General features: G+C 48.0%; 1 protein-coding gene, 1 long non-coding RNA gene and 1 pseudogene across 2 annotated transcripts; 2 read left to right on the forward strand and 1 right to left on the reverse strand.

The window, feature by feature from the left end:
• Window positions 1-26,995: 26,995 nt before the first annotated feature.
• Window positions 26,996-28,779, reverse strand: LOC123052240 (U-box domain-containing protein 4). The gene is made up of 2 exons (XM_044475365.1): window positions 27,625-28,779; window positions 26,996-27,539 (listed from the first exon to the last, which is right to left on the reverse strand). The coding sequence occupies exons 1-2, from the start codon at window positions 28,621-28,623 to the stop codon at window positions 27,453-27,455; spliced, it is 1,086 nt and encodes a 361-aa protein (XP_044331300.1). The 5' UTR covers window positions 28,624-28,779; the 3' UTR covers window positions 26,996-27,452.
• A 42,178-nt stretch (window positions 28,780-70,957) lies between these two features.
• LOC123055722 (uncharacterized) lies at window positions 70,958-109,477 on the forward strand (annotated as a pseudogene).
• LOC123049072 (uncharacterized) lies at window positions 79,404-80,298 on the forward strand. Its single transcript, XR_006423436.1, has 3 exons — window positions 79,404-79,438; window positions 80,045-80,124; window positions 80,236-80,298. It is a non-coding gene; the product is annotated as an uncharacterized lncRNA (long non-coding RNA).
• Window positions 109,478-144,179: the final 34,702 nt, after the last annotated feature.

The raw sequence follows: 144,179 nt of genomic DNA on the forward strand, positions 1-144,179 counted from the left end.
GATCCGGTCATGTCGGCCCCTTGGTCGATGGCTTGGACACAACTCCCTTCGGCGAGGTGGCAATCGACGATGATGTGCTGCACGGTAATTGGTGCGGTGGCCTCTCCGGATTGCAATGGCCACCGAAAGATCTTCGCGAGGATTTCGCTCTTCAGATCGGTGGTCGCCTTTAACGGTGAGATGCAATATATGGATGACGGCTTGACGCAGAGGGTAAGGTTGTGCAGTGGCGGAGGTCGGTTTTCTAGCCCATCACACGCGGTTGCTTGGATCGCGGAAAAGTGGTTGCGACAACATATGATTGACTCCGATGGTGGTGCTTCTTAAGTACCTAGTCTTGAGCTCCGGGGTGAAAACCTAGGTCTGACACGAGTTGTTCATACATGGCAATGGCGATGCTTTGCGTCGTGATCTTGTTAAAGGCATTGCTCGGATAAGCTCAGACTAGTCCTCCAGGGTGAAAACCTAGAATCTGACCTTTGATGGTTGGATCCGGTGACGGCGGCATAGAGTGCCGCTCCCTTCGTGAAGGCGTTGCTGTTGAGGAACCTCATTGTCCTTATGGTGTTGTGAGATGGTTGGTGCGAATACGGTTGTTGCTGTATATTGTCGGTCGCAAATTTGTTTGATTTGATGTTTTTTCTCTCGTTTAGGCATAGGTTTGGTCTTATATGACTTTGCTATTTGCCGGCGGGTTTTTGTATGTGTGTTGGTGTTGTCCTACCTATGCAGATGCCGGATGTGTGCTCACTCTGTTTGTATCCACTTGATGCTTAATTTTGAGTCAATAAAATCCATCCTTTGTCTAAAAAACCCGTTGCATCATGGCAAGCCGACCACTCACACCCATACTCTCATACTCATACTTGCCATCTCATACCTGACCATCACAACGGATAAGACCTCGACTTGTTCTCAATTAATCCTGACACCGACAACAGCAAATCCTTCCCAATAATTGAGCCCGATCACGGCACCAAATGGAAATGGAATTGCACGCACGCACGACCATGACTGAATCCTGCACACGAGCAAGCTCATCTACAAAGACGGAAGGAAGGAAGGAAGGGACATCGCATTCCAGAACAAGATCGCCATCTCGTCCCAAGAAAACATCGTGTCACCGCAACCACCGCAGACACCTATCCGATGCGACCGAATTGGCTCCGGTTCAGAGCGCCGGAGGATCCCGGCGTTCTCATGCAACTGCTTCTTCTCTGGGATAGTAGTTTAGGCAGCGCCGTGTCGCGGCCAAAGGCCAAATGATATGCGCTCCCGAGGACCGTGTACAGACATCTTTTTCATAAGCTGACATGACAGCTCCATCTGTAGGTCTACCGAGGGGCATCCACATCGACGACAGCTCAGAAATCTCAGCCGGCAAAAACAAGAGAAGGTGAGATCAGGGGCGTGACACGGTCGGATCCTTCGTGGATTTGATTCAAATTTATCTGCGTTCGTTTCCCTAGTGGTATCTTCATCATGCTATAAACAACCGCGTCAGTGCTAGTGGTACGGATTCCCTTTGCCGTCAGTGAATGTAACGCCTTTGGGACATAAAAACAACTGAACTGACGAACCAGTTTTGAATCGCAGTTTGCACGGACGTCTGTTGATTCTGTTTTGTTTTCTGAAACAAGTGGACGGCCAGTGAACAGATTCAAATATCGGCGCGACATGTCAGGAGCTGTCTGGCTGTTCGAAGATAGTATGACAAAGGTTTGGAACAGTACGGTGCAGGAACAGTCCCGGCCTGTGATCTCTAAATTGCGTACAAGTGCCATTTGAAAATTGTACTCTGCCTACAGTATCAGATGCTGCTATTATAGTACTGGTACAATAGGTGCTTTCGGTTTTGTGCGCTAACTATATACTACTACTACTTATGAAATATACTCGGCCTACAGCATCTGCATGGTGGAACACATTTGTTTCAGATATATAGTATAATTAAAAGGATAGCGTGTTTGCATCATCGGTTCCGAAATGAGAGGAAACAAACAAGAACAGTGCAGGAATTGGTCAACAGATATATAAATGCAAGTTGCCAATTATATAATGTAATCTGATTATCATACCTATCTTGTAGTACTAGCGTTTTCTTGGGCTAGATAAAGTCATGTGCATGTCTTCAAAGTTTAATCAACTACTAGTACGTAACCAAAAGAGAAGTATTCGTGGAGCAGTTCTACGCGTACCCCAGAAAGAGAAAGTGTAAGTTGTTCAAATCCAGCGAAAAGAAGAGAAAAGGTCCAGATGTCAAATACTGACCACCGAAACTCCAAACCCATCCATATAGTATGCGGGGATTTTTTCTATTTTTTTATTTTTTGCAAATTTCAGACTCGCGTATGATCTTTGACCCCTTTTGAGTTCTATACAAAAGAACAAGTGGATGTGGGTCTGCTCTTTGTCTTCAGAAAATAAAAGGTCAGACTGAGAAGAAGAGAGACCAGCGCGATCAACTCACGCGTGCACAGACAGAACTGATGGTGCGTCCGTCCGTGCATGCCGATTTAGACAAGGCGAGCGCTTGTCCTGCTCTGGAGCCGTTGTTAGATGAAGCGCTGCAACGATGATGATCTGACGCGCGTACGTCTATGATTGCCTCGACTGATCTCAAGCTTTTTGCACGGGCGAATGATGGTCGGATGTGACTCCGGTTTACCGGCGGTCGTACTCGTACGCCTAACCTAATCAACTCCGAAGAAAAGGAACGCCAAGGACATGCACGCGCGCTCGCGCGTACAACGAGTTCCCGGAAAGATCATATCATATCATAGCGCTTAACTCGTGTACAGACTCACGGTTCTGGAACCAAATTAAACGAGCGGCTTTATTCATTGGACCAGGTAGGTACGTAGATTGGCATTGGCACGCATCATTGATGGTGAAACTTTGACGGCGGTTATTTGATGGCCAATCATCATGCACTTCCCTTCGATCACACGCGGCAGGCGGGGCGATGTGATTGTGAGGACATACCAGATGGACACGCCCCCACTCGTACGTCTGTACACTGCGGTTGGTGCGCGGGTCCGCGTGGTGTCGGTGCATCCCGCCTCGCCGCCGCCGTTCGTGTGCTGTCTCATGTCTCTGGCTGGCTGGCTTGTCCTGTACATGTACATATCAACAAGAGAGCAACGGTCACAGGTTTTCGAGCCACAAGTGTTCGAATGTTCTATAGGTTTTCAAAACCAGCCGGCGTATGAGGCCGCCGGAGGCGATCGGGGATCTTCCGCGGGCGTCGCGATCCTCGCCCGAAGGCGGCGTAGGGGGGCCGTCACAGATCGGCTCTCGTTCTCTCAGTCCTCGCGCGGTGGTGTCGACGAGGGGGAAGGATGGGCCGACGGGATCTGGCGGGGACCGTGTCGCCTCGCCGCAGCTTGACAGCGGACGGGAGGTGAGACGATGGAATCAATGGCGGGTTTCTTTTGCCGACAGGTCGGATCCGGGCGTATGGATCGAAGGGCGTCTTCGATTCACTCTGCCTTCGCGCTGGTTGGCGCTCCTCGATCTGGAGAACGAAGTGCTCGCCGGCGACTACCTTCCGGACGGTGACGTGATTGAGGTGGGGTTTCAATTCAATTTTGATTCTTATAGCGTGGTTGTCGGCGATTGCGTGCAGATCGACGTACGCCCAAAGGCAACGGAGATGATTGACTTGACGGGGCACATGGCGATGGCGATGTTGGCGCCGGGGGCTTCGACATCTGCCCGCGACGTTGCTTCCGGTGATCGCCGGAGGGTGGGTGGGAGATTTTGGGTGCTTGCGGATGATGACAGCGGGGATGACGAGGTAGATGACGGGCGCTCCGGAGGATCGATGACCTGCTCGCCTACTCCCTCGGATATACTTTGTGAGGCTTGCTCCGGCCAAGATGAGGAAGAGGTGGCAGAGATGGTGGAGAAGGTCGTCCCTCCCGAGGACCCGGCGAGGAACGGACTGCAGTCCGGCGAGAAGATGGAGCTGCTCCGGCGTGTCGTGCGTCGGAGGACGGCGTCGAACGCACCTCGGCCCTGGAGGGGTCCAATTCCCAAGGCGAGTCTTCCCAAACTTACTGTATTTGATCTGGTTGCGCCGGAGGTGTGGACGGCAGTGGTCAGACGGAAGAAGGGCGGTCGTGTGGCGGCTGGCCGACAGCAGGCGCCGGCGGCTTCGCTCGGGATCGCGGCGGCGAGGGCCCTGCGTTTGAATTCCTTGATTGGCGCGTGTGGGCCTCCGGTGGCTACTGGGCCTCCTTCGGCTGGGTATGTGGCCCAGTGCGAAGGGATTGCAGTTGGGCCGGGCCTCGTTTTACTGGAAAAGGACGTGAGGGAGGCATGCAGTGGTCGACCTAGATCATCTTCTCCCTGCTCGCGCCTTAGGGTTCTGGTGCGGCGCCTCCCTCATCGGCGGGCGGATCCAGGCGATCGTGCGCGTCGCATTCCCCCGCTAGTGTCCATGGCGGGACGTGGTGTGGCGGGGAAGAGACCAGCCGAGCTCCCTGGGACGGGTCGCGCTGGGACTGCGCCGGGCGGTGGTCGTGCTGCGGCGACTGCTGTGCCGCCGCCATCTGCTGCCACCGGTCGTGGAGCTGGCCGGGGCGCGGTGCCTCCTGTGTCTCTTACGGGAGGGCGTGGCGGAACGGTGCCGGGTGCGGTTGTCGGGCGTGGTGCTACGGTGTCTGCCGAAGCTCGTGCACCGGTCATTGCGGCCTCAGGATTGGCGCCTGGTCGTGGTGGCCAGACTAGTGGGGCTGCGGGTCGGGGCGGCACGGCGACTAAGCCGCCAACGACAGTGGCGACGGGGGCTGTGGGACATATGCCTAGGCAAGCACCGCCACCTCACTTCGTCACCAAACCTGTGGCTGGTGCTAATGCCGCGCCTCGGGGACAATGGGGAGACGATGGTTTTGACGTGTATGGGGCAGGTGTGCACCGTGGCTCGTCGTCGACGGGTGGCGGCCGAGGCTACGCTTGGCAGAGCGACGGTTCGGCCGAGCGACCGTTCCCGGGCCCCCAGGGTGGTTTTGTTGAGGGTGCTTCTGGTCCGGAGTCTAGACAGCGTGGTGGCTTCCGTGGGAATCGTGGTGGTCGGGGCGGGCGAGGGGGCCGGTACCGTCCACGACCGCCGCCTCCCCCGGTCGTTGTCGAGCACATGACTGATTGCGGGGCTGCAGAGGAGCCTGTGTTGCCCGACCACGCGATGGAGGTAGTGACGGCTCTTGCTTCTGCTCCGGTTCCTGAGAATGAGGTTTTGCCTGATGTGTCCGCGGAGATGATGGACAAGGCTGAGTCTGATAGAGCGTCCAAGTGGGCACGCAGGAAGGAAAAGATGCTTTGTTATCGTTGCGGAGACAAGGGTCACTTCATTGCGGAGTGTGTGGCACGTTTGTGTGATACCTGTGGTAAGCTGGCACATGAATCTGGGGAATGTCCGTTACTGCGCGATCTGGAACCTTCACTCAAGATGTATGGAGTATACTGTGCTGAGCTCACTTTTTTCGAGTCTCCGACTGAGCACGAGGTGTCTGACGAGTCTCCGAGTAAGACCACGGGGATTGTCAAGGTCACCAGAGGGGAGGTGTCCGAGGCACAGATAGCGCAGAGGCTTCGAGAGCTGGCTCCTGGGGATTTCCAGTGGGACCTTGTCGGTCTTGCTGATAAGATGTTCAGGGTCGAGTGCCCGTCTGTGGAGGATCTGCAGCGGTTGCCAAGTTTTGGGATGTGTAAGGTCCCGGGTACTGATGGTATCCTTGAGTTTCAGGAGTGGAAGCTTGTTGAGCCTCAGGGCATTCCGCTTACGCAAGCGTGGCTACGCTTTTCCGGGGCACCTTCCTCCCCACTGCAGGATGCTCGGGTTGTGGCCAGTTTGGGCATTCTTGTGGGGAAGCCTGAGCGTGTGGACATGACTTTCACCAGAGCTCAAGGGATTGCTCGGGTTTTGGTCAGTATTCTGAATGTTGAGTATGTGCCGGAAGTGGTTAAGTGGGCTTATCGAGGCAGGATTTATAATCTGGTTATTGAGTTTGAGGACGAGAGCCTGTTGTCTGCACCGGCTCACGTGTCTGACGTTGATATGCATGAGGGTGACGGTGGCGCGGGAGTTCAGGAACCGCCGGCCGAGGACTCTGGACGACAGCTGTCCATGGGGCCGGGGTCCGAGACCGCGACGACCGGGGATGGGGCTGCCCAGCCCTCCTCGGTGCCTTCGAAGTCGTTGAGATTTGGGTCCTTCGAACCTTTTTCTGCACCGCTGAGGTTGTGGAGCGATCGGGTGGAGTCCGAGGAGGCCTTTGAGCTCGCTTTGCCTGCTTTGGATTTTCTAGATGCTGTGGACTCGGGTTCTGGGGATCTCGGGGTTTCATCACTTGCGGTCAGGGGGGCGGAGGAGGTGAGTCGGCAGGTGGCCACTCCCTCGTCTGGTCAGCGCGTGGTTCCCCCTCAGGAGACGCCGCAGCTTACTGGGCCTCGTGTGCAGGGAGGAGACATAGGCCAGGCGGTCGCGGGTTCTTTTTGTGCTGAGGACAGGGATGCGGGGCAGGTGGCTCCCGTGTCCTCTTCTTCGCTGGGAGGAGGTCCGGGTCAGGAGGACTCGGATGCTTCTTCTCCCGTGGTGTCTTCCTCTCGGATGGTGCCGGTTTCGCCTTCGGGAGTGGGCTCGGGGCAGACGGCTTCGGAGCTTTCTCCTATGGTGGTGCCCTCTCCGGTGCAGGTTGGGGAGCCAGGACGGGCGGTCCTGGCCATGTCTCCACCACCATCGGTGATGGCCTCGTCTGGTGGGGCGCGCCAGGCGTCCCTTCCTTCTGGCGCCACTGTGGGGCGGCCCATGCAGGTCGCTCGGACGGCGGGTTGCGGTGAGGCAGGAGGCCGTACCCCATCCGCGATCTCTCGGGAGGAGGTCATTGCGTTTGGCGGGATCCAGGATCCCTTGTCTGAGGGGCGCCGGGTGAGTGACCGTCTCCAGGCACATCCGGATGTGGACGACATCCAGCAACGGTGCGCCATGAGGGCGGCCAAGCTTCGTGATGTCGAGGTCACTACTGGTATGTCGGTTAATTTTTCCAATTCCATTTTGCATTTTTCAAATGATGAGATTCTTGATAATGCAAATCAATTAGGGGTTTCTCTTGGTAGTAATGAAACTGAAATTTCTAATTCTATTAATGATCTACTTGACCTAGAGGCTGAGCGGGCCTTAGAGATGATTCGCAATATTGCAGCTGTTAAACCCATGTGTGATTCGGAGGTTGATGCGCTTGGGGTCAGGGTGCTTGACAATTTTTGTGCGGATCTTTTGCCTCTAGTTCTGAGGCGGGGGTAGAGGATGTCTCTACTGAGATAGGCTTGGCAAGCCCCTCTGACACTGGGTATGAGGACCAGTTGCAGAGTCAAGCTATCCCAAAGCGCAAGTGGAAACGGAAGGTATACCCGTTGTCCGCAGTGCGTAGGAGTGCTAGGATGCGTTCGGCAAAAAAATTCTACGATGAACTATGAAAGGAATCTTTTGGAATAGCAGAGGTCTAAGGGACTTGGCTAAAAGAAGGTTTCTTGCTGAGGCGTCTGTCGAGCATCACTTAGATTTTATCGCTCTTTTGGAGACGGGGAGAGATAATTTTGCGCCTCAATTTCTAAATTCTTTGTCGGGGGGTATTGAATTTGATTGGCATTGCTTGCCGCCGAGAGGGAGATCGGGTGGAATCTTACTCGGCGTTAGGTGCGAGACGCTTGAGGTTCGCAGTGTGGTTATGGGTGACTTTGCAGTCAAGTTCCGGGTGCGGTCGAAGGAAGATGGGTTTAACTGGGCTCTGGTTGCGGTTTATGGGGCTGCGCAGCCCGAGCTCAAGCCCGATTTCTTGGCTGATCTAGTTCGGATGTGTGGTTCCGAGCAGTTGCCGTACCTGGTGGGGGGTGATTTCAATATTATTAGAAGGCGTGAGGATAAGAACAATGATAACTTTGACGGCAGATGGTCGTTCATGTTCAATACTATCATTGAGAGTTTGAACCTGAGAGAAATTGAGCTCTCGGGCAGAAAATTCACCTGGGCTAATGCGCTGCCAAATCCGACGTATGAGAAGTTGGACCGTGTGTTGGCTAGTGTCGATTGGGAACAGAAGTTTCCTCTAGTAACAGTCCAGGCCTTATCCCGTGGTATTTCTGACCACACGCCGCTTTTTGTGGACTCTGGTCAGCCCTCCCACTTGGGGAACAAGAATGTGTTCTCCTTTGAGATGGCTTGGTTTGAACGTGAAGGCTTCCTTGATCTTGTGGCTAGAGAGTGGGCTAAGGATTCAGGAGGAAAGACTGCGCTTCAGCGCTGGCAGAATAAGATCAGGCACTTGAGGAGTTTCCTGCGTGGATGGGCTAAGCATCTTAGCGGGATTTATAAGGTTGAAAAGGAAAGGCTTCTGTCCCTTATTCAGTCCCTAGATGTAAAAGCAGAAACCACGCTTCTGCCAGTCGCGGAGCTTCATGCCAAGCTGGACGCGGAATTGAGGCTGAAAGAACTTCTTAGGGAAGAAGAGTTGAAGTGGGCGTTGCGGGCCAAGGTCCGGAGAGTAGTCCAGGGGGACGCGAACACTGAATTTTTTCACATGATTGCTAATGGTAAGCATCGAAAGAAGAGGATCTTTCAGCTTGAGCAAGATGAGGGTACAATTGTAGGACAGGAGAACCTAAAATTGTACATTACTGAGTTCTATAAGCAGTTGTTTGGCCCTCCAGAAAATAACTGTGTGTCTCTGGATGAGTCCAGGGTTGAGGATGTTCCTCAGCTCACAGTTGTGGAGAATGATGTTCTGACGGCTCCTTTTACCGAGAAAGAGGTATTTGAGGCCGTTTCACAAATGGAAAATAACAAAGCGCCGGGCCCAGATGGATTTCCAGCGGAGTTTTATAAGAAATGCTGGTTTATCATTAAAGGTGATTTGTTGCCTTTGTTCAATGATCTGTTTGCTGGGCAGCTTCATCTTTTTCAGCTAAATTTTGGAACGATCACCCTTCTTCCTAAGAAAACAGAGGCTGTGAGAATTGAGCAATTCAGGCCAATCTGTCTTCTTAATGTTAGTTTCAAAATTTTCACCAAGGTCGGGACCAATAGGCTCTCACAGATCGCGCATGCTGTTGTGCAGCCTACCCAAACTGCCTTCATGCCGGACAGGAACATCCTTGAGGGTGTTGTGGTCCTACATGAAACGCTCCATGAAATCCACACGAAAAAGCTGGATGGGGTTGTTTTCAAAGTGGATTTCGAAAAAGCGTATGACAAAGTCAAATGGCCTTTCCTTCAACAGGCTTTACGCATGAAGGGTTTTGATGAGGCCTGGCGACGCCAGGTAGAATCCTTTACGCAAAAAGGTAGTGTTGGAATTAAAGTAAATGATGATATAGGTCATTATTTTCAGACACACAAAGGCCTGAGGCAAGGAGATCCAATGTCCCCTATATTGTTCAACATTGTAGTCGATATGTTGGCCATTCTCATAGGCAGGGCAAAGAACGCCGGTCAGGTAGGTGGCTTGGTGCCCAACCTAGTTGATGGGGGTGTGTCCATTTTGCAGTACGCTGATGATACAATCATCTTCATGGAGCATGACCTGGCAAAAGCGAGAAACATGAAGCTGGTGTTGTGTTTATTTGAACAATTGTCCGGTTTAAAGATTAACTTTCATAAAAGCAAGTTGTTCTGCTTTGGTAGAGCCAAGGAGGAACAAGAGGCTTATAGGCAATTGTTTGGTTGTGAATTAGGGGCTTTACCTTTTACTTACCTAGGTATACCCATTCATCATCGTAAGCTCACGAACAGAGAGTGGAAATGTATCGAAGATCGGTTCGAAAAGAAACTTAGTTGCTGGAAGGGCAAACTTCTGTCTTATGGAGGCCGGTTAATTCTTATTAATTCGGTGCTCACAAGTATGCCGATGTTCCTCCTATCTTTCTTTGAGGTTCCAGTTGGGGTTAGGAAAAGGCTGGACTTCTATCGGTCAAGATTTTTTTGGCAGAGTGATGATCTTAAGAGAAAGTATAGACTCGCCAAGTGGGATATTATTTGTCGTCCCAAGGATCAGGGGGGGTTGGGTATCGAGAATCTTGAGGTCAAGAACAGATGCCTGCTTAGTAAGTGGCTATATAAGTTATCAGTTGGGACTGATGCGACTTGGGCACAGATACTTCGTAACAAGTATCTGCAATCCAAAACTTTGTCACAGGTGACAGTGAGACCAACTGATTCGCCATTTTGGAAGGGGCTTATGAGAGTTAAGCAGCCTTCTTTAATAGAACAAAGTTTATAGTCGGCGATGGTAACGATACTCGCTTCTGGGAGGACACTTGGCTTGGTGAGACACCTTTGGCATTACAGTACCCAACTCTGTATCGTATTGTGCATCGCCGTGATGCGCTTGTGGCAACGATTATGCAGGCCACCCCCCTTAATATTCAGTTTAGGAGGGTGCTTGTTGGTAATAGATGGGAAGCTTGGCTTCATCTGGTGCGTAGACTGATGGAGGTTCAGCTACAACATCAGCCCGATCAGTTGTGTTGGAAACTTACTAGGTCTGGACAATTTACCGTTAAATCGATGTACATCGATGTTATTAACTCGAGTGTCATTCCTAACTCCAAACATGTTTGGAAAGTCAAAGTTCCTTTGAAAATCAAAGTGTTTATGTGGTTTGTCCATAAACAGGTCATTCTAACAAAGGACAACTTGGTTAAGCGCAATTGGACAGGATCTACTAGGTGTAGTTTCTGTGATCGGGATGAAACCATTAAGCATCTATTCTTTGAGTGCCCGTTGGCAAGAATTTTGTGGCGCTCAGTGCAAATTGCTTTTAACATTACTCCTCCGAGTTCGGTCGGGTCGTTATTTGGAACGTGGCTGGATGGGATAGAGTCCGTTACAGCTAGACACATTCGTGTAGGAGTTTGTGCGTTGTTATGGGCAATTTGGAACTGCAGAAATGATTTGGCTTTTAACAGAATAACTACTATTCATTTTTTGCAGGTTGTATTCCGTGCTACGGCGTTGATCCGTATGTGGTCCCTACTCACTCCGACGGAGGCCAGGGAGCGTTTGGTTACTGGATCTGTCCGGTGGGAGATGGTAGCGCGGGATATATTCAACCGGTTTGGATGGCGGTCATGTAATAGGATAGGCAATTAGTTTTCCTACCTTTATTTCTGCCAGCCGGTTATGGCTTTATGACTTTTTTTGTTTTTATGTCGAGGTCTATGTGAGCTCGACGTTGTTTTCTTTTTCGACTTTTCGACATTGTTGAACCTATTTTATTTATCTATGTGGCCGTATGCATCTACCTGATGCAGAGGCCGGGGAGTCCCCCCTTTTCCAAAAAAAATGTCTCTGGCTGCCTGGCTGCCACGCGTGCGCGCGCCTGCCCAGCTCGGTTGTGTTGTGTGGCCACGTCGCCGCTTGCCGGTTCGCGCGCCACCCGGCTCCTGGTCCTGGCCAAAGCAAAAGGAGCTGGCGTGCACGAGGTGTGGCGCGACTTGGTTCATCGTGGGCTGTGTCTGGCCTGCCACGTGTGGCGATCCCGCTCTACATGCGACCGCTCCCTCCATTAGACTACCCACAGTGGGAGTAACATAGGTAGTAACATCACACATATCTAGATAAAGTAGATGATGTGGCAAGAAATAATGAAGAAAGAGAGGGGAGTAGTAACATAGCTAGTTACTAGTAGTATGAGTAACATCACACATATCAAAGAAAGATGTGTCTACAGCCTAATAAATGAAGTGTTGCATGTTAGCAGACATATGTTACTCCCCACTATAGAGGTAGTAACATAGACTAGTAATATGCACCATGTTACTAGTCTATGTTACTATCCATTGTGGCTAGTCTTACAAGGGCCCCGCCGTGCCCACCCAACTCCTCCAGACCTGATTAGTGATCAACCACCCTTGTCCCCCCCCCCCCCCCCCCCACACACACACACACACATGATTCCACTGAATACATACTGTGCTACTACAAGCCTACAATGCAGATCTTCATGGTATGAACGGAGTATAATACACATGGAGGAATCATACCGGGGGACATACATATATGGCAGGGCAGGCGGCGGGTCAACTCAGATAATTGCATGCTACTGTAGTGTAAACTATAACGGCTTGTCCATAGTCAACCATGTTTCCGCCATTCGTACACAACACCGCGAAACAAGCTGCACATGGTAAGATCTGGAACATTTCATCAACGTAACATTAAGTATGTGTAATTTCTTGTTACACTGACAAATTCGAACTTGCTAACACCCGAAGGGGGGACACGTAGAATACAGAGCAAGATACGCGCACATGTCCTCATAATGCATGTATCAGAAGAGAGTGAAGCTCATGTGGCACCACATGTCGCATTATTTAGCCTTGAATTCGCATGCCATGGCAGCTCGCTCCACAGAAGAGAAGGGCGTGGGCGCCATAATGCGGCCGGCCTCCCATCATTGCCACTACTGCTTCCTTTGCGTCGAGGTCGGCCGCTCTCAACAGCAAGCAAAGCAGCATGTTCGGGTTCGGCTATAGTGGCGGAAAGGCGAGCCGTTTCTGGGCTGCGGCGTCGAGCCGGCCGGAGCAGACACGTGGCGCCCGCCGGGGCCAAGAACTTTCTCCGGCCGGGGATTTTATTCGGATCCGGCTGGGCGGAGGGAGCGAGTGATCTCGCATGTCCGTTTGTGCGCGGCGGCCGGCAGCGCATGTGTGGGTGGCGCTGTGTTGATGGTGCAGCGTTTTTTTTTTCTTTCGAAAAGACGGCAGTGCATGCAGTGTTTCTAATCTTTCCCGGCGGCAATTTCTTTGTACGTACTGCTAGGGCACTAGGCATTTCTGGTCATCTCATCCCGGCCCCATGTTTCGTTTCTGACAGATTCTTGTGCTTGGGTCAAAACCTAGTTTCTCTCTTAATTCCTACGGACGTCAAAACAAGAAACGAATGAGAATGGGAATAGTCGACGTGGTGATGAACAAGTCCTACTTAAATTTTGGAAAGAGTCATGAAGCTGAAGGCAAGGCGGGTCAATGTGGTTTTTCAGCCGCCGCAGCATTGGTATTTGGTAGTACTGCCTCGCTTTCAAATTACAAGACATTTTGGATATTTTCATATAGACTGCATACGAACTAAAGTTAGTGAACAGACACACTCAAATGTGTCTATATTTATCCGATTCGAAAAAAAGCTAGACGTCTTATAATTACAAACGGAGGAAATAATACTTAGTAGCTAAGATCGATTAGGACGGGCAATAATTTGTTGGCTCCAACCAAAACCTCACCATTAACATCAACATGTCTCGCTACTTTTTGTTTTAACCGGCCATATCCGATTAAAGCACAATTCCAAGATTTTCTAAGGCCACTCATAGTGCATCGTTTCTCAACTCCGTCTTCCGGTTCATATTAAATATTTTAGACTATCCTAATCGACTAAGATTAATATCTACTCCTCCAGATTGAAGGCGCACGGTCGCCTTCATCTCTTCCTCCCCGAAGAGGGGCAATTTTTGCTGTAGTTGAAACTTGAAAGTTAGGAAGTTGTCGTGCTAACGTCTCAAAGGGCTAGCGCGCCAGAAGAGTAGTTGTTGCCGACGAAGAAAAATGTCGAGGATGGACCATACCTCCACACACACACACACAACAAGGGTCACGAGTGTCGGCCAATCCAGATGGATCCGTTAGAGACTAACACTGATCGGACCCATGCTGATCCACAGGAACTGGGGCGGGCGGGAAGGACGTTATTATGACTATGGGATGTCGCCGTTGTCTCGCCATCCCGTTAGAACATGACAACTACTTCTTAGATGTGTCATCGACCGCATGAAGAGGATCATCAATAACGAAGATGGACATGTACGATGTTTAAACCCGAGCACCGATACCACCGCAGTTATGGCCGCAACACCGGACGAGTAAGCAACGCTAGCTACTAGGGAGAATGGCAACCTACTACTACGACTACCCTACTACCAGACCCCCCCCCCCCCCCAAGCACACGTACACCTTGTTTGTCTGTGTGTGTGGGGGGTGGGGGGGGGCTTGAAGCCTTGTTTTTTGTGACGCCCGGATAATTAAGCTACAGTAATCCTCTACTAATGATGCCACATCATCGCTTTTACTGTTGCTAACTCCCGCGTAGATTCGATTCGGTTCAAATTCAAATTTAAAACAAAGTCAAAATTGAAAGATTTCATAATGTCAAAACTAAAATGTTCAAAGTGTGGCAAATATTCCATAAATATTTATCGTGCTGACCCAATATTTTTTTTAAGTATTAAATACTCTTTTGTAAGTATAACAGTGGCTAAAACAATTATTAAATGCTTTATAAAATTATAAAAATACTAACTACCTTATTTAAGTGCCAAACTTAAATGTGGCAGAGGCCTAATTTGTGACACTATTTTTAAGTGCAAGAATTGTGTTATATAAAACTAAAAATAAAATAAAACATAAACTATATAAACAAAAAAAACATAAAACCCCCTTCTTCCCCTGGGCCAAACCCCCTCCCTGGTCCATTTGGCCGCAGCCAAGCCGGCACACTCAAACCCCCTCGCCCCCTTTCCTGTTCCTCGGGCGCGTCCGACTGAGCGCCCGCGCACGCTCGTCGCCGCCTGACCCTCTCGTCGGCGACGACCGGGAGGATAAAGTCGCCAACACCCCTCCCCACTCTCTCCAAAATATCTCCACCCACTCCCCGCTGCTCCCTCGCCGACCTGGCTGTCGGCCCGCGCGCTCGCGCCCTCCTGCTGCAGCCCCACCGCGCTCCTCCTTGCCCCCTTCGTCGCGCGCCGCCGCCAGCGCCGATGACAGCCTGCTCCGGCCTCGCCCGCTCGCCCCGCGACCCACTGCTCACCGCCCGCGGTTGCCTGCAGCTGCTCACCGCGCGTGACGCCCTGCTACTGCCTGCCGCGTCGCTCCCACTCCAGCCTCGTCGTCGCTCGCGTCGCGCGTGTCCGAGCCCACGCGGCTGCCCGCTCCTCGCCGCGCCGCTGCAGCCGCACACCCACCGGCCCTCGCGCCGCTCCCCGCCCCGCTCGCCTGCCTGCGCCTCTGCGGTCGCGCCCTCCGCCGCTGGCCCCTCCCGCGCTGCAGCGCCCGCGCCCCGGCGCCGCCCCGCCGTGGCCTCGCCGCCGCCGGGCACAGCCCCGGCCGGCCGGCCTCGCCTCCCCCCCGCGTGATGGGCGCCTGGGTGCGTCCCGCACCCACAAGCCCGTAACCCGTCGCCCGTTTAGGCCCCGTGGGCCACTGACGTTGGGGCCCCATGCCTAATTACTTAAAAAGTTAGTTAATTAATAAATTAAAAAGTTAGTTAACTTAATTAACTCAGGATTTATTAGCCTAATTACCTAGTTTGGTTAACTAAACTGTTAGGCTAGACTAAACAGCCTATGACAGGGGGACCCCACCCCTTGTTGACCAGTCAAACGTTGACTGGTCAAATGGGCCCCCCTTGGCCCACATGTCACCCTCTGGTACACTTCCGTGTACACAGGACTGGGTGCACCTAGCATTTAATGTTTATTTTTGAATTATTAATAATTTCAGAATATTGCTAAAACTTTTGAAAATCGTAGAAAATAATCCGTAACTCGGATGAAAAAGTTTTATATATGAAAGTTGCTCAGAACGACGAGACGAATCCGAATACGCTCTCTGTTCATCTGTCACATGCCCCTAGCATAGCAAACATCTAACTTTTCCCCTCTGGTTCGTCTGTCCAAAAATGCCTAACTCCGGGAAAACTTTTCGGATGTTTCCCCCCTTCGCCGGTATCGTGTAGCACCGCGTTAGAACACCCCTAGCCCTGCGTGTTACCCCCGTCATGCATATGTGTTGCATTTGTTTGCATTATATTTACTGTTTCTCCCCCTCTTCTCTCCGATAGACCCCGAGACCGCTGCTGATGCCCCTGTGATCGACTACGTCGACGACGACCCTTCTTTCCTTTCAGCGGAGCTTCCAGGCAAGCCCCCCCCCCCTTTGATCATCCCAATATCGCCCATTTCATTCTCTCATGCTTGCATTAGATTTTGCTACTGTATTTGATTGCTCCTATTCTGATGCATAGCCTGCTTTTGTACCTGCTATTGTTACCTACCTGCTTCTCCTAAATTGCTTAGCATAGGTTGGCTAGTGATCCATCAGTGACCCACCTTGTCCTTGTTGCCCCTACTTCATCATCAACGACTCGATCAACGTGATCGACGACCAGAGCCCGACACCTCACATCACATCACGCCCCTTTTGTTACTCGACTCTGCAGAGCTACTATCGAGTGCCGGGGGTGATCCCTCATAACGCACTCCTGATGATAATTATGTAGTGTAGCTATTCGGTCGTGGTCATCGAGGGTGATTTCCTCTTTCACCATTCTCGATACGGCTCTGTCGTTCAACACCTAAAGTGTGAACCTCGAGGGTGGTCCCTCTTACGTTCACCTTGATGATTACATTGAGTTGAATCCTCCGAGGGTGATTCCTTGGGTTTTCCCCTCGATGTTTGGACACACGGATACCTTGACATTACTTGAGACCTTTGGGAAAGTCGGGCGGGCCCGGAGAGCACCCGCAAGATGGTTACGAGGCACGGCCGGGAAGTCAGGCGGCCCTCGAGTGGGCTGGGCTTGCCCTTGCCGTATTTCCTCGAGACGGGGCGACGGGGTCACATTATCGTGAGTCTCTGCTCGTCTCCGCAAGCTAATGATACACTATGGTTTGGGTATTTGTTTTGAGTTGGCCTATGGCCTTTACGCACTAACCACCACGCGAGAATAGTTATGGGCCTCGACGACGTAGTATCAGCCGAAGCTTTGTCAGACGTCCAGTTCAGCATTGCGGCACGGTCGGATCGTGCTGGCCATCCGAGGCGGTGCTAGTATTCACCCTGGGCGCAACAACCCGGAGTGCAACGGACGATGGGCCCAGACCCCGGAGTGCTTAGGATGTAGACCGGCGGGGACCTCCCTGCTGGGTCTAGGTAGGGCTACGACGTGTTGATTTTCCGAGGCTGGGCATTGACCCAGAAAAGTGTGTCCGGCCAGAGTAATCAAGCGTGTTGGAAAACGTGGTGCACCCCTGCAGGGAAGATTATCTATTAATAGCCGTGTCCACGGTAACGGACGTTCAGACTTATATCTTGATCTAATACAACTAGAAATGGATACTTAAGTTATGTGGCTCCGAGATTGCTTTCTCGTAGGGAGTCGAGGAAGAATCTCTGGGCATTAATGTTACAACATGTTTGTTAAATATAAACTGCTATTCTTTACTCTTCTACATGCTGCAAGATGCTTGGAGCTGCTTGAAGATGCTAGTCTTCGATAGGCTTGGCCTTTCCCTCTTTTCTGGCATTCTGCAGTTCAGTCCATAGATACAGCCCTTCCATTTGATACCAATGCATACTTAGTTTAGATCTGATGCTGCGAGTACTTTGGATGAGTACTCGCGGTTGCTTTGCTCCCCCTTTTCCTCCTTCTTTCTTCTTTCTGGTTGTTGCAACCAGATGTCGGAGCCGAGGAGCCAGATGCCCGCCGACAGATACTACTACATGGAGGCTGCCGAAGATCAGGAGTAGTTAGGAGATCCCAGGCAGGAGGCCTTGCCTCTTCGATCGTGTTGCTTTTGTGTTAGCCTTCTTATGGCATCCTTGTTTAACTAATGTCTGTACTCAGATATTGTTGCTTCCGCTGACGTTTGTATCTCGAGCTTTTGTATTCGAGCCCTCGAGGCCCCTGGCTTTTAATATGAAGCTTGTATTATTTTGATTTGTGTCTAGAGTTGTGTTGTGATATCTTCCCGTGAGTCCCTGATCTTGATCGTACACATTTGCGTGTATGTTTAGTGTACGGTCGAATTGGGGGCGTCACATTCTTGGTGTTAGATAGGTGGCTAGCTCATGAGTAGTTGTGCGCGTGTTTGTATCCACAGGATTTTGCGTTTCTCGGCGGCGTTATGGTGTCTGTCCTTCTTCAATACATATGATACGCATGCTCGTGCGGATTTCAGAAGAAAAAAATTTATATACAACCTTTGATGTTTGTGACAAATGCACCAATCCAATGTTCTCTTTTAGTTGTGTGAGATATGCATGGTTGAGGGTTCTCTAAAATTGAGGTCTTTGTTGTTGGCCACTCAACAAAGAGCTTGATGTGGGCAAAGCCGTCACATGGTACAGTCAAATAAAATGCGGACACCTCATTTTAGTACGAAGGTAATATAGCGTCTTGTGGTGCTGTTATCAGAGATGGGGTTGGTGATTCTATTCCTTCGCGTAATAGATATATGGGAATAACTATGGATGCTCACACAATTGAAGTTATGGCATTGTGCGGCGAAGAAATGGAAGCTCACACAACTAAAGTTGGATGCCCACACAGCTGGAGCTATGGAAAAAATGCAACGAGGGGCCGATAGTTCTGTGGTGCCCCCTATTCTCGATGATTGCTTCAATATTTGTACTAATTTTGGTCATTTTACTGTTGAGCATTGTGCGCGTGAAACATACCGGTGCCTCAAAAGCTAGCTAGTAGGGCTATGGTTAATACTCCGGTTGTGGGACAGAGAACTCACCTTCTTTTTTTCCCGTAGCCTTATTGCGGATAACAACGACGAAGCTTAACAGTGTTTGTGATGTCAACTGACATCATAGTTTTTGCAAAACACGCTTAGTTTCTATTATGTTCATCACAAGAATTACACAACTACTAAGAGTTTAGTTGGATTGAAATCACATGTTTGTATGTCTAGCACTGATGTATCTATATTCGTAATGAAATTAAGCTAGCAATGATGGCGTTACCTAGACAAAGAAAAACGCGAGTAGAAGAGGCCGATGTCTCTGCTCAAGTGGTTTGGCAATATGAAGAGTAACGAGGTCTGTCTAGTCCTCAATTCTCAAATTTACGCGGTAAAATGTGTGTTGTGGTTATTTTCGAGTGGCAAGGTTTTGTACTTGGTGTACCCGGAGGAAATAGCTAGTGTGTGAACGCTGATTGGTCCCTTGATAAATAAATTTACTTTCCAGGCAAAAAAAACTATAGAAACCGCAATAGGCAGTGTTCCTCGTCTCATTTTTTTTGAAAAAGGAGGTTTGCACCCGGCCTCTGCATCTGAACGATACATGCAGCCATATTATTAAAAAAGTCTCAAAATATCACAAAGTCTTCAAAGTATTACAACTCACAAAAGGAGCAAAGAAAAAATAATCCGCAATGCCACAACCGCTATGAATTAAAGGACTAGGGCCCTAGACTCCTATCCTATTATGCGACCGCCATCCAAACCGATTGATTATAGCCCGTGCTACCATCTCCCATTGGTTGCACCCAGTAACCAATGGCTCCCTGGACTCCGTATGAGTGAGTAATGACCACGTACGGATCCATGCCGTAGCTCTGAAGATGACCTGCAAGAAGTTTAAAATGTGTTGTCTGTTAAAACTCATATCATTCGTGCAGTTTCATACAGCCCACATAAATGCACATATTCCAATTCGAATACGAGCCGCAGTAAAAAGTTCCACCCCAGCTAACCACGTTCCAAATAATGATTCAATGCTAACTGGAGGACGATGTTGAAGGCTATATGAATCGTGCGCCAAAGTAATTTTGCGAGAGGGCAATCTATGAAGAGATGTTGAATAGTTTCATTATGATCACAAAAACAACATGGTGAACTGCCTACCCATCTTCGCTTTAACAAATTATCTTTAGTGAGTATCACTTGCTTGTGGACAAAGCATATAAAGATTTTAATACGCAAGGGTACCTTAACCTTCCAGATATGAATAGATATCGGGATTGGGCCAGAGTTAATAAGGTCCATATAAAAGGATTTTGCCGTAAACACTCCGTTACGAGCCAACTTCTAGTGTACGGATTCCGGTTGGTCGGATAATTGAACATCCATCAATCTCCGAACCAAATGTATCCACGCATTCCCTCGCTCTCCCACTAAAGATCGCCTAAACTAAATATTCAAGGTTGCCGATTGTAATACTATGCCTACAGAATCTTCCTTACGTTGCACAATATTATAAAGGCTTGGATATTGTGTGGCTAAAGACGTCTCCCCTAGCCACGTATCCTCCCAAAATTTTGTTGTCATCCCATTGCCAACAAGGAATTTGGTGATACGAAAAAACAAGTCTTTCATTCTCATAAGCCCCTTCCAAAAGGCGAATCGTTCGGCCTCGCGGTGACTTGGGCAAGAGTTTTTGATTGCAAGTATTTGTTGTCTAATATCTGTGCCCATATACCGTCGTTCTCTACTAATAACCTATAAAGCCATTTACTCATAAGGCATTTATTCTTGTGCCTCATCTCATGCCTGCTCGGTATTTCGTGGCCGCTAGATTCTTGTGCTAGGGTCAAAGCCCTTTTTCTTTTTGTAGAACGATTTTTTTTTTTTGCAGAAGGAAACTTGAAACATAGGAATAAGATTGGGAATGGTCAACATGCCGAGGGAGCAGTCATACTTATGTTGGAGAAAGAGTCGTGGTGCTAAAGATTAGTCGGGTCAATGTAATTTCTTAGCCGTCGTAGTGCGTATCCGTAACAACGCTAGCTAACCATAATAACCCCACCAATTACGTCAGCATGTTCCACTATCTAGCAACCACCTTTCTCAGTTTAAAAACACTTTTCTTTTTTCAAGTGTATGACAAAGGCGTACGATAGCTTTATTTTTTTATTTTTTATTTAGAAAAGGAGGATAACCCTGGCCTCTACATCTGGGCGATGCATACGTCCACTTTATTAATTATTCTCACAAAACCTTACGAAGTAATATCACAGTAAGACTAAAGCCGCCGTCTAAGCAACAAATTGTCGCTACACCTATCCAGTTGATGAAGGGGCGTAGATAGCCTGGGTCTAATACCAAACAGACATCGCAGCCAAACCTAACATCTAAGACCAGAGGACCCATCCAGGACGCCTGCTGGACATGGGTCTCGCCGGTCCAGCGTGCTCTCAGAGGTCGCCGCCGCCAACTGCCACCGCTCCATCTTCAGAACTGTACTGATGCATCAACCTTGCTCGGTCTAGCTATCGTCGACGCCACCATGGCGCCCAATAGCACCTCCTCCCTGTGCGCAAACAGCTGAGCACGTCGCGGTCGCCACTGATACACCTTAGCACCATGCTGCCAAGTACCACCAGCCGACACAGCTTGAAGTCTTTGAAGAATCTGTCGTGCATAGCACCTGCCGACCAGGCATGACAAAGCGTAGCATCTGTCGGTCAGGCATGACTTGACATCTCCGCCGAAGCTCCGTGCAAGACGAAGCCGCTCCACCTCCTGCCTCTGACTTCAAGCGCTGCTCCACAAACGATGCTCCCAAGAGAGAAACGACACCGCAGTGCCGCCATCGTCCGATCTGGAACACCAGATCCTAGGGTTTCCCCAGAACAGCACGAGTGGGTCGACAATAGTTACACGACGATGCCTCCATCAAGGTAATGGCGTAGAACGCCGCCATCGCCTGCCAACGGCTCGGTTTTCACCGGCAACCATGTTTCCCCAACTCGCAGCCGGGACTAGATGATGGATCCCAAGATCCGATCACCAAGCCTCTGGCCGGCCATCTCTGACGAAGAAGATGACCACCACCATTAGCCAGCGAGACGACGCGAGATGAAGTAGGACGCTGCCAGCGTGCGTCCTGGCCAGCACCACCGGCGCTCGGCCCGTCCCGGACCATGCCTCATGACCGAGGGCAACGGCAAGCGCCGCCATGTCACAGCCCCAGATCAGCCCTTGTTTGACTTTGCTTGTTCCTCATGTCATCATGTTTAATTTTCAAAGAAACTTGAAATGGGGATGTTGAAACCCTAGCACCAAATGCATTCAACTAGGTTCAAGTAAACAATATTTTCAATGAACCCAAATGCCCTTTAGAAAAGTTCATGATTTTTGTTAAAGGTGAAAACCTCTGCCAAAAATGATGCACCTATTTCTAGGCCATCCTGGATTTTTGAATTAAATCTTATCGTATTTGACTTTTGGGCATTTAAATGCTATAAATAATTTAAATGTTCAAATAATGTTGGAACTATTTTTGAGCCACTGAAATAATTCAGCAAGTGTCCATGAATATTTTCAGGATTTTAGGAAATGCCTTGGTATTTTTCCTAAGCTCAAAACAGAGGCAAATAATTAGAAAACAAAAACAAATTAGAAAACAGAAGAGAGAGAGAACCTTACCTGGGCCTTACCTGCAGCCCAAGTGGCTAGGCCAGCCCACCTCCCCGGCTCCTGTCGCCTTCCTCCTCCTGCCAGTAGGAGCTGGGCGCGTGGTCGCCGCGCGCGCGCGCCAGCTCCTGCTTCCACCGCGACGCCCGGCTCTTCTGAGGGCGCCACGGAGACGCCCAGAGACCCCTCTCTCCTCTCCCTCACTCTCTGCCCTCTCACTCGCCCCCAGCCTGCTCTCTGCCTCGCTCCCCCTCGGACCCAAGAACGCCGGTGCCCGCCGTCGCAAAGCACCGCGCCCACCACCGTCCCCTTGCCCCATGGTTGTGACCTCGAGCTCCGCCTCGATGCCGTGAAGCTCCAACCGAAGAACGCGCCCGCGGATGCCCTGCAGCATCGTCACCGTCGCCATCTTCCTGGTCTGCTCCGACGAACGCCGTCGTTCGATTCGCCGACCCCCGAGCGTCCCCCGAGCACGCTGAGCTACTCATCGACCTCGCCGTGAGCTCCTCTACCGAACCCCTCTCTCCCCGCCGTCGTTTTCTTCCTCTAGCCCCGCTGACCGCCGTGCCCGAAGCTTGCCGCCGCACCGCCTTGTCGCCACCGCAGCCACACCTACGGGAACCCGCAACCGAGCACTGCAACATGCGCAGCACGCCGTCAGGAGTCTAGAGCACTCACCCGTTGCTCCTACCGTTCGCCGCAACGCCGTTTTCACCGAGGTCCGAACTCCGGCCACCGCGGTTGTCGTCGTCGTCGTCGATTCCGGCCCCCTCTCGCCCAACCGCCTGCACCACTGGATGCGGCTGAGCGCCAGCTACGCGTAGATGATCGCCGCCGCTGTTTTGGTCGCCGGAGGGCGTTTCCCGAGCCCCTCCGCCGCGTCTGTCGCCGCCGGCGTCGAGTCGCCGGCGAGTTTGACCTGTTCGACCCAGGGTTTGACCTCCCTGGGGTCAACACACGTGGGCCCCGGCCCTGACTAGATTAGTTTAGGACTAATTAACCCTGCTGACACTGATAGTGGGCCCAATGGCTGTTAATTTGATTAATTAGATTTAATTAACCCTGTTAGTTATTTGTGTCACTGACGTGTCGACCCCACTGGTCAGGTTTGACCTGACCGGGTTAGTTGACCTGCTGACGTCACACTGACGTCAGGCTGACGCAGTAAAGCATTATCTGGATTTAAGTTTATTCAGAAAATTCTAGAAAATAGTATAAACTTCTAAAAATCATATAAAATCAACCCTAGCTCAGAATGAAATAATTTATATATGAAAAATTATCAGAAAAATGCAATCTATCCATCTGTATCATTTTCATGCATGTCAAACTAAGTTATACCTGCTGTATAGGTGAAAACATGATAATGCACTATTTGAATTCATAGTTTGAATTTGAATTTGAACCTTGAGTTCAAATCAACCCAAACCTTTCTGTTGCTAGTTGCATTAGGCCAAATCACGTCATATTGCCATGTCATGATCATGCATCATATTGTGCATTGCATTGATTGTGTTCTTCCTTGTTTGCCGGTGATTGTCCCCTCTCGATAGCCATGATTCCGACGATGAGATCGATGACACCGATGAAGAGCTATACTATCTTCGGAAGTGTCAGGCAAGCAAAACCCCCTTGTTCATTCCGATACAATCCCACTCTCTCGCTCCTGCTCTCTTTTACTACATTAGGACAACAACGATTCAACTGTTACTTGTTGCGGTAGTTGAACCCCTTATCCTCTGCATGACCTGTCATTGCCACAGTAAATAGATGAAACCCACTAGCATGAGTAGGAGTTGTTTGAGCCCTGATGTGCCTACTCATTCATGCTTGTTTGGCATGCCTGCTATTGCTTAGAGTTGTGTCAGGTCTGATTCATCGGGGATGAGTTGGAATGGTGATGAACATGTCCTACTGTGTGTGAGCTAAGTGTGTGAACACGTTTTGGTAAAGGTAGCGGTGAGAGGCCATGTAGGAGTACATGGTGGGTTGTCTCATTGCAGCCGTCCTCAGGAACTGAGTTCTGTGTTTGTGATCCATGATACAGTTACTACCACGCATTGGGCCCGAAACCAATGGACCCTCTCGGCTTCTTAATCACCCTTGTCCTCTGTCCAGGAGTTGCAAGTAGTTTCTGGTGCTTGTAGTATGCTGGAGGCCGTGGGCAGCGCTGACCGGAGGGGTGGGCTGTGATGCGGTAGGCACGTGGCCGGGCATGCCGGGCGCCCGTTTGGTGTCTCGGAACCCCGCACACATCGTTCGGGGCCGTATGTGGAAACCTCGGCCGGACTCCCTGCGGATGGAACCTGAATAGGCGATAAACCTGGACTAGAGACTTGAGTGTTTAGGTAGGCTGTGGCCGACACCCTCGCTGGGCTTCCGCTTGAAGGTTGCCGAGTACATGTCGTGTAAACGGCGGTAAGTGGTGAGAGCGTGTGTGTCGAAGTACACCCCTGCAGGGTTAACATCATCTATTCGAATAGCCGTGTCCGCGGAAATGGACTTCCGGGTTGCCTATAACAGTTCATAGACAAGTGAAAGTGGATACTCTAAAATGCGCAAGATAAGCGTGAGTGCTATGGATGGCATTCTCGTAGGGAGACGGGAGCGGATCCATAGTGGTGTATTGGTATGGTGATTATGTGGACTCGTGTGCGCCACCTCAAAGAGTTACTTGCAGTCATAGTTTAGGATAGCCACCGAGTCAAAGCTGGCTTGCTGCAGTCAAACTCCACCACCCCCCCTTTGTTGATACCGATGCATATGTAGCTAGTTCTGATGTAAGTCTTGCTGGGTACATTTGTACTCACGTTTGCCTATTTTATGTTTTGCAGAGAGACGCCAGTCTCGCTAGTAGTTCCGTGTGGACTTCGACGTTTAGCTTGATACCTCAGCTACGATCTTGTGCCCTCGGCAGGATCTAGTAAATAGTCAGGCTTCTCAGCCTTTTTCATTTGTAGATGTCTGTACTCAGACATGTTAAGCTTCCGCATGTGCCTTGACTTGTATGCTCTGAATGTTGGGTCATGAGACCCATGTTTGTAATATCTGGCTCTTCGGAGCCTAATGAATAAATACTCTGAGTCGTAGAGTCTTGTTGTGATGCCATGTTGTATTTGCACATATCGAGCATATTGTGTGTATGATTGAAATGCTTGGTATGTGTGGGATCCGACAATCTAGTTGTCTATCCTTAGCAGCCTCTCTTATGGGGAAATGTAGTCTTGTGCTTTCATGAGCCATAGTAGTCCGCTACAGCCCGGTTCACCGGAGTCCTGCTAGCCCAGCACTACTGCTCCGGAACACTTGACTGGCCGGCATGTGATTCACTTCGTTCCTGTGTCTGTCCCTTCGGGGAAATGTCACGCGGTGACATCCGGAGTCCTGCTTAGCCTGCTACAGCCCGGTTCACCGGAGTCCTGTTAGCCCAGTGCTACAGCCCGGATTCGCACGCTGCTGACTGACACGTTCGATGTTGATTCATGTATGCCTGTCCCCATACGTTAGTGCCGCTTTGGGTTCACGACTAGCCATGTCGGCCCGGGTTCTCTGTCATATGGATGCTAGCGACATTGTCATATACGCGAGACAAAAGGCGCAAACGGTCCCGGGCCATGGTAAGGCGACACCCGTGGGAGTACCGTGCGTGAGGCCGCAAAGTGATATGAGGTGTTACAGGCTAGATCGGTGTGACTTGGAATCAGGGTCCCGACACGCCACGACGAGGACCCAGACCGGAAGCCCAGATCCGGCCCACCCACGCACCGCCACGTGGCCACCACCAAGCGCCGTTCAGGGGCAGCCCCGCCGCCGTGAGGGACGCCGCCCCACGGGCAGCAGGCGCCAGCCACCGGCGGAACTTCGCCGCGCGCCACCGGCCGCCGCGAGATCTGCGTGAGAACGACGAGGACGCCCCGCCGCCACCTTCCGTGGGACCACGCGGGCTTCGCCGGTGTCCTCTCCGGCGGCGGCGAAGCGGGGGAGGAGCGGGGAGGGGCGGCTGGCGGCGTGGTTAGTGTTTCCCCCGTGCGCCAGAGGCGACGCGCGGGGGACCGTAGTCTTATAAAAAGCCAAGATTTATAGCCAAGATTTTCTCAGCAGAGATAAGGCCGTGTGGTTGGAGAAAAAGAAGAAGGGGAAATACACGTTGTGGTAAAGAGACGTTGCCATGCCATGACACGACGTCATCGCCCAAAAGGGCGTAGAATCCAGCCAATCACCTACTCCCTGGCCAGGCGGCGACAAGTGCCATTCGACACAACGACGTATGACGTGTCCCGCTATCCGTTCCCCACACTTGAAGATACACACAGGCGTGCGGGAGGGTGGGCACGAGCTCCATGCGATGCCTCGTCGTCGTCGGAGGGCCCCGGGCCCGAAAACTACCGGTAGTGGCCAGATTCAGCCAAAGAGCAGCGTCCTTTTCAGCTACAGCGGACGAATAATCAACCAACCTACCGGGCGCGAGAGATCTTTCTTTTCAGCTTTACCGCTGCGGGGCCATTCCGTCCTGCATCTTCTTCTAGGCCACAAACAGCGGCAGAAGAAGCCAGCTTTTGGTGGCAACGACCGACTGACCCAGCGAGCAGACGGCAGCGCGACCACTAGAAAATTCCGGGCTGTCGTCCTCGGTTGAACCAGCAAAACATTGCTGATTTACCAAGTCACCCGCTCGCTCACCCACGGGCCACGGCTGACGAGCCACGGCCCGCTCCTACCGCAGGAACCTGAGATGATGGATGGAGTAATAACAACGCTAGAACCTGAATGTAAAAGCACGGCCGTGGATTGGATTGCAGTTCAAACCAACCGGTGATTTTTCTTTTCTTCCAGAGAACACACAATCTTTCTTTCGTATCCACCGGAAGAAACCGAGTCCGGAATGACGATGATGATCCCTGACTTGGCACTCACACTCACCACACGCGAATTTGGTTGCTTCCTCGCTCTAGAAGCAACCAAATTGGTACTAGAAACTAATAAAAGTGAAAAAAAACAGTGGGGGAGAATGAATTTACAGGGAGGCTTGGCTCCGCCACCATCGTCATCATCTCGCTTGAGGTTGAGGGAAATGTACACTCGCTCGCGGACGCAAACTCGCTGCTGGCTCGGCTATTTACACGGGCGGGCAGGCACGCCGGCCGGCTGCCCAGCCCAGCTCGTCTCGCTCTCGCCACGGGGAAAGGGGAAAACGCACGCACGCACGCCACCTGGCATGGCCAAGGTGGAATTGGTAACTGAACGGTATCATCACTCCGCCGCAACGATCGCCGCCGGCCTGGTGGCTCGCAGGCTCGCGCTTCGCGGTTGCCGCAGCATCTCGATCAGCGCCTCAGCCTGCGGAACCGCAAAACAAATTAGTAATCCGTATATCGGAAGCTGCGGGTCCTGTTTGCGATTGCAATGGCCGAACGATTGGTACCTTGGTTTTGAGCTTGGGGCGTGCGGAGGAGGACTGGGAGAGCGCGACGAGGGGAGGGATGGCGCCCTCGCGGGCGACCATGGTGCGGTACGCGGCGTTCTCGTCGCAGATCTGGAGGAGGGAGAGCGTGGCGATCTCCTTCTGCCGCGAGGTCCCGACCTCCACCATCTCCACCAGCACGGGGATGCCGCCCTCCTCCACGGTGGCGGAGCGGCCCTCGGCGAAGCCCACCAGGGAGTGGAGCACGTAGGCGGCCTTGTCCACCATGCCGGACTCGGGGTCCGACATGAGGTCCAGCAAGGGACGCACGGCGCCGGCCTCGACGGCGCGCAGGCGGTTCTCGCGCGCGCTGCTGCAGAGCGCGTAGAGCGCCGTGGCGGCGTCCTTCTTCCCGCGCGCGCCGCCGGTCTCGAGGAGGGACACCAGCAGCGGCACGGCGCCCGCGCGGCCGACGGCGGCGGCGGCGGCGCCGTCGAGCTGGGAGAGGCGGAGCAGCGCGCAGGCGGCGTTCTCCCTGGCCGCGGGCGACGCGGCCGACTTGAGCGCGCGCACCAGCGGCCGTATCGCGCCGGCCTCGACCATCACGGCTTTGTTCTCGTCGCAGATGGAGAGGTTGAGCAGCGCCGTTACCCCGTGCTCCTGCAGCAGCGGGTCGGCGTGCGACAGCAGCGCCACGAGCGGCCGCACCGCCCCGGACGCCGCGATGCGGATGCGGTTGTCCGGGTTGTGCTTGGCGAGCAGGCGCAGCTCCATGGCCGCGCGGCGGAGCGAGTCGACCGACGCCGAGGGCGACTCGAGCTCGGCCACGAGCTCGGAGATGGAGCCGTCGGACGCCTCGGCCGCGCAGGAGAGCAGCAGGCGGTGGATGCCCGCGGCGGCGGCGGGTGTGAAGGAGAGGTCGTCGCTGCCGCACTCGCTGAAGGGCTCGGAGCAGGAGGAGTCGCCGCTGTCGCTGTAGCAGCTCCGCCGCCGCGGGGACACGGAGGCGTCCGAGTCCATCCTCTCCGCCGTGCTCTACCGGACGCAAATGCCGCGGCAGGCAGAGAACCCCGGAGGCGAGACCGCGCGAGAGAGAGAGGGGCTGGGGGATGGAAGGAAGAAGAATTGGGTGCGTTGCGTTCTCGGGGAGGAGACGAGCGGATGAAATAAGCGAGGGGGGATCGGGTGGGCTGCTTAAATTAATCGCGCTAATTTTTATTATATTAAAGATAATCAACCAATGGCCCTTCCATCGCTACTTTTCTGCCGCTTCTTTGGCTGGTACGACCACCGCCACCGTCGGATCTGGAATCAGACGGCCCCGCTCCGCCACCCACCGTCGGAAAGGTACGTGAGGAATGCCGCGAGCGCCCGACCGTCCGATGGGCATCCGGCGGGGGACGCGGGCCGCATCTCGTTAGGGACGGGCGGGACGAACCGGTAGCAGGGTGGGGGGCGAAGAGTTCAGCGCGCGACACGTGCGACGACGGCCGCGTACGTACGGGGTCGCCCACGCACGTGAGGCCGGCAGGACGCGTGCAGGGCGAGCGGGCCGCACCACGCCGCGCTGCCTGCCGGTGGGCTGGGCCGGGCGGCTCGCGGCCCCACGGCGCAGCGACGGGTGGTGGAGCGGCGCGGCGGGGCTTCGGGGTGGGAGGAAGGGATCGGGTAGGTGCCGGGGCGGTCGGCAGGGGGTGCCCCGTCCGTCCCCCAGTTCCCCTGATTTTGACGGTTTTGGCTGTCTTCGTCGTGAGAGTGAGGGGAATGGCCGCGTCCGGAATTGGAGGCAGCGTCTGCACACCTCGTGCCGTTTTGGCTTCTACTGCGTCATATACCACGAATCATACCACGTATAGTACGTGCCCACATGAGCATTTTTGCATGCCCCCAGTGTCGGCTCCGAGTCGCCCGAGTCCTTGGATGTTTCTGCATGCACTGGTTTATCATCACATGGCAAACTCACAGCAATAAATCTTACTGTAGTTGCTTGTGTAAGGCGTATGGATTTTAAGCTTGATGGCATACCAAACCTGGATCGATGGCATAAATAGACGGAGTAAGAGCATCTACAGTCGGATTCGGCAAATCCGGCCCCTCAAACGCCCGCGGACTTCTCAGAAAATGCAATCCACGTCCGGACACCATAATTACCATATCTTAAATCCATACATACTCATGCAACTACGTCGACGCACACGTATTGTCCGGCTACTCCATCGCACTAAACATGCCATCGGACTATCAAAATTTGACATGTTTGGCTATGGTGGAGTTCATCCACGGCTGCCCTTGCCCAACCCGTCGCCCTTGCCGTCCTTCTCGCGGAAGTATCGGTCGAAGACGCAGTACGGATCGATCCGGATCTGCTCGTCGCCGGAGCTGTCCTCGCTGTCGCTGTCCACCTTCTCCTCCTTTGGTGGCAGTGCGGTATTGGCAACCGCCCGTTTCTGCTCTCGAACGAGGGCGCGCGTGTTCCTCCGCTGTCGTTTCTTCACAGTGCGGACGTGGATGGCTTCCTCCTCTGCGGCCGCCTCCGCCGCCACCATTTCCGTTGTGATACGGGCCTCGGCGGCCCTTGTCCTTTCCTTCCCACGGCAGGCCGCCCATTCCCGGTGGGACTCATACTCTGCCCGACCGGTGATGAGGAAGGAGAGGTGTTCCGGCCGGGACCGCGAGGATCCAGCACCAGAGGACCCGAGCGCCCGGTGAGCCGACGCTATGGCGTCGCGGCGGACGGATCCGTCCGTCGGGCGGGCGCTGTCCTCCCGGGAGCAGCGGAAGGGCAACGCGGACTGCCATTGCCTCCTCCAACTCACACGGGACAACAACCAGTCGACGGATCCGGACTGGTCGGAGTCCGATCCGCTGCCTGCCATGGCGGAGAAGGCTGCAAACCGCCGGAGGTGAGCTCGGGTAGCGGAGGGGAGTGGAGTGAAATGGCTAGGGTTTGCTCCGGCGAGAGGATGGGGACGAATATAAGTGGGGTCGGTCCGGTCAGCATGGGCCCAGTCCGACGTGGCGGGCGTGCACGGGCGCGCCCGGGCACCCCATCTCCGCCCCATATTTCGGTTGGATATAGGGGGTGCCAGTCAGCCCAAGCATTTGAAACCCGTTTGAGACGTCCGTCTGGGTCGAAAAAACGTGACCGGTCAGTAATGTGCAGGCCGCTCGGGAGTAACGGGCAGGCCACTCGGGACATGAGGCGGATTTAAGAGGTCCGGATGTAGATGCTGTAAGCCTACTCCATCTGGTCCAGTCAGGGCAGACAATGATCTGTATACTACTACTTGATTTGATTCAGTGCAGTTGGGGTAAGGCATACCACTGAGCAAAGCTGTAGACCTGTAGTATAAAAACTACCCACGAGAACCGTCAAGTACAATATTATCCACTGAAATAAACTCGCTACTTATTCATATGCCACGTGCTGCATGAGTCGTTCTTTTTCTCTCCCTCCGTGTAGATCAGCTCCATGGTTTTGTTAACCCTTTTTCTTCTTTGCGGGCTAACTTAGATTGGAAGTTATCCCGCGTTAACCTGTTGTTAGAGCACCTTTTTGCTCGTTTTTTCGCATTATGCACGAAGCACAGAATGAAATGTTGTCCTATTCCATTTCGAGTCTGAACGTCCACTGCGACCACTACGAAAGCGCCAAAAGGTGATTAAGTGGTCTGCATCACTTGGAAAAGGGTGAGCCACGAAAGTGCTGGAGTACTACACTGATTAACAGATTAAAGGCAGCACTGGAGACTAGTAGCACGTACTTACGTTCCCGGTTGTACTTGAATTGACATGCGGTACAGCATGGCGCGATTGACCGGCCAAAGACGGGCGAAGAAAATGTAAAATAACCAGCGCGTGAGTGAGAGGGGAAGCTTTGGAGCACGGGGTCGCGGTGGAGGCGCTGGCGACCTCGCCGGTCACCGGGCAGCAGCCCGCGGGGATGAGGGACGATGGATGATTCCTGACGTGTAGAAAAAGACGCGGCTGAGGGCAACGGACGGCCATATCTCCGTGTTTCGACCGAAAGCGCGGCGGTTCCTATTTGACGTTCGTGAGCGTCAGAAGGGCATCTCTTCGCTGAAGGGCGACCGCCCACGCCCCGCTTTGGGCCGGCCCACAGCCGCTTCATGTTTCTTATTTTGTTCTGTTTCTGTTTCTGTTTCCCTTTTTTTTCTTTTCTATTTCTTTTATGTTTTTTCATTTTTTTCCATTATTTCTTTTTTCTTTTGCTACTCTTTCCTGTATTTATACAAAGTCCATTATCTATTATAAAATATTCAGCGTGTATTAAGGAAATGTTCACGGTATTTATAACAATTTCACTCATTTATTAAAATGTTCATCATATATTAGAAATTGTTCAATGAATATAAATGTTCACTATGTTTCCGAAATTTGTTTAGTGTGTATCACGCAAATGTTCAATGTGTATTAAAAAATTGTTCAACAAATATTACAAAAATGTTCAATGTGTATCTTTGAAATTGTTCGATGCATGTATTCATATTTGTTTTCAAAAATGTTTCTCATATAATACAAAAAGTTCATCGTGTATTATTTAAAATGTTCATCGTATAATAAGAAAATGTTCAACTTATATTTACAAAATGTTCAATGGATACCACAAAATGATAAATGTGTATTTTTTTCTGTTTTTTTAAAGAAGTTCCATACTTAAATGCTTGCGTCGTGTATCTTTCACTAGAAGCCATGTGCTTGTTTGGTTAGCGTCACTCGTTCCCAAGAGGTAGCTCAGGAGTTCGATTTCCCTTCTCGCACATTAATTATGCGATTTGTTTACGTATCACAAGCTCGTTACTCCAAATGGGCCGACCCAGACGCCCCGGCCTTCAGCGAAGCTGGTTTCTTTTGATGCACATGCGCGGCACATAGGGGCTCTCGAAAGCGCAGCCTTAGATTGATGTCCACCATCCTAGGCCCATGACATATAAAGGACAGACAGGCCCAGGAATCGGCTGACAAGAAACGGGGTTTCCCACCCCAAAAAAAACGGGTTTCCCGGGATGGGCTGCCGTAGCTTCTTCTCAGGATTAGCATTTTGCATGCTGTGATATTGTCAGCGCCGACACTCAAAAAGAAAAATTGAGCCGTCCAAGTCCTTACATAGTAAGCTCACTGTAATCAATCTTAACTGCTTAATGGCACCAAGCACCATGCCAAGTTGCATCTACCATGGGGCCTACGTCCCAGCCTCCAAGCATATCTTATATTGTCCACATGGGGCCTACATCCCAGGCCTACGCTTGTAGCATGTGTCATTGCCTCTAAAGTTGGGTCCTAACATGCGTCATCTTGATGGGGAAGCACATGTGGAAACCCTAGCAGAAGTCGACCGCGGCAAACTCCTTTATCCGTCCTGGATAACACCAGCGAGAGAAGCTCGTTTGACCGACGTGGTGCATGGGGCTAGCTCCTCGCCTTCTACGAGGGGCGGTTCCTCTTCCCCGAGAGACTTTTGACTGATGCTGCTGTCGTCTCCAACGTCAGCTCCTCTTGGCGAAGTGGCGGATCTGTGATGCGACCGCTTGGCGTGGCAACACATGCCCCTGGTTCCTGGCGGTGACTGGCTGATGCCAAGCATGCTCATGATGCTCCTCCACTATGGTTCCCGATTCGTGACAGTAGGCCGGGCCTTCTCCCCAGCGAGGGGGGTGGCCTCCGTGGTGCTTCTAGTGGGAGCCGACCGGGGGCTTGGGTGGGGAGACTGCTTGTGGGTGTCGTTACCTTGATGGAGGCGTAAAAAAATAGTTCTTTCCTCCCAAGGTCTATTGCTTGAGGGGAAAACCCTAGGTCTAGCCCTCGAACCAGCCGATGACGTCGCATGTGTCGTGGTATCCTCTTGGGGGCATCATTTTAAGAGACTAGTTGTGGGACCCGGTGTTGGGTGGTGAGGCTTGCACTGCAACCGCCACTCCGCTGTCTCTTCAGCGTTTGGTTTGGGTGGCTATCACATGGAAACGGTATCGGCGCCCATTGCGGTCGTGTGGCGTTGTGGAGATGGCACACAACGGTAATGCCGGGTGGCAGTGCAGATGGCCATGCATGGGTCGACATGCTCGACGGAGCTAGTGCCGGCAGATCACGACCATGGTGGTGCAATGATGACTTGTGGGTTTTCATTATTAGTTGATCCATGCACGTATCCCACCTTTGCCACGCATGCCACCTCATCAGAGGTCCGTTCAACATGCATTGAAAAAGTTTTTCATTATATCAATTATGCCACTCATATTTAGAATATTTTTGACTACACACAATAATAAAATACAATATATAATATTCGTTTTTAGTTTTAGTTAATATACTATTAATTTAACTATGCATGATTTTTCTAATCAAGTCACCGAAGTATATTGCAATCGCTTCCTGCACCAACATGCAGTGTATTCTCTAGTTTCTTAGGGCGTGTTTGGTTAACTAGCTCGCACCTGGCTCGCATGAGGCATGCAGAATTCAGCCCGTTTGGTTTCCTGTATGGCATCCTCGGCGTGGCCCGCCTCATGCGGAAAGACCCCTCTCAGCCAGGCTGAGAGGAACCGAAATCACTAATTGAGGAGCGCTCCTCGCAACAATTAGTCGGGGAGCGCTCCCCGCGCGCCAAGTGTCACGTGCGAAGCGGTCGGGAGACTTTTCCGAGGCGCTCCGCGCGCGACACTTGGCGCGCGCACGGCGTTTCCCGTGTTTTCCAGTTTCTGGTTTTTCCTTTTTTTCACTTTAGTCCTTATACTTTTAATGTTTTGTAAAATCTTTTGATCTGTTTTGAGATTTGTTTCTCTCTGGTGTGGGCGAACCGTCGTGGAGCACTGTTCTTTCTTTGCCGTCGTCTCCGCCCGTCGCGGCCGCCGCTCTTGTCGCGTGGTTACGGCGGTCCCTGTCCCGGCCGCCGCGCTTGTTGCATGCTCTTACGGTGGTCCTTCTTTAGCGTCGACCGCGCTTCCCCGTTCGCGTGATCGCCGTTCCCAACCGGTTGCCTTTGTGGGTTCCCTGTTTCCCTTTGTCGTTTCTCTTTTTGTTCCCATTATATTTCCGGGATATGGAGATTTATGGGGTAGTTACGGGTGGGGACTACCAACACTATCAGATGTCAAGTTTCAACTGGGTTTTGTGGGATTAGTTCTTGATAATCATTGTGTTCCTTGCAGTTATGGCTTGTCCTTTTTGCTGTATGCCTGGTGGCCCGTGTTCTTCTGTTGATTCTTCTGTAGATGGGTTCAGTGTGGTCCTGGATCGGCGTTGTTGGAGGCGTGTTGTAAGAATACCATTTTATAATTGTTCAATTTTTGGCACACACGCTTATTTCTTTTGGTGCTGCTCATGCTGTTTAGGTTTTGATTATGATCCTTGTTTTGATTTGTTGTGCAGTATGTTCTGTGCAGCGTTAGAGTTCATCTTGCTCGTTACATCGAGGAGTGTAGGGCTTTAGCCATAAGAAGGGGTGACGAAGATACTGATCTTGCTTTTCAGTGCAATGAGGGTTATTTGTATGGTGTTCTATTTAGTCATGGTCGGTTGAGGAGCAAATTCCATGGTCCTTCCTGGGAACGATTGGTCAGTGATTATGGTGTTCGTCCTCGTGATATAATGACCATTAGGCTTGAACATTATGGAACATGGATTTGATATTGATTTTTATCGTGTTGGTCGTGGAGATGCGTTGTCTCCTTTACCGTCTGTTGGTAAGGTTTATTTTTAAGGAAGTTTTTAGCTTGTTTTATTGCACATGATGATTTTTTGTTCCCTTGAGCCAGTGTAATTATATTTTGTAGCTCTTGATGGTTTGAGCGACTCCGAGATGGAACTTGTTGGGAGTTGTTATTACACCCGTGGTGTTTTTCTTAATTATCAGCAGATGTATTTCATGAGGTGTCATCTCTTTGATGATGTCTACATACCCTGTTGTCCTTTTGTTCACAGGATTGATTCCATGAATGTTAATGGTCATCATATGGTCAGGTTTTTTTCCACTGTTTTTTCTTTGTTTCTGTTTATTTATTTATTTTTATTATCTCTTCTATTTATAGTTTTGAATTTTTGTTCTATTTCTGATAGCTTGATGTTTTTTGTCAGGTTATTCCTGGTATTGTCGTGAGGAGTTTGAAGGAGTTTGTGACTTTTCCTAGGACTGGCATTTTAACCCTTGAAGTTACTTTGGAATCTGGTGATGATGATATATATGTGAGCACTCCTTGCTCCTACTTCATTGGCTTGGGTAGTAGAATGGTGTTCAAATAGGAAGGTTTCAGTGATTTTCTCCAGGCATCATCTATTGAAGTAAACAGCTTGGTGCTGATAACTTTCAAAGAGCGTGATGGGAGGCTTGTTGTTATCTTCAATCTTCTGCCGCAGTGATGTTAGTTATAGCCTTTGAACATAAATGGATTTTGTTTAAAAATCTATGCTACGGTTTTATGTTGTCTAGATACATGAAACGATATGAACCTAAGTGTTCATTGCTGTTGTATGTTTGTAGAAGAGGTATGCCTGTGCATCTCTTTTAAAGATGTTTTTGGACAAATGTTATTTAATTGGGGTCATAGTTATCAATACAATAGAGGCACGTGTGTTGTTTACTCTGAGGCACGGCTGTGCATCTCTTTTATGTGAGGCACGTGGATTAAGCAAATGAAGGCACGGAATTGAAATCAGTGCAGGCACGGTGGTGAGGAGACACGGGTATACTGAGAGGTACGTGTGTGCAGCGCCAAAGTTGTACGGGCGATATACTATGGGTTTCATGCGAGAGGCACGTGTGTGTGTGTAGTACGTAGAGTTACTGTTGGTTTTATGTGAGGCACGTTGATTGAGCAAAACGGAGGCATGGAATTATAGTCAGTACAAGCACGGTTGTGGAGGTACGGGTATACTGAGAGACGCGTCTGTGCAGCACCAAAGTTGCATTGGCGATCACGCGTGCGGAGCACGTAGAGTTACTGTGCGTTTCATGTGAGTCACGTTGATCCAGCAAACAGAGGCACGGAAGTGCAGTCATTACAAGCACGGTTGTGTGGAGGCACGGTTTTGAACCCTCTTGCTGCTGTCAAGATTCTAGAGGCACGGATGTATTGCAGTAGAGGCATCGGTCCGAATATCTGGTTAGAAGGGCTCGGTTAATGATGCACAGGTGTGTAGTCTCTAGGGTCACGGGTGCATGGCACCACAGGCATGGATTGAGTAGACACTTAGTGAGTCACGCTTGTACATAGGTCAGTTGCACACAGTAGTGTAGTCTTGTGGCATCGTGCAGAACTGGTGTACGGAGAGGAACCTGTGTGCAACAGCAAGGATGTTCTGAATGGACGGAGCGGTGTTTGATGTGAAATGGAGGCAAGGATTTTTTTCCAATGTGGTTAAAGTAACAAAGTTCTCATCGCTTGTGACTGTGTACCGAATGATCTTCTGCAATATTTATGAATTGTTCACGCCAATGTTTAATAAGCATTGTACTGAAAGTTTACAACGATATCATCACATATTCTTGTAAATGCACGATGCATCTTGTAAAGGTTGAGTATGAAAATTACAATACAATATCGTGCGAGATATCTCTCGTTCTATAATCATGGATACAATATATGCTTGCTCAGTACTGGGACATAACTTACTAATTGCATTTAGACATGCAAAACGTAGTATGCATTTGTACATGAGCACACCAGTGTGTTCAAAGTTCAAACGTAAAATAGTAATACAATACACACATCATCTTTGAGCAACAACAAGCATATTTACAACATAGGTTCATACAATCTAAATTATGATAATTGTAGTTCCTACTAGTTTAATGTAGAGATCCATTTTCTCGCAATTTACCAACCACTGTTTCCCTTCCGGCGCTTCCAGCCGCTGGAAGATCCCTCGTCATTGCTCTTACGTGGGCGGAGTCTTTCTTTCATTGGTTGTTGGTGGAGGTGATGTAGCCCGTTCTTGATGATTAGGATTCTACGGTACAACTCGTAGCTAACATACCCGTCCTTTGCCGCGTATTCAAGGTGTATCGGGGAAAGTGGCTTCCACTCCCAGAACTGGTGCTTCTCCTTTGGGAATGATTTCTTCATGTTCTTGTATGAGGGGTCGATGATGGCCGCTGCAAGGTCAGCCATGGAGTCCCTTTCTCCACCACCCTTGATGCAGAATTGCCTCTGGATGCCAACGTGGTGCTCGTCTGGAGTTTTGATCCATGCACGGGCAAGCATGGTCTTGTCGTTCCTGGTGTCGACGCTAGTGAAAGTTACCGCTTTCCGTTGCAGGAAGTCAACTAACGCCTGGGAGCGCTCGGATCTGCAGTAGTGGTATACATGGACATTTCCGTTGCAGGAAGTCAACTAACGCCTGGGAGCGCTCGGATCTGCAGTAGTGGTATACAAGGACATGCTCGCGCATGGCAAGTTGGACGACGGCGATCCCTTGTCGTATGTAACTGCTCTTACATGTGTACTCGAGGTCGAGGACGATGAACTTGTTCTTCTCCTCCTTTAGCCATTCTTCGTACTTTTTGATGATCCGCTCCATGGTCCTTGGGTCGTTGGTGTACACCACCTCGAGCACGGTTGTACCGTGGGTAGTGATGTGTTCGGTGAGTGTTGTTAGTTTCCCTCGTCCATGGCTGGAGGTGTGCGGTGGTGAACTGCGGCCGGCGAGAAACTTTCAAGGAAGAGGATGAAATGGAGTCGGAAAAGTGAAAGGGTTATTTTGTCGTGCAAAAAAGGAAACCGCCAAAGAGCAGTTGCTAGTCACGCGGCGGTTCCAGGCGTAGAATTTCGGAAACAGGGGTTTGTTTTATCTGTTTTTTAAGATTTTCACTTGTCTTGTTCATTGAATTTTTTTATTCGTTGCGTGCTGCCTGCGTGATCCATCTTTGGCTGTGAAAGTAGTCGTGTAAACGGTAGAACACTAAGGAGATGCATGGTCGTACCTTTGTTGTGAAAACGTTTTTTTTCAATTAATAATCTTCCTTGGTTAGGGAGGCACGGTTTTTATGTTATTCGGTGCACAAGTGTGTGTTTAGGAAAATTTGAAGTAAATATAGTTTGGACTTGAAAACGGAGTCCTGTTTGGTTTTTAAATGAGATATGTTTCACTAGATGGTTTGAATAAGTTTGATAACATGGCATTGGTAGAGGTTTTGAATCACAAATTGATCCTTGTTTTGTTTGATTTTTGAAAATGAATCTTTTTGTTTTTTGGTTTTTTGATTTGTGAACTTTTCAAAGGATAAGAACTACATTTTTTCGAATGAATCATTTCGATAGTTCAAACAACATTTGTTTCAAAGGATCATTCCGATGGTTGAAACAACAAGTTGAGTGTCCGTAAGAGCTACATAAGTTGCAAAAGATCATCCCGATAGTTCAAGCAAGCACATGGTCCATAATAATTAAATTACTCTACCATCCTAACTAGCAAACTTATAGTAATAAGTGTTTTGCTTCTGGAGGCATCATCATGAAACGAGCGTTGAACATTCTAGGAGATACACTGTTTGCTTCCATTTTAGATGCTGGTTCCGACGGAATCTACATAATGCGCTGAATGATGATGGACACAGAACGGTCATGGCGCTCTTTGAAAGTGATTAGAACAACGTTCTTTTCAACGAAGGATGCAGCTGATATGAAGTCTCTGAAAGAAGACTTTTCTATTACCATCCTGCCGTCGTTTTTGGAGATGTAGTACGATGAAGGAGTGATGACATGTGTAGGTTCATCAGGAGCTTCAAGGGTTACCTTGCCATTGGTTTGCATGTCCACCCATCTCTTCAGTGTTGATACAACGCTCCTCGGAATTTTCTAGAAGAAAATTGAAATTAAAACCATTGATTTGTCACTTGGACAATAAATAAAAGAATGTCTGAATATGATGAGTGCACAAACATTAAGAAATTCCATATTGGAAGTAATATAGTTCCTGGTATGTTCAGGTTTGTGTGTAAACAGGTAAAACAACATATTAAGAGAACAACGGAAGTTTTGTTGTTTTAGGTTTGAATAAATAGGTTCTTTATAATGTTACATATAAGCAATATTACGTCAGTATTGTTTATATTACATATGAGCAAAATACGTTTGGTATTTTAACAAGGACAGTTGTAACCAACCATGACGTAGTCTTTGGTGTTAGTGTGAGCAAGACATGGACAAATGGACGGCAACGGATGAAAGTATCTCTAAAAAGGCGTTGTAGAAAGAATCGTGTCTGGTCATAGGTAAGCTCAATATCCTTAGAGTAGACACAACAGTGAACATGGTCAAAATCGTCAGAAGAAAGATCGTCGAGAGCTAGAAAAAGAAAATGCTTTTAAAGTTAGATAAAGTTATATCCAATACAGGGTTAATATTATTCAGTTCGATTCATGCATATAAAATTACAGCGAAAGAAGATAAGTTTGTAATATAAAAATATAACGAAAGAAGATAAGTTTGTAATGTTTGTAATATTAAATACCTACCAACGTGGGGTAATGGAAGCAGCCTTTTGTTATCTCGATATGTTTGTATTTCGAGATTGAGACCCTCGTCTGGTAGTTCAAATTCTATTCGGTCTCCAGCACGAAGTTCATAATCAGCCGCAAAGATGTTCCACTCACCACCGCAGAACTTTGTGTAGTTCGCCCTATGCTTAAACAAAGCATTGTAAGACCTCCCTTCATGTGTAAGAAGGGCTGGCTTGTAACGCCCACGATGCGGCTATATCTCCCACGTGTCGAGGCACGACTTAGAGGCATAACCGTATAGTGGTTTTGTCGCAAGAAGGGTCATCTTCACACAATCCCATGTAATGAACAAGAATGGGATAAAGAGTTGGCTTACAATCGCCACTTCACACAATACATAAATATAATTCATACAACATCCAAAATACAAAATATATAGACCGGCTACGGTCAAGATCCAGATGAAAATAAGACAACCCCAAATGCTAGATCCCCGATCGTCCCAACTGGGCTGCACTATTGATCATCAGGAAAAGACACATAGTAACGACCACGTTCCTCGTCGAACTCCCACTTGAGATCGACCCCATCATCTGCACTGGCATCATCGGCACCTGCAACTGTTTTGGTAGAATCTGTGAGTCACGGGGACTCAGATATCTCACACCCGCGAGATCAAGACTATTTAAGCTTATAGGGAAGGATGGTGTAATGATGTGGAGCTGCAGTGACAATAAGCATATATGGTGGCTAACATACGCAAAGAGAGCGAGAAGAGAAGCAACGGAACGGTCGTCATCTAGCAATGACCAAGAAGTGATCCTGAACTCCTACTTACGTCAAACATAACTCAGACCGTGTTCACCTCCCGGACTCCGCCGAGAAGAGACCATCACGGCTACACACGCAGTTGATGTATTTTAATTGGGTCAAGTGACAAGTTCTCTACAACCGGACATTAACAAATTCCCATCTGCCTCATAACCGCGGGCACGGCTTTCGAAAGATAATACCCTGCAGGGGTGTCCCAACTTAGCCCATCATAAGCTCTCACGGTCAACGAAGGATAAACCTTCTCCCGGAAAGACCCGATCAGTCTCGGAATCCCGGTTTACAAGACATTTCGACAATGGTAAAACAAGACCAGCAAAGCCGCCCGAATGTGCCGACAAATCCCGATAGGAGCTGCACATATCTCGTTCTCAGGGCACACCGGATGAGCAGTCCGTACAACTAAAACCAATCCTCGAGTTTCCCCAAGGTGGCGCTGCAAAGGGCTCTAGTTTGGACCAGCACTCAGAGGAACACTGGCCCGGGGGTTTAAAATAAAGATGACCCTCGGGCTCTAGAAAACCCGGGGGAAAAAGGCTTAGGTGGCAAATGGTAAAACCAAGGTTGGGCCTTGCTGGAGGAGTTTTATTCAAGGCGAACTGTCAAGGGGGTCCCATAAATCACCCGACCGCGTAAGGAACGCAAACTCAAGGAACATAATCCCGGTATATCAGAAACTAGGGCGGCAAGAGTGGAACAAAACACCAGGCATAAGGCCGAGCCTTCCACCCTTTACCAAAATATATAGATGCATTAATTAAATAAGAGATATTGTGATATCCCAACATATCCATGTTCCGACATGGAACAAACTTCAACTTCACCTGCAACTAGCAACGCTATAAGAAGGGCTGAGCAAAAGCGGTAACTTAGCCAAACAACGGTTTGCTAGGAAAGGATGGTTAGAGGCTGACATGGCAATATGGGAGACATGATATAGCAAGTGATAGGTAGCGTAGCATGGCAATAGAGCGAGCATCTAGCAAAGCAAAGATAGAAGTGATTTCGAGGGGTGGTCATCTTGCCTGCAAGGTTCTCAGAGTTGTCGAAAGCTTGATCCTCGTAAGCGTACTCAACAGGTTCCTCGTTCACGAACTCGTCTCCCGGCTCTACCCAAGACAAGAACACAAACAAACGGAACCACAATCAACCACGAGAAATGCACAAGCAACATGATGCAAAACATGTATGATATGCAAGATATGATATGCGATGCATATGCGTGCTCCGGAAGGAAAAAGAGGAACAAGGCAGTAACTTGACAAACCAAGCATGCCACTGGAAAGATGAGATGATTTCGGTCGAAATCGATATAAAGATCACCGGAAACGGATGCACGGTTTGCAAATGGCAAGCAAAACAAGAATGACACGAATCTGTGATTAACAGCATGATAGCACTTAAAATGCAACAAGTAACAATGGTACAGCACCCCAACATAGCAACAAAGCATATGAGAGTAATCTACAGGAGATGGTTGACAAAAGATGAACACTGAGCTACGGCTAGATCACAACATATCAAGCTCAAACAAGCATGACAAAAATGCAAAAGATAACAGGATCACAGACTTAGTGAAAAACTGGACATGGCAGAAAACAGCATCAGGTAGCAATGTTCAGAGCACGAAATCAACATGCTACAGGAACTTAAAATAGCAAAACAACGCATGGCAGTATTCTACTAAATGCATATGACAAAAGTCCCTTACTGACCATAAGGCAAAAAGGACCAGAAGATATGATGGCAAGGATGTAAACATAGCAAGTTTCGTTACCAGGTTCCAGACTTAGCAGAAAACAGAGCATGGCAGAAATAATAATATGAAGGCCTCTTTGTGAGCTTGATGCACTCACTACAGAGCAATGCATGACAAAAAAAGCATACCTACCGCAAGATGGCATGTTTATGAAGCTAACCATGACAAGAACAAAAACATAGCATGTATGGATCAACTATAATAAGCTTGGGAAAATTGCATATCATGTTAAGAATCTGCCAGAAATATTTTATAGCAAAAGTAGAGGAAGATTGGGTCATGCTATGGCACTCCATAATTGCAAACAAGGGCAGGAATGGATCAATTACAACTATAGCTACAAAACATCCTTACTGAACATCTCCAAAATATGCATGGATCTCTCTGTAGCATCAAGTTTACATGGCAACAAAATAACAGCAGACAAGGACTTAGAGAAATCACCAAGTCCTTGAAATCAGAAACATTACGGAGCCTACTTTGTATGCTTGTGATAGTCACCACAGAGATCAAAAAAATACATGGCATACACCCTTGGAAAGATGTCATGGCATACAATAAAATACATGTAGAGCTCATGCCCATAAGATGCACAGATTTAAAGATACAAAAAAGACAAATCTCCAAGTTCTGTTAAGAACCAGAGGATAACAGCAACTAGCCCTCTTCCAACAGAGATTTGGGCATTAAGATGACCTCTAATGAACATGGTGCAATTGAACAAAATGTAGAGCATCACGAGACAAACAATTTGACATATTACACGCACGAATCGGAGCTACATGCAAGGAGTTATGCAATGAGGAACAAGTGCACATATCGCAAAATTCGCAGACTTAGGAATTTGGGGGGGGGGGTCGGGTCAACCTGCTACAGTACCCGATCGGATCTGGCGATGGGGCTCCGGTGGGGCTCGTCTCCGGCGACGGGAGGAAGGAGACGGCGGGCCTCGGCGCGGGGAGAGAGGACGGCCGGGCCGGCGTCGGAGGAGGAGGCCGGAGGGGAAGGCGCCGGTGGCCGGCGGGAGGCGCGGCGGCGATGCGGGCCCGGCGGGCGGTGTCTCGCGGCCGGCGGCGAAGGCGGCGCGCGGGCGAGGCGGCGGGGCACGGGCGGCGGTGAACGGGCCGGCGGGCCCGCGGCGGGCTCGCGGGCCGGCGCGGTGGAGATGGCGGCGGCGACACGTGGCGGTGGCGGTGAAGTCGGACGTGTCCGTCGCTGGCAATTTTTGTCCGGCGGCGCGCGGTGGAGAAATTTTAGGGTTCGTCTGCGTTTCGTATACGGGAGGGGATGCTCTTTTATAGCTAGAGGGAGCTAGGAGGCTCCAAATGAGGTGCGGTTTTCGCCCACACGATCGTGATCGAACGGCCTAGAGCATGGAAGAGAGTTTGGTGGGTTTTGGGCTGGTTTTTGAGGGGGGTTTTGCTGGACACTCAAATGGACTTGCGGATGCCCGGTTAACCGTTGGAGTACCAAACGACCTCCAAATGGAACGAAACTTGACCAGTGGTCTCCGGGTGGTATAATAAGGCCACTTGACAAGCCTCGGTCCATTCCGAGAAAGTTTGACACCCGCACACGAAAGAAAACAAGAGGGGTGCACCGGAGGAGATAGGAGCGCCGGATTGCAAAACGGACAACGGGAAAAATGCTCGGATGCAAGAGACGAACACGTATGCAAATGCAATGCACATGATGACATGATATGAAATGCATGACATGAACAAAATGCAAAACGAAAGACAAAACCCGACCACGGAGGGAATATCATAACACATAGCCGAAAATGGCAAGAGTCGGAGTTACAAATATGGAAGTTACATGCGGGGTGTTACAACACTCCACCACTACGAGAGGATCTCGTCCCGAGATCTAGGACTGAAAGAACTCCGGATATTCGGAACGGAGATGGTCCTCGCGTTCCCAGGTGGCTTCCCGGTCGGAATGAAGCGACCACTTCACTTTCAGGAATTTGATTGACTTGTTGCGAGTCTTGCGCTCAGTTTCTTCAAGAATAGCAACGGGGTGCTCATGATAAGACAAATCTTCTTGGAGGTCAATCTCTTCGAAGTTGATAGTGCGCTCAGGCGTCTTGAAGCACTTGCGGAGCTGTGACACGTGGAACACATCGTGCACGTTCGCGAAGTTGGAAGGAAGCTCAAGTTGATAGGCGAGGTCGCCTCTTTTGCCAATGATCTTGAAAGGACCCACGTATCTAGGGGCAAGCTTCCCTTTGATACCGAAGCGACGAGTGCCTTTCATTGGAGAGACGCGGAGGTAGACATGGTCTCCGATCTCGAAAGCCAAATCACGGTGCTTACTATCATAGTAACTCTTCTGGCGCGATTGCGCGGCTTTGAGATTATCACGGATGACTTTACACATTTCTTCAGCTTCAGTGATTAAGTCATTGCCAAGAAGTTGGCGTTCACCAGTCTCTGACCAATTGAGAGGAGTACGGCACTTTCTGCCATAGAGAATCTCGAATGGGGCCTTGCCCGAACTCGCTTGGAAGCTGTTGTTGTAGGAGAATTCAGCATATGGAAGACAATCTTCCCATTTCATGCCAAAGGAAATGACACAAGCCCTGAGCATATCTTCAAGAATTTGATTGACTCGCTCGACTTGGCCACTAGTTTGAGGATGGAAAGCTGTGCTGAAGCGAATGTTTGTGCCCATGGCCTTCTGGAAGGAGTCCCAGAACTTAGAGGTGAAGATGCTTCCACGATCTGAAGAAATCAATTGTGGAATGCCGTGCAAGGAGACAATTCTGGAGGTGTAAAGCTCTGCCAGCTGAGCTGCTGTGATGGATTCTTTGATTGGAAGGAAATGAGCCACTTTAGAAAGCTTGTCGATGACAACGAAGATAGCATCATTTCCGCGCTTGGACTTTGGAAAACCAGTCACGAAGTCCATTTCGATATGATCAAACTTCCATTCTGGGATAGCAAGAGGTTGGAGGAGACCAGCTGGTCGTTGGTGTTCTGCTTTCACTCTTCGACAGACATCACATTCATTCACGAATTGAGCAATTTCTCGCTTCATTCGAGTCCACCAATACGACTGCTTGAGGTCATGATACATCTTCGTACTTCCAGGATGAATGGAAAGGAGAGAATTGTGCGCCTCGTTCATAATGACTTTCCTTAGATCACCTTTAGGAACCACAATCCGGTCCTCGAAGAATAAAGTGTCTCTGTCATCAATGCGATAGCACTTGTATTTGGAAAGACCCTTGTCGATACCACGTTTCACCTTCTTCACCATGGCATCAAGGAGTTGTGCCTCACGAATTTGATCTTCCAAAGTAGGAGAGACTATGAGGTTGGCAAGAAAGCCTTGAGGAACAACTTGGAGATTCAGCTTGCGGAAAGCTTCACAAAGATCCGGTTGGAAAGGCTTGAGAATTAAGCTGTTGCAATAAGCCTTCCTGCTTAAAGCATCTGCAATGACATTGGCCTTGCCTGGAGTATATTCAATACTCGGATTGTACTCTTGAATCATTTCGACCCATCGAGTCTGCCTGAGGTTGAGGTTGGGCTGAGTGAAGATGTACTTGAGACTCTTGTGATCGGTGAAAATGTCCACTTGTCTTCCCAACAAGAGATGTCTCCACGTTATTAATGCATGGACAACTGCCGCCAACTCAAGATCGTGAGTGGGGTAGTTCTTCTCGTTGGGCTTCAACTGACGAGAGGTATAGGCCACAACTTTCTTCTCTTGCATTAACACAGCACCGAGACCTTGGAGAGAAGCATCACAGAAAACTTCAAACGGCTTGGATTCATCAGGAGGAGTCAAGACAGGAGCTGTGACTAGTTTCTCTTTGAGAGTGTTGAAAGCAACGTCACACTCAGGAGACCAGACATACTTCACATGCTTCTGGAGGAGGTTGGAAAGAGGCTTTGCAATCTTGGAGAAATTCTCAACGAATCTTCGGCAATAGCTTGCAAGACCAAGAAAACTGCGGAGCTGCTTGACATTCTGAGGAGGTTCCCAATTCACAATTGCGGACACCTTCTCGGGGTTAACAGCGATGCCCTTGGCAGAGATGATGTGACCAAGGAAAAGAACTTCATCGAGCCAAAACTCACATTTGGAGAACTTCGCATAGAATTGATACTCTCTGAGCTTGTCGAGCACCAATCGCAAATGTTTGGCATGGTCCTTCTTATTCTTGGAGAAGACCAAGATATCATCGAGATACACCAGGACGAATTCATTGGTATAGGGGTTGAAGATGAAATTCATCATCCGAGAGAATACTGGAGGAGCATTGACAAGGCCGAAAGACACGACAGTATATTCATAAGAACCAAAGCTTGTTCTGAATGCTGTCTTGGGAATATCTTCTTCACGAATGCGAATCTGATGATAACCCATACGAAGGTCAAGCTTCGAGAATACTTTAGCACCTTTGAGTTGCTCAAATAGCTCATTGATGTTGGGAAGTGGATACTTGTTCTTGATTGTCTTCTTGTTCAATGGACGGTAGTCGACACAAAGTCGGTCCGTGCCATCCTTCTTCTTGACAAAAAGAACACCACAACCCCATGGAGAAGAACTCGGTCTGATCAAACCCAGACGCTCTTGTTCATCGAGCTGTTTCTTCAATTCCTTCAGCTCGTTGGGTCCAAGCTTGTATGGACGCTTGCAAACGGGTTCAGTGCCAGGCTCTAGTTCGATAACGAACTCAACTGGCCGGTGAGGAGGCATACCCGGAAGCTCTTCTGGAAAGACATCTTGATACTCACAAACGACTGGAATTTGAGAGATGGCATTCAATTCGCCCTTCTCATTGAGAGAAAATAACCGAATGGTTTCATCACGAGCGGCATAAATAATCACATCCTCAGAAGAGTGTGTCAATTGAATTTCCCTGGCAGCACAATCAAGTTGAGCTTTGTGCTTAGAAAGCCAGTCCATCCCGAGAATAAGATCAATATCCGAGTCACCAAGAACAATTGGAGAAGACAGAAATTCATAGTCGCCCATCTTGATTGCGGAATCCCGAACGAATGCTCGAGAAGTCAGTTGTCGAGCCGGAGAAACAATAGACAGAGGACTCGGCAATACTTCAGTAACCAGATCATGCATAGCCACAAAAGGTCTAGAAATGAAAGAATGCGATGCACCAGTATCAAAAAGAACTTTTGCAGGAATATCATTAACAGGAAGATTACCCATTATCACATCAGTAGATTCCTCCGCTTGAGCTGCATTCATCATGTTCACCTTAGCAGACTTTGGATTATGCTTGACCACTGCATTGCTGGAAGATCTGACAGGAGGAGGAGGCGGAAGACGCCTTTGGTTGAAGCATTTGTTAGCATAGTGACCTTTCTGCTGACACTTGTTGCAAGTCACCTCTGAGAGTGGACGGTGATAAGGAGCATTGGACTTTGGAGCTTGATTCTGAGACTTGTTCTGATAGCCAGAGTTGGAAGAGTTGGAAGAACCATGGCCACCTTTGTTCTTCTGCTGGTAAGGCTGACGAAACGGAGGAGGAGGAGGCAACCAGAACTTCTGTTGCTTAGCTGTCACAAGTGAGGAAGAAGAAGACTGAACTGCGTCTCTGACTCTCTTCTTAGAAGCCTCACACTTGAGCTGAGCAGCCTCTTGCTTCAGTGCCATATTGTAGAATTGATCAAACTGAGTAGGCTCAACAAGAACGAGAGCTAACTGCAGATCCTCTTTAAGGCCACCTCTGAAGTGATAGATCATGCTCTTTTCATCAGGAACGTCTTGTTTAGCGAAGCGAGCAAGTTTCTGAAACTGGATGTTGTATTGATACACAGACATGTTGCCTTGCTTGAGATTGCGGAACTCCTCACGCTTGCTCTCAACAACACTTTGTGGAATGTGGTGCGCTTTGAAGTCCCGACAGAAGTCAGTCCAAGTGATCACACGACCTCCTCTGGAATCTTTGTATTGTTGATACCAATCAGCAGCTTGGTCCTTGAGCTGGAAAGAAGCGAACTTGACATAGTCCTCAGGCCTGACATTGCTACATTCAAAATGCTTGTTGATGTCCACGAGCCAATCATCGGCATCCGTGGCCTCGGCACAGTAGCTGAAAGACTTGGGCTGATTTGCGAGAAACTGGTTGAGTGTAGCGAAGTGAGGCTGATTGTTGCCTTGACCTTGATTGCCTTGATTGCCTTGCCCTTGAGTACGTTCTTGCAAGAGTTGCAGAATCATCTGAGCATTGGCGTTGGTGGCTGCCATGATATCTTGCCATGCCTCCGGAGGTGGAGGTGGTGGCGGAGGGTTCGCTTGACTCCCTTCATTGCGATCCGGATTCTGACGCGTTGGCGGAGCCATCCTGAAGAGGGTGACATCCGTTAGCATCTTGATAGACAAATAGATAAGTAGAATCAACGGATAGAAATTGCAACATATAGTCTTCACAAGAAACATTCGAACGAAGATGAACGAATGAATTCCGTAGTAAATCATCACACTTCCATTAAGTTGAGAAGCCACTTGAAAAAGATATGGAATCAACATATGACTTCGAAGCAAATCGAATACCACAATTCAAAACAAAACAAAGTATTGGCTTGCAAATAAGCCGGAACAAACATATGATAGAGATTTCATCCGAAGTTTTCGTGGTGGGGCCCACACGGGCTCAATCGTACAGCACCATCATGTACAAGGCTGTGCACATGACATACGAAGCGTCCCCGAGTCGGCATAGCCAAGGACTCTTTAAGACACTACGAGACCACTGTAAAACCAACCGTGTACAGGCGGACCACTAGACGTCGAACCCCAATCTCATATCATGCGTCTGTCGGAAAGATATCCTAAGGCTACTTGAATTCCCACTTATAAACTCCCGAAACTTTCTGGTTATGCAATCTGGTGTTGGGGATACAGGGGACACAAAATATATCACCCAAACTAGCAATCCCTAGATCCAGCTGTATCCATCCGTCAACACATAACCAAGAAACCTTCGGAAATCGTTTACCTCAACCTTCGAAAAGCATCCGTTATACAAGTTATGGCAATACTCCCGAACTCCCGCCCCAGTACTGGGTGGCGTCGAGGTGATCTCACCAACAACTGCATAAAAGAGATTTCGATGTCGGCGAAACTCAGGTATTCCAGAACTGCAACGATAAAATTGTGACGACAACACCTCGGAGCTCAACTCCCCGGGACACTGCCACAACCCCTAAATGTCAGGAGGCACCAAGAACAATGTTCTCGTCACAAAACCATCGGAACGATTCCAAGATACCCGCGTGATCCTAAAAAATTTTTAGTGAAATTTGAGGAGAGAATAGTCAAAACTTCTACGTCAGGAGACCTCACCAGAGCGACGAAGGGACTGAGGAGTAAAAGAATCCTACTCTCCGATATATATAATCCTAAGACTCAAAACATTTTTGTTCTAGACTCAACAACGCCAGCGATTCGATCAAGCAGGGGGCTCCTAAGTCGGGGATGGCTCTGATTACCAACTTGTAACGCCCACGATGCGGCTATATCTCCCACGTGTCGAGGCACGACTTAGAGGCATAACCGCATAGTGGTTTTGTCGCAAGAAGGGTCATCTTCACACAATCCCATGTAATGAACAAGAATGGGATAAAGAGTTGGCTTACAATCGCCACTTCACACAATACATAAATATAATTCATACAACATCCAAAATACAAAACATATAGACCGGCTACGGTAAAGATCCAGATGAAAATAAGACAACCCCAAATGCTAGATCCCCGATCGTCCCAACTGGGCTCCACTACTGATCATCAGGAAAAGACACATAGTAACGACCACGTTCCTCGTCGAACTCCCACTTGAGATCGACCCCATCATCTGCACTGGCATCGTCGGCACCTGCAACTGTTTTGGTAGAATCTGTGAGTCACGGGGACTCAGCAATCTCACACCCGCGAGATCAAGACTATTTAAGCTTATAGGGAAGGATGGTGTAATGAGGTGGAGCTGCAGCGACAATAAGCATATATGGTGGCTAACATACGCAAAGAGAGCGAGAAGAGAAGCAACGGAACGGTCGTCATCTAGCAATGACCAAGAAGTGATCCTGAACTCCTACTTACGTCAAACATAACTCAGACCGTGTTCACTTCCCGGACTCCGCCGAGAAGAGACCATCACGGCTACACACGCAGTTGATGTATTTTAATTGGGTCAAGTGACAAGTTCTCTACAACCGGACATTAACAAATTCCCATCTGCCTCATAACCGCGGGCACGGCTTTCGAAAGATAATACCCTGCAGGGGTGTCCCAACTTAGCCCATCATAAGCTCTCACGGTCAACGAAGGATAAACCTTCTCCCGGAAAGACCCGATCAGTCTCGGAATCCCGGTTTACAAGACATTTCGACAATGGTAAAACAAGACCAGCAAAGCCGCCCGAATGTGCCGACAAATCCCGATAGGAGCTGCACATATCTCGTTCTCAGGGCACACCGGATGAGCAGTCCGTACAACTAAAACCAATCCTCGAGTTTCCCCAAGGTGGCGCTGCAAAGGGCTCTAGTTTGGACCAGCACTCAGAGGAACACTGGCCCGGGGGTTTAAAATAAAGATGACCCTCGGGCTCTAGAAAACCCGGGGGAAAAGGCTTAGGTGGCAAATGGTAAAACCAAGGTTGGGCCTTGCTGGAGGAGTTTTATTCAAGGCGAACTGTCAAGGGGGTCCCATAAATCACCCGACCGCGTAAGGAACGCAAACTCAAGGAACATAATCCCGGTATATCAGAAACTAGGGCGGCAAGAGTGGAACAAAACACCAGGCATAAGGCCGAGCCTTCCACCCTTTACCAAAATATATAGATGCATTAATTAAATAAGAGATATTGTGATATCCCAACATATCCATGTTCCGACATGGAACAAACTTCAACTTCACCTGCAACTAGCAACGCTATAAGAAGGGCTGAGCAAAAGCGGTAACTTAGCCAAACAACGGTTTGCTAGGAAAGGATGGTTAGAGGCTGACATGGCAATATGGGAGACATGATATAGCAAGTGATAGGTAGCGCAGCATGGCAATAGAGCGAACAACTAGCAAAGCAAAGATAGAAGTGATTTCGAGGGGTGGTCATCTTGCCTGCAAGGTTCTCAGAGTTGTCGAAAGCTTGATCCTCGTAAGCGTACTCAACAGGTTCCTCATTCACGAACTCGTCTCCCGGCTCTACCCAAGACAAGAACACAAACAAACGGAACCACAATCAACCACGAGAAATGCACAAGCAACATGATGCAAAACATGTATGATATGCAAGATATGATATGCGATGCATATGCGTGCTCCGGAAGGAAAAAGAGGAACAAGGCAGTAACTTGGCAAACCAAGCATGCCACTGGAAAGATGAGATGATTTCGGTCGAAATCGATATAAAGATCACCGGAAACGGATGCACGGTTTGCAAATGGCAAGCAAAACAAGAATGACACGAAACTGTGATTAATAGCATGATAGCACTTAAAATGCAACAAGTAACAAAGCTACATCACCCCAACATAGCAACAAAGTATATGAGAGTAATCTACAGGAGATGGTTGACAAAAGATGAACACTGAGCTACGGCTAGATCACAACATATCAAGCTCAAACAAGCATGGCAAAAGTGCAAAAGATAACAGGATCACAGACTTGGTGAAAAACTGGACATGGCAGAAAACAACATCAGGTAGCAATGTTCAGAGCACGAAATCAACATGCTACAGGAACTTAAACGCCAAAGCCACTGGGGGCTATATGATCGTATTCGAATCTTAGCTTATCCCCTTTGGGACGGTTTTCTGATCGTATTCGAATCAGAAGCCTCATAATTTTTTAAGTCTCTTTTTGCAAATAATTTTTGGGATTTTATTTCAAAGCTCTTTTGAACACATCTAAAGTGTATATGAGTGTTTTCTATTTAAACCCAGCTTGATTTTTGATGATAAGTCGCCGGCTTATGACAATCATCATCTATGTGGAAGCATTGGCTTCTAAGGATTGGGTTATCACACTTACTGCACAGGTATCATAAGCCGGCAGTACAATTCAATATCACAGGTATGATATTGTTTATACATGATTATGTTTAAACTAGCCCTGGCTATGGACTTTAAGCCGCTAGTATGTTTTGAATTGCGCCATTGGAATCATGCGTGTATCAAAGATTGGGTTGTCACCCTTATCGTGCAGGTCATATAAACTGACAAATGCAAATTCAATATCACAAGTATGATATTATAGTTATGTTTCAAAGTTATGATTCATAACAGGCTTATCTGTGACTCCTTTTTTTTACACATCAGTGGTCATATGTAAGATATTATGACCCACCCTGCTATAAACCGCCAAGGGTTCTTGTGATCTACTTGCGTGCAGGATAAGACTACATTTGGGTGGTTACCCGCCCTGGTTTTTGACGTTAAGTCGCCAGGGCATATGTTGTTTAAACTTTGCAGGATTTACAGAGCTATGACTTACATAAATGATTAAATTCAAGCCCATCATCATAGATGGAAATTGGTGTCTCAAAAGGGTTATCAATTCTTGATTTTCTCAAAGGCTATAAGCCGCCGGGTTGTACAAATTCCGGCTTACAATGGAGGCGTATTAAATCGCCATCGGCCAAGAGCCGCCGGGTATTTAAACTCCGGATTGACCTATCAGCAGATGAGGTATTCAAAGTCGCTTTGGCGCAATGGCTATTATTTTATCAATGGATATGATTTATTCTACAATGGAAAGAATAGTCCCGAGTCGCTGCAGGCTTACGACCCGGCACTTGGGGGCTACATTATTCAAATTGATATTACATCAAATATGCAAGTCCCATGTCACTGCCAGCATGCACCATGGCATTTGGGGGCTAATGCAAAGTCATTTTTTGCTCAACATATTGAAGACCCGACTCATCACATTCTAAATGAGCCGGCCCTTAGGGGCTACCAATTGCTCCTGTCGAAAATTCAAGACAATTCTAGGATGACCCGGCTACACTACTATGACTATAGCCGACTCATGGGGGCTACACAACTGGATTTTATTTAAAGCCGTGGTGATAAGTCCCGGCTTATTCATGCCGATTAAACCGGCCCTTGGGGGCTACAAGTAATAGGATATAAGGGAGAAATATCTTCAAATTCTCAGTTTTGAGTAAATCAGATTGACCTGGTGTTTGCAAAAATCATAAACCGGAGTCGACGACAATTATGACTTGGCATCATCTATTTATAACCCGGCAATTTTGGTACTCATAAACCGGCAAGTTTTATATCTTTAAGCCTGCTGAATATAAGTTGAATATTTGAAGACCAATATTTTTGTCAAGTCAGAGCATTGAAAGCCGACTCAAGTGGATTATCTCTTACAATATTTCTCAACAAGAGACCAATGTCAGCAAATTGACACTGAAGCTGGCCTGTTGACCCGGATTTTTCAAAGGAAGTATCTGGATTTTTTGCATTGGCAAAATTTGAACATATCTGCTAAAGAGATTTGCTATGAGATTATGGATACATATCAAGAAGGAAGATGACAAGGACTTAAGGATGATCAAGTGCCGGCTTACAAAGAATATTTAACCCGGAACACAACCTGTCAAATTTGTTATTATGTTTATATTGCAGATTAGTTTAACATGGATAAATCCAAATTAAACTGGGGGCTAATGTCGGGGATATACCCCGCGGTATGAACCGGCCGGAAGTGTGACCCGGTCGGACTTGGCGCTTCACTGTGACCCGCCGGAGGACTGGCAACTCACGGGTCTGGCGGCTCACTGTCAGACGACTCACGAGCCTGACGACTCACGGATGACCCCTACGGCGGGTCAGATAGAAGACTAGGCCCAAGGCCCAGAAGGCCGGCTCATGTTATGGTGGGCCGGCTTAAAAGGAAAGGGATGAAGGATATTTCCTTTACGCGGAAGCAAGACCCGGACTTGTATTCAACTTGTAAGAAAGGATAGACTAGCCCTAGTCCTACTAGGACTCCACATGTAACCTGCCCCTCTAACTTATATAAGGAGGGGCATGGCACCCCAAAGAGGGACAAGTGACAAGAAACAATCTCTAGGGCTAGACACAAAGAGCCGGCTGACCGGCGAGTCTCTCATGAGCATAATGAGACCTAGCCACAAACAGCATGTAGGGCTATTACCGGATGATGTTTCCCGGGGCCCGAAGCTGTCTAAATCCTTGTCTTGTGTTGCGTCTCTTGATTCCACCCAACCCCTCTCAAGCTACCACATAGATGCGTTGGCCTCGCGACTAAGTCCTGACACTAAGGACATCTGCCGTGACAATTCCACGACAGATCTGGCGATGGGGCTCTGGTGGGGCTCGTCTCCGGCGACGGGAGGAAGGAGACGGCGGGCCTCGGCGCGGGGAGAGAGGACGGCGGGGCCGGCGTCGGAGGAGGAGCCCGGAGGGGAAGGCGCCGGTGGCCGCCGGGAGTTGTGGCGGCAATGCGGGCCCGGCGGGCGGTCTCCCGCGGCCGGCGGCGAAGGGAACCGGCGGCGGCGTGCGGGCGAGGCGGCGGCGGCCGAGCCGGCGGGGCGCGGGCGGCGGTGAACGGGCCGGTGGGCCCGCGGGCCGGCGCGGTGGAGATGGCGGCGGCGACACGTTGCGGCGGCGGTGAAGTCGGACGTGTCCGTCGCTGGCAATTTTTGTCCGGCGGCGTGCGGTGGAGAAATTTTAGGGTTCGTCTGCGTTTCGTATACGGGAGGGGATGCTCTTTTATGGCTAGAGGGAGCTAGGAGGCTCCAAATGAGGTGCGGTTTTCGCCCACACGATCGTGATCGAACGAACTAGAGCATGGAAGAGAGTTTGGTGGGTTTTGGGCTGGTTTTTGAGGGGGGTTTTGCTGGACACTCAAATGGACTTGCGGATGCCCGGTTAACCGTTGGAGTACCAAACGACCTCCAAATGGAACGAAACTTGACCGGTGGTCTCCGGGTGGTGTAATAAGGCCACTTAACAAGCCTCGGTCCATTCCGAGAAACTTTGACACCCGCACACGAAAGAAAACAAGAGGGGTGCACCGGAGGAGATAGGAGCGCCGGATTGCAAAACGGACAACGGGGAAAATGCTCGGATGCAAGAGATGAACACGTATGCAAATGCAATGCACATGATGACATGATATGATATGCATGACATGAACAAAATACAAAACGAAAGACAAAACCCGACCACGGAGGGAATATCATATCACGTAGCCGAAAATGGCAAGAGTCGGAGTTACAAATATGGCAAGTTACATGCGGGGTGTTACATGGCTCTACCTGCTGTTTACACAATTTTCTTGCTTCTTTCTTCTTCTCTTCAATGTATTCAGCGAGAAAAGCTCTGACATTCCAAGGTATACTGGAAAAAATAGTGCAAATAACAACCTGTAAGTATAAATTTGAACTCGCGTACTATTAATGTTAAAAGTTTTCTTAAATTGGATATGAATTTTTGATAAGAATTACAGATTACAACATAATTGTATTATAAATTAATGGACACCGATTTTTGGCATATGTTGACTAATTTTAATTAGAACTGAAGATGCATTATAGTAATCAAGGCATAGGCAGGCAAAACTAATGGACTATATTAATTAGGGCATAGGCAAGCAAACAATGAAAACACAAGGCAGTTGCGAAGAAGTGGCAGCAGGGGAACCTATAGTGTAGGTGCAAGGGGGTATGTGTGACAGTGACGATTTTTACTGTGTTGTAAGCAACTAATTTGTTAGCGATGCTTACTAACCATGTGGCTCCAGTAATTTTCATCAAGAATAACCTCAAACTCCTGGAGAACTTCAGGGTGTGGTTCGCAAGGGCCGCCTGGTTGGCGGCAGGTAGGGCAAATCATACCTAAATAATTCAGAAAAACTATGTTAAGAAAACAAGAATATCATAACAATTTAAAAACAAGCTTCAACGTGGAAGGTAGACAACGACTAGCTTCAAATATGTTAGCCATATTGAAGGTAGGCAACAACTACAAATTTACCATAAATCTTCTCATCTACTCCTTCGAGAAAAGCAGTATGACAGAGTTTATAACACTTGTTTAGATTTTCAAATGGTTTTTACATTCCTTTAGAGAATGAAGTCGTTGTACCGGATCTGATGCTTCAATAACTATCAAATGAAAAACCTAAACATAAAACGTAAATATGGATCAGAGCATGCTGCTTACGCATATGCTTTTTACCTGGGACAGAAAAAGAACGAGGGTTGACGAACGGAGATTTGGGTAGGGGAAGCTTAGGGCAAGCGCACACGGCTAGCAAAATCTACGAGAGAAGCATGGCTTGGAAGTTAATCAAGAGACCCAATAAAAACTCTACAATAACTTGTTTGAAATGAGACTGTGTGCGGGGAAGAAGCACGAACCCTAGAAGTAGGCGGACGGATAAGGCAGATGGGTTGTGATGGGAAGCTTAGGGCAAGCACCCACGACCAGCAATCTACAAGAGAAGTATGGCTTAGAAATTAATCGATTGTGTGCGGGTTAGAAGCACGAACCCTAGAAGCAGGAGACGGAGAAGAAGCACGAACCCTAGAAGCAGGCGACGGAGAAGGCAAATGAGTTGTGTTGTGGCTGAGGGAGTCGGAGCTTATTGAAATATAAAGGAGACGGGAGAGAGCAAGAGTAGTAATGTGTGCTTCTTGTTTTATTTTTTATTCTGCGAAATGGAATGAATGCTGGTTGTAGATGGTGTGCGTGCATTCCGAGGTGTTATGGGGACACGAGATGTTTGACTCGTCCAGCTGCCTCCCATTATAGTTGTCCAGCTGTGCTGCCTCCGAGCGGAGTCTTTTACGTGCCTATCCTGCCTCACATACTTTCTGTGAGGCACGGTTATACATGCTGAAAAGCATGCTCGTGCTTCTGTGTTTTTTAATCACATTTTTAATCAGATATGGTTGGGTGTTTCTTTAGGAGAGGACCGGTGATGATGTTATTAGATGCACGGTCGTTGTAACAGGAGAGGCATGGTCGATATGTCGGGGGATGCAAATTGACGGGAGGCATGTTGGTTGCTAATGAGAGGCACGTTTGCATCTGAAATCGAGTCACGGTTCGTGACTTTGGTATTGCAATTTTTTTTCAGGCAGTCGTTGACCCAGGGGAGTCACTGTTTTTATGTACGCTGGCTTCAGGCGGGAATATGTATGATAGCCCACGGTTATATGTATGTCAGAAGCATGGACGTGCTTTTGTTTTGTCAATGTTTCTGGTGGTACGCAGACATGGTGCGTTGATGTTAGTGAGGTTTGTCTTTAACCAAAGTGGATGCACGCGTGTGGCTTTTGTTCTGGCGAACCGTGCTTCTATTTTTGTTCACTCCCAGTGTAGTATTTGTACGACAGGGTCATCTCGTTTGTCTCTTCGCATTGTTCTCTCGGTCAAAAGATGTGCTGGTGACCGATGGGATGGCTATTTATTGTTAGTATTTATTGTGCCAGATACCGTGCTAGAGTTAACCTAGAGGCTCCTCGATTACAGCGTGGCAGTCGTGAGTTTTGAAGTGCATGGTTTCACGAGCTGCAGAAGCACAATCGTCCATTCACCGTTTCCTTAGCAATTAAATGGGCGCATGGTAACTGAGTCGTCTCTCCCCAAAGGTTAAGTAGTGGTCTATTCCTGGAGGTTATCGCGTCTTATTCCCTCCAGAGAAGTGCAGGTAGCTCCCGTCATCCTCGCCTCGTACGAGAAGCACAGTCAAACTCCATTGTCGTCTCAGCCTCGGTTCCATGGACGACTTCAGGAACACTACTGAGCGTCTCTTTATAGATGCTGATGGTAATACCAAGCTCGATGTGTTGTACACCAATGAGCCCCACAAGGTGGAGGAGATTCTTACTCTCTATGAGGAATGGCTGCGTGAGGACAGGTACAAGTTTGTTGGTCTTGATCTGGAGTACACACGAGAGGATTATTTTGATCGTAGTAGAAAAGTTGCCGTTATGCAACTGGCGATGCGCAAGCATGTTCTTGTTTATCACTTGTGCAAGGCCAGGACGGAGTGCGCTGCTCTGAAGGATTTCCTTCGGAACAAAGGTATAATTTTCGCTAGTGTCGACGTCAGGAACGATAGGGATGTTCTCGCAAACAGTTACCTCAAAATCCCAAGAGAGTGTCACATCGACCTTCAAGAGGAGCTCATGATCAAAGGAGGCAATCTAAGGGATTCAATGGCAGATTTGGCAGGAGCCGTCATAAACAAATCTTACTTGAGTATGAAGTCGTCTTTTCCACAAGGTCTGCATGACTACTGGGAATGGAAGCCGCTTTCCCTTGAACACCTGAAATATGCGGCAATTGTAAGTGAAAATTTCGTCTTTATATTTTTGTTTTATTGCAACAATAGTACTTTTTCCCCTTTACGTATATCTTCATTCTCATCCGCTTTTTATTTTAGGATGGGTATGTCAGCTACGAGCTCTACCGCCGAGTTCTGTCTATGAAGGACATGATGCATCCTCGTTGTCTTCCCGACCCCGGACGCCGTTGATGCTTTTGAGCAGAACTCCAATTGAGTAGAATGGTCCCGGTGGTCTGAGCAGAATGGACTCCTGGAAGACTTTCATTTCTTTTTTTGTATAATTAATGAGTACTTTTAGTTCAATCCTATGGAGTACCGTCTCATGTTATGTGAATATAATTTCTTATGTTTTTTCATGTTACAAGTTCATTGTTGACGTTTGCGCGAGTTCATGTATATTTAGAGAACCTGTTGAAGTGGCGCATATGTATTGTTTGGGAGAAGCGCGTTTTGTGTTTGGCTTTTATTCAGTGCCGTTTGTTTGTGTTTGTATTGTTGTCTTTTACACGTTCGCACAAGAGAGGCACGTCTGCTAACGTATGAGGCAACATTTTAGTTTCGTGTCTTTGTGTGCTTTAGGACCGTGCCTCGAGAATCCGGGCATCCGTGTATGTTCAGGCTTCACTTCCGTGGCTTCTTTTCGTCTATGCATGTACATCCGTGACACACGCCATGTCTGTAACGTGCTGGTTTCACACGGCAGTTCCTCTTGACACTACACAACCGTGCCTTTGCCACCACTCTTTTGTGCGTCCAGGTTGTTTGTACCCGTGCTTCAATAACTATGAGAAGCCGCAATTCCGTGCCTGTATACGCTTTAATTCAGTGTCTCCTGTACGTGCATTTGCGTGTCTCAGGCGTCATGATGGCTGTGACTCTACGTGCCTCTGGTGCCAGACGCCTGTCCGTGAGGGGACGCATATGTATTGTTTGGGAGAAGCGTGTTTTTTGTTTGGCTTATATTCACCGCTGTTTGTTTGTGTTTGTATTGTTGTGTTTTACACATTCGCACAAGAGAGGCACGTCTGGTAACGTACGAGGCAACATTTTCAGTTTCCTGTCTTTGTGTTCTTCGGGACCGTGCCTCTAGAAGCCCGCATCCGTGTCTGTGGAGGCTTCACTTCCGTGGCTTCTTTTCCGCTATTCATGTACCTCACGTGACACACGCGATGTCTCTATGTGGTGGTGTCACACGGCAGTTTCTCTTCAGACTACACAACCGTGCCTCTGCCACCACTCTTTTGTGCGTCCAGGTGGTTTGTACCCGTGCCTCGAGAACGCCAATTCAAAGCCGTACCTGTGCGACAAAAGTCGCAATTCCGTGCCTGTATACGCTGCAGTTCCGTGCGTCCTGTACCTGCATTCGCTTGTCTCAGGAGACACGCTGGCTGTGACTCTACGTGCCTGTGGTGCCAGATGCCTGTCCGTGAGGGGATGCGGTGGCTGTGACTCGTCGTGCCTGTGCTTCTACACGCCCGTGCCTCTAGACACTTTAAAACTGTGGCTCTTTCACTTCTACCGTTGATTCGCTGCTTGTATTTGATGTATCCTCATGTGATACACGTCACGTGTCTATGTGTCTGCGGTGTCACATGGCTGTCCCTCTTGAGAGTTTGCAACCGTGCCTCTCGAACAGAGTGTTCTTACCGATGCCTCTGCCACCTCTCTTTTTTGCATCCAGAGGATTTGTATGCAGAGGATTTGTATCTGTGCCTCGAGAATGCCAATTCGAAAACCGTGCTTGTGCGTCGGAGAAGCTGCAATTCCATGTCTGTACGCAGAGGGTGTCTAGCCGTGGCTCGAGAACGTTAATTGCAAGGCCGTATTCGTGCCTTGCCAAGCCGAAGCACGTGCCTGTAGAGGCTACGTTTCCGTGCCTTTGTTGCCTGCATTCACGTGTTTCCGGCGAGTTGCTGCCTGTATCTCTACGTGCCTGTGGTGATACCCGTGCCTGTGGAATAGACATGTATGTGCGTCGTGTGCCTGCATACCCGTGCCTGATAGACACGTATGTGCGTCTTGTGCCTGCATACCCGGGCCTCACCTGAAACCAGCCTTGACTATCGAGGGACAGATGTTGTGAATCTAGCTAGATGAGGCACGGATGAGTTTTGGCCTTCGGATCTAAGGTGTACGGCTGGCTGTTTGTTTGCTTCATTGGATTCTTCCGTTGGTGGTCTTTGTTCAAAGGAGGAATTGATGACCGATGTGCCGGCTGTTCGATGTGACTATTCAGTGTGTCAGTTACCGTAAAATAAAGTTAGAGGCTCCTCGATTTCTCCACGGCATCAAATATTTGTGCACAGCCGTGACTTTACGAAGTGCATGGTTTTATGAGCTTCGGAAGCACAACCGTCTATTCGCTGTTCCTAGTTCACACGTTAATGCGCATTGTAACTCAAAGGTCCCTCGCCAAGGTTAAATACTGGCCGTGTTTGTGAGGTCTTCACGTCGTATTGTAGCCACAGAACATCAGTCAGTTCCCACCCTCCTCGCCACTCCCCAACCTTGTCGCAGGGTCTTAGGAATCTCCATTGGCACCTTGCTGCTCGTTGCCATGGACGACTTTTTGAACACCACCGAGTACCATCCTATAGTTGCCGATGGTAACACGAAGCTCGACGTGTGGTACACCAACGAGCCTGGCAAGGTGGAGGAGATCATTGGCTTGTACGAGGACTGGTTGCGCGAGGAGAAGCACAAGTTTGTTGGTCTCGGCATGGAGTTCACGCGAAAGGATTGTTACGGGCGTAGAAAAGTCGCTGTCATGCAACTGGCTATGCGGAATCATGTTTTGCTCTATCACTTCTGCAGGGCCAGGACGGAGTGCCCTGCCCTGAAGGATTTCCTTGAGAATAGAGGTATAACTTTCTCTAGTGTGGGCGTCAGGAATATTAGAGATGCTCTTTTTCAAGATTTCATCAGAATTCCAGAAGGGTACCACATCGACATCCAAGAGAAGTTTATGATCAAAGGCGGCGAAGAAAGGGACTCCATGGAGGACTTAGCAGGAGCCATCATTGACGAATCTTATTCGAAGCTGGAGTCATCTTTTCCAGAACTTCTTCGTCACTACTGGGATTGGAAGCCACTTACTTTTGATCACCTGAAATATGGAGCTACTGTAAGTGAAGATTTCATTTTCGTTAGTTTCTGCCTTTGTTGCTAGAACAGTACTTGTTTTTTTGTATATTCATGTTTTCATTTGATTTTCCTTTAGGAAGGGTATGTGAGCTATGAGCTATACCGCCGGTTTCTGTCGATGAGGGACATCCTGCATCGTCGCTGTCTTCCTGATCTCAGATGGCGAGGACGTTTCTGAGGAGTAGTCCAGGTGGAAGTGCTGGCAAGATGGATTGTGTGATGAATTGGTTATTTGATAGTTATTGTATGGGGTAATATTACATAGACTGATGAATTTGTAATTGTGGTTGTTTTATTTTGAACCGGATGGAGTTGACTAGTTTGGAAATTTAAGTTTATTTTCGTTCCATTATGTTTTTCTTGATTGGGTGCCTTCAAGAATATTTTCCTCTATGATTTGTTGCTACGAGTTGGTATAAGATGAGATGTATTAAGGGGAGCACTCAGATGTGCACTTTCGTGATTCTAGGCAGCGCACAGTCGTCTGTTCAGGGAGGCATTGTTTTTGTTTTAGGCAAGGCACGCTCTGGTCTTATTAGTTTGCTAGCTTCTTCACTGACAGGTAGGGGCTTTACTTTTGCTTTGTGTTTGTATTGTGTTTGGCACGGTTGTTTTTATATTGAATATATGGTTGTGGTTGTGTGTTTGAAATGTTTTTATGCAGAGCTTGAGTGTGTTTAAGATTATTCAGATTTTCTCACTTTGCTGTCTGTTTCAATATATGTTGTCTGTGTCAGTATATGTTGTCTGTTTTAGGCACGGTAATCCAGTGTGATACTTGCTGTGGGAGTATTGTGTTATCGACGGTTGCGTTTCTGTGTTTCTATTATTGTGGTGGTACTTTGATTTTGAAAGGCATGGCCGTGAAGGCATTGGATGCATTGTTGTATGTTTGGTAGAGGCGTTATCCTTCCTTTGGGTATTAAATTCGGAGAGGCACTGCGTTATGTTAGTATGAGTCACTGTCATGGTTGTATGTTCTGTAATATTTCTAGTTAGTCTGCTAGTGAAGTCACGTCTGTCTAGTTAGTGGAGGCATGTGCTATGTTATGTTGAGTCAGAGTTCTGTCTGTTGTTCGCAAATGCTTTCTCTTACACGTTCGCTCGGAGAGGCACGTCTACGATGTTACTCAAAGGCATGGTCGTGCCTTTCTTTCGAAACGTTTGCTTTCACTTATTTGCTGAGAGAGACTCGTCGTTGAAACTTGTGAGGTCACGGACCTTTTACAGTTGAAGTCACGGTCGTTCTTCTGTTTTGGTATTTTTTCAGTTTAGTCGTCTATCACAGAGGATGGTTCTTCTTTCGTTAACTTGAGCCACGGTCGTGCTTCCATGACTCATTTGGCTTGGAGAGGGACCGGTGTTAAGCTGTCGAGAGGGGACGGTCCTGTGTTAACTGGTGGCGCACTTGTGTGTGTCAGCTTAGTTGTCCGTGGTAAGAGAGGCACGTTCTACGTGGATAAGAGGCACGACAGTGCCTCTGTGACCCGGATTACTGGAGGTGAGTCATTTAGCTCCTTCGTCAGATGCTTACGAATTGATAGTGTTTTTCCTCTGTGTTTCAATTGTTTCTTTTATTATGTCTTATTGAAGTGAGTGGTGTTCTAGTGCAAGGAAGTGATGTGTTGAATATCATGTTTAGAACTTTTGGAAAAAATATGATTCTTATTTGTAAATGTTTGCTGTTCAGGAATTTAAGACTTGACCATTTGAACGCACAGCTGTGTTTAACGGGATCCATAGCAGATATCTTGGACGGACACAAAAATAGGTGAAACATTGTTGTGATTACATATGAGTCGATATGGCTGGCTGAAACAATGTTCGGATGGCTCCAGCTAAATTAAGGCACATTTAAGCAGTAGTCATCTTCTTCCAACTCTTCTTCTTTCGCGCCGGATATTGTGCTTGTCGAGGACGATGCTCAGTGCCTCAAATACATGGCCTGTGTTGTGGTTGGATGTTATCATTTTGTAAGTTAGTTGTTCTCTCATCGGTTTCACATGGATCTGCAAACACATAACCGTGCAAATTAATAAAATTTATTGTAAAACTTAATGTTCAGCTGGCTTGGATGAACGTATGTTGATGTGTTGTCAATGAGAGTGAACTTACATTATTGATAAAAAATGAATTATTATTCAAATTAATGAGCGGCATCAAATGCATGGTGTAAATAGCACTGTCATCCCTGAAAATTGAGAGCATTAATGTCTGTGATTAGAAGGTGAACAGTAGGTATGGGATGTGTAGTGGAACAAAAAGATGCATGGTTTAAATGAGGTAGAGCTACAGTTAAAAGAAACTTACTCTCTGTCTGAGTTACATACACTCTGCACAGGTTTGACATGAAAGGAGGCCATGGTGTGAGGATAGTTGTTGTAAGCAGAATGGTAAGCTCTCTTGAAGTTTTCGATGACAATGTCCGAGTGTTCCTTTATACCGTCGCAATTGATATAAGGACACAGAATTTCGAAGCGACGCATTGCAAGATTCACGATGATGAGGTAGATAAAATGTGGATCCTTTCTCACAGGTATTAAGACCTAAAACAATTAACAGGGAATAATATCATTGTAACAAGAAAAACTTGTAGAATCAAAGACGAACACTGGGCAGATAGAGTGAGTAGGGTGAACTCACGATGTTACATTTGTTGGGCAGCCTGTACCCAATAGTTTTTTCCACAATGTGTTCCTTGAGTAGTTCTGTGCTTGCTCCTAGAACTTTAAATTTATCCTGCAGAAAATTGAAGCTGTGTCACTCAGTGTGGTAGTAGTAGTAAATGTGGTTTGTTATTATTATTTATGAGAAGCAAGAACTTACAGAAGCGTCCATGTACATTATATGCTTGTGCACAAATGCTGGCGTTGCGTAGAATTGTTCTTTCATCAGCAACGCTGAGTAAGCATCGACCACGAATGAGTTGATATATCCGTATACCTTCATTGACAAACCTAAAGTTCGATGATCGGCCCAACGTCGATCGACGGAGAATATCCTCTTGCTGTAAAAAACAAATGAATTTTAAATCGTAAGATTTTCTTTTTTAACATAAGAGGAAATGATTAGTATTCAATTTCAATAGTAGAAGAATCGAGCCGAAACACTTGAATATGATAGCTTCAGGCAGAATATATTGCATTAGTAAACGAAGGGACCAAAACTTTACTGTAACAGGAACAACGAATTCATTACCTATCATTTTGCTTGATACCTGGCGTATTGTCGACGATTGTTTCATACACTTCTTTCTCCTCGTTTGTGGAATCTCTTATTTCCAAAAGTTGGCAGTGATCTTGATGGTCATTCCCTTGGTCAGTGAATCGAGTCTGTTCTAGCTCAGAATGATGTTGATGAGGCTGGAAGACATGACCACCGGAGTTCAATTGACCATTACTAATTTGCAGACGACCCTCATTATAATTGTTGTTTCTTTGGAACATTAGGCGTTGTGGTTGGTGCTGCATGCGCAGTTCTAATGTTCTGACAGTTGGATCACCGGTTGAGCTTGAAGGAATATCTGTTGGAAAATGCTGGAGAGGATGGCCGGAATACTGCATGCTGTTGAACTGTTGTTGCAAGGCACTGTAACTTTGCCCATTAGACCCGCCTCTGTGTGGTTGCTGATTGTTCTGCTCTTGAGGTTGGCGTTGTTGGCACCGTGTAGTGCTGTTATTCTGAGCATCATTGTGTTGGGGGTAGTGGGCATCACGGACAGTGGTTTGTTGCTGGTACTGCTTGTGACTTTGGTTGTTCATCGCATATGGTGAGCGCTGGCTTTTGTTTGAACCGCCGTTATTCTGAGCACCAGGATGTCGGTAGAAGTGGTTTTTGATACTAGGAGCTGGTTGGTTGTAGTGTTGGGACAAGGGAGTTGCTGGTAAACTTTGGGACAAGACAGTTTGAGTTAAACCTGTAGAGTATGACGTATCAAAGGCCTGTGTGAGGTGGCTACCGCCTGACATTGATCCTGATCTGCTGGGTATAGGTGGCTCTGGATAGTTAGAAAGGGAAGATCTAGCTGACGAGCTTGAATTCTTGGCCAAGTGTGAGACAGTATCAGGTTGGCATTGTTGTGATGCTACTTGGTTATGAAAGGGTTGTTTCTTTTTTTGTTCAATGACTCTGTCAAGTTGTTCATAGATAGATGGGTCAGACCATATTTGATCATCATCAATGAATCCACAATTAAGGAGGCCTCTGTGGTTGTCAGCTTGTAGAGACTGGTTGTTTGCAGTTTCTGTTGAATTATGTGGAGGCTCCAGTATCCTAACTCTTTTCATAGGAGGCGCTGTACTCTTGTTACCTGGATCTTCTGACTGCTTTAAGGACCTCTTGTGAGCTGCCATTTGTGGTTCCGGTTCTGGCGGATGTGCGCTTGTGGTAATAGGGACGCTGTCTGTGGGATCAATAGGTGGTTGCTTCGTACACTGTTCATGTTCTTCTGCAATGTTATTGTCTTCTGCATTGACAGATGGTGCAGCAACCAGTGGAGCATCACTAGTGGATGGAATTGCTTTTCCCGTGTCCAGTACTGAGCCAGAACCGCTGGCAGAATCACTGGGGACTTCTACTGTAGGAGCAAGGGAGGAAGTAGCTCTTGTGCGTTCTGTTTCAGCAATGTTCTTCTCGTCACTCAAAGTTGAAACAAGATGGACCTTATCTTCCTGCAGCGAAGAAGAACGTTGTCCAGTGACATTGTTTGATTTTTGTGCAGGCTGGGATACAGTGAGGCTCTTTGTGTTGGTTGAAGAGTTGTTGTGAGCGCTATCAGAACCGCTGGACCGTGCAGTAGTTGGTGACGTTTTCCCAACGTGATAAACAGGTGCTCCAAGTGTATCTGTTGAGATTGGATCAGTCAGTAATTGTTTGTCAACCGCAGAGTGCGAGGCTGATGTTTCTGTTGCAGTAGGTTTTGCTGTTTCCTCCAAGAGTTTTTCCAGTGGGCTTGTCAGAGAGTTGTGGTCTGCAGATCCTCCAGCAGAATTTTGGGTTTCAATCGGTACAGAACACTCAGATGAATTTTCACCTGTCATTATAATTGCCCCGCTCTCCAGCATCTCGGATGTTGACACGAAGGGCTCATGGACCGGCAAGCCATCAAGGCAGTTGTGCAGATGGTTATGCACTTTGTCCAGATGAATCTTGGCTTGTTCATCAATGTCCTCTTTGTTGTGGTCGATCCTGTTCACTTCCAGTAGCAACTTAATCTGGGTTGATGATTTTAGGCGTGAAGATAGACGAATTTGGGACTGCTCTTTGTCGTACGGATTCTGGGATTCTGGGTCAGGGGTATCGCAGCAACCCTTTAAATTTTCCAGGGAGTATGATGTGGCGTGAAGGACACTGGTTGAGCCACTGCTGGAAGAACTTTGACTGCTTGTCGTGCTAGAACTTGGAAGCGTAGAATATGTTGAAGGGAGTGATGAAAAAGTTTCTTTTTCATTTGAGTTGTCCTGTTGCAAGTTACAATAAACGCCCTGGTCTCTGGTCTTGGTTTCTTTTGCACTAAGATCCCTACCAAGTGAAAGGAGCTTCTCCAATTTCTGCTCGAGAACTGGTTGAAACCGCGAGAAAAGTTCTGTGTACATTTCATTGATAACTTTGGCAATTTTCATCTTGGCCTGGAATTGAAAAAAGATTTATTAACACCGAGAATGAAAAGAAGTTATTAATACCGAAAATGAAAAATATCTTGTGAACTACTGTACGTTGTGTCAATAATTGCAGAAAGGGCATGGAATAATGTGCGCAGAAGGACACATGGTGTGCTGCGGGAAGCGCGGCTAACAAAGTCCATGAATCATGGTGAACACATTCCTTGAAAGAGCACAGTCGACCTACCGTACGAAGCATGGTTGATCTACCATCGTAGGGAAGCAGTGCTATATTTAACACAAAGGCACATCTAACGTACTATAGGAAGCACTTCTATATTTAACACAAAGGCACAGTTAACGTACTATAGGAAGCACTTGTAGTTTTAACACAAAAAGCACAGATGACGTACTATAGGGAGCACTTCTATATTTAACACAAAGGCACAGTTAATGTTCTATAGGAAGTACCTGTAGTTTTAACACAAAAGCACATGTAACGTACTATAGGGAGCACTTCTATATTTAACGCAAAGGCACAACTAATGTATTATAGGAAGCACTTCTAGTTTTAACACAAAAGCACAACTAACGTACTATAGGAAGCACTGTTAGTTTTAACGCAAAGGCACGGGTAACGTATTATATGAAAGCACTTCTAGTTTTAACACCAAAGCATAGCTAACGTACTATATGAGGCACTTGTATATCTAACACAAATGCACAGTTAACGTACTATAGGAAGCACTTTTATATTTAACACAAAAGCACGGCTAACATATTATAGGAAGCAGTTCTGGTTTTAACACAAAAGCACAGATAACGTCCTATAGGAAGCACTTTTATATTTAACACAAAAGCACAGCTAACATACTATAGGAAGCACTTCTATATTTAACACAAAAGTACGGCTAACGTCCTATAGGAAGCACTTCTGGTTTTAACATAAAGGCATAGCTAAGGTACTATAGGAAGCACTTTTATATTTAACACAAAAGCATAGCTAACGTACTATAGGAAGCACTTCTGGTTTTAACACAAAAGCAGAGCGAACGTCCTATAGGAAGCACTTCTGGGTTTAACACAAAAGCACAACTAACGTACTATAGGAAACTGTCTGGATTAACACAATAGGACATGTATGTGTTTCGTAAAAACTTAGGGAACATCATTTCAAACATAAAATCAGGTGTAGAAGCTGGAAATCACTTACGGAACAAAGTTTTTCTTGAGGCACAAATTCTTCTATGTAGGCTTCTAGTCTGGGACTCATTTGAAAAAATGGCGCCTGAACGCCAGGCGGTGGTTGGAAAGGCGTGCGCCTAATGTCTTTCAGCTGCCATGTGGAAGGAAAGAATTACAGTCAAGTCAAATTAATACATGGCAGCTAAGTCATTATGTTGAGTCGAAAAGTTCGCCAAAGGAAAATGACGAAAAGTTGACTCACCGTGTGTTTCCCAAAAATCCCGTCCTCTGTTGACAGGCTGTCTATGTTAGCATAATTCTTAATGGCCTCTGTGTCCCACATGACAAGTCTTGCAGGAGTGTCAGGTTCCAGGTCCATAATCTTCGTATCCAGGTACTCAAAATACATTATATGCAAGTGGGGAAGAGGTAAACATTAATCATGTTCTTGTAGCTGCTTGTGGGTATAAATAAGTGTACAAGTTAGTGAACGAACCACTGGAATCAGGAGGCAGCCACACAGGGCGCCTGCGAATCCTTTGTCCTTGAAGGTCTGGAGTGATGTCACCAGTTTCTCTGTGACAGCATTGGACCAATCATATGATGATATGTTACTTGCTGGTCCTTCTAGAGCAGCTAAATAGTCGGGGCTAATGCAATCATATGTCGTTGGGCATAGAAATACCGATGTTGCAAACATCACGAAAACCCGTTGAAACACTTCTCATGTCAGCTCTGGGGTTATGAGACCAGTTAACTCTCTGATGTTTGGAGCGTGCCCAGCACACCGAGTTTCAGACTTAACCTGACATCTGAAAGCTTCTGAGCATTTTCTAGGGATAATCTGCCCGCCCAGTGGAATTCCTAAGATCCGGTGCACGGTGTACGTGTTGATAAGGAATCTATATCCACTAGGCAGTATGAAACACCTGGAAGGGCAATCAAAATAGCGGACAAGCCAGCGAACGAAACACCTTGGAAGCTCGCGACAGCACAGATCTAGAAGGTATCCAAAACCAATATCTCTGACAAGTTGTTTTTGTGGTTCTGTTAGCTTTTCACAGACAGAAATGAATTTCCAGAAGCTAAGTTTTGTGCTGAACTCTTATTTGTATTCACCCATTGTAGCAGCTCTGTGGACAAAGATAAGAAATGACCTTTAGCAAATGTATTGTTGAACCACATGCTTTTCTGGCAGAAGCTTACATATAAACGCCGAGTCAGCAAAACAGAGATAAATATTTAAGCTGTGATTAAAAATGCAGCTAGAATGAGAGGCATTGATTTCCAAAGAAATTTCAGCGACACACGCGAGATGCATGATAAAAAAACACCTACTTCGAGGCAGCAAGCTGTTTCTTTGTCCTGTACTCCTCAACAAGCTTTTTGTGCGCTGCATGTTTTAACTCGATCCTTAGTCTCTCTGTCTGTAGTTGGTCATGAACCATGAAATCTTGGGTGACAATCTCCGTGCCATCGACAGACTGAGACTGAGTCTCCGACAACTATGGGGTGGAGTCCATCTCATCGAACTCTACATAAGAGGTCATGAGACGTCATCGTTACCAGGTCAGCTATGTAAGACAGTTGTTAGCACTGCATGTGAGACCATCGTCAACAGGTTGGTTAGCTAAGATGGGTTCTAACTCTGAGTTAGTAACTGCTTTGCAAAAACGGACGTAAATCCTTTGGATCTCTGCTATAGATTGCGGATCTATACAAATAATTTGACTTGTCTCTAGTTGGTTAGCTAAGACGAGTGCTTAAGTTTTGCATGGCTGGAGATATAACTCAAGTTAGCAAAACCACGGTGCAAGCATGCAGTTGGCATGGTTAAAGTGAGGTTAGCTGAGTCCTAATTTTAAATCCATAACCCCTCTGCTGTTAAGACGGCGCAACAGTTTGAGCACAGACCAGCTGAAGATAATTGGATTCGGAACCGATATTCAAATCGCGCCCCACCTGCTGTGTTGCGCACATGCGGTGTGTACGCAGCCCGCGGAATTGCTAGCACCAGTATTTTTTTTTTCAAACGTTGAATCGGTGGCATAATCGTGGTGAGGATGCAATGGATTACCTGAACAGGAGATCCACGACGAGTGAGATGAAGGAGACCGATAATTTTTCAGTGACGAGCGAACTCTGCGGAGGGATCAGGATTGGCTTTCCTTTGGAGAGCTCGCCTGTCGCCACCGATGCTAGATGGAGAGAGATCTGGAACTCATCTGCGGACGACCCCACAAGTTAGTCAAATACTTGGAGGAACTATTTGAGAGCCCACATGTCAGTATGAGTTTGAAGTCCACCTACCACATTTTCTCACCTCAGATGGAGGTACTCCTCGTAGGACTCATATAAGGCCGACCCCACAAGTTAGTGAGAGACTTAGAGGAATTAGTAACTGAGAGCCCACTTGTCAGTGTCGTCGACAGTCAAGTGAAGTCGACCTACCACATCTCGTTACGCCCAAGAAACATGCCCATCTTCTCATGCACACAAAAAACGAAGTAGCCTCTCTCTTTCTTTCTCTCTCTCTCCCTCTCTCTTTCTCTTTTCTCTCTCTCTGAGATTCAAAATCATTGAAGGGGATCACTGAAAAACTGCAGGGAAGCAGACCCCCCCACAATTTAGAAAGGTGTGACTTCCGAACAATCAGCGCATAAGATTCGGCAATCAAAGGTTAGTAAAAAATTTATCAACGCACCTTTTGCGTGGCGATTCCTGATACACGATATTCAATTCGTTGATGAATTTGTTGTGGTCGGGATTCATAGAATAAAACTGTTTAGTTTTACACTGTAGCTTTGATTTGCGTTTGTTTTTTGTTTTGTATCCTCTCGTCCTTGTAATACGAGGTTGTTACTTTTGTTAGGTTTCATGGTTATCTTTGTGTTAAGTGTTGCACAAGCAAATTAGCATCAGAGGATCTCACTTTGGTTGAGGTTGTAGTTTAATTAAAAATTAATGTATGTATATATTTATATATGTTAATTATATAGAACTAAAAATATATCTCTGTTGATATCGACTTCGAAAAGTTTCAACACTGATACTGCAGGTTTATAACCTTTATATTTATTACGTCTCTTTTTCAGGGCAGATGTTCAGGAGTGCGTCATCTGGTCAGGACAACAGGGGCGGTCGGTCTTTGAATGACATCGACAATCATTATGGGAGGCAGGTAATAGTAAGGCAGTTGAACATTAGTGTTTGGTCTTTTATTTCTGGGACGTTTGTTGTCAAGGTGTCACCACTAAGAACACCAAATAGTAGATCATTAACAACAACAAAAATGATTTATATATCCTGGATGAATGCTGTAATATCTGTTTATCCTGTGCATCTACTCTGCAGTTGAGTATCGAGAGGTGGAAGAAAAAAATTACTACAAAATGAGAAGAAGATCAAGGATGCAGATGCTGTCAAACACACACATGCCATGCAGGCTGGAATAATTGCAGTCAAGAGTGAGATACAAGTTCTTGGCAAACGCCCCAACCAGGAGCATGGTGTGCAACAAACACCTGCCAAGAGGAGCATTCTAAGCAGCACAGACTCCACTAAGCAGATTGTGCAGGTAACAACGAAAACTTCAAACGCTCGTTTTAACGTACGTGGTAGTTTTAGTCGCACGTGCCTCTAATTATTTTTTGGTTTGAAGACACAGATGCCCACAAAGGCGCAGAGCGGGCGTTGTGACGGCCCAGCGTTTGTAGGCGGTCATAATGAAGAGGTGCAGGGTAACCGAATTTCCTTTGATGCAAGCAGAAGGATCATTGGCAACAAAAGCATTGGTGTTCAAGGATTCGGTACGGTTTGCACAAGCAAGAAGAGCCCAGCGACAAAATCAAACATAGGAGCAATAAGCTCTACCATACAGCAGCATCAGAAAGCAATACAGGTGACAGCATGTACGAACGTGCAACAACATTTAAAGCAAATGTATATTTTTTTGTGAGCAATTTTTTCTTTGTTTTCGTCTGGTATATTTAAATTGCAGTATCTTCCACACGCAGGTGTACGAGGAAGGAAGCAAGTATCAGGGTAATCCACGAATCGATGAAAACATAAGGCAAGGTCCTTTGAAAGGATCACCTGTGGCGTTCAACATGAGGGGTCCTTCCAAAGGATATCCGATGGCATTCAAAATCGTCAGCGAAATCACCAATGCACGGAGGTTGTCGCCAAGATTTGCTGGACAAGAGAGGCATGGGAAAACAAAGGTGACGTCGGAACTTTGCTTTTTCAATTCAACACACAAACAGTTAAAACAAAGGTGACGTCGGAACTTTGCTTTTTCAATTCAACACACAAACAGTTTTATGGGAGAACAGGGTAAAGTGGAAAACAGGAGGACGGCTGTCCGTCTTGTATGGCTGTATGTGCAGTTGTTATTTTATATAGGATGTTGTTGTGCCTCTCCGGTTGTATGGTGTAAACAGAAGCACATCTGTGCCTCTTTGTGCAGAATTGTGTGTAGCATGGTCACATTCGTGATGTGAACAGTGCCTCTGGTGTACCGCTTATACTCGGTGAAGAGGCACGGGTCTGGTTTTGGTATACCAGATGAGCCCTGATGAGTCATATAAATATTTTGTTTAGAAATTAAAAAAAATGCATATGCTGCTCTGGACACCTAATTCTGTTTCTTGCCATGTGTTCAGGATTTGGCGGAGGGGATAACAGATGAGGGAAAGAAATATCATAGTTCTCCATCCATTTCGAAGGAAACGCAATGTTCACTACAAAAAAAATACACTTCTGTGATGATACGTGTTTGTCACAGTAGGTCGCGTTTTTTGTCATGCATGTACATCCATGACAAATTTATGACAGAATCAAGATAGTCATACCTGTGTTGTCGTAGAAGTGTTCCATGACATTAGCAAAATTATCATCATGGAAGTGTCCACTTCCATGACGATAAATCGCGCGTCACGGAAGTGCTTTCATCAAGGGTGACCGACACGTGGCATCCACCGTAACGGAACGCCGTTAAGCTATCGGGTCAGGTTTTGGATCCGATAACCCGTTAACAGCCCCGACCAATGGGGATTTTCCACGTGTAAAATCATCATTGGCTAGAGGAAACACGTGTCGGCTCATCGTTGGGACAGATGTCATCCACTCACTGGACAGAAGGCGCCTATGATACGTCGACACGTGGCACGGCCCAACAGTGGCCCATTCCTGTGAAAAGGCCGGCCCGTTTGACTTGGTCAAAAGCTGGCGGGCCGGCCCATGGAAAGCCTGTTAACGGCCTGTTCGCATATAGCCCATTTACAGCCCGCTAACCCAAGGCCCGTTACGCCCTATCCGAATTAGGCCCAGTAGTGTCATCTGGGCCATCCAATATGATTCCAGCCCGTTTTCACTTCTGGCCCATGTATAGCCCATGACGTCTTTCGGCCCATATGAGGCCCTTTGTAACTCTTGGCCCATTAGCGGCCCGTGCTGAAACTGGCCCGTAATGAACAGTGTATTACTTTACACCCATTAACGGCCTGTGGTGAAACTGGCCCGTAATGAACAGTGTATCACTTTATACCCATTAACGGCCCGTTATTCCGTTGGGCCGTTTCCAGCCCAAGTTAACTTTCGGCCTTCTGAGGGCCCATTTATTCTTGGGCTCATTTGCAGCATTTGGTTACTTACGGCGTGTTACTGTCATTTTCTGCTTGTGGGCCAAATTCAGCCCGTCGTTACAGTCGGCCCGTTTGTGGACCGTTAGTCTGTTGGGCCATTTTCATAGCATCACCAAATACGGCCTATTAACGGCCCGTTATGGTCAGCCCATAAAACGTACGATTTCCATTAAAGGCCCGTCTATGGCCCATTAAAGGCCCGTACAAGACCCATAAATGAGTCGGCGGCCCATGGATCCTACGAGACGTAGAAGGCCCATGGATCCTATGAGACGTACAAGGCCCATGGATCCTACGAGACGTAGAAGGCCCATGGATCCTACGAGACGTAGAAGGCCCATGGATCCTACGAGACGTAGATGGCCCATTATCCTACGAGACGTAGAAGGCCCATGGATCCTACGAGACGTAGAAGGCCCATGGATCCGACGGCCCGTGAAGGGCCATGGTCGGGCGAGTTGGCCCCCGTTTGAACGATATAGCATATTCAAAGAATTGTCCTACTCAATACCATACAACAAAGAGATCAAGGCATAGAAAGGTAGAATAATCCTACACTATACAATAAAGAAATTACAGCCGATTATACCCACTGGGCATTATGGTTCGGCACAGGTGATAATAAAGCATACACAAACAACAAATTACATACACTGGGCAAATACAGCTCATACATCATGGACGCGCATCAACTTAACTCCATTTGAACTATAATCTCTTCAGAAAATAGGATTGGCCGGATTCAGATAGCACAAATTTCAGTCTGCAAAATCTCCAATTCCTTCATGGTTACCTCAGTGTCTTGTTTCATTTTTTTGACTCCTGCATCTAATACCTGCATGTCCAGTCTCAACTTGTTGATTATACGTTGACAATCATGTACACGTTGTCTTGCCACCTCTAGTTGATGCTCGAGAACATCAGCACATTCCAATTCCAATCCATAATCATTCGGTAACGGCCATGCCGCACTGCTCGCAGATATTTGTGTTGATGTTACTTCATCCTGAAAGTTTCTGTAAGTACACATGACTAGGGCAAAAATATAGTTACAACAGTGAAGCGAACAAGACACTATTTTGTACTACATGGCAAAACAGGACTAACAATAATGTTACACGTCACTTTTTAAAAAATGTTACACGTCATGAAGCATAAGCAGGTGATATTTTAAAAATTATAAAAAAGATAGTCTGTGCAGCCTGCATACAGAAATCCCTCTTAGCTCACCAGAGGAGCATGATGTTGTGGCCGAATCGAAAACACAGACAAGTTACAAATTTAGACAGCACGTTGCGTATAATTAAGCTAGCAGTTGGCCATTCTGTGCCTCAATTAAAGTCTTAGGGAGCATAATGAACAGCAGAGGGTTTCATACAAACATACTACAGCAGGCAAAACTATGCAATCATTAGCGTAGTATAAACTAGATTGTGAGCCTCATGCAATAATAGTTGGTTAATAGACTTCAAAGCTTCAGGCACACTTCGGCAGAGTAATTAAATGGGAAGGCCTTTAATTATGTCAACTAATAGTGATACAAGTACCGAACATCAGGCATGATTATTTGGGCATCGCATTAACTGAGGACAAATAAAGCAATTGAAAAGATAAAATTAACTATGCCTGAAACAAACAAGGAATTGAACTGTTGAGTTGCATACAGTGACTTACCTTAGCAGGTTGAAGAGGCTCAGCGCAGCTCCTACTTCTCTTGCAAGGCTCCTTCCTAACATCTTGTACTTGGAAATCCTCAATCTTATCTTCATTGCACCCCCTCTGCAAGGTGACACAAACTAGTTACTCGTCTCCTTGGAAGATAAATATGCATACTTTGCAGTCTGTGAACACAAAAGGATGAGATTATAACAAAACAACACCACATAATGAAACATACCGCATCTCTTGCACTTGCACACAATGAAATGAGCATTTACTATGTGTGCACTATGTAAAAACTAGGCATACCTTCGAACTAGATCTCCAGGTACTCTTGGAGAGCCTACTGTAGTGTACAGCCAAACCTTTATGTCACCTATGAGTTAGACAAGGCCCCACTACAGCAGACCTTAGTGTTAAATTCGTTGACAAGCTCTGTTAGAGTGTTAGGTCAAGAACAACAAGTAATCAAAGCAAACAGTCCTAGTATGGCTGGCTGATGCAAACAAGCAATTGAACAAATGTGTGAGCAAATCTTACATATCAAGAAAAGAAGCAAGGAAGGAGGCTTAAAGACCATCACTTGACTGACCAGATTTAAGGGGCATTTAAACATCATGTGCAACGTATGAACTAACATAAACATTGCATATTCCAGATTCTACAATGGAATGCACATGTATTAGGTTATGCCATGTATGATGATGCCTAAATGTACAGATAGCAGGCAGGAGTGATTCATCATTCCACGCACAATTGAATTGCAGGTTAAGGGCTAGTTCGATTCCGCCTTTTTAGGGAATATTGTCAAAATAAGCCATAAAAGATGTAAAGAAGTCATTTTTGAGTTATGGGTTTGGGCTTAACTAATTTCGCTTTGGAGGGGGGTGTTTCGGGTAGAACCTCACTAAAAATTGAAGGGAAGGGGAATAGTGAAATGACTCTGTTGTCTGCCTATATTACACTCAAAATGCAACTGCTGACGCCCGTGTCACACCTGACCCTCAAGTAAAAACAAACACGCAAGCATTCATTGCCCTGCCCGCTTGCATCTCCTCTCCCCTTTCCCTCTACCTCGATCCCCTGCCTGCAGCACTAGGGTTCCTCCAGCGAGCCGTCACCACTGTTCCCATCTGGCCTGGTCCTCGACGATGCTATGTCCAGCTAGGATACATGGCCGGCGGGTAGGGGAAAATCTCCCGGGCTGCTCCTCCCTCTGGCGCCGCCCCTCATTCTCATGGTCTCCAGCAGCTGCTCCACTGTGGTTCGTCCAACGCACTACTCCGGCGGGCGCTGCACAACTACGGCTGATGCCACACTGCGGCAGAAGGCACCTTATTCCCCCTCCCCTCCTCCCAGGCCATGGCCTTGAGGTGCTGTTAAAGGATGAGCTCATCCAACAAGGTGAGAATCTCCTCTGATTTTTTGCCAAATTTTCATTCTGATCCACTATACGATGAATTGCTATGAGCTGCTTCTGCTGCTGCTATATGATGCATTGCTATGAGCTGCTCCTGCTGCTGCTATATGATGAATTGCTATGAGCTGCTGCTGCTGCTGTATGATGAGTTGCTATGAGCTGCTGCTATATGATGAATTGCTATGAGCTGCTGCTGCTATATGATGAGTTGCTACAAGCTGCTCCTGCTGCTATATGATGAATTGCTATGAGCTGCTCCTGCTGCTGCTATATGATGAATTGCTATGAGCTGCTCCTGCTGCTGCTATATGATGAATTGCTATGAGCTGCTGCTGGTATATGATGAATTACAGACTGCTGCTGCTGTATGATGAGTTGCTATGAGCTGCTGCTGCTATATGATGCTTTCAGGTGGTGCTGCTATACGATAATAACCAGCCACTTGGACCATCGAATTTCAATAAATAATTGTTCTTCATTTAAATGTGGGTCATGCGTTCTTCGTTTAAATTAGGCAATGGGGTCTCTATGGAAAACATTGACCAAAGTAGATTGTGCCAAGTAGATGGTATCTTTGTATTTGCATTTTGAGCAAATAGTGATGGTCTGTTTTCCCATCATATTAATTACTGCACTGGGTTCAATTTGTGATGTTTGCAAGTCAAATTAATTTCCATATGGGCAGCAAAATGAAAAAATATAATGCAATCTAGACTTTCCACTGATCATACCAAAGATAAGCTGAAAACGCAATGAAAAGAACTGGTTGGCTTATTACATGGAGCTTATATTCACAGGTGTTTATTTTCTTAGGATAACTCGTAATAACTGTCCCTAAGAAACTTGGCTAATAGAACTGGCATACAAATAACATGTCACGATGATTGCAATGGAGGAGTGACGTACCATAGCACACTGTATAGGCTCACCGCTGCCTCTCCTTTTTTTGCGATGTTCCATGAAACACTACAACAAAATAGCCATGTAGAGATGTTTTCAATTCGACGCTTTTGTGTACGTCTCATTACTAAAATCCACTTGGTGCATACGGACGTTTTTTGAGACGCAGAGCACATCGTCCCTTGATTTTCCGATTAAAAAAATATGAGTGGTTCCGTATATTTTGTTCAACCACCATCGCCCACTAAAATTAACCCACCATCGGCCATACATCGTGCGATGTGGGCTAAGAAGATAACTACCGTGAAAAAAGAGATCGATCTCTCACCTCTAAACCTAGCGCCACCATGCCACGCCGCCTCCTTTGCCAAGCTCCCCTACTTCCTACCCCGGACTCGCCATCGTAGCTCCACCGCCCTGCGCTCGCCGGCCGCCAGCAGCAGCCCCGGGGACGCCGTCCTCCAGCGGCGGCCCAGCCCCAGTACGCCCGTCCTGCAGGCGGCGGCCCAGCCTCAGGAACACGGTGATTTGGAGGCCATGAGGGATCCTGCGATCGAGCGCACAAGGCATGGTCACTGGATCTTTAGCAACAGCTTGGCCAGTTCATCTGTAGGTGAGTCGATCTACTTTTCTTTTCAGATGTTCTATCAATTCATTCAAAGTAAAAAATTGGAGCCTCTCCCTTCATGCGTAATTAATCGTGGAGAGAATCTGACACTGCACGTACTTCAGATTATCTATATTAAGATTAGGACAACACTACTTTGTCTTTTTCCGAACTCTTCTTTTACTAATTATACCACTGGTTCAATTTTATGTCGATCTTACACATAGCTTTCTTCATTGTTTTCTCCCAGATTACGGACACTCACTTATGCAGGTGTTTGACAAACAACCTCTGAGAATACCCTGATAATACAAGATGGTCAGTGTTCTTTACGAACCTTTCTTTTTCATGCGGTTAATAATTAAAACTCGTGTATCAACTATCAGAGCACCTCATTCCCACCATAAATGAAAATGAGAATTTTGCGCCCATGTTCTAATATTTTCTGGAATAAGCATGCCTTCTACTATCATACATGTAGTTTCTCATCTGCAGAAACTTTTCTCATGTTATCTGATAAAGAGCGCTCCCTGGATGGATATAGTATCATGTTTGGTAAGATTTAATCATATGTGCTTATGTGAAACATTTGGGTCACGTGCCTTGCACTATGTCTGGAGCAGCTAAATGGTGTGATGCTCACTTATGTAGATTTTGTATTAGACTGAAGATTATTAAGGTGAACTACCTTGAGAATTCAGTCTTTTAATGGTAAACTATCGTCTTATGTAGAGCTAGTGTTAAGGCTTAGATATTATTAGTGTCAACAACCATGAGAACTCAGTCCCTGTATGTTAAACTGCTGTTATTTCTGTGCATATACTTCTTAGTAAATTGTTGTTATTTTTTCTTACAAATATACTTCATGCATTCTCACCTTAGTGAATCCATCAATGACATCAAGATTTATCTCTCTTTTTACAGTATGTCTCTACACTTCATATGGTTACATGACATCTACCAGACTAGATTGAACTTCTGCAGTGCATGTTTACCTCGATGTGGTGCGTAAATATCGCTCTTCTCTATTCTTATGGTAGTCTGTTCAGCAAAGTAAAACTTACTAGTAGAAGTTCCAATGAATTTATTTATATGTCATTTGCCTTTCTTTGCAGAAAAAACTTCTATGTATGGATTTTAAAGGCAGCAACCACAAGGATAAACTAGAGAGGCAGAGAAAACAAGGGATCTATTGTTCCACTATCAGCATGTAGATACTACAAGTCATATATGTATCAACTAGTTTGTGAGACATGTAATTCTTTTATAGACGATGTGTACAATTGACTTTGTAAACTACTACTGGCTCCCTCTCTCAGTTATGCTGTAATACAACATTAGTATTTTGTGCGATGACATACAATTTTTTAATATATTCTAATATGTAGATGAGAGTCAAATTATTTGGTATTAGCAAGTAATTTCATTAAGCGCAATTGAACAATAATTTTTTATACAATATAAATAGGATATATCATATATGCAGTTGCATCTAGTATGAATTTTTCAATGCGTCCCTAGGGGCATAAGGATGCTCTCTAAACGTCTCATACCATGTAGACACGCTTTGTAAGGACGCTCTCAAAATGCCTCATTTCCATGTAGACGCGCTTCCTATGCGCCTCAACTGTCTTTGAGACGGTGCGTGAGGAGACGCTCATGGGACGCTTTAGTGAGCGACTCTAAAATCTGCTAGAGATGATTTAATGCGCCTTTAGCACCTACATTGAGTGTCTCTACATGGAATATTTGTTGTAGTGAAATTGCCACATACATCTTGTACTTTTTCATTGTGTAACCCTATCTGCAAGTTGACACGGCTAATTTCAGACATCTCTACATGATACTACATTGCATATCCCTTGCGCATATTTAAACCACCAATTAACGATTGTGTGCGTACCATAAACTAGCCATGACTCTGTATGCTGGACTAGCAGGCACTCTAAGGGAGCCTAATGTAGTGCACTGGAATTCCTACATGCACCTACGATTTTGTGTAATGTACTGCCCCTGTTCCTAAATATATGTCTTTGTAGAGATTCTAGTATGGGCCACATACAGATGTATATAGATGCATTTTCGGGTGTAGATTCACTCATTTTTCTCCGTATGTAGCCTATAGTGGAATCTCTAGAAAGACTTATATTTAGGAACGGAGGTACGAGGTAGTATCATGTATGACATCTACATATCTAATTTAGCAGCCAGTAGTGGAAACCATTGTCTGCACAAAGGGATTACTGGTCGAAAATCCTAGCAAAAGCACGCTGGCAGGCACAGAACAATACAAGAGAGAGAGACGCGCTTACAAGATCATAGCAATGCCTCAGTCCAGGATCTTGGTTGGCCAAGCTGTTAGATCTAGAAGAAACATCATCCTTGTAGTTTTTTCCAGCTGCATAACAGGTAACAGCGACCGGTTAGTATATTTGAAGTACATCAGACAGGTGATGCTGGACGGGATTAAAGGTGACAAGTACCTAGGCTGTGGCTGGTGCTTGGCATCTCTCCAGATGGTGGGAATCAGGATAGAAACGTCGAGGGTGATGACGCTGTGCTGGCTGTCGGGGTCCGGTAAGGAGATCTAGAACCATCGAGTAGGGTGTTTGTGGAGCGGCTCCGGTAGGGTGGACTACGGTGTGTGCGCAGCGGACCTGTGGCCGTGGACAAGGGCGTAGGTGAAGCTGCTCCGGTGGTTGGGTTAAGGATGGTGTCGATGACGCGGATCTGCGGCCGTGGACGGGGCGTCAGAAGCTGCTCCGGTGGTTGGGTTAAGGATGGTGTCGACGATGCGGATCTACGGCCGTGGACGGGGCGTCAGAAGCTACTCCGGTGGTTGGGTTAAGGATGGTGTCGACGATGCGGATCTGCGGCTGTGGACGGGGAGTCAGAAGCTGCTCCGGTGGTTGGGTTAAGGGTGGTGTCGACGATGCGGATCTGCGGCCGTGGATGGGGCGTCAGAAGCTGCTCCGGTAGGTTGGATGAGGGTGCGAGGAAGCGGATCTGAGGCCTTGGACTTGTGAGTTGGCAAAGCGGCCCCGGTGGGTTGAGAAGGGTTGACGATGGTGTCGGCGAAGCGGTTACCGTAGGGTTGAGGAAGGTGTCGGCGAAGCGGCTCAGGTAGGGTTGAGAAAGGTGTCGGCGAAGAGGATCAGAGGCCGTCGACGGGGGCGTCGGTGGGGCGGCTCCGGGGGGTGTGGACGAAGCGTCTCCGGTGGGGAGTACGAATGAGCCGCTGCAGATGCGCGGCGGTTGACGAGAGTACCGGCGAAGCAGATCCGGCGCGTGGACAAGGCCCGTCACTGAATGGGCTGTGGTACAGTGTGGATGAGCAGTCTACTTGTTTCTAGGGGAGGTGGGAGGGTAGATGTGGCCGCAGAAGCAGATCCGGCGAGGTGGACGCCCGCTGCAGTGAATGGGCTATGGTACGCCGATGGATGAGCAATCTAGGGTTTCGAGAGGGGAGGGGAGAAAGGGCGATGAAGTACGGACGGCGTGATGTAAGATGCTCTGGTGCTGTGGAGTTAGTTGTTTTGCGGGAGGGGAGAGGAAATGGGGGTGCCGTTGTAGTGGGGGAACCGGAAGTTACCAAAGCAGCCCCGACCTATCATGTAGATGAGGGCGGTATTGTAACTGTTGGTCTCCGTGCCACCAAGGACAAAAGGGGATTTCGCATGCTAAAGACTAAGGGTGGCGGAAAGTTTAGAAGGAGGCGGGAGATTTTGCCTCCCGCGGGATCGTTCGTATCCAGTTTCAACTAATTTTGAACCATGCTAGCGGGAAGGTCATGCTAGACTGTGTACACGGGGCATGCGTCAGCAGTTAATAACTGGTGTGAAGTCCACCCCAGAAAAAAAGACAATAACTCGGGATGATGCGCCGATAACTTGGACGTTCACACGGGCGCGACCAATCATACGGGTGTAGTGGCGCGTTCACAAAAAGGGATCAAACGCTCAGCCTATGTATTTCTCGTGTAAATAGATAATTTAGTCCCATTGGTTATTTACTTTAAACAGAATGCATTGACGTGTTAGTGTAGAGGCGCACAAAAAGAAATGGATATTGTAGTCAGCTACTTAAAAGTGTTACCTCATATGATTACATAGCCTCCATTTCATAAATTGCGCACCCGTTGAATTCATATATGAATATTACATATATTACTTCAAAATAGAAACTTAAATCATCCAAGACTAATGAATTTGAATGCAAGAGTAACAATGGTGCATATACATGATAGCTACATTGGTTGTGAAGAAACATCACTGTAACTTTGGCATGCACAACTGGAAAGGTTTATTTAAATAGAAAAATTGTGATATGTGAGTGTCCATCTTTTATAGCGTTGAATCGATATTGTACCTTTGGCCATGATACGAAGTAGATATTGACTTATGTTCAAGCGATGCACGTCCACGATCGCTAGATAGTGATACGTGAATGAATTGTGCAATCTCTCTCACACGCATACATATCTCATTTCCCTGTGGGCATCGGAATCACACATGCGCACTTCGTGTATTTCTCTCCCTCCGTCAGGGTTAAATTCGTCTTTCTACCCCGTCCTACAAGTCTCTCACACAGAAACAGACACGCTCTCTATGTCTAACACGCCCACCCCTTTAATTCGCCCACCCACAGCCACTAATGTCTCAAAGTATAATAATGTCTCTCACACATATGCTATCTACCTATCCCTTAATATAGCTAGATATGTGGCACACAAACTCCTTCTCCCTACTGGCAAGATGCCCATGCGTTGCACGGAACATCAATATGCATTTGTATGAGAAGTTTATCTTGTGGGAGAAAAGGAATGAACGAGGGAATGCCTTATTTGCAAATGCGGAGAGGGGTGTGGGGTATCTTTTGGCAAAATTGCCATAGTTTCCTTCCTGTCGTCAGATATAAATCGGATGGCCTATATTGCAGGATGGCAGGAACACCATCATCACCAACTCTGTTTTTTATAAGAGTAGAGATATGTGAGTGTCACTGCCCCCCCACACACCCACACTTCCCAAACCGAAGTAGTAGGGTGACACCTCGATCTTGATACTAATCTATCGACTGGCTTCTCTCTCAAACATACACACACACACACTACCCGGCACCGAAGGAGTAGGGTGGCACATCGATCTTGATAATAATATATCTACTCCTCTTTCAAACACACACACACACACACACACACACTCGCTAGTTGTGCCTCTGTGCCTACCGCGCACACTCTCGATACGTCTTTCTCTCCCTCCCCCCCAACAATGACAGCAGAAGGGTGACAACTCGATATGATCATAATCTGTCAATTGGTTTCTCTCTCAAACATTGTGTCTCGGTGCCTCGCTCGGTAGCCCCCTCGATATGTAGACTTCTCGCACGCGCACAGCTGTAGTGACGATGACGCTGAACCCAGTGGGCCTTGTTTTTACCGGCCTCATGTGATAGTTTTCACCCTGTTTTCTGTTAATTAACAAGGCAACCTTTTCTTTGGTACTACTAGTGAATCTAAAATCATTCGGGGCAAACATAAAATATATCACTTCAACCCAATTATCGCAGCAACTATTTTAAAAGAAATTAGCTAGCTGCTCGTGCGTTGCACGGAACATCAAGATGCATCTGTATGAGTAGTTTATCTTGTGAGAGAAAGGGTTGAACGAGGGAAGGCCTTATTTGCAAACGTGGAGAGACGTGTGGGTATATTTTTGCAAAATTGCCATAGTTTCTTTCCTATCCGTTAGATATAAAATCCGACGGCCTATATTGCAGGATGGCACACACACCATCATCACCAACTCTGTTTTCTACTCCCTCCGTCCGAAAATACTTGTCTTCAAAATGGATAAAAAGAGATGTATCGAAAATTAAAATACATCTAGATACATTTCCTTTTATCCATTTTGATGACAAGTATTTCCGGACGGAGGGAGTATTTGTATGTTTAGAGATTTCAACAAGTGACTATGACCGGACCTTACCAACATACTCAAAAAAGTAGTCCATAATTTTGATGTTACCCTCTTTTCTTGGCGGTGCAGTGCCATCTAGATACCTCATAAATAAATCAAGGACAAATCTGACCCCTTCCTGAAAAGACATACGGAGCAAAATGAGTGAATCTACACTCTAAAATATGTCTACATACACATCCGTATGTGGTAGTCCATTTGAAATCTGAGAAAGACAAATATTTAGGAACGAATGGAGTATATATAAGAGTAGACATGGAGATATATCTCCAGCATGGTCTACAACAAAAATGTGCTGGCTGGTTAGCGCCGGATGCTCGCAACGCGATGACATGAGTTCGAATTCTGTTTTTAACTTTATATTTTTATATTATATATTACTCTACTTATTTAATATATACTTCTTTCGCTACTGTACTGACAGTGGAACCCACAGAGTACTTAGAATACAAGATTAAGGATGGACTTGTTTCTTTTTAACTTTCTGTACGAAGCTGTAGCCACCCTGCAAGTCACGTGTACACTGTACATGCAATTAACTTTTTATAGAGAAATCATACAGGCAATTAACTCAAATGGATTGGATGTCACTCTATTATTTCCAGCATAAAGAGCATCTCCAACGGCAGCCGGCAAATTTCCTCCCGCTTCCTTAAGCGGAGGACGACATCAAACGCCAGCGGCATACATTTTTACAACTCTAACCAACCAGATGAAATTCGTGCAAACACGGACTGATTTCATATAAGCATGAAGGATTTCGTATAAAAAAGCTGGATCTTCATATAAACATGATGGATTTCATTACATTTACATGAACTAAGAGGTGCCAATCCGGCTCTCTTGTATATTTAATACTCCCTCCGTCCGGAAATACTTGTCGTAGAAATGGATGTATCCAGACTTATATTAGTTCTAAATGGCCGCCCGCGGATCCCTTTGTCTTCCTCATGTCCGTCAGACACTTGCGGGGTCGACGAAGGTCCTCGGAAGAGACGAAGCAGCAAAGAAACCACCTGAATCCGCGGTCGTCGCCTCGGCGGTGGCCTTCGTGGGTCCCAAGTGGCGGCGGCCTCCCGCGTTCTACTTCTCCTCGATGATGGCGGCGGACACGGAGAAGCTGGCCACCGACTCGTCGCTCTCCACGCACCCGGCTTCTGTCTCTGCCTGCATGGCGCCGCCGCAGGCATGGGAGGCGCGCCCACAGACACGGGAGGCGCGGCCACCGCAGACACTGGTGGCGCGGTACGACGCGGCAGCGACGGCGCCCGTACCGGCGTGCCAGCCGCCGTGCCGGCGTGGAGCAACTCGCCACTCCTCATCGAGCTGAACTGGAGCGGCGAGTTGCTGAACCACGCGCCTGCTTGGGGCGGCAACTGGCTCCGTCGGGCCAAGCGAGGTTGGTGAAGCACCGAGCGGCCTCGCCCGTATCCGGAGGGCTCGGCGGGCCACCCAGCCGGGTAATATGCCGGAGAACGGCTCATCAGAAGCCATCGGAAGAGTGGAGAAAATGGTGAAGGAGGAGATGGGGGAGCGGCGGAGGGGTGCGATTCTTGCCCGCTGTCTGTCTGGCCTCGTGTAAATAGAGGGCGGACGGTAGGAGCTTGGCCGGCGTCTGGCCTCGTTTAAACTGAGGGCGGACGGGAGGAGCTCGGCCGGTGTTGCGTTTAATTCCGGCCCGCTCATGAACGGACGTGTGGCAGGAGTAGGATTCTCGGTTTGCATGCGGGTTTAACGGAGGGGTTTAATGGAGGCGCCGGGCGTGCAGCGGGCGGCGCAGTACTATTCGATTTGACAGCAGTAATGAGCCATCAAATCACAAAGTCCCTCGCCTCTCGTGAAACCGACCGAGCTAGACTGCCCCGCCCTCTAGCCTTTTAAAAAATGTATATACTCCACTTTTGTACAGTAGTAGTATCGATGGATTGCGCCATGGAGCAAAACTTGAAATTAAAAAAAAGGTGGTACATATAGAGAATGCTCGTCGCCAAATTATGCATATAGTACTATTAAAAAGTCTTGTCACAATAATGGTGTCCAGCACAAGTGCACAACCCACCCCTCAAATAAAACTAAGCACCCTGGAATTCTTTGACAAAACTAAGCACCCTGAAATTCTTTGACAACTAAACTGCTGGCTATATGATGTTGGCCATATATATTGTACGTATATAATGTGAAGAAACGAGTGGTAGTACTATACCAACTAAAAGATGAAATGTAAGAAATACTAGTATGTACGTACTGAAGAGTTAAAGTAACAAGAAGAAACATAACATAGTTCTGCTAGGGGCTCAACACAACACACCCCTCAAATTAAATTAAGCACACCTGAAATTAAACTTTGAAACTATTCCGGTAGACACTGCATTAGAACCACAATGAGCAACGACACTGCCACCTTACTCGGAGTCCTCGTCCACGTCCTCGACTTCGTCCTTGTCCCTCTTCCTCTTGGCTGATACTTCTTTGCTTGAGCCGCACACTTGGCTGTTGCTCTTCATCCAACCCTTGTAGATATTGAAGCAAAGGTAGCCATCCATTGCAGCGTAGTGGATGTGGTCTGTATCTAGTACATTCCGCTGCCATGCATGACGATGAAACGTGTATGGAGGTTTCTCCAGTTTACCGTACGAAGGATGAACCATGGCTCCTGCCAGGGTCAGCATTGAAGGCTGACGGGAGGACACCAGTCGATTCTTCTAGAGGTCGAAGGTGTTGCCTACAACGAGACCTATCCGACACATGACTTCTTTGTCGTTACCAAAGTCTACAGTAACAAATTTGACTAGGTTGCTCTCGAGGAAGTCCTTAAAATCCTGGCACTCAACGTCGGCATGGAATATGTGGTAGACCAAGCATAAGTCATGCACGCAAACCTGGATCACGGCGAGCTTCTTCCTCTCTTCATCCTTTAGATCCTTCTCTCGTCCCAGGACTGTGGTGTACTCAACATCTAGCCCAGCGACCCACTCATCATCTGAGTCTTCGAACATGCATCTGAAACGAGAAAGGCATCCTTTCACCGTCGCGGAAGAACGGGTGTAGATGACGTCGAACTCATCGCCGGTGATGGTTCTAACCTTGTACTCACCGCCGATCGGGGAGATTTGGGACGCCATGGATTTGGGAGGAGGGTTAGGATTAGTGGAACTGCCGTAATGTGAATGGACGGGACGACTAGGAGCGAACCGCCGTAGTATTGAAGGATGTGCGGGGACGAGTAGGAGCGAACTGCCAGCGTGCGAACGGCAGGGTAGTGGCTTTCCATTCTCCCATGATATGGGCTTAAGAGAGCCCATGGATCTGAGATCGAATGGTTGCATGGCGTGATTCTAGACCTATGGGTGAATATCCTATCATGGAGGGTTATTCTGCAAATTTTCAGCAACTTAGCATGCGACCGTTTGATCTCAAATCCAAGGGCTGCCAGCAGCCTGTATCGTGGTCGTGCCTACCACGACCGTCGCGTCGCTCGTGCGGTCGCGCCCTTGGAGATTTAACACGGTGCGTTAGGATATCTGATGTTGGCATGTCATACATAGTCATCACTTAGTCACTCATACTACAACAAGGTTTTGGCTATAAGGTTGGCTATAAGGTTGGCTATAAGTGTATTTTTTACTTCTCTCTATCTCTTTATTCGTACGCCCTCCATCCCATAATATAAGAACGTTTTTGACGCTAGTGTAGTGCCAAAAACATTCTTATATTATGGGACATAGGGAGTACTAGTATTTATTGAATTTGCCAAGGAGTGACCTCTTCCAATGAAATGGTGTTGCTAAGTTTGCTTCATTTAATTAGCTATAGACTCAAAATTGTCTTTTCACCTAGGTACACGCGCTTAGCACCGTTTCTTCCTTGGGTCACCAAACTAGTCTCTCTCTTCTTGATTAACTTGCCACATCAGACTTTATGCCTATGTGGCAAGCTTAAGCACCTGTAGGAGCAAGTAAGTACAATAGTGCGCTTTACATGGCATTTTTGCATATGTGGAGGAAAGAGAGGCAAGGAAAAAGTGGAGAAGTGGGCTCTCATGCAAGAGCCAGCCTCTACTACATGGTGGAGCATTGGGAGAGGCACCTGTATGGAGGTGGTCAGGAATCGGGAGACTCACGCCGGTCGTAGCGCCGCAGTTAAAATGATAATGGCAAGTCAAATCACGGGGCCCCACCTGTCCAGCAGTAACTCGCTGTCAAATCACACAGCCCTACATTTGCAGCAGCCTACTCCCTCGTCTTCTCGCGTCTCTGTCGAACCGACTAGGCGGAACCGCCCCGCCTACCGCGCAGGAAAAGCCCGCGCAGTTTACTCCCTCCGTCTAGGTGACCAAGGTGGAGAGGAAAACGAGAGAACTTAATGTTTAGTATTTTCTAAGGCTGGTTGTAATGGTACTAGCCTTAGCAATTTTGATGAGGTGTCATAGAATTAAATGAAGAAAGAGAGAGAGTTGAGTACTATGTGTCATACATGGCAATAAATAAAGTACTACATGATACCAATATATGATACATGGCGCAGGAGTACTAAGTATTATTAATACAGTTTTGCTAGAACTAATCTAGATGAGATATAATTTGGTCTCATTCATCTTTTATAGCCATTGGATGTGATGCTATATAAGATGCGTGTGTGCTGACGTGGGTTGTATTTGTTCTTGTGCAATGAACTGACCACTGCATGTCATGTTTGATAGTCTCAAGTCATTAAAAGCATACAAGCCCCACATCTCTTCTTGGTTGATTCCTCTATTTATGTCAAAAAATAAGAAACAACGTGAGAGTTAATGCACCACGCCTATGTGTTTACTATTTGGTTTTCGTAAGATGACTTAATACTCACCTAGATAGAGGGAATATTCGATTTGACAGCGGGCGGCGCAGTTCCCGATACGGCTTTAATGCAGACGAGGGAGGGAGTAGCGGTTCCCGATATGTCGAACGGCCAATGCATCCTCCTTCAATTAATGCATGAGGGAAGTAATGGGAGGAGGTCCGGGGAAAGAGGCTGCACGATGTGAATGCAACGCAGTTTGCCCTCATTGCCCTCATATAAAGGCGCCCCTCCATTCCAATGCATCTACCACAACGTACGCACCTAAGCATTTGTCTAAGCACCTACACTAAGAGCAAAAGAGCTCACTCCAGACCCATGGCGGCGATGCGCGTGAGCGGCCAGCGGCTGCACCAGATGGTCCACGACGCCGGCCTACGGCATGGCGCCGAGGATCGTCTCCAGACCGTGTTAGAGACCGGCTGGTGGATGGCCGCCGTCGATGCCAACTACGACTCTCAGTTGGACCAGATGATCGTTGCCACCAGCAACAAGTTCACCGTCCTCAAGAAGCTCGCGGACGACATCGCCGTACTCCTCCAGCCCGCGCGCCCGGGCTCCTCATTGCCTGCCACCCTAATCGGCCTCCATGGTCGGAACCTCTTTCAAGCACTGGTGGCCCTGCGACTGCCCACCGACGCCACGAAGAATGTCCACCTGGAGGTCGCGCTCGCCGCGAGGCGCCTCGCCCTGCAAGAATTCGTCGACCTACACATCCACGTGTATGAGCAAATCGTGTACATAGGTATCTACAAGGCCAGTGAGGACGCTACGACGTTGGCCTTCCTCAACCGGCCGGAAGCCTTGGATGCCTTTGCTGAGAAGCACCTCGACCTCGCCACAAAAGCCGCCGCTCCTTAGCCGCCGGTCGGTGGCCCGACGCACTAAGTTGAGGAGGAGGAGGTCGTACGTTCGTGGATCCATCTTTCTTCTTGCTTTCTGTAACCACCACTGCGATCGCATCATCGTGGCCTTAATTCTTATTGTGCTATTGCATTCTCGTTCCAGTCAATACCGACATGTGCGATCCCTTTGCTTAATTATATGCATCACTGTAACTAGTACTCCATCCGTCAATTTATAAGTTGTGCTTACCTTTACCATCAACTTCGTGCAACGCGTGGGCATCTTGCTAGAAAGACTAGAATATGTCTATATAATCCATATGTGATAGTCCATTTGAAATCTCAAAAAAGACAAATATTTAGGTACGGAGGGAGTAATATATTAGGAGTATATCAAAACAATAGTGATTTCTTTCAAGTTTGTGAACAAATACTACTATTCTACTACTTTGGATCTGTCGCAACGCACGGGCACATTGCTGGTAAAAGGAAAAGGCCTGCCGCATTCGCGTCGCACCCCCACACGCCCGGGAATCGGGAGTACAACACGGCCCGTCCGGCACGACACATAGCTTAGGGAAGGCGTGTTTCCTAGCATTTTCACTTTCATGTGGGACCGCCGTTGAGCAAACTGACACCCCGCCCGCCGCCGTGTTGGAAAACAGAAACGAGGGGAAGGTCTAGCTGTAGCACGGAAGCCAAGAAATTTGGTGTCAGACGGGGCTCGTTGATAGAGTAGGAGCATTCCGTACTAGTACTACTCCTACTAGTACCAAGTTTGTACTCCTAATACTATATTACTAGTACTACCACTATACAACTAGTAGGTACGTGCATGACACAACATCGTAGGAACAAAAAACTGGAAGATCTTGTTTTGGGTGATTTATCTTTTTTTCAATCAACGTAGTATGAATAATATGATGTGGGGGGCACCCATGAAGCTTATGTGGATTGGTTGCATGGCTACGGAAGGTTAGAGAAAAATAAATAGATAATGTGTTTAGAGTGCACTCCACTAAATAGATATACTTTGGATCCATTGCAATGGACCGGCACATCTATATCTATACCCCCTATATAGTGTGTGAAAAACTTTGAAAGTTGGTCATTGGACGAAGCCAATCCGACGGTACAAAGATGGCAAATCCGAGCACTACTGGGCGTTGGATATCATCCACCAGATTCTGCCACATGTATAATCTAGAAGACTCCATGGTTGAACTTAATTCATGACTAACTTTGCCACAACTAAGCTTAAGCAAAGTTATTAGTTCTTCAAAATGAGAGCCACAAGTTGGCAAGCCTAAGGGAATCTTGCCACATTTTTTGTGTGTATGTCATGTGGGGCCTTAGTGTGGCTTGCCTAAGGTGTGGCTTGAACCAAACACTCACCTAAGTTAATCAAACTTGCCTAACCTTACATTCCACCAGATTTTGCCACATGTTAGAATCCAGAAAGCTCCACATGTAGAAGCATAATGCACAAACCACCAGAATCTCATGCGTGCAATGCACATGTACCTTACTAGTACTAGTTGGTAGTAGTAAGAAACAAATTCCAGTTTTGGCACGAGCTCGTACTGCGGGAGCACCACAAGGCCTGCCGCAGGAGTTACATTTCCCTCTCGGGGCCCACGGGACCGAACTTCAGTGGCTTAGTGCCCGGCCTATGAGTCAATGACATGCGGACCTTAAATGCGGCTGGCCCACATGTCATTCTCATGGTGGTGGCGTGGTTCGCGACTCACTCGTTCGAGATGAACCGGCCGGTGGTGGCGTGGCCGTGGCGAGGGTGCCACAGCTGGGCGTCGGGGCGTTACGAGGCGTAGATGGCCACACCGACGGGTACTACCTATAGTACATAAGTACTCCAGCTGAGGATTGATGACCGGGACGAAATGTGTCACAGCCGCTGGATGAAAATTCGATGGTGCGGGAGTACGGATCGGAGCACAGCAGCGGAGCAGGCAAACCGCGTCCAATCGGGTGTGTCTGTGGTAGAAAGTTGATGGTCGCCGCAGTTTAGCTGGCCCGCATGTCATGCACACAAAGGCAGAGGAGCGATGGGGCCGAGAGGGATGAGGGGCACGTCGGGGGGATGAGGATCCCCTGACGCGAACAATCCTACCATTACGTCACTGACATGTGGGACCCATAAGCGTGGGTCCCACCTGTCAGCGAAGAAAAGGCAGGGCAAGGCAGTGATAGCCACGTTAGAGGATCCATGTGCACGTCGGGGGACGTCGTGTCGTGGGTTGGAGCGGCGTCGTGGGAATCGCGTGTGGGTGTGGCAGTGGTAGAAACAAGAAACGTGATGGTCGCCGTGGTTCAACTTCCATGGACAAGCTGTCATGTCTGCTGACACATGTATATCAAAACTAGAGTGTTTATATTTCAAGCACGTGAACAAGTATTATTCTACTACTTTGGATCCATTGCAACGCACGAGCCAGCACATTGGTAGTAGTAGTGTCCATCTCTATCTCTAGAGGCCTTCCCTCGTTCATCCTTTTCTCTCACAAGATAAAATACTCATACGAATGCATCTTGATGTTCCGTGGAACGCACGAGGATGTTTCCTTGGGGGTCTCTCCAGCGTGGCGTGGCCGTAGTTGCAAGTTGACGCCCCTTGAGATGCCGACGTTGAGGGGCACTCGGATTTCCTCTGATGAGCAGGTAAGATGAGTTTGATCACGTAGTAAATGCATTCTAAAGACTACTTCCGTGTCCATTTCCTAATTCTCCCCCTGCCCACTGTTTCACAGGTTAGGCTCGGTGCAAGTGGAGATTGGCTTGCATATGTACGGGAGGGTACCAACATCAATTTGCACAACATTTACAACGATGACACCATTCCCGTAGAACCTTTGTCCAACATTGGGATCAGCCATGCAACGGGCCACCGCATGAATTGGTACGATGGAACCACGGTGAGATTGAATAAGGTAGCACGAACCTTGCACATGGCGGTCAAAGGCGGACCATGCTATCTACGGCTGATTTGTTGCCGTACGAGTAGGAAGACGCCGTGCTCCTTTCTAAACGCATCTTCGCGGTGACAAACCAGGGTACTTATTTTGTATGGGACACATCCTATGATATACTCCCTCTCTCCCAGTTTATTTGTTTTGATTCTTTTCGCTTTATAAGTTTCAAATTCAAATTTAGAGCTCCCCATCACATGTTGAGATTACAATGTCCATTAAATCGTTGCGTGCAGGTATAGTAAAGAAACAAATCTCGAGTTTGGCACGAGTTCGTGCTGCGGGAGCACCACAAGCCCTGGCGCAGGAGTTACATTTCCCTCTCAGGGCCGTCGGGACTGAGCTTCAGCGCCTTACTACACCTACCTTTGAGTCAATAACATGTGGACCCGATAGGTGACTGGTGCACATGTAATGCTCCCGTAGGCAGAGGGGCAGTGGGGCCAAGAGGGGTGAGCCGCAGGTCGGGGGACGTGTGGTTTCATGGGTTCGAGCGGCATCGTGGGAATCGCGGGTGGCTGTGGTAGAAACTTGATGCTCGCCGCATTTCAGGTGGACCACATGTCATGCACACAATGGCAGAGGGGCAGTGCGGCCGAGAGGGGTGAGGCGCACGTCGGGCGGCGTGGTGCCGTGGGTTGGAGAGGCGTCGTGGGAATCGCGAGGTGAAACGTGATGGTCGCCGTAGTTGAACTTCCATGGACAAGCTGTCCTGTCTACGGACACATGCACTGCATACCGATCACTGGAAGGAGTAGCAGAGAAAGCTATATATGCGGATAAATAGTTCCTTATAGTCAAGCGGACCGACGCTACTACTCTGTTCCAAAGACATGCACACCATCGAAATAGTCCATCTATATCAATATACACCGAGAGGGAATAATTTTTTTTACAAGAGAGGAAATAGTTCATCCATCCATAATGCCCTCCTGCTGGTGCAGCCTTTTCTTCTTCTTCTTCTTCTTCTTCTTCTTCTTCTTCTTCGTCTTCTTCTTCTTCTTCTTCTTCTTCTTCTTCTTCTTCTTCTTCTTCTTCTTCTTCTTCTTCTTCTTCTTCTTCTTCTTCTTCTTCTTCTTCTTGTTCTCATTCTCTGTGGGAGACGGCTTCGCAACAAGCTCTTTGGACCTTGCAGCTATCTCGAAACTCACACGGGCATCGAGGGCAGCATATTTTATCCGCTCGTACGTCAAGGGATAATTCTCCTAGACGACCTTAATGCCACCATCTCGTCACCCTTCTGAAGATTTGTACCGAGCACAAAATTTGCTACGTCGAATTGGGATGGTGTCTGTTTATCACAATCTTCTACAGGAATTTTGATTCTGGTTTGTAGGTCAGCGATGCTTTTCAAATCAAGGTTGTACGGCTCCAGTTTTTGTTTGTCCCCTTCGATGGCTGCCCCACAGAAGTATACGTCCTCCCGGGACAAGAAATCGTGAAGCTCACCTGGTATGGAGGGCGAGTGTATGATGTGGTACATCAAAACATCATCTTCGAGGCACAGCTGAAGGACGGCGGTGCGCTGGATCTTCCCAGGGGCACACTCCGTGTACTCTGCGTTGAGACCGATGACCCTCGTCTCTACCTTTTCGAGGGAGTTGGATACATTGTTGATACACTGCCGAACAACCCTTGGGTGGGCGGTGACGGTGGCAACTATGCGCATCGAGCCTTCGACGAGGACATGTTGGACGCTAAAAACCTGCATCTCGATCTCTTTCGCCATTTGGAACCGCTGGAACGGAGGGCTATGGTTTGGAGAATTAGGATTAGATGGCTAGTCTAACTGAAGTAGTAGATGATTATTTAAAGAGGTTAAAACAATATGAACGCAGTGGGGTTTGGATGCAAATGAAGACGAAGGGGAGGTGAAGAAGCCGAGGAGAATCGGTTCCCGATGGAGAAGTAAATGGGAGAAGTGGCGTGCAGGAAGTTGATTAGACGGCTAGGTAGACTAAACGAAAAGGCTATGCGGGTAGACTGATGAGTCGTACCTGTTCGTGTATGTGCCCATCCTTCCTGATAGGTGGGACCTATGCAAACAGATAAAAAAATGTGTCGTAGTTTTTTTTTTGAGCGCGTGAGTGGGAGACACAACATTCTCTGGTTAAGGAATACTCCCTCCGTTTAGGTGAGTATAAGTCACCTTATGAAAATCAGGTTTTCCCAAAACCTTTAGGCGTGGAGCATTAACTTCCTGATCGATCCCCTCCCAGCCTCGTTAGCCAGCGTTCTCTTCCTCTGCTGCCGCATTCTACCTTTCCATTTTCCTTTTCTCAAGTGTGGAACGATCTGCATGCCGTCCTTGATGCACCAGAACGACCACTGCATGCATCGTGGCAGGGCGTTGATTGGGCATGCACGAGAATTTGGTTCTGCTCGCAATATGGATGATACCTGAACGATGAAGTGAACAGGCATGCTAGCACGGGAGACCTATTTCCGCTATACAATACTGGAGTACTCATGTTCCTACTAGTAGTATTAGTACAACTGTGGTACACTTGATGGTCAAAATACTATTCATCCGGTCCTCACAGTGAAGTGACAACACCCTGCGCCTGACACTAGTCCAGGCGGCATGTTCGGGTTACCAAAGTCAGCCTCACCCTGTGCACTGTGCAGTCTGTCACCGCCGCTGTACAGCACATTGGCGCCTCGCCTCGTCTCCCTCTCCGCTCCCATAGCAACACTCCATCTCCATCTCCTTCTCCGTCTCCATCTCACTGTGCCCCCGTGTACCATCGCCTCACTCGCCTCCCCCAGTACCACTATTCCCTCGCTAGCCGCTCCAGCACCGACATCCTTCTCCCCCGTAAATCAAGCCCCCTTCCAAACTCCACCATGGCCGAACGCGAACCGCGCAGCATCCATATGAGCCCCGATTGGAGCAATCTCCCCAGTGACATCCTCAACCTCTGTTGTTCGTGTATGGATATGTTGAGCGCCCTGCGGCTGGCTGCATGCTCGAGGGACATGCACACGGCCATCGTTGAAGCGAGGCCTAAGCTTTTCAAGACACCCTGCTTGCTGCTATCTGGTCTTGCGAGATTGGCTCACCCTGATACGGAGGTGTGCATTATGCCCCTGGACTTCAATCCGATCTCCATTAGCTGAAACTTCTTCGCAGGTATGTAGTGGGTCGCCGTACATCATTTCCCTCGACATCGATCCGATCACCATCGCCCGAAACTTATTGGCAAGTATGTACTGGGTCGGCATGAACTCCCACTGGATGGCTGCCTTCAGAGAAGACGGTAAAAAGTTGGTGCTCATGAACTTCCAGACCTCCCATGAGATTATCCTTCCTCCGTTGGATTATATAGAGTATTACCATCGCGGTCCAAGTCATCTAGATTACTACGTCAGTTGGACGGACCTTGTTTTGCAGAAGATTGTAATCTGCCAAGTGCCCACACGACATGCGAATTACGCAGACTTCAAGCTAATTGCCTTGTTCGACCGCGGACTCGCCTATCTTTACGCCGGTGCCTTCTTTAGCTGGAGACAACTCGGCTCGCAGTGGATCATCGTCAAAGCTGATACACACTTCTGTGATGCTATTGAACACAATGGCATCATCTACGCGATTGACAAAGCAGATGGCACCACGTATTGCTGGGACGGCGCGTGTAAGTTGTTTCCGTCTCATGTTAATGATGACGCCATGACACTGTTTGAACTTTTTGTGATGATTGGCATATCCCTGTTTGAGCGGAATTTGAGTAGAACTATGGCAATGTATTAGAGACGCTGTAAATCAGCTATATTTGGAATGAGTTAATTCATGCGATTGTGACCATGTCATTACAGCCAATTTGTACCCTGAATAATCAAACGGTTAGGAATATATGGATATTATCCTTATTTTACAGTAATCTATATACTACTACTAAATATGAGTGTGTATCAATGGCCATGTTAGTTTCCTCATTTTCATGATGTAGAAACATGCACCACACTATTAGTTTCATCTAACCATACATTAGGGAAGTAAATGTGCAAATGGAGAACTCTATATTTGGAAGTAGTGAAATCCTGCAATGCTTACCATGTGTACATACCTATATTCGCCCTTCAGCAATCAATGGCTAGAATAATATCCTCACAAAAAATTTGCCCACAGAACACGAGTATATAACAATGCATGGTCTGTTAGTTACCTTGAAGAATTTGTTTGTGAGGACAGAACATGATTACTCCCTCCGTTCCCAAATATTTGTCTTTCTAGAGATTTTAACAAGTGACTACATACGAAGCAAAATGAGTGAATCTACACTCTAAAATATGTCTACATACATCCGTATGTTGTGTCTATTTGAAATGCCTAGAAAGACAAATATTTGGGAACGGAGGGAGCACATAACATGCATGACATGGTAGTTTCCTGTGAAGAATGGATTGTGAGATAACGTGAGTATAACCATGCATGGCACTTCTATATTTTCGAACCCAGTATACATTTCCCTGTATTTTCCTCCCAGTTCCAACAGGGACATATCAATGCTGTTTCTTGCATTATCCTACTCATACTCTGAACAATGCTGATCTTACATTAACAATGCCTGTCCTTTTCGATATGATGCAGTGTCCCTACAGTTACTGTCCTTTGTAATCGCACCACCTTTGCCAAAAACAGGGAAGCACAACTGGTTCCTCGCTCGATCAGACGACGGCAAAAGACTGATGATCATTCGGACACATGAGCCGAAAAAGTTATATTGCAAAAACCCCACTGTATACAAGCACCGTGTAATACGTGAGTATCCGGACAGTGGCTGTTACGTCTATGAGAAGGATACCAGCTTGTTGGGGCCTTTAGGATTTTTTAGTTGGAGGCGGGTAAACAGCCTTGGTTCACACTCTCTGTTTCTTGGACTCAATTATCCGATTAACCAGGAGATCACCGTTGGCAAGGACCTTGATGGCAGAGAGGCTCTGTTTGCTATGGAAAACTGTGTCTACACGACGAGCCCTAGGAGTTCGGGAGCAAACTCCCCTGATTGTCAACGATACAGCCTGCAGCCAAAAGAAGGTGAGAATGACAAAGGCATCCGGATTAACTTTGATCCTTGGATGTCTCAATTACGACAGACAGTGATGTGGTTCAAGCCTTCAGGTTGATAGGTAATTGGGCTGTTGCATCGAAAGGGTGGAGTACTGGTGTCTCCGGATCACTGGTCGCTGAAGCAGGGCTGCAACTTATGATGGTGTTGGATCATCTCTTCGAATGACTTTGTTGTCTTTGCTGCTGGTTCTGGATGGGTAGTTCTTTCTTTTGTTATGCATATTCCTTGTCATTTGGTCATCCTCGTCTATGCCACTCTTACTATGTAATAGTTGCTTCAGTTTAGAATGTCATTCTCGTCTGGATCACGAGAGTCTGAGCGCTGCAGATGGGTGCGTTTTGGTGGTGTAGCAAGACTTCTTATGAACTATCATGTCTTGCTGTTTATGTCAGTAGTAGTCACTAGTCAGTGTTTGAATGTTGTATATATCGTTGTTTTGAACTGTTTATTGTCTCGAACTACTGGTGGGCTAAATGAGAGCATCACCATTCTCCAGTGTTCAGAGTATATCTCCTTTTTTCAAGTTATATAATTTGAGCTCAGTGTTTTTTCGATGATGTACACTTGTTTGGGCCAGTGAGGTGTCGTTGAATATGGGCCGAGTAGTAACGCAATGCCAAACAGGTCAATTATGACTCTCAGGCCGGGCTCTCAAAAGATCCTGAAAAAAAGGCCAGGCTCTCCAAAAAAGAAAGAATAAGGACTCTTAGGCCGACATGTGGGCGCCACCGGTGTTTTCGTGTGCTTGCGTGCTGAGAGTATATTGGCGCGTGCTCGAAATTCATGCTACCTTTTCATCTCCAGTCTCCCGCCCCTCCCCCACCTCTGGAATCTCGATTCCTACTCCAGTTCCCCCAAATCCCCCTCCTGTACTCCCTGTACTCAAGCGAACTATCATGTCGCCGGTCAACGCGGATCTCCGAGCCGGAGATCCTGAGGTCCGTCCTGCCTTCGGTCGCTGCGTGCTATCGCTCAACAGTGGCATGGCGGCGCTTGACGACCAGTTTGCCGGCAAAGTGCTGATGGTAACCATCAACGGCGACCGGCCTCCCGTCTCGCCGAACGACCTTGTCAAAGCTCTTGGCATTGCGCATGACATCCAAATAAGTGACTTGCTCCTCGAAGTCTGTCCGCCACCGGCTGATTTCTTCGTCAGGTTCCGGACAACTTTCGACTGCAGTCGTGTGTTCGAATCTTCCCGGCGTTTGTTCTGCGATGGCGCGCTGGTGAGCTTTGATCGGTGGCACCCAGGATGGGGCTCGGTGCCCTCTGAGCTTGAGTTTTTAACAAAGCTTACCTTCCACGGCATGCCTCGACGTGCTTGGAACAACGAGTCCATGAACGAGCTTATCAACGACCTTGGAGGTGAGCTCGTAAGTATGTTTGTTCCTCCAGACAGCTGGGCTCTGACGGTTATGGCATGGATGAAGAAGCCGTCCACCATACCGAAGGTGATTGGTGTTGAGATACCGGTGCAGGAACTGGGGTTGTACTATTCGTCGCCACCAAGGCCGCCGCGGACCACATTAGGGATGTACCTGTATCGAGTATTCGTGCATGTCGAAGTAGTGGTCAATCCATCAATCGAAGTCCTGCCGCCGCCGCTGGTGCCAGGGTCCGTTGACGACGTCCATTACAGGAGTCAACGCCAGACTTTCCCCGTGTTGCTCGGAACGATGGATGGCACAGGGCCTACTCCATCGCGCGGTGGAGGCCACTGCTTCTTTGGGAGAAGAGGCAGGGCTGGCTGCCTGGATGTGCTCTAATTTGAGGTAACAACTGAATCTTGTCAGATACTAGTTAAATCCGAGCTATGGGTGTGAAGCACTGATATGCCAGTACATTTGATTGTGACCTGTTCTAATTTTGTACCTGTACTTTTTTTAGAAAGGGCTGTACGTCAACTTAATGTGCTAGCAGAACTTATTGTGTTGTCTGTCTGTTTTCTTTGCACAACATTTAAGATATTTCCCCGTCATTGATAAAGACGATGAACCGTTATGTATGACTTGGTTGGTTTCAACATAGCCCTTCCCGTAGCGATCCACTGCTTCCATCCTGATTGTGCCGCCTGCGTGAAATTTCTGTATGCAAGTTCAGTGTGCTATGATGTTCTATATGATTGTGTCAACTATATATGTTTTTACTGAGTATCAGCAATGCATATGGCTGAAAGATGTATTTACGAGCATCGACCGATGGGTCTCTCTCTCTCTCTCTCTCTCTCTCACACACACACACACACACGCACACGCACAAGTGGGACCCGTTGAATTATTTATTTGCTCGTGGCAGCTTTTAATTAGGTTCCACTGTAATCTAACTTTTTTCTTAAGTTATTAATTGAGCTCAGTGACTTCAAAAAGTTGTACAGAAGCCTTGTTTGGGCCTTTCCGGCGTCGCTGAATGTGGGCTGATTAACCATGTTAGGTTGTACTGTACTACACAGGCCTTTTTTTTCATCATCAGCAATGCAACTGGGCCGATAGTTGTACACAATATCCGGGTCAACTTGTTATTCTCCGCCCCGCTGGGCTGCAAACTTTCCTAGGAGGTATGCATTAGGCTTAACAAGAAAATGGACTTTAAGAAATAATAAATGGGATGTAATTAAAATAACTGGATAGTTATTATGCACCAAACACGTAATTAGTTTGAAAAATATATTATTTTTGGAATTTGAAAATTTTAATTTCATTACTTGTTGCGCGCGCAATTTTTCGTTGGATTTTAACGTAATACAACTTTATTTTGAAATTATATTTAACCTGACTAGAAATTTCGGATAAAAATATTTCGGATCCCATCAAAATGCGGGAATTTTTTTTGAATTCTGTTTTGAGCGGTTGTTTGAAATTATTAATCGTTGTCCTAGCTAGAAGTTGGGCTGTACTTTTAACAAACTGTAAATGGGCTGTAGTAAATTCCATTAGAATTAAAAAATGGGTTGTACATTCTTACAAATCGTAAATGGGCTATATGTTCTCTGCCAAATCCGAGCTGTGGGCCTACTAAGTTGACGGGTACCAAGGGCTTTGTCAACTTAGTCAATATAAACGATTCTAGCTGCAGTGATCGTACGATGTCCATCCAACGACCGTAGTGCTTCTTCAACCTCTGGTCTTCTTGCTCCAGCCGCCCAAAGCAGCGCCGGTCGTGTCGCGTGCTCCTGCCTCCCGTGGCCGGCTGTGATGCCGTGGAGGCCTCACCACCCCGTACTACTCCCACCGCTGGCCAGGCCAGCCCTCTACTCACCCACAGCCCCTGTTATTCTGCGGCGACGGCAGCCTCACACCGCAGCCGAACCAGTGAACCCTCGTACTCCTCTCCGCGCGGGCTTGCACTGCTGCGTCTTCCCCGGCTCCGCGTCGTCCCCTTCCTAGGCCTCACCGTCGTCCAGACCACCGCCTTGGTGCTCTCGGCGTGGCGTGGTCAATGTGGTCAACGACCGACTTCCATCGGAAGAGTACTGTACGTGGAGAGGCTGACAGCTGGGTCCAGGCGGCCGCAAGGAAGTGCCTCCTTATTACGCGCAAAATAATTATTCCTCCACCTGACAGCAGGGACCCACCGGACGGGCCACCTTATTTCGCGAAAAAACGTTTCCCCCTGACTGCTGGGACCCACCGGACGGGCTAGCGTATTTTGCAAAAAAACGTTCCCCCCGCTGTCAGCTCGGACCCACTGGAAGTGCCTCCTTATTACGCACAAAAAAAATGAATACCCCCCTGCTAGCTAGGACCCACCATGGTGGGAGGCTGACTTGTGGGCCTACTAAGTTGACTGGGACGGGGGCCTTTGTCAACTTTAGTCAATATGAACGATTCTAGCTTCAGTGACCGTACGATGTCCATCCAACGGCCGTAGTGCTTCTTCAACCTCTGGTCTTCTTGCTCCAGCCGCTCAAAGCAGCACCGGTCGTGCCGCATGCTCCTGCCTCCCGTGGCCGGCTGTGCTGCCGCGGAGGCCTCACCGCCCCCTACTATTCCCACCGCTGGCCAGGCCCTGCGGCGACGGCAGCCTCACACCGCAGCCGAACCAGTGAACCCTCGTACTCCTCTCCGCGCGGAATTCCACTGCCGCGTCTTCCCCGGCTCCGCGTCGTCCCCTTCCTAGGCCTCGCCGTCGTCCACCGCCGTGGTGCTCTCCGTGCGGCGTGGTCAACGTGGTCAAGGAACGACTTCCATCGGAAGAGTACTGGACGTGGAGAGGCTGACAGCTGGGTCCACGGCCACAGCCCAGTTTTTTTGTGATTTCCAAGTAAGTCGCTTTGTCAGGCCTGTTGGGCTGCAAATCTTTCAAGACGAGGAGAGCTTTCATTCGGCTGGCCGAGAAAATGGCCCATCAGTAATGAGAAATGGGCTGTACATTTTTAAAACACATCAAACCGGCAATTAGTTTCAAATATCTTTTTTTTCGTTTCGAGATTTTAAATTACATTAATTTTTATGCGTGGAGAATTTGTTGGATTTTATATTGATCATTTATTTTTAAAATCAGTTTGAATGTGAGTCAAAATTTCGGGATTAAAAACAGTTCGGACCGCACCAAAATATGCAAAATTTCGTATAATTTTTTAACCGTGGCCACAATATGGGCTGTAATGCTAACAAAAAGAATATGGGCTCCAAAAAAACCTTAATAATTAGCAAATGGGCTATAAATTATTAGAAATAATGGCAGATGGGCTGTATGCTGTTTTCCACACATTTGAGGCTTTCCTAAAAAAAGGTTGACGCACAAGCAGTGACTGTTGGATGGCCATCCTACGGCCGTCGTGCTTCTTCAATCTCTACTCTTCCTGCTCCAATCGCTCAAACAAGCGCCGGCGGGACTGCCTAGTCCCTCCTCCCCGCGGCCGGCTCTGCTGCCGCGCAGGCCTCACCGCCCCATCGTACTCCCATCGCTGGCCTAGCCATCCCTCTACTCACCCACACCTGCTGTTATTCTCCGGCGACGAACCAGTAAACCCTCGTACAGTCGTACTCCCCTCCGCGTGGGAAACAACTGCCGAGTCTTCCCAGCCTCTGTGTCATTCCCTTCGTAGGCCTCGCCGTTTTCCACCGCCCTGGTGCTCTCGGCGCGGCCTGGTCAACGTGGTCAATGACCGACATGCATCTGAAGTGGACTGTACGTGGAGAGGCCGACAGCTAGGTCCACGGCCGCACGCAAGGAAATGCCTCCTTATTACGCGCAAAATAATGATTCCTCCACCTGACATCAGGGACCCACCGAAAGGGCGTCTGTATTTCGCGAAAAAAACGTTACCGCCGCTGACAGCTCGGACCCACCAGCTATATCTTCGCACGCCAGGAAGTGCCTCCTTGTTACGCACAAAAAAAATGAATACTCCCCCTGCTAGCTGGCACCCACCATAGTGGGAGGCTGACTTGTGGGCCTACTAAGTTGACTGGGACGGGGGCCTTTGTCAACTTTAGTCAATATGAACGATTCTAGCTCCAGTGACCGTACGATGTCCATTCAACGGCCGTAGTGCTTCTTCAACCTCTGGTCTTCTTGCTCCAGCCGCCCAAAGCAGCGCCGGTCGTGCCGCATGCTCCTGCCTCCCGTGGCCGGCTGTGCTGCCGCGGAGGCCTCACCGCCCCCTACTATTCCCACCGCTGGCCAGGCCCTGCGGCGACGGCAGCCTCACACCGCAGCCGAACCAGTGAACCCTCGTACTCCTCTCCGCGCGGGCTTCCACTGTCGCGTCTTCCCCGGCTCTCCGTCGTCCCCTTCCTAGGCCTCGCCGTCGTCCATCGCCCTGGTGCTCTCGGCGCGGCGTGGTCAACGTGGTCAAGGAACGACTTCCATCGAACGTGGAGTGTACGTGGAGAGGCTGACAGCTGGGTCCACGGCCGCAGCAAGGAAGTGCCTCCCTATTACGTGGAAAATAATGATTCCTCCACCTGACAGCTGGGACCCACCGGACGGGCCACTGTATTTCGCGAAAAAAACGTTTCCCCCTGACTGCTGGGACCCACCAGCTACATCTTCGCACACAAGGAAGTGCGTCCGGGCAAAAAAAAACGATTCGCCCCCTGACTACTGGGACCCACCAGCTACATCTTCGCAGGCAAGGAAGTGCCTGACAGTCGGGACCCACCTGGTCGAAGCGTACGTAGCATTGTCATTCTGGTCGCGAACGTGTACGTACATACTGGTCGATGTAGAGGCGCACACGTGTCGTAGTAGAGGCGCGCACGTAGCATGTACACGTACGTACAGCGGCCAGTGTGCAAGAAAGAAAATACGGCCACGTACGTACATACGGGCAGGGTCTCGAATGCCTACTCGCGCATATGTACGGCCAGGGCTCGTGTACATGGCTGGGTCGGAATGGAGAAACAACGTCGTTGTCGTGTTCATGGGGAGCCAACCGGCTGGGTCGGAACAGAATGCGTCGTCGTGTTCATCGGGAGGGCTTGGACGGAACAGCCGATGGAAACGAGGCCTGGCGTACCGCAGAACGGAGGAAACGGCCTTGTGTTCGACCGGCCTTGTTTGAAACGGGATCTTGTTCATCGGGAGGGGTCTGGCGTACCGCAAAACGGAGGAAACGGACCTCCTACGGTCGAAACGGGGGTCTTGTTGATCGGGAGGGGTGTGGCGTACCGCAAAACGGACGAAACGGACTTGTGTTGGAGCGCTACGGTTGAAACGGGGGTCCTGTTCATCAGGAGGGGTGTGGCGTACCGCAAAATGGGACTCCACGAGACACTGTTCATCTCCACTGTCGACCCCCTCCCGCCTCCACGGCTACTGTTCATCCACTGTCGACCTCCTCCAGCCTCCACCTGCGACTGTTCATCCACGGGCTCCTGTTCATCCAACCTCCACCACACGCTACTCCACCGGCTACTGTTCAACCAGCCCTCTCCACGGGCTCCTGTTCAACCACCCCTCCATGGGCTACTGTTCATCCAGCCCTCCACGGGGTGGTCCTGTTCATCCTGCCCTCCACGGGGTCCTGTTCATCCAGCCCCAACCGGCTCGATCGATCGGGGTCCTGTTCATCCAGAGGCAACACCACGGGGTCCTGTTCATCCACCCCCACCGGGAACTGTTCATCCAAACCCCCCAGCAACACTCACTGTTCATCCAGAGGCAGCATCGACCGGCTTCAGTTAGCAGCAGTAGCGAAGGAATCGCTCGATCGGGTTCAGTTAACAGCCATCGATCGATCGCTCGGGTTCAGTAACGCGTAGCCTCCAGTGTAATCGCTCGGGTTCAGTTAGAGCCCAACGTCTCGCTCGGGTTCAATTAGAGCCAATGCCTCGCAAACACGCGCGTACGTGTACGAGAGAAACGCGCATCGCTCGGCCCCCGACCTCCCACTGTAACCGGGAAGTCCCCGAAATTTTCCTCGCCCTCGCTTCTACCACGGTTTTTTCCGTCATGGACGGCCCAAAGAATGGCATGGAGCTGCGTCTCCGGCCCGCCCCGGGCGAAAAGCCCATTTTCTGTCATGATTTTTTGTCATAGAAGGAGGAGCCCACCACATCTATGATGATACCGGGTTTTTTCACAATTATCGTCATAGAAGTGTCATATGTATGATAGAATTTTTTTTCGTTCGGCCCAAAATGTCACGGATGTGTCTTTTTTTTTGTAGTGGTTCACAGCAGCAAGTAGCGTACAGCGCCAGCACGGATTGCATGGTAGAAGCAGCACCGTCCCTTGGTTGCATGAGTGCCGGAGAAACAGGGAGCAGCATTGCACAATGCAACATTGGAGAGGCAGACTCATTTATGGATTTGGCCGTGCCATGCAGAAACGACGCTGCTGCGTGTGACAAACAACAGAGCAGCAGCAGCTCCGCTATAAGTGGACCTGTGGCTGACAATGAGACTGATGTCGTCAGAAGGGAATGCGATCAGACGAACGAAGACACGGTAGACAGAATCATCATGGCGCCGCCGACCATTGCAGAGAGAGCAATGGACGACATGTTTAAAGAAGGCATATACCCAACGATTCAGGAGGTCACCGAAGCGCTCGAACCAGAGGGTGGTATGGTATTCGGATCATTGGATGAGTGTTTTTTGTTTTTCTGCAGATATGCTAGAAAGGTTGGCTTTGCTGCCAAGCGATCAACGAGCAGAAGATCGACGTATGATCAGCAGCTTGACAAGCAGGTGTTTCAGTGCACCAAGGAAGGGCAGAATAAAACAACTGAGAGACATGTTAAGGAGAGAAGGAGCAACTGCTTGATCCGGACAAGCTGCCCAGTCCAAATAACAGCCAAGAGGGATACAGATAGGAGGAAATGGTACCTGAAGAACGTTCGTCTAGAGCACAACCACCAGCTTCACCTATTTGATTGGATGCTGAAGTTCATGAGATGCTATAAGAAGATGACACCTCAGGAGAAATTCTTTATACAAGTGCTGCAGAAGGCGAGGTTAGAACCAAGGAAGGTTATGCATATTTTTACTGCCATGGGGAAACCGAGGCGAGAAATTATGTTCGACACGATTGACATAAGCAACATTGCATGCCGGGACAGGGCTGGAGAGCGCGGCACTGATATCGCAGACACCATGAAAATCTTTGCTGATATGCAGAGGCGGAGGCCGGGATTCCACCATGTGGAAGAGACAGAGAACAATGTAGTGCGCAGCCTGTTCTGGATAGATTCCTTATGTAAGATGAATTATGATCTATATGGAGATTTCGTGTCTTTTGACACCACATTCTCTACGAATATATATGGCTTGCCATTTGCACCAATTATAGGTGTCGACAACCACGGGTCGACCGTCCTGTTTGGAGTAGGCCTTTTGAAGGATGAGAAAATAGGGTCATTCAAGTGGCTCCCAAGCACGTTTGTCGAGGCAATGGGAGGTAAAGAGCCGAAATACATAATAACAGACCAGGACCAGGCGATGAAGACTACAATAAAGGAAGCTCTTCCGAGGACGAGGCACAGGTTCTGCTGGTGGCATATTAGGAAGAACCTGAAGGAAAATAACGCAGCAGTGTTTGCGCATCACCCAGGGATGTCTGATGATATATTTCGAATTGTCAAAAACTCACTAGATCAAGACGAGTTTGAGTGTGCCTGGAAAGCAGCAATTTCTCTGCATAAGGCGGAAGGCAACAAACACCTGAACACGCTATGGGAACTCCGAAATTTTTGGGTGCCGGCCTACTTCAAGGACTGTTTCTATCCTTTCTCGTCAACAACCACTCGCAGTGAGAGCACGAATTCGATGTGGAAGAATTACTCGACCACAAGGACACTATAAAAAGGTTTGTTAATGCGTATCACACGATTCAGCAAAATTGCCTCGCCACGCTTGACAAGAAAAGACACCGAATAGAAGAGAAGGCGCCATCACTAGAGTCGGGTTTTCCGATTGAAAGACAAGCAAGTCAAGTATACACGAATGAAGTTTTCAGGAAATTCCAGCTGGAGCTACAGAATCAGACTTACTTCAAGTGCTCTGACCTGGCAAAGGGAAGGCAGTATTTAAAAAAAAGATTATTGAGCCTGGAGAAAAAGTGTGGAAACCATATCCGGGCGAGGAATTTGACAGGTCTGAGTTCAGGGTAGATGTGGATGAGCAAAAAGAAATATACAGTTCCAGCTGCAAGAAAATGAGTAGGGATGGCATTCAGTGCTGCCATGTGCTTAAGGTGATGGACCAAACAGGCATGATCGATCAACTTCCAAAATCCTTTGTCATCCCCAGATGGACCAGGAATCTATCAGAGAGTCTGAAAGTTCTGTCTACAAGTCAAGGTGATAGCATGACCATACAAGACGATGAAACTATGAGATTCGGCCTCGCTTACGCTGAGTTGTTGGATATCTGTTCAAATGCTTGCAGAAAAGAGAAGGCATACCGTGTGTTGCGTGAGTGTACAGTAGATATGAAAATAAAAGTCATGGCGGCACTTGCCGAGGAACCAGACGCATGCATTCTTGCCGAAACTCTCAAGAACCCTCCTATGAGTGGCTCAAAGGGTACGAAAAAAGGAGATCGAATCAAAGCTGGTTCTGAGAAGAAAGGAAAAGGCAACAAAGCTGCATCCAAGTGCGGCAGTTGTGGAGTAAAGGGTCACAGGAAAACAAACTGCCCGGATAACCCAGAAGTCTAGGAGAGGATGAGGATTGAAGAGGAAAAGAGGAAATCGCAGCAGGAGAAGAGGGCAAGGTCAATGAAATGGCCGACAACACCGACAACACCATCGGGGACATCAAATGGCTCAGGACAATGCACTCCAAGCCCAGGAGGAAGACGTCAGACGCCAGCAACTCCAACGACCCCAGTAACAGCAGGGAGCATTTACCAAAGTCTTGCATCTACGCCAGAATCAAACATCACACAAGCCAGGCACACAGAATGCGTACAGGGAAGCCTGGTACAAGGCACGGAATCTGCGCAGTCCATTTTCAGAAAGGAAAGGTCTGAGTGGAGACTTTTTGGTATCGGAGAACAGTACGAATAGAAAAATTAAAAGGTAATAATGCAGCTTAAACAGGACGTAAGCAAAAAACAGTGATGACCGCAATCTTTCGCTTTGTTTTTATGTATGAATATTAATTTTACAGGTAAATAGGTTGAATAGCTACGCAGAAGGGTGGGGTTGCACAAGGGTCGAGAAGGAAGAATGGATCGCTGAACATTGAAAAACAAGGCCGCACGTGGAGCGATGAAATAGCAAGCAATTGGTGGGGAGGGCGGGCGGTTGTCGATTGTTTATTTTCTTGTGCTGTGGTTATAAGAACGGCTTGTAAGTTAATTTGCTGCAGTTATAGAAACAAAACAAATTTAAATAAGAACGCCTTTTGCTTCTTTATGTATTTTTTACTCGGCGGACAAAAATATCAGAGGCACAGGTTTCCTTGTTATTTTCCGCAGCCGCGTCGGTTTCTGAACATGGATGTTGTAAGCATACAAGCATGCTTCTCTGCTGCGTGACAGAGAGATAAAAATAACCTAAGGGCACAGGCAGCCACGGTCATGCCACCGGTGAGTGTTCAACCGTGACTCTCACGGTTGCATGGTCACACCCGCCGTTATGGAACGAAAACGTTTTTAAGCACAGAATCTGGGTCGTGCTTCTGGGGCTGCATAACCGTGGCTTTCGTGGTAACTGGGCCTCGCCTGTTCTAACGCATGTTCTTCTTTTATGAATGCATGACTGTAAGTAATTCAAATAACCGTGCTTGCGATGCGTGTCCAACCGTGCCTCATGTGCCTTCACGCGGTGCTTCTGTGATGCAAAGATTTCAAACACAACGGGTCACGGTTGTGTTTGTGTTTCTGTTTTACAAATGGATATAGTGCCTGGCAGTAGGTTCACGACGTTTGCTATGGGAGAATCATGTCTTTACATGCTACTAAAGCACGTGGAATCACGGCCGTGCGTGTGTGTGGCATGTAGAACAGTGCTTTACAATGCCGAAGGCAGGACCGTGTGTCTCGTTCTTGAAAAGCCGTGGTTCTGCCATCACTTCATTCACTTGGTTTGTGTGCGTTTAGCAGAATCATCTGCAAAGCAGAGACACGGCCTTGAATCTTCTAGTGTCTTAATTGTAACATGCACGTTGGGTTTCCACAATTAACGCATGAACGTGACTCCACGTAAAACACAAGCATGCCTCCTTGAGCATCTTTACCGTGCCACTCCTGGTTATAGATCAACGGATGCATTTGGAGCACAAAGAGACATGAAGGTGACTTCTGACTTGAAACACTGACATACTTGACGCTTCGTGCATTTGAGTTAAAATCTTACAACGAAAACAATTGTAACACGGATAGTCGTCCGATTCTATTAGGTTTCCGTAATAATCGCACCATCGTGACTCCGGGTAAGAATAAACCATGCCTCTCCACCGACTCATTATGAATACAATCAGTAAACCTCTGTGCGTGACTCTATGTAATTAGAAGACCTTTGAGGGCTTTATGCCCGTGCTTGTGACCCTTGACACTAAAACACAGAGTAAACGCCCGTGCCTCTATGCTGTATGCACGTGCTTATGCCCGTACAAGGAAATACGCTTTTAAAAACGGGGTCTCTCGTATAGGCCATTTCGTGCCTCACTGAGTAAACGCCCGTGTCTGTGCGTAAGACAAAGGTTAGCGTGACTCTATGTAATACCACCGACCATGCCTTTACGCACTTCATGCCCGTGCTTGTGATAATTTCGATCCCGCGTAAAACGCAAACATACCTCTCTGGGCCTCCATACCGTGCCTCTCCTGGTGTTAGAGTCAACGGAATCATCTGGAACACAAAGAGACACAAAGGTAGACACGAACTGTTCTACATGCCTGTGTGGCATGTAGAACAGTGCATCACAATGCCAAAGGCAGGACCGTGTGTCTGGTACGTGACAATGCCAAGCCGTACCATGTGTCTGGTACGTGACAAGCCGTGACAGGAGCGTTTCAGCAGAATCATTTGCAAAGCAGAGGCACGGCCTTGAATCTTCTATTGACTTAAATGTGAACGTGTCCGTGGAAAATTTTGTTGCTCGTATAGGCAAGATGACTGTAGAACCGTGCTTCCGGCGTCAAACAGATTCTTCTATTGAATGTGTGCCGTAAATAATTAAAACACGGACGGGCACGCCCGTGCCTGGTCTGCGTGTGCAACAGTGCATCTCGTACCTTGAAACCGTGGTTCTATTTAATGTTTCAAGCAGTCACCTACCATTGACTTGCTACGAGTAGTACTTAACCGGGCCCCCCTGTCAGAAAGAAAAATAGAAGAAGTAATTAATCTGGACCCCTCCGTTCCCCGTCGTGGGTATTTAAGCCATCTCGTGGATTGACAGGCTGTAATCCATTTCTCTAGATCCACCTCAGTGAGCACTGGTCGTGGGTGGCGCCACCCCAGCAACGGAGGTGGAGACGGAAAGCGTTGCTCGTAGCATCAAGAGGTCGAGAGTGGCGACACTGGCGCCGCCGCTTTCTGGTAGTGTGTTGGTCGTCGGAGGGGATGGAAGCGGCGACCATGCTCCCTCCCGATCCGATGAGGAAGAATAGGGATGTCGTGCGGACTGCATCAGCGATCTTGCCGACGGCGTCCTAGGTGAGATCATCTCTCGTCTTCCCATCAAGGATGGCATCCGTACTCGAATCCTCAAACGTCGCTGGCGTCCTTTGTGGCCCATCGCTCCTCTGAATCTCGACTGCTGCGAGATCTCTGACTCTCGTCTTTTTAACGATGGTGAAAAAGTTCATATCGAGACCATATCTCATCTGTGTGCCTTCACCAAGGAGCCCGTTCGCAAATGCTATTCCGGAACGCGACTCTGTCAAAATCCTGTTGTCAGTCTTCCGGAATCAATTCTGTCCGGCCATGCTGGCTCGGTTAGCCGCCTCTCTATTCCGGCATGCTACCTACAGTGCAGGCCCTCCACCGTTGATGCCTGGCTCCAATCCTGGAAGTTGAACAATATCCAGGTTCTTGAGTTCTACTACCTCTTCCCAGAATTTCTGACACAAGAGGTAACTCTATTGGATCTATGCACTTCAACTACGCCCTTGGCACCGGAGTCTGTGTTTCGGTTTTCCTCCTCTCTCCACACCCTCGGCTTTGCTCTTTGCCAAATACCAGACAATTACGTAGGGACGCTTAAGCTACTACTGGTGAAAAGACTCTCGCTTGTGGCTGTTGATATATCAGACGCGTCGCTGCAAAGCATAATCCACTCTAGTTGCCCTGCACTTGAGTCTCTCCTGATTGTTTGCAATAGAGGAGGTCATCACGTCACAATAAACTCATCTAACCTTGTAAGAATTGGCATTTGTTGTGCACACGGAGAACTCATTGTTGAGGATACCCCTTTGCTTCGACGGTTGATTGTTGATTGTCTGGTTGACGACTGTTCGATAACCGTTGTCTCTGCACCTAAACTGGAGACGTTGGGTGAATTCGTGTTTGTGTCTCCCTCGAAGAGTCTTGAGGTACTGACTTTCCTTAATACTGGAACAGAGCTGTACTTGTTCTGATGTTTGTTCTACTAATTTGATGGTCTATGTTCTATTCTTCATGCAGAGTCAGGACTTGGAGGTAACCGCTGTCTCTGCGTCTGAACCATATCCATGTCGTCTCACGTGTCTTGAGGTATTGAGTTTTTATGATACTTCCAGCTTAACTTTATTTGTGAGGAAACAAGTTTTATTTCATCCAACCTTTATGCTATTAGTTTTGTGATCCATCTTCTCTTAATTTTCATCAAGGGTTTGAAGGCAGTCAGTCTAACAACAACGCGTCAATCTATCAAGACCTTGCTTATCTACATGTATTATAAGGTGGACACCGTCGTTGAATTGCTGCAATGCTTTCCAAAACTGGAGAACTTGTTTGTCGAGGTGATGATCTTCAGAAATTTGCATTCTGTAGTACTCGTTCCTTTTTGAAATGCTTGTCTTAATTTTGGCTGAAATTGATGCACCCGTATCTACACATGATTTATTGTTGTATACATCCATATATAGACAAGTCTATGTCTAACTTCTTGTTACGGAGCTGGTAGAACTAATTGTTGCATTTGGTTTTTTGATGGTCTGTATCTCTTTTTATAGACGCTAAGTATTTTCAACCTATCATTTATATTTTAGGGATCGTTGATTTCTCATGGTGAAAAAAAACAAATGGCGTCGTAAGTACCGGCAGTTTCTCAAAGATCACGACGTTTGTCTGAAGACAGTATCGCTGGAAGATTATGTTCGCTCTGGGAGTTATGCTGAATTTGTGATGTTCTTTGTTCTTAGTGCAAAGGATCTGGAGACCATGACCATTAAGTTTACCTCCCCTCCCGCAGAGTTCACGGGAGTATTTTATGAAAAGCAACAAAGGGTTCTGGAGTGGCATAGAAGGGCTTCTAAATGTGCACGTCTCAGATTATCATCAAGTCGTAGCCACGCGCGTCCGCATTTAAGAAAGAGGAGTGTTGAATACCTGGACTTGACGGTTCCGTTCAGGTGTGGGTGCGGAAATCAGACCTTGTGTTAGTTGTCCAGCTGTATGGAGTTATTTGTTGTTGCGTTCTTTTGAGCTTGGGTTTTATGTAAACTTTATTAGACAACCGTTGTAGTCTTTGCACTGTGTGTAGGCTTGTCTGTTTTTGTGTTGCGTGCAATCATGAAGGAAATGTGTGGTTTTGCGGCTTTGTACGGGCCGAAGGACCATAAAATGCTGTCGCACCAAGGTTAAGAGACATAAAGTACATTTGATGTTTCAGTGGAGAGATGCGCGCTGCATGTGTAACCGTGTTGTGTTGTATGTACGACGGTGCCTGTCTTATATATGTACCTGTCATGCACACAATGCATGCACAACCGTGCCTGTGTTGCAGGTAGAGTGGTGCTTCTCGGATGTACCTGCCATACACACTGAGGAGCTGCAGTTGAGCCTTGCAATGATGGAGCTGCATTTGAGCCGCTGCACTGTTTCTGGTCCTCGTACTGTGGTTATAAAAAACGGTTTGTAAGTTTATTTGGTGCAGTTGTAGAAACAAAGCAAATGTAAGCATAACAGATTTTGCTTGTTTAGGTATTTTTATTACTCAGCTGGGAAAATATTATAAGGGCTAGGTTTGTTTGTAAATGTTTGCAGCCCTTTCTTTATGAAGTTGGATGGTGTAACAATACAACCATGCGTCTCTGCTGCGACACAGGAGAGATGAAAAGAGCTGAAAGCATAGAGAGCCACCACAACGGTGAACCAAACCTGTTTTGCGGGGCGTTACGTAGTGCTTCTGGTTACCGCACAACCGAGTTTCTACTCAACAGGCCACACCGAAATGCGTCGCGAGGATTCTAGCCATGACACTGCAGACTCACAACCATGCTTTTGACCTTGTCCTGGTATCGTGATGTTCGTTCTCTGCTTGAATAACGTGCCTTCCACAGCCACCCTACTGTGCGCGTAGCAAAGGAGCAACGCCAGCTGATAAAGTGCTTTCTCTACTACTAAAAGTGTGGCCCTCATTGCATGACTTCCATGCGTTTGACAGTGGCTCTCTGGTACAGAACCGTGGTTGCAGAGAGTTCTTGCCCGTGCTTTTAAGGACAGTGTCTCTTGGATCGGTCATTGATTGCCTCACAAAGTAAACAGTGAGGGTTCACATCTGAATCCAATTCTGTTATGTTTCTGTAGTAAACGCACGAACGTGACTCTGCCTAATACTCAAGTATGCCTCCATGGGCTTCTCGTCCATGCCTCTCCGTCTAAACGAGTCGACGAAATCATTCGGAAAACAGACACAAGCGAACATGACTCTATATAATACCACATGATGCCTTTGTGGATTTGATGCCCGTGACTACGACCCTTATCACTAAAATACAGAAAGTCATAAATGCACATAACCGTGGCTGCAGAGACTTTATCAAGAAAGAAGCGTGACGCAACTCAGTGCGGAACCGTGTCTGTATGGACTTCACGTCTGTGCTTTTAAATACAAGGAAATAAGCTTTTAAAATCAGCGTCTCTTATATAGGCAATTCTGTGCTTCATAGAGTAAACGCCCGTGGCTGTGCATAATACAAAGGTTCAGTTCCGTGGGCTGGACGCCCGTGCATCTTCGTCTGGTCGAGTCTCATAGGCAAGCATGACTCTGTGTAATACCATCGACCATGCGCAATAAACGCATGATTGTGACCCTGCCTATTACTAAAGTATGCCTTCATGGGCTGCTCGTCCGTGCTTCTCCGTCTGAACGAGTCGACTAAATCATTCGGAACACAAACACAAGTGAACATGACTCTATTTAATAACACACGATGCCTTTGTGGATTTGACGCCCGTGGCTATGACCCTAATGACTGAAACACTGAAACACAGAGAGTGCAAGACCGTGCTTTTAAAAAACGCGCAACAGCGCTGACATCTGCAATTATGTCCCTGCACTGTGCCTAATTGTACCTCATGTGCATAACCGTGCTTGCGATGCGTGTCCAACTGTATTGCATGTGCCTTCACGCGGTGCTTCTGTGATGCAAAGATTTCAAACACAACGGGTCACGGTTGTGTTTTCGTTTCTGTTTTACAAATGGATATAGTGCCTGGCAGTAGGTTCCCGGCGTTTCCTGTGAAAGAATTACGTCTTTATGTGCTACTGAAGCACGTGGAATCACGGGCGTGCCTGTGTGGCATGTAGAACAGTGCGCGTCGTATCACTTCACGGCCGTTGTGTGGTTCGTGCCAAACCGTGCGTTTGCCATGGTCGTGCCTGTGTGACAGGTAGAATAGGGCGTCTCGAATCACTTTTCTACGAAGTCATGATCGTCTGTGTGTTTGCTGACAAACCGTGGTTCACTGAATCATTCGGAACACAAACGCTAGCACAAGCGAACATGACTCTATATAATACCACACAATGCCTTTGCGGATTTGACGCCCGTTCCTGTGACCCTTATCACTGAAACACAGAAAGTCACAAATGTACATAGCCGTGGTTGCAGAGACTTGAAGCCCTTTTAGTTAATGAAGTGTACGGCATGAGCAAAAGACCGTTTAGCCATCGACCGAAATATCGAGTTCGCTGTTTGCAAGGTTACAGATTGAGCAAAAAAGGTACGGGCATTGTTTCACCACACCTACGTAAATTCCAAACCGGAAAGTGGCAGCAACATCTCACTCCAGCACTGTTTTCAGCACTTACAAGTGAATGGATCCTTTAAATCCAGGTGCTCAACACATGCGTGCCTTAGATCCAAGTTCCCGTGGTTGCAACTTGGCGACAACCTAAGGCAAGCATGTTTAGATGCCTTTTTGTCCCACTGAACCACGTCTTGTTGCTGTTTGTAGAATTCTTCCGTGAAGTCTTCCTGAAGAAGAAACTTGATCCTCATAGTCTGCAGCTGTGCTGCATTGAGAATAAAGAATGTCGCAAATCGAATGCTTTTCTCGCATTGAACATAGCTTTCCAGCGTTAGTGACTTCAAACGAACGTCATGATGGTGCTTGCAAGAACAGTCGTTCGCAAGACTTTCTTCATTAGAGGCTATTTCCTGAATAAACATGAATATTTGAAATGGTTAAGCTCCATAAAGAGTGATTCTGCTGGGAGAGCAAGTGAAGGAATAATTCTATAACCTCTGTTGTAATAAAAGCTTTTTCTAGTTTTGTCCTAATACTGGTCCATGACTATATACACCTTTGTCCATTACATACAAATGTATGTGACTTTTTTGTTGTTGAATGGAGTTCTACACCATGCATGGTATGTGTATTACAATTTGTGTGACAAGCATCACCTCGATATACAGGTTTTCCAAGCTTCGGAAGTGTTCCACCAAGGAAAAGACTGCGTGCAGGTCATAATCCATGCTGATAGACAACGTCTTGATAGAATGAACCGCTGTGGATGTGCTGACTGTCGGCAAATACTTCATGTAGAATAAAACATAATATTAGTAGAGTAAAGGTTGAATTGCATGGAACTTGTTCGTACCAATGAATGGAGGTGAAAGTATTGTTGAAAGTCAGTACCTGAATAATTATACGGTCATTTGTGATGCCGGATTCACAGAAAATATTAGATAATTTGCCCATGACCTGCAGTTTAGGTGCAGAGGTGATAACTATCCGCAACTTTTTGCAATCACCATCACAAAGCAACCGTTGAAGTGACGAGGCATCTTCTATAACAATTTTCCCATAGTAACCAGAAATGCCGATGCTTATAAGGTTAGGTGAGTTTATTCTGATGCAATGGTGCCTGACTGTCCAAACAAGCAGCAAAGACTCAAGTGTAGGAGAAGTAGAGCAGATGATGCTTTGCAATGAGACGTCTGATACATCAACATCTACTAGCGAGAGTCTCCTGAGCAGTGGTAGTTTAAGCACCCGTACATAATTGTCTGGTAACTTGCAAAGAGAAAAGACGATGGTTTGGAGAGAGGAGGAATCTGAGGGTTGAATGCTGGTGGTGATGGCATGAGCGAAGGGCATGAGAATGGCCCTATGTCATGTTGTCTCAAGCATGGTGGGAACATGTAGTAAAACTCGAGCACCTGGAGATTGTTCAGTCTTGGGGATCGAAGCCAGTCGTCGACCGTAGAGTGCCTGCAGTCGAGGTAGGACGCCGGAACGCAGAGGCGTTGAACTGCACCCTGACGCCCGGAGAGGATGGCCTCTGGAAGGTATGAATCATCATAGGAATTATCTTCACCGACATGTTCTCCTCTAAAAAAAGATCCAGTGCGGACGAGCTCCTCCGGTGTGGCGGAGTTCGCAGTGACCAACACAAAATGTACTTGATCTGGAGGGTTAAAAAGACGTGGGACAGGGCTCTCACGGCAGTCCAGATTCAGAGGAGCGGCGCGCCAAACAGGGCGCCACCGACGTGCGCGGATTTGAGTGCGAACGCCTTCCTTAGTGGACAGACGGGATATGATCTCACCGAGGACACCGTCCGAGAAGTCGCTGATGCGGTCGGGACCAGACTGCTCTTCTTGATCCTCGGATCCAGTAGGCGCACCCTCGCCGCTTCCATTCGCTACCGCCAAACCACCAGAGGAAGGCGTCGCCGGTGGCGCGAGCCTCGCCCTCTTGGTGCTCGGGGCACCGGAGTTGACCTCCATCTCCGTTTTCATTGCTGGGATCGCGCCGCCTGCGAGCGCCGCTTGATGTGGTGTGGATTTGGACAGTCCAAGAAAGAGGGTGTGGCTAGGGTTTCGAGACGCCGTCCGTCCGCCTTAAATAGCCGGAGCCTAGCCTTTGGCGACGAGCCACGCCGGCGTCACCGGAGGAGATGTCCGTCAGACCCTTGGGTTTCCGTGGCGTCGCCACATGGCGTTCACACCCGAATACGTGGAGACGCCCGTCGAAACGTTGTGTTTCCGCCATCAACACATGAACGTGGCTCCGCACAAAACACAAGCATGCCTGCATCGCCATCCTGACGGTGCCTGTCCTGGTAATATAGTCAACGGATGCATTTGGAACACAAAGAGACACCAAGGTGACTCTAGATAATTACATGTCATGCGTTTGTGAGTTTGACAACCGTGCCTGTGACCTGGAACACCGACACACAAAAAGTCGTCTTCGTGCGTAAAGGATTGTGACGCTACTAAACATACAAAGTCGCCTTTCGTGCATTTGAGTTAAAAATCTTACAACGAAAACAATTGTAACAAGGACAGTCGCCCGATTCTACTAGGTTTCCGTAATAAACGCACAAACGTGACTCCGGGTAGGAACGAACCATGCCGCCGTGGGCTGGACGTCCGTGCCTCTCCTTTTGACCGAGTCCACCGACTCATTCGGAACACAATCAGAAAACCTTTGTGCATGACTCTATATAATAGCACGCCATGCCTTCGAGGGATGTATGCCCGTGCTTGTGACCCTTGACACTGAAACACAGATAGCCACGAACGTCGACGTCTTTATCAAGAAAGAAGCGTGACGCAACTCGGTACTGAACCGTGTCTGTATGGACTTAACGTCTATGCTTTTAAATACAAGGAAATGAGCTTTTAAAATTAGCGTCTCTCATATAGGCAATTCTGTGCCTCATAGAGTAAACGCCCGTGGCTCTGTGTAAGACAAAGGTTCACTTCCGTGGGCTAGACGGTCATGCATCTCCGTCTGGTCGAGTCTCACAGGAGAGCATGACTCTATGTAATACCATCGACCATGCGCAATAAACGCATGATTGTGACCCTGTCTAATACTAAAGTATGCCACCATGGGCTTCTCGTCCGTGCCTCTCCGTCTGAACTAGTCATCTGAATCATTCGGAACCCAAACACAAGCGAGCATGACTCTATATAATACCACATGATGCCTTTGTGGATTTGACGCATGTGCCTGTGACCCTAATGACTGAAACACAGAGAGTCACAAACGTACATAACCGTGGATGCATAGAGTGCTAGCCCATGCCTTCGTGGGCGTCACGTGCGTGCCTCTCTTTCCTACCGAGTCCACTGTGCTTCCGGTGTCAAACAGATTCTTCTAGTGAATGTGTGCTGTAAATAATTAAAGCACTGAGGGGCACGCCCGTGCCTGGTCTGCGTGTGCAAGAGTGCATTTCGTACCTTGAAAGTCGTGGTTTTATTTAATGTTTCAAGCACCCATCTACCATTGACTTGCTACAAGTAGTACTTCACCCGGGGCCTCCTGTCAGAAAGAAAAATAGAAGAAGTAATTAATCTGGACCCCTCCGCTCCTCGTCGTGGGTATTTAAGTCGTTTCGTGGATTGACAGGCTAGTCCATTTCTCCAGATCCATCGTCTGTCCAGATCCACGCCACATATAGCGGCGCTCGCAGGCGGCGTGATCCCAGCAATGGAGACGGAGATGGAGGTCCCCTCCGGTGCCCCGAGCACCAAGAGGGCGAGGCTCGCGCCACCGGTGACGCCTTCCTCTGGTGGTTTGGAGGTAGCGGCTGGAAGCGGCGAGGGTGCACCTACTGGATCCGAGCGTCAAGAAAAGCAGTCTGGTCCGGACCGCATCAGCGACCTCCCGGACGCCATCCTCGGTGAGATCATATCCCGTCTGTCCACTAAGGAAGGCGTTCGCACTCAAATCCTCGCACGTCGGTGGCGTCCTTTATGGCGCACCGCTCCTCTGAATCTCGACTGCAGTGAGATCCCTGTCGGTCATCTTTTTAAGCCCCTAGAAATAGTTCATATCGACGTACTGTCCATGCTCCCCAGTAAGGATGTCATTCGCATTAGATATTTTGGAACTCGGTGTAGTTTTCAACCTGACGTTGATGGTTCGTGCCTTCCGGAAGCCATCCTCTCCGGTCATGGGGGCACAGTTCATCGTCTCTGCATTCCGGCGTGTTACCTCCACTGCAGACCCTCTACAGTTGATGCCTGGCTTCGATCCCCAAGACTGAAGAATCTCCAGGTTCTCGAGTTCTATTACATGTTCCCAGGTTTTGTGGGAAAAACCATCACACTACCACACGAAATCTCGTTGTCCGCGCCCTCACCGCCGACTTCCACGCTGCTGTTTTCCTCCTCACTGCACACCATCACATTTGCTCTTTGCCAGATACCTGATAAGTATGCACGATCATTTAAACTTCCACTCCTCAAGAGGCTTTCGTTCTGGAAGTTGATATATCAGACGTCTCACTACAAAGCACAATCAGCCATGGTTGCCCTGCCCTCGAGTGGCTCCTGCTTGTTTGCAATAACTTGGACCACTGCATCATAATAAACTCAGGCAAAGTTGAAGTCATCTGTATCCTTTGTGAGAATGGTGAACTCGTTGTTGAGGATGCTCCCTCACTTAAACGATTGATTCATGATATTCAGAGCCGGCACTTGCAGATAACTGTCTTTTCTGCACCTAAGCTTGAGTGTTTGGGTAATTTTTATGAAGGATTCCCTGAATCCAAGATTGTTTTTGGCTCTACAATTATCGAGGTACTCACCTTTTGCACTATACTCTTTACTTGCATTCCTTGCAGTGCCGAAGTTTCATGTCACGCGACCTTTTATCCAGCTAATTTTATGATATGTGCTTGTCGCAGGCTTTGTCTGTAGTCAGCCTATCAATGGCGGTTCAATCTGTGAAGACCCTGCTTATCCACATGTCATTAAATCTGAACAAGGTTGTTGCCTTGATGCGATGCTTTCCTAGCGTAGAGAACCTGTTTATCGAGGTAACGATTTCCACACACATTGAAAGCACATACAATGCATAGCGTACTATATTCGAGGCCTCCATCTCCCTTTGTAGTCGTCGAGTATTCTCACTCTTCATGGATTTTCAGGGAGGAGTATGCCGCGAGGAAGGTGTAACAAATAAGTGGCGCTACAAGCACCGGGTGTTTCTCAAACAGCATGACATTCGCCTAAAGACACTAACGCTGGAAAAATATGTACACTGCAACAAAAACATTGAATTTGCAACGTTCTTTGTTCGGAACGCAAAGGAGTTAGAGACTATGAGGCTTAAGTTTCTCTCCCCCCCAGACAACATCACTGAAGGATTTTATGAACATCAAGAAGCGGTGCTTCAATGGGGCAACAAGGCTTCTGGACGTGCTCGTCTTATATTGTCAGGGTATTGTAGGCATATGAACTTGGATTTAAAAGTACACATCTGGACAAACCAGTGTCCAATCATGGATTTGCCGGATCCATTGACCTGTGGATGTTGAAAACGGTTATCCGGCTGTCAAAGATAGGTGTTGTTGCGTGCTTTCCAGTTTGGACTTCGAGCTTGTACTTTATCCATTGTCTGTAAGGTTGTCAGGAACTTGTTTTTGTGCTCTTCAGCCGTGAAGCAACTCACAAGCTCAAAAAACTATCAAGTTTTCATGTTTTTGTGCACCGTCTGTATGTTTGGATTTCCTTTTGTGCATAGAGCGAGCGACTAAAATCATCTGGAACACGCAGTCACGTGTGATGTGACGGCCGTGCCTCTCCAAATAACTCGTTAGCTGAAGTATTTTACAATACAGAGGCGGGTGTGCCTCTTGTACCTGTAAGACTGTGCGTCTGTTGTCACTGCACGGCACTTCCTTTGTGCATGTCCGTGACTCTGTGGTGAACGTTTTGGGTGGAAACACGCTGCACAGTCTAGAACATAGTGTCTTGTAGAACGATGACAGTGCTGTTTCTACAAATCAAGACGTGCCTGTCGTGGAACCGCTGTGCGTGTGCTTTGCTTAAAAGCGTGCCGTCGCTATCTTTTAAAAACAAGGAAATATAGATAGCCACGAACGTCTACACCTTCTATATCGAACAATATACGTAACATCAAGAAAGAAGGATGTCGCAACTCAATACGGAACCGTGTCCGTAGGGAGTTCACGTCCGTGCTTTTAAATACAATGAAATAAGATTTTAAAAACAGCGCCCCTCGCATAGGCCATTCCGTGCCTCACAGAGAAAACACCTGTGGCTGTGCGTAAGACAAAGGTTCAGCTATGTGGGCTAAATGCCTGTCCATCTCCGTGAGCCTATGTAATACCATCGACCATGCCTTTTGAGCGCTTCAAAAACAGTGTCTCTCTAATCTTCCACTCATTGCCTCACAAAGTAAACAACGAGTGTTCATATCAGAACCCAATTCTGTTCGGTTTGCGCAATAAACGCATGAACATGACTCTCTCTAATACTAAAGTATGCCTCGATGGGCTTCTCAGCCGTGCCTCTCCATCTAAACGAGTCGACGGAATCATTCGGAAAACAGACACAAGAGAACATGACTCTATATAATACCACACGATGCCTTTGCGTAAGACAAAGGTTCAGATCTGTGGGCCAAACGCCTGTGCATCTCCGTCTGATAGAGTCATAGGCTAGCGTGATTTTATGTAATAATACTACCGACCATGCCTTTGAGCGCTTCATGCCCGTGCCTGTGTCCAGCTTGAGCTTGTCATAACGTATGTGTCCAGCTTGAGCTTGTCGTACTGAAGGTCGAGCTTCGCCTTCACCTTCTCATCCATAGGATTGATGGAAGTCTCAAATAAAGCAACAACACCAAGCATCCAACAACAAGTCAAGACAGTTTCAAGTTGAAGGAAGTCTCAAATAACCGCTGGGGTAACAACAAAACAAGCCCCATACATAACAAGTTCATTTCACAGCGATACATGGCCCATTTACTGAACCTAGATATATATAGATAGATTGGTACGGTAATACACGGCACGTACTTGGAAACAAGAGCTAACATACCAAGTTCATTTGACATCGAAACATGGCCCAGCCAGTTCTAAATGAGGTTGATGGTGATCATCATCCTCAAGTCACGGCGACGGGTGTTCGCAACAGTGAGTAGGATGCCCTGACCTACCCGAAGATTCTTGCCATGAAGGAACTTATTCCACCCCGTCCGGTTGAAGACAGTGCGACCGTCCGTGTCCACTGTGTAGGCACAGGTGGTGATGGAGCCCGTTCTGGTAAGGCGTAGTCCAGCAGCCATGCCTTCTTCATGCGTCTCGATGCCACAACTAACAGATAACCTCTTAGGAAATTTCTGAAAACAGTTGATATGATAGATGAGCATGTCACGTGCAATTATCAGCAAATCATACACTTTAAGACACATATATCATTGGATTCAACACTGAGCATATATATCATCACATCACTACACTAGACGCGAATCATCAAATTACTACAGTAATTAAGCATATCATTAGTTTACTACGTACACTAACCATATCATCGCATATTACTACACTACATAAGGATATATCGCATTACTACAACACATGCATACCATAAAAAATCTGCACTAAATGAATTCTACACATGGCATATCATCACAGTACTACAACATGCATATCATATCAACTAGTACAGTTATTAAGCATGCATATCATGTAATTACCACAGTAAGCAACATACCATGAGATGCTGTTAAACATTCGTCCTTGTGAGGCGGGTCACGAATGGCATCCCGACGTAGTCTTCACGTAGCGGAAGCATGTCCCAGAGGTTGCACGTTTCATCGCCGCTCAGCCTCAGTCTTTGGGCATAGAGTGCTTCATCAAGTGAGTTCTCATCATCATCTGAATCCTCGCCATCGTCCTCCTCATGAACTTCATCCTCACTGTCGGAAATCAAATTCAGATAGATAACAGAAATCCTGGGCCTTTCTCCTCTGAAGGAGAAGCTGATCAATTCACCCCCACTAAGACGCAAGCGGGCGATGAAACGATCCCATTCATCTCCTCCAATCCGGGTTATCGTTCGCCCCTTATCGACCTGCATAGTGTACGCCTCCCCAAGAGCGTCGAAGGTCACGGTGTCTCCGACGAGCTCATTGAATGCCAATCTCACATTGCATGGGACGATCTGTGCAAGATAAAAACAAATAACAAACACAATGCATTAGTGGAAATAGCAATAAAAAAACAAAATTAATGAACTGTCAGAAGGTTCATATAAATTGTTACCGCTGCAAAAACAAAAGTAGGCTGGAAGTAGATGTCGAACAGCATGGCAGTACAAAGGCTGGTCCGGCGCCGTGACTTGCACAGTCGACACGGTGCTTCCTCCATTCTACACAGAACATATTGAACTCTAAGTTGAATTGTACGCTACCATAGTACAATACACGGTGCTTCCTCTCTTTTCCCTCGTACGGCTCAGATCCTACACTACGACATCCATCAATCTATCAAAGAACCATCATATCCATCAACAAATCATCTACCGCATGTATCAAATAAAATTTCTGGATCAGATCCGCGCCCGGAGGGATATGCATGCGGTTTGGGAAGGGAAGAAGATTCGCGAGGGGGATGAGGGGAGATCTCACCTACTTGCCGGAGTTGGCGGCGGCCGCGTAGATCCGGCGGCGAAGAGATGCGTCGCCGGAAGCTGGCGGCGGCGGCGCTTGTCGAGAAGGGGACGAAGAAGTTGAAAATGATGTGGAGTACTAGGTGCACTTAGCCAAATGTGGTACATGTGGTGGCGTGTTTGTGTGGATGACAAGGGCACCCCACGTGTCGGTACCCATAGAAAAAAATTGGCATTTCCAACTGCCTCACGGGGATTCGAACCAGGGCCGTGCGGCTGTGAGGTAAAGGGTCTAGCCAGTTCGGCTGATGCAGAATGTTTGGCCGAACCAATTTGCCTTTCCTTAAGACATTTATCCAGACACAGATACACGAAAAAAAACCATGCACCGAGGCTGTGCTCCATGTGTGCATAAGTGGTCCTGTGAAGCTGCAACTCGGACCAATGTTGATATATGTTGTTATTACCTAGGGTACCAATACTATTTATTAAGGAGACGGCCGTCGGACCACTGGGTTTCCGGAGCAACGACATGTTGCGTTCACAGCCGAATCTGAGGAGACGCCCGTCGAACCGTTGGGTTTCCCCAATAAAGGCACGAATGTCATGCAACGAAAACAATTCTAACAAGGACAGTCGCCCGAATCTATTAGGTTTCCGTAATAAACGCCCAAACGTGACTCCGAGTAAGAACAAACTATGCCTCCGAGGGCTTGATGTCCATGCCTCTCCTTTTGACCGAGCCCACCGACTCATTCGGAATACAATCAGAAAACCCTTGTGCGTGACTCCATATAATAGCATGCCATGCCTTTGAGGGCTGTATGCCCGTGCTTGTGAACCTGGACACTGAAACACAGACAGCCACGAACGTCAACGCCTTTATCAAGAAAGAAGCATGACACAATTCAGTATGGAACGGTGTCTGTATGGACTGCACGTCCGTGCTCTTAAATACAAGGAAATGAGCTTTTAAAAACAGCGTCTCTCTTATAGGCCAATCCATGCCTCGCAGAGTAAACGTCCCTGGCTGTGCGTAAGAGAAAGGTTCATCTCCGTGGGCTAAACGCCCATGCATCTTCGTCTGATAGAGTCACAAGCTAGCGTGACTCTATGTAATACCACCGACTATGCCTTCCTCTGACCCGAAACACTGAAACAAAGAAAGGCAGGAATGTCCACGCCTTCATGTGTGCACAAGGCATGACTCTAGTTGGTTCAAAAACTTTGGCTGCAGAGACTTCACGTCCGTGCTTTTAAAAACAACGTCCCTAGAACTGGCCATTACGTTAATGTTCATCTGTACCCATAAACTTGGAATGAACATGACCCAGGAAAGTAAAACACATTTGTTATCAAAGTTACTGACGGCATGAGGTAATGGAAGACAAAATAAGAAACTTTTAGTGCACTACTTAACAGCTTCAGATACGAGGATCAGGGTCACTGCTGTCTACTTAGTCCGGCGAGACTTCTTTTTTGGTTGCTCGGCGCGACGTTCCTCGATCTGTTTCTTCATAACGTATGATTCCAGCTTCAGCTTATCGCGCTGAAGTTCGAGCTGCGCCTTCTGATCCATCAGAAGCGCAATGATGGCTTTGTTCTCTTCGTCCAACTTCGTGGATATCTTCACGAAGTCTTCCACAGTATTGAACAGGTTCTTCAGCTGGTCAAAGGAGAAGATGTCAGATTGATGGCAGGACGCACCCTCATCAACATTAGAATGAAGCTCGCCATAATGATCCATGTTTCACAACTAAATCAAGTAGCCGAAAGAAAGAAAAAACGAATGAAGCCGAAGCAGAGCGAACTCACAGATGAGGAACCCTCGCCAGCCAAGATCTTCTCCTGCGACTGGACATGGCGCTCTGGAGGAGTCTCCTTCTGCACAGCCATGGCTGAGAGTGTCAGGATAGAGAACAGCAAGAGGAGTGGATGGCCTGGAGGCGGACAAAAGGACGAAGTGGATGTGGCTAGGGTTTCGAGACTCCGTCTGGCTTATTCACATTTCACAACTAAACCAATTAGCCGAAGGAAAGAAAAAACGAATGAAGCGGAAGCAGAGTGAACTTACAAATGAGGAACCCTCGTCAGCCTGGATCTCCTGCAGTGTCTGGACACTGGGTTCCGCAGTAGTCTCCTCCTAACCAGCCATGGCGGAGAGGGTCAGTATAGAGAGCAGCAAGAGGAATGAATGGCCTGGCGGCGGGCAGAGGATGGAAGAGTGTGTGGCTAGGGTTTTGAAACACCGACCGTCCGCCATAAATAGCCGGAGCCTGGCCTCGGGCGACGAGCCAGAGCGGCGTCACCGGATGAGACGTCCGTCGGACCCTTGGGTCCACGTGGCGGCGCCACGTGGAGTTCACACCCGAGTAGGTGGAGACGCCCGTGGAAACGTTGTGTTTCCGCAATCAACGCACGAACGTGGCTCCACGTAAAACACAAGCATGCCTCCCTCGACATCCCGACCGTGCCTGTGCTGGTAATATAGTCAACGGATGCATTTGGATCACAAAGAGACACGAAGGTGACTCTGGATAATTACATGACATGCGTTTGTGGGCTTGACAACCGTGCCTGTGACTTGAAACAGTGACACGCGTAAAGGACAGTGACGCTACTAAACATATAAAGTCGCCTTCATGCATTTGTGGGCTTGACAACCGTGCCTGTGACCTGAAACACTGACACATAGAAAGTCGTCTTCATGCATTTGGGTTAAAATAATGCAACGAAAACTATTCTAACAAGGACAGTCGCCCGAATATATTAGGTTTCCGTAATAAACACATAAACGTGACTCCGAGTAAGAACAAACTATGCCTCCGAGGGCTTGATGTCCATGCCTCTCCTTTTGACCGAGCCCACCGACTCATTCGGAATACAATCAGAAAACCCTTGTGCGTGACTCTATATAATAGCACGCCATGCCTTTGAGGGCTGTATGCCCGTGCTTGTGAACCTTGACACTGAAACACAGACAACCACGAACGTCGACGCCTTTATCAAGAAAGAAGCGTGACACAATTCAGTACGGAACCGTGTCTGTATGGACTGCACGTCCGTGCTCTTAAATACAAGGAAATAAGCTTTTAAAAACAGAGTCTCTCTTATAGGCCAATCCGTGCCTCGCAGAGTAAACGTCCGTGGCTGTGCCTAAGACAAAGGTTCATCTGCGTGGGCTAAACGCCCATGCATCTTCGTCTGATAGAGTCACAAGCTAGCGTGCCTCTATGTAATACCACCGACCATGCCTTTGAGCACTTCATGCCCATGCCTGTGACCTGAAACACTGAATCAAGGATGAGGCAGCTGCCGCGGGTTTCCGCTATAAACACAGGAACATGATCCCATGTAAAGCATAACCATGCCTGTCTGGGCTTCATGGCGGTGCCTGTGCTCGAGGACGGTTCAACGGATTCATTTGGAACACGTAGACAAACTAACGTGATTCTACACAATGGCACGCCGTGACTTTCTGGGACTCACGACCGTGCGAGAAATATACCAGACCAGTGTCTCTCGAATAAGCCATTTCGTGCCTCACTGAGTAAACAGTGGGTGTTCTCATCTGAACCAATTCCCCTAGGTCTCCGCAATTAAAGAACGAACGTGGCTGTGCGTAAGACAAAGCTTTGCCTTTGTGGCTTAACGACCGTGCTTCTTCAACTGATCGAGTGGACGGAATCATTCGGAATACAAAGACAAGCGAGCGTGACTCTATATAATACAATACCATGCCTTTGAGGACTGTACGCCCGTGCCTGTGAACCTTAACACTGTGACACATACAACGACAAACCTCCACGCTTCTATCGAATAATATACGTAACATCAAGAGAAAAGCGTGACCCAACTCAGTACGCAATTGTGTCCATAGAGAGTTCATATCTTGTGAACTTTTATTAACAAGAGTTCTTGTCTGTAATACCACCGACCATGCCTTTGAGCGTTTTATGCTCGTGCCTGTGACCCTTAACACTAAACGCCCATGCGTCTCCATCTGATAGAGTCACAGGCTAGCGTGACTCTATGTAGTACCTTCGACTATGCCTTCCTGTGACCCGAAACACTGAAACAAAGAAAGGCAGGAATGTCCACGCCTTCATGTGTGCACAAGGCATGACTCTAGTTGGTTCAAAAACTTTGGCTGCAGAGACTTCACGTCCGTGCTTTTAAAAACAACGTACCTAGAACTGGCCATTACGTTAATGTTCATCTGTACCCATAAACTTGGAATGAACGTGACCCATGAAAGTAAAACACATTTGTTATCAAAGTTACTGACGCCACGAGGTAACGGAAGACAAAATAAGAAACTTTTAGTGCACTACTTAACAGCTTCAGATACGAGGATCAGGGTCACTGCTGTCTACTTAGTCTGGCGAGACTTCTTTTTTGGTTGCTCGGCGCGAAGTTCCTCGATCTGTTTTTTCATCACGTATGATTCCAGCTTCAGCTTATCGCGCTGAAGTTCGAGCTGTGCCTTCTCATCCATCAGAAGTGCAATGATGGATTTGTTCTCTTCGTCCAACTTCGTGGATATCTTCACGAAGTCTTCCACAGTATTGAACATGTTCTTCAGCTGGTCAAAGGAGAAGATGTCAGTTGATGGCAGGACGCACCCTCATCAACATTAGGATGAAGCTCACCACAATGATCCAAGTTTTCACAACTAAATCAAGTAGCTGAAAGAAAGAAAAAACGAATGGAGCCGAAGCAGAGCGAACTCACAGATGAGGAACCCTCGCCAGTCGAGATCTACTCCTGCGACTGGACATGGCGCTCTGGAGGAGTCTCCTTCTGCACAGCCGTGGCTGAGAGTGTCAGGATAGAGAACAGCAAGAGGAGTGGTTGGCCTGGAGGCGGACAAAAGGACGAAGGGGATGTGGCTAGGGTTTTGAGACTCTGTCTGGCTTATTCACGTTTCACAACTAAACCAAGTAGCCGAAGGAAAGAAAAAACGAATGAAGCGGAAGCAGAGTGAACTTACAGATGAGGAACCCTCGTCAGCCTGGATCTCCTGCAGTGTCTGGATACTGGGTTCCGCAGTAGTCTCCTCCTGACCAGCCATGGCGGAGAGGGTCAGGATAGAGAGCAGCAAGAGGAATGAATGGCCTGGCGGCGGGCAGAGGATGGAAGAGTGTGTGGCTAGGGTTTTGAAACTCCGTCCGTCCACCATAAATAGCCGGAGCCTGGCCTCGGGCGACGAGCAAGAGCGGCGTCACCGGATGAGACATCCGTCGGACCCTTGGGTTTCCATGGCGGCGCCATGTGGAGTTACACCTGAGTAGGTGGAGACGCCCGTCGAAACGTTGTGTTTCCGCAATCAACGCATGAACGTGGCTCCGCGTAAAACACAAGCATGCCTCCCTCGACATCCCGACCGTGCCTGTGCTGGTAATATAGTCAACGGATGCATTTGGAACACAAAGATACACAAAGGTGACTCTGGATAATTACATGACATGCGTTTGTGGGCTTGACAACCGTGCCTGTGACCTAAAACACTGACACGCGTAAAGGATAGTGACACTACTAAACATATAAAGTCGCCTTCGTGCATTTGTGGGCTTGACAATCGTGCCTGTGACCTGAAACACTAACACATAGATTGTCGTCTTCATGCATTTGGGTTAAAATAATACAATGAAAACAATTCTAACAAGGAAAGTCGCCCAAATCTATTAGGTTTCCATAATAAATGCACAAACGTGACTCCGAGTAAGAACAAACTATGCCTCCGAGGGCTTGACGTGCATGCCTCTCCTTTTGACTGAGCCCACCGACTCATTCGGAATACAATCAGAAAACCTTTGTGCGTGACTCTATATAATAGCACGCCATGCCTTTGAGGGCTGTATGCCCGTGCTTGTGACCCTTGACACTGAAACACAGACAACCACGAACGTCGACGCCTTTATCAAGAAAGAAGCGTGACACAATTCAGTACGGAACCGTGTCTGTATGGACTGCACGTCCGTGCTCTTAAATACAAGGAAATAAGCTTTTAAAAACAACGTCTCTCTTATTGGCCAATTTGTGCCTCGCAGAGTAAACGTCTGTGGCCATGCGTAAGACAAAGGTTCATCTCCGTGGGCTAAACGCCCGTGCATCTTCGTCTGATAGAGTCACAGGCTAGCGTGACTCTATGTAATACAACCGACCATGCCTTTGAGCGCTTCATGCCCGTGCCTGTGAGCTGAAACACTGAATCAAGGATGAGGCGGCTGCCGCGGGTTTCCGCTATAAACGCACGCACGTGACCCCGCGTAAAATGCAAGCATGCCTGTCTGGGCCGCCATACCGTGCCTTTCCTGGTGATAGAGTCAACGGAATCATTTTGAATGGATCCCTCCACTCTTCTCACCTTCCCTCTCGTCCCCCGTTATGTTTGGGTGGGTGTCTCCTCGTATTCGGGTGTGAACGCCACGTGGCGCCGCTCCGGAAACCCAAGGGTCCGACGGGCGTCCCCTCCGGCTCGGCTATTTAAGGCGAACGGACGACGTCTCGAAACCCTAGACACACCCTTTTCCTTGTTCTTTTCAGATCCATGCCACATATAGCGGCGCTTGCAGGCAGCGCGATCCCAGCAACGGAGACGGAGATGGAGATCCACTCCGGTGCGCCATGCACCAAGAGGGCGAAGCTCGCGCCAGCGGCAATGCCGTTCTCTGGTGGCTTGGCGGTAGCGGCTGGAAGCGGCAAGGACCGCATCAGCGACCTCCCAGACTCCATCCTCGGTGAGGTCATCTCCCGTCTCTCCACTAGGGAGGGCATCCGCACTCGGATTCTCGCACGTCGTTGGCGTCCTGTTTGGCCGACCGCTCCTCTGAATCTTGACTGCCCTAAGATCCCTGTCGCTCGTCTTTTGAACGCCCTAGAAACAGTTCATGTCGAGATCATCAGTAGGGTCTCTGCCTACAGCGAGGAGCTTGCTCGTATACGATACATCGGAACTTGGCATCAGGGAAAAACAGTTCCTGGTGATGGTTCTTGCCTTCCAGAGTCCATCCTCTCCAGCCATGTGGGCGTAGTTCTCCGCCTTTGTATACCGGTGTGCTACCTCCAATGCAGACCCTCTACTGTCCACGCCTGGCTTGAGTCCCCCAGATTGAACAATCTCCAGGTGCTTGAGTTTTACTACCTGTTTCCACGATTTGTGAAAGAAACTGTCAAACTATCGCACACATGCTCTTCATCTACGCCCTCACTACCGAAGTCCGTCTTTCGATCTTCCTGTTCTCTGCGCACTGTGAGCTTGGCGTGTTGCCAGATACCAGACCATTATGTAGAGGTACTCGAACTACCACTAGTCAAGAGACTTTCGCTTATTGAGGTTGATATATCAGACTTCTCGTTGCAAAGCATGATCAACTCTGGTTGCCCTGCACTCGAGTGCCTACTGCTTGTTTGCAATAGAGAAAGGCATCGGATCACAATAAATTCCCCTAACCTTGTAAGCATCGGCATCCGTGGTGAGATAGGAAAATTCATCATCGAGGATGCCCCCTCACTTCAAAGGTTGATCGACGATCTCCAGAGCAATAACATGGAGGTATTCATCGTCTCTGCACCCAAACTGGAGAGATTGGGCAAATTCAGGATCTCGCTTGACTCCACAGGTCTTATGGTACTGACATTTCACAATAATTCCAGCTGCATTTCCTTGAGAAAGTAGTTTCATGTCATCCAACCTTTTGTTCTAATAATTTTATCTTTTATTTTCTATGTTATGTGAAGGGTTTGGCGACGGCCAGCCTATCTACAGTGCGGCAATCTGTCAAAACCTTGTTTTTGGCCATGACTTATCAAGTGGACCTGGTCATTCACTTGCTTAAGTGCCTTCCAAATATGGAGAACTTGTTTGTTCAGGTGATGATTTTCACGCCCAATGAAAAGGTCATACCGTGCATAGTGGAGCACTCCTTGCATCTCAAAAAGCTTATCTCACATTTTGTTTGCAATGGATACACCCTATGTCTAGGCATGTTTTTTATTATTATTATACATACATCCGTATCTAGAGAAATGTTCGACGAACTGATTGGGACGGGGGTCATGGAATTTACCGTTGATTTTGTCCTTCCATAGATCTTGAGTATCTTTCAACCTTTATGTGTTTTCAGGGAGGAAACGTTCCTGATGGTGCAAGAAATTTTTGGCGTCGCAAGCACCGTGAGTTTCTCAAAGAACACATTATTCATTTAAAGACAGTAACGCTGGAAGATTACGAAAAAAGCAGGAAGAACACTGAGTTTGTGAGGTTCTTTATTCTGAATGCAACAGAGCTAGAGACCATGAGGATTAAGTTTCGCTTTCCCTCAGACTTCACGCAAGAATTTTACGAACATCAACAGAAGTTGTTCCTGTGGGAGAATAAAGTTTCCAAACGCGCCCATCTCAAGTTATCAGCATGCTGCAATCATCTGTGCTTGGATTTGAAACACAGGCGTGTTGAATGCCTGGATTTGTCAGATCCGTTCACTTGTGCCTGCTGGACACAGGGATGTAGTTAGTTCCTCAAGCTAGTACAGTTAGATGTTGTTGCGCCAATCTGATTCTGTGTTATGTCTAAACGTGGCTGAAGCCTTTTGCACCGTTTTGTAAGCTTGTTACAACAATGCTTTTGTGCTATGCACCCGCTGTTCTGAAAATTTGATAGTTTTATGTCACTATCGTGATGCTACAAAAACATTCATGTGCGGTCGTCGACCAGGGAACAAAAACATTTGGAAGAGAAGAGGCACTGCCTTGCCTGTTCTGCAAGGAACGTGCATCTAGTGCATGTAAACCAGTGCGTCTGTAGTGACCAGACGACACTGCCTCCTTTCGTGGTAAACTGTACGTGCACATGGCTGTGGCTCTGCTTAATCTCAAACCGTGCTCCCAGCGACCTCAGACTGTACGTGCCTTTCGTGTAAACGCATGTTCGTGAACGAGTTTATGTCTGAGTACAAAAAATCGAGTCGGCACTGGCGTGCGTCGGCTTCAGGAGTAAGCGCGACTCTGTAGATTCTAGATTTTATGTGTGTCAGTGCTAGTGCGGCGCTCCTGTCTGACATAGGACCGTGCCTTTGACATGTCAATGCCACGTCACCAGAGGCATGGTTCCCCATGCTTGCCAAAGCGACATCTGTGCCTTGCTAGATTACAGTAACCCATGTCTCGTGGAACGATCCAAGACGAAAGATTGCCGGATGCGCCCTCTTTGAAATATAAAAATATTCAGGAGATCAATATTTGATGTGTGTAGACCATCACACACCCTCTGAAAGATTGCAAAAAATGAGATAGATGCCTTTAGTCAAGTAACCATGTCCAAGCATAAACTTATACTAGACGATTATCCCTTGCAATGTTTCAAAACAAGGCAACTGTTAATGATCATTCTTCGAGGCTAGCCTTGATCATCAGGAGGTCATCAGTGTTCGCAAACTCTTGCCCCAAAAGATCACAGATGACGCTTTGCATCTTCTTTCTATTCTCCTTCAGCTTATGCACCTCCTCCTTCAGAAAATCCCTGTCCAGCTTAATCTCACCCTTATCGTCCTTAAGATTTATGAATGGCACTTGTGAGAGACCTCTGAATGAGCTTGACGTCTTTATCAACGATACCCATCTGCTTCTTCTGCCTGTCAATCTTCATGGTAGTTACATTAGTTCTTTCCACAGCTGCAACAAGATTCTCGAGCTTAAGGTTCACTTGTTCATTATCCATTTTAAGCCTGCTTATCTCTTCATCCTTTGCTTGCCTATCATCATTGCTCTCATCTAACATCCCCCAGAGCTTGAGTAGGCACCTCTGCATAATGATAGGCCATGGGCGGTCAACCCATTCGACGACTCCACACTTCACGCCTCTCTGCGAACAATAAAGGAACAAAAAAACAGAGACTATTAATACACTGCTGCAGAAGCTCTGGAATATAATAAAGTTCACATATACTTGGTTTATAACCTCATTCAACTAACTATGAACCGTGTTTGTGCAATGTGGCACTTCAATGGTTAGGTACCCACAACACTAATTATGGTGCTTCGCCCACCCTGTCCGCGGAGTTATTTCATAATTGTACTTAGTTTCTTTTAAGCCAGCTTGAATTAATCTGGAGCTACCTCTGCAGACAACTTATTTAGAGAGTTTTTTTTTGAATAATATACTGACTATTAAACAGAAGTCCCATTTGTAAACAAACATGAGAGTGTCTAGATCACTTCTTTTGTGTTCAATGATGTAAAATAAGTAGTGACCTTTACCCTTTTATGTAAAGTAAAAGGAGTACACAATGTTTCCTACAATCAACTAGAAAACACAAGAAGAAATCAGTCTTCTTTGGTACACTACAAGTCCTATATCCACACAGTTTGATTCAACAAGAAAGTAACTCGGATTTTCAAAAGTGACTAACTTTCACAGCACAGTTGTTGAGGATATAGACCTTAGAGTCACCCGCCAGGAGGGGCCGGGTTACTCTAATGGTCATTACCAGAAGCCCGGCGTCAAGCTTGAAGTCGGTGGGCCAGAGATGGGCTTAAGACCCGGATATGGCTTAAGGCCCGTAGTTACAATCATTATCATGGTAGAACTTGTAGTGTAAGGCAAGAATAGTTGAGAGTCCGAGCCGGACACTTTTATGAGCCGGCCGGGACTCTGAGAGCTGTTGGGCGTCAGCCTCCCTATATAAAGGGACAACCCGGCAGCGGTTTAGAAACAAGAACAATCTCATCGAGAGCCGGGCATAGCAATTTAGCTCCCTGGTGATCGTAACCCTAATCAATACCACCTCAACTGGACGTAGGCTTTTACCTTCACCGTAAGGGGCCGAACCAGTATAAACCTCGTGTTCCTTGTCCCGCATTAACCCCTTCAAGCTTCCTAGCTGCGATGGCTCCACGACTAAGTCCTAGCTCGAGGACATCTGCCGTGACAATTCCACGACGCCGGCTCAATTGAGTACGGGTACCGGGTCCCCTTCGGCGGAATTCATGTTTTCATCGGCAAGATTGGTGAGCCGGGCCCTGAGCTGGATCTCTGCGCCGATCTCATCGAGACGGCTCAGCGTGCACGACCCGCCCGGGCCCGGCCTGCCGTAAGGCATGCTTTTCTGGGATGCGTCCATGGAGGGCTCTCTGATCGATCTGGGTCTGGTGATGAGACGGCCGCCGGCTCTGACGGCGAGTCGTCCACCGATGAGTCAAACTCGTTGTACCAACTTCAAGATGACCGGCTCATGGGTTATTCCGATGGTGACAGTATTCCGGACCCGTTTGAGCCGCCAAGTCAGGTTGGGGTGTTTATGGCCGGTGCACAGCCTGTTCAGAACCCTACTGCCGGGGCGGGAAACCCGGTGCCCTCGCCGGCTCAGGTGCTAATGGATCTCACGGACAAGATGACGGCCCTGTTAACCGCCACGGTTGACCCGGCGGATCAAGCTCAGCATGATGCAGAGGTGGCACAGTTAAAATTGGATCTAGTGAAGGCTAAGGAGGATCTGGCAGCGGAAGGGATCAGGATGACTGCGGAGCGGGCGGCTCTCGATGCCCAAACCCAGTTGATTCAAGCACAGTCCTTTCGGCTCACGATGGACCAAAACGCGGCCAATGAGGTCCTGAGAAGGAGGCATAAAAAGGCCCAATCTCGACTCCCTCCGGTTTACGATCCACGCAACCTCTTCAATACGCCAGGCGCAGGGTCTAGTAACCCGCCAGGGGTCATAGTGCCCGGGTCGGGGACCCCTATTCAGCCACAAGTAATGGGGCCTCCCCAGATGCCCCCGCCTCAGTACGTGCCAATACCACCAGGTCATTATAATAACCCGCTGGAGAACATGGTCGCTGCGGCAGCACGGCTGGCGGCTCTCCCGGTCGACGGCGACTCTCCGACGGCTATTGAAACCCGCCGGGTCAGGGAACTCCTTCAGACAGCACTGACACAACAAGAGGCGTACTCCTACAGCCGGGACAGGATCCACTCGACCCCTCGTCCAGGCCGGAGCCCGAGTTACAGCCGGCACATGGTCTCAGCGACCGGCCCAAGTAACGTCCGACGCCATGACCCGCCCCCTGGCCATGGCCCGGCTCATAACGGAGCCTTTCACGCAGCAGACCAAGACAGAGCGCGGCAAGAGGCGGAGCAGGTGCCTCAGTTGACGGCTTACCAGACTCCCCCGGCTTATCCGACGACGTCCGTCGATGTGGGCATCCCTACCAGGACTGGGGGTGTCCCTTGCTTGGTGCCAGCTATCCGCAATGAACGTCTACCCAAGGACTTCAAAGGCCCTAGGAAGGTGCCTAATTACATAGCTGACTTACAACCCGCAGCCTGGATCGAAAGTTACGAGATGGCCATGGAACTACTGGAGGTCAGTGAGGCGGCAATGGCCAAGTACTTCACCATGATGTTGGATGGGACTGCCCGCACTTGGTTGAAAGGGCTACCACCGAACTCCATCGGGTCTTGGGCTGAGCTGAAAGCCCGGTTCATCCAAAACTTTAAGGATACCTGCAGGCAGTCTATGTCAATTGTGGATTTGACTAACTGTAAGCAGCAGGAGGGTGAATCCACGACGCATTGGGTTCGCCGGGTCAAGGAGATCATACATTCGTCAGATAAAATGGATGCCGGCTCAGCAGTCTTAATGTTGGAGCAGAATTGTCGTTTTGTGCCCCTGAAGATGAAACTCGGGCGGCTTAAGCGCGACTGCAATGATATGGGTACACTAATGGCGGCTCTTGTCAAGTACGCCGATTCTGATGGTACCAAGGATCCCCCTTCAGATGATGAAAGGACAGGGAAGGGAAAGAAGAACGGCAATGGCAAGGGTCCTTAGCATAACCCGGGGAACCAAGGAGGAGGCAAGCGCAAGGCCGACGGCAGCCTAGAGTTTGTGGCCAACGCCAGCTCACAAGGGAATAACCAGCGACGTAAGGGGAGGCCCCCTCCCCGAGGTGGCGGGTCAGGCCCGACGCTGGAGCAACTGTTGAATGAGCCTTGTCCAAGGCACGGTTCTAGAGAGAAGCCAGCGACTCATTTATGGAAGGATTGTGCAATCATGAAGGCCTTTAAGAATTACAATGGCCCGGGCGGCGGCTCAGGCGCCGGCGGCTTTCATGGCCCGGGCGGCGGCTCAAATTCTGGTCCTCAGAACGGTCAAGGGGGCTTTAATCAACAGTCTGGCCAGGGTCATCAACAGCAGCAGGGGGTTATCAGACCAATCCAAAGCAGCTTAGCGGTGGACAGTATCATGTGTTTACCACTAGTTTGTGCAAGCGAGATCAGAAGCTTCACAAGAGGGATGTGAATGCTGTTGAGCCGGCAGTTCCACGCTACTTGCGGTGGTCCGAACAGCCTATAGTGTGGAGCAGGGAGGATCACCCTCCACGGGTGGATAATCCGGGTCACTTGGCCCTGGTGGTGGCTCCTCAGGTGGGAGGATATAAGTTCACTAAGGTGCTCATGGATGGAGGCAGCAGCATCAAGATCCTCTACTATGAGACTTTCCGTCGTATGGGGTTGATTGATAAAAACCTCAGCCAGTCCAACACTATTTTCCACGGTGTGGTACCTGGTAAGTCGGCTTATCCAGCCGGCAAGATTGAGTTGGAAGTGGCCTTTGGAGATGAGAACAACTAAAGGGTGGAGAAATTGACCTTTGAGGTGGTCAGGATAAGGAGTCCATACCATGCTATATTTGGACGGCCGGCTTACGCCAAGTTCATGGCACGTCCGTGTTATGTGTACTTACAGCTCAAGATGCCGGGTCACAATGGGACCATTACGGTTCACGGCAGCCGGAAAGTGGCTCTGGAGTGTGAGGAAGGTGATGCGGCTTATGCCGAATCTGTTTGTGCAACAGAGGAGTTGAAGTTTTACAAAGACAATGTTGACCCAACAGATATGACTTCTCTGAAAAAGCCAACTACAGAGCAAGAGCCGGCAATGAAATTTAAGTCGGCTGATGAGACTAAATTTGTTGATTTTGTTCCAGGTGACTCATCTCAGCAGTTTAGCATCAGTGCCAATCTGGATCCAAAATAGGAAAGCGCGCTCATCGAGTTCATCCGTGAGAATAGGGACATCTTCGCATGGAAACCTTCTGACATGCCAGGTGTACCTAGGGAACTCGCTGAGCACACTCTCAATGTTGATCCGAAATTTAAGCCGGTCAGGCAGTTCCTTCGGCGGTTTAATGAAGAGAGGCGGAAAGCTATTGGTGAAGAGGTGGCCCGGCTCTTGGCGGCCGGGTTTATTGTTGAAGTTTTCCACCCAGAATGGTTAGCTAACCCGGTGCTCGTACTCAAGAAGAACGGCACTTGGCGGATGTGTGTGGACTACACGGACTTAAATAAGGCATGTCCGGCTGATCCTTTTGCCCTTCCCCGTATTGACAAAATTATTGATGCTACGGCTGGTTGTGTGCGCTTAAGTTTCCTAGATGCTTATTCCGGATATCACCAGATTAAAATCGCAGTTAAGGATCAGGAGAAGACGGCGTTCATCACTCCCTTTGGAGCCTTCTCCTATGTATCCATGCCCTTTGGACTCAAGTGTGCACAGGCGACTTATCAGCGTTGCGTGCAGAACTGTCTTCATAAACAGATTGGGCGTAATGTTCATGCTTATGTGGACGACATTGTGGTTAAATCCATAAAGGAGGAAACCCTGATAGATGATTTGAGAGAAACCTTTGATAATCTCCGGGTCTACAAGATGATGCTTAACCCAGCCAAGTGTGTCTTTGGTGTTCCTGCAGGCAAACTCTTGGGTTTTTTGGTTTCTGACAGAGGCATTGAAGCTAACCCGGAGAAGATCAAGGCCATCACCTCCCTGGCTAAGCCGGCGTGTATAAATGACGTTCAGCGCTTGGCGGGTCGCATCGCTGCTTTAAGCCGGTTTATAGGCCGTTTGGGTGAGAAGGCCATGCCATTATATCAGTTGATGAAGAAAACTGATAACTTTGTCTGGAATGATGCGGCTAATACTGCCTTTGAGGATTTGAAGAAGCAGCTGGCAGAGCCTCCAGTCCTTGCTGCTCCGGTTGATAAGGAGCCCTTATTATTATATGTGGCGGCGAACACACGAGCCGTCAGTGTGGCTATTGTGGTGGAGCGCAAGGAGGAGGGTAAGGAGCATCCGGTTCAACGGCCGGTTTATTACGTCAGCGAAGTGCTCATTGAGTCCAAGCAGCGGTATCCGCATTGGCAAAAGCTTGTTTATGGTGTGTTCATGGCGAGACGGAAACTTAAGCATTATTTTCAGGGTCATCCCATCACTGTGGTCAGTTCTGCCCCTCTTGGTGATATCATTCAAAACAGAGAGGCCACAGGGAGAGTAGCTAAGTGGGCCATAGAGCTTGGACCTCATGGTCTCAAGTACGTGCCACGCACTGCTGTTAAATCTCAGGCCTTGGTGGATTTCATCAATGACTGGACAGAGTCACAAGTGCCCGAGCAGAAGCCGGATAACACATATTGGACTATTCACTTTGATGGGTCCAGGCAGTTGGAGGGCTCAGGGGCTGGAGTTGTATTGGCTTCCCCTAAAGGTGACAAGTTCCATTATGTGCTACAGTTGCTGTTTCCTTGCACTGACAACGCGGCTGAGTACGAGGCCTTGCTCCATGGCCTTCGGATGGCTAAGGAGATGAGTTTGAGCCGGGTAAGGTGCTTCGGGGACTCAGACTTGGTGGCTCAACAAGTATCAGGCAAGTGGGACTCTAAGGACCCTCTCATGGCGGCTTATCGTCGCGAAGTTGATACCATTGCAGGGCACTTTCAGGGCTACCAGGTAGAGCACATTGATCACAGGAAGAACGAGGCGGCGGATGCCTTAAGCCGGCTGGGCTCTCAGCGAAAACCGGTGCCGCCCAACACTTTCCTGGACGTCCTGTATAGCCCTTCTATTAAGTTGCCTACAGAGGAAGACTTGGCTGTCCCTGACCCGGAGGCACTACTGGTGGCGGCTCTTCATATCATACCAGACTGGACAATGCCATATCTGGCTTACATGACCCGGGGCGAGTTGCCTGAGGATGAAACTTTGGCCAGGCAAATAACCCGGCGGGCTAAGTCAATGATTGTTATCAATGGAGAGTTGCATCACCGCAGTGTTTCAGCGTTGTGTTTCCCCCGAGGAAGGTCAAGAAATCTTGCGTGAGATCCATGAAGGGGATTGTGGCCGTCACACCGGCTCAAAGTCTCTTGTGGCCAAGGCTTTTCGTCATGGTTTTTATTGGCTGACGGCTCATGCTGATGCGGAGGACTTGGTTAGTAAATGTGATGGTTGCCAGAGGTTCTCACGACGGGGTCATGTGCCGGCTCAGGAGCTGAGGATGATCCCAATCACTTGGCCCTTTGCGGTCTGGGGGCTTGATATGGTTGGGCCTTTTAAAAGGTCCAAGGATAAGAAGACCCACCTCTTGGTGGCAGTTGACAAATTCACAAAGTGGGTGGAAGCTGAGCCAGTTAGCAAGTGCGATGCAGCCATGGCAGTTCAATTTATGAAAAAGGTGATTTTCCGTTTTGGCTTTCCGCACAGCATTATAACTGACAATGGCACCAATCTCTCCAAAGGCGCCATGGAAGAGTTTTGTCAACGAGAGCATATCCGACTTGATGTTTCCTCAGTGGCTCATCCTCAATCCAACGGTCAAGCTGAGAGAGCTAATCAGGAGATTATGAAGGGCATCAAGCCCCGGCTTTTGGTCCCTTTGCAACGGACGCCGGGTTGTTGGGTGGAGGAGTTGCCCTCCGTGTTATGGAGCATCAACACTACTCCTAACAGGTCTACAGGCTTCACGCCTTTCTTCATGGTTTACGGGGCGGAAGCAGTCCTCCCCAGTGACATCCGTCATGACTCACCTCGAGTGGCGGCTTATGTTGAGGCGGATAATGAACAGGCGTGCCAAGATGCTCTTGACTTGTTGGACGAACAGCGTGATGTGGCAGCAGCCCGTTCAGCGATTTATCAACAAGACCTGCGCCGTTATCATAGCCGCCGGGTTAAATCCCGGGTCTTCCAGGAAGGTGATCTCGTGCTCCGGCTCATCCAGGATCAAACAGACGCACACAAGTTGTCCCCGCCTTGGGAAGGACCCTTTGTGGTCAGCAAGAACTTGCACAACGGGTCATATTACCTCATTGACATTCGGGAGCATAAAGATTCACGTAAGTCGGAGGAAGAGACCCGTCGGCCGTGGAACATAGCTCAGCTTCGGCCTTACTACACTTGAGTCACCAGCTCTCGTGATGTACATATTTCTCTCAGCCATGTATATATTATGATAAGCAATAAAGCAGGACCTCTGTCCTTTTTTCTCCTCCAAATATGCACGTGTTGTTTTCATTGCAAGATTACATGATGACTTGAAGGAGGATCCTGCTTATGATCGTATTCGAATCTAGCCATAAGCAACAAGGTCACTTGGGGGCTTCCTGTTCAAACATGGGTCGTATTCGAACCAAAGAGAACATAGCTGTCGATACCCATTTGATTGGCAAAGTGCCGAGCTCATTGGGGAGTTTTCCTTGATCATATTTGAATCATGGTTTCACCCCTTTGGGAACCGACGTGGATCGTATTCGAATCAGCGTCGTTAAACAATTCTTAAAATCACTTGGGGGCTTCCTGTTTAAACATGGGTCGTATTCGAACCAAAGAGAACATAGCTGTCGGTACCCTCTTGATTGGCATCGCCACACCCACTGGGGGCTATATGATCGTATCCGAATCTTAGCTTAACCCCTTTGGGCCGGGTCTCTGGTCGTATTCGAACCGGAAGCCCCTAAGTTCTTCCGCTTTATCACAAGTTTTCTCTGATTATGGCAAGGTGTGTACAGCCGGGTCTCACTTTGCCGGCTTAACTTGGGTTTACAGTATTGCTGAACGCAATGGGTGTTATAAGACAGGTAAACCGGAGTTGCGGTACCAACCTTCTTGTCCGGGTTATTTAAACCGGAAGTATGCTTGCAGGCCGTTAAGTATGTTCTTACGGCTGTATTTAGGATATCATTAAAGACAAGTCCTTTTTTGATTCATATTCCGGGTTATCTAAAACTTATGATTCTCAGGGCGGTAAGCCGCCTCGAGACTTGTGATTTGCCCTTCTATGCAGGATAATTAAAAGCACCTCTTTGAGGTTAAGAAAAACAAAGGATTGATTATGACCCGGAGAAATATCAAAGAGACAACTTCAAAAGACTTTAGCATTCCATACGTGCACGATGGCACGGCAGAGATAAACTGTTGCACCTACTCTATTACAAAACTCATCAAGTCTAAAAGGGTGGAGCGTTGTTTGGTAAACCGCCAGCCGAGTTACGACGCTTGCTGAGTTGAAGTCTCCGGCTCGTTCCTATCCTCTCCTCCAGCTGATCCCAAGACCTGGAAAGTTGATGACTTCCAGTCGATGCCGCTGAGAGCTTCGAATTGGGCCTCCTCGTCAATTAACCCGGCCGGGTCAATCTCCGGGGCGGAAGTGTGCTGACGAGCCGGCGGGATCAAGTTGAGGACTTCATAGCGAGGGGTTGGAATCCTCTGATTCTCCGCATTGTAACCCGGCTGGTACTTGGTCAGATCTGTGTCGTTCCCGATAAGGGTGGCCACCGGGCGTACAGCCTTCACGCAAGCTGCGAAGTCCTTCTGATCGAAAGCTGAGCCGTCTTCCTTCAGGCTTGGATAGCCAAGGGCGATGTCCGCCGGGTCTAACTCCGGCAGGAATGCCTTGGCCCGGCTCAGCGCGGCGATCGCTCCGGCTCTTGCAGAGGCCGGTCGCAGCTCTTGGATCCGTTGAGGCAGTACAGCGAGCCGGCGAAGGACTTCTGCCAGGTGAGTCGGCACCTCGTTGGATAGGGCCACCACAGCTAAGGCACGCTGTGACCCGGTGTAGAGCTGCCCCACCAGGGTATACACGGCCTTCAGCTTGGTTACCACGCTCTGGTTGAGGTTGGCACTTCTGGGACCTGTTTAACAGAGTCAGATAAGCCGCCGACAAGGATGAAATTATGAGATATAAACATTCTGAACTTGATGAAAGCCGGCGCGACGACTTACCGAAGATTGCGGCCACCATCTGGGACACTTGGCGCTTTAGGCCGGAGAGCTCGGCGGTCTTCTCGGAGAGAGCCTTC

The sequence above is a fragment of the Triticum aestivum genome, chromosome 2D (assembly GCF_018294505.1).
Source record: "Triticum aestivum cultivar Chinese Spring chromosome 2D, IWGSC CS RefSeq v2.1, whole genome shotgun sequence".
NCBI lineage: Eukaryota > Viridiplantae > Streptophyta > Magnoliopsida > Poales > Poaceae > Triticum > Triticum aestivum.

Coding starts and splice junctions, on each gene's coding strand:
- LOC123052240 (XM_044475365.1), bottom strand. CDS start 28,623: ATGGACTCGGACGCCTCCGTGTCCCCGCGGCGGCGGAGCTGCTACAGC. Junction 27,540..27,624: donor GCCCCAAGCTCAAAACCAAG/GTACCAATCGTT, acceptor GCGGTTCCGCAG/GCTGAGGCGCTGATCGAGAT.